The 144179-nt window shown below is 43.1% G+C and overlaps 2 protein-coding genes and 1 pseudogene across 2 annotated transcripts in view; 1 reads left to right on the plus strand and 2 right to left on the minus strand.

Moving 5' to 3' along the window:
* Positions 1-14635, minus strand: part of TMEM263 (transmembrane protein 263) — a 14743-nt gene extending 108 nt beyond the window's left edge. Inside the window, exons 1-3 of the mRNA XM_075276387.1 lie at positions 14485-14635; positions 9911-9979; positions 1-1174 (exon numbers count right to left, since the gene is read on the minus strand). The exon at positions 1-1174 is cut by the window's left edge and continues 108 nt beyond it. Coding sequence (XP_075132488.1) covers positions 894-1174; positions 9911-9974 — 345 coding nt within the window. The 5' untranslated portion in view covers positions 9975-9979; positions 14485-14635 and the 3' untranslated portion in view covers positions 1-893. The remainder of the gene's footprint in view (positions 1175-9910; positions 9980-14484) is intronic.
* Positions 14636-61665: 47030 nt separating this feature from the next.
* LOC142205038 (NAD-dependent protein deacetylase sirtuin-3-like) lies at positions 61666-67208 on the plus strand (annotated as a pseudogene).
* Positions 67209-74131: 6923 nt separating this feature from the next.
* Positions 74132-117236, minus strand: RIC8B (RIC8 guanine nucleotide exchange factor B). Its single transcript, XM_075274884.1, has 10 exons — positions 116988-117236; positions 103562-103609; positions 101043-101651; positions 95005-95099; positions 87924-88074; positions 87085-87180; positions 86537-86681; positions 85034-85178; positions 80607-80726; positions 74132-75698 (listed from the first exon to the last, which is right to left on the minus strand). The coding sequence occupies exons 1-10, from the start codon at positions 117069-117071 to the stop codon at positions 75587-75589; spliced, it is 1605 nt and encodes a 534-aa protein (XP_075130985.1). The 5' UTR covers positions 117072-117236; the 3' UTR covers positions 74132-75586.
* Positions 117237-144179: the final 26943 nt, after the last annotated feature.

The following is a 144179-nucleotide window of genomic DNA, read 5'->3' on the forward strand; positions in this document are numbered from 1 at the left end:
AATTATACTTTATATAGAAAATAAGCTTCTTGTAATGTATAAAAATATGTAAACTACCACTTTTTGGAGGGGGGGGGGGGGGGGATCATATAAAGAAAAAAGAATGCATCTTAAAGGGAGTGTCAACCATGTGCAAAGACCGAAGCAACGGTGGGTTTTAAAACCATAGACCGACATTTACGTCGTGTACCTGAGGGCACTCTATAAGGCACTAAAGTGGGAGGAAAAGATTAACCTGGAACCTAGAAGGTTCCTTAATAAATTAAAGGTGTTTGCCTACCCTCATGTTCATGGTAGGGGAAGGGGGTCACATACAACACTGTCACATATTTTATCTACTAAGCATATATGAATAATCCAAAATTATTGGGAAACAAAACGCACCTTCTTGGGAGGCGAAAAAGCAGAAAATGGCTGAAATTTTTGGACATATACAAAAACAACATTTTGAATATACTTGAACCTCTTTACGCCACCTTCTGGTGACGAATTGCATTGATATATTAAAAGGGGTGTGGATTTTCAGGTGCCATAGGATAAAACAACGTATACTCTAAGTACCAGGCGGCAAATCTATGTGCTGTGATTTTATATATATAAAAAAAAACCTAAAGAAAAACACGATGGAAACACAAGATTTGATGTAGTAAAATGTAACAATTGCGCGGCAGTTTCAATGAACCCTTCAAAGTCTGTGTTCACTACACGACTGCTGCGATCCCCTGCGATCTGCTTGTACGATGGACCGCACCAGCGCTACAGAAACAAGTGTCTTTTGTGATGTGCTTTTTTTTCTTTTTCTTTTTTTTTTTTTTGCTCAACCGTTCTGCAGCCACCAAATCACTGCTGCGTCAGTTCTCATAGAAACAAAAAATACATATATAAATATTGGTTCAGTCAGATTTGTCCTTCTTCTTGCCAGAGACTTTACTGGAGACAGCAGAACCAACTGCAGAAACGCTCCCGGTGACCGCCGACACTCCGCCTTTCACAATGCCAACCCCTATACTTGGCACTGACGTGACTGCCGTTTTTGTCACTTCCAAACTCTTGCCTCCGATCCAGGCGACTCCACCTATGGTGGCACCGACAGCGCCTTTGGTCATGCTGAAGATGCCCCCTGTTACACGAGAGATCATGCCGGGCTGGGCTTGAGGGTGGTCTTTAACTGTGGCTGGGGAAAAAAAAAAAAAAAAGTAATATAAAATGTGTAATATGGACAATTATATTAAACTATGCTGGGAGTTAATAGTTCCACTACAGGAGGAGAGCCAAAGGCTAGAGACCCCTCTACACAAAACATATAAAGAGCATGTCAGGCATTTATTTATTTTTAGATTTTTTCTTACTATAAAACAACATTTTTAAGCAAATTAAACAGTCTGGTTTCATTACCATAAAGGCCCTTGTGAAGAGGGACAACTATGTACAAACCAACCTTTATTCTTCCATAGCATTTCAGTGAATATCAACTCAGCAATAGCCAAATTCTCTAAAAATAATAAGCATCATCATCATCATCGGGGAAGGAGCAAAGTCCATAGCTAAGGCTCAATTCACATCTGCGCTGTAGACTCAGTCACGGATCGTGCCTAAAATCAGCAGAGAGAAAGGTCCTGCAAGGAGGACTTTTCTCTCTACCGGTTTCAGTATAAGAGTACTGAGCAGCCAGTCACGTATTGCACTGTACGTGACTAGCCGTTTTGGAAGTACTGAAGAGGTGTAGAAGGAGGGGTCGTCTGTATTAAAAAAAGAAAAAAAAAACGGCGGTCAGAAACGGAGGCAGCCGATGACGTAGCGGTGCTCAGGCCTGGTTCACATCGTCGGTAATCCGTTCAGGGAACTAGACTATAATGGGTCCGTGTGCTTTTCGCACGGTCTCTGCAGACAGAAAGGTAGTTCACGTTCTACTTTCCTGTCTGCATGACCGTGCAGAATGCACATGGACCCCATTATAGTCTATGGGGTCCATGTTCTTTCACTGCACACTGCTTGCCAATGCGTTCGGTAGTGTGTTCAGTAGTCTGTTTGGGGGGAGCGGGGTCCCCATGCGAACTCCCCCGACCGGATTACAGATGTAAATATGAACCAGGCCTCAGGGGAACAGGGATAAGGCTCTGGTGGTCCCTGAAAAGTAATTAGCATCAAAAAAACCGCTTTAATTAACAGACAGCTGCGAGTATTAACGAATGAAAGGTATGTCAAGAATAGACTTTCTAAAGGCTATGTAAAGATATGCTTTTTTCAAAAGTGATATGATTCCCTTTAATGGCCTAACCTTAAAATATGCTGTTTTGATAAGGCTCACCAGCCCCCAATACTGACATTTATCCCATGCCTACATACACCTTGTATCATTCACTTCTAAAAGGTGCTGCCGGCATCCCAGAAGTCTCATAGAAGTGAATGCAGACCCTTACTCTCCAAATCACTATGGAAACCAGTGACCGGACCCCCAGCAATGAGACACCTATCCCCTATCCTGTTGATATAGTTATATAATGCAAAAACCCCTTTAGGCTACGGCCACAAGGGACATAAAAAAAAAAAAAACACAACATCTCATTGGCAACGCATCGCAGTTCTTCCCGCAGCGCTTTCAACAGAAAGTTTGCAGAGTTTTCCTTCACGGACTTTCTGCTACAATTATATCTATGGGGAAACTGCCAGCATTTCTATAATTGACATGCCGCGATTTCCAAAAACATGCCGGCATCACGGCATAGCCGCACTGCGGTTTTTATCACAAAGTGGATATGGGATTCACTAGAATCCCATCCACTTTGCCTGTACTGTAAAACGACAAGTTTGTGTCCAGTGGGGCCCCGGCCTTAAAGTATTTTTAGCTGTATTTTTTGCTCCCTTCCTAAGGTTACATTGAACCGCCGAGAAGCTTTTGGGCTGAACGTCTCACAATAGGTGGCCGGAGTATAGCTGTGCAGGAGAGAAAGAGGGGAAACTAGCATTGCAGCCATTCCATCTCAGGACTGATGGGGACCCCGGAGGTTTTACCTCCACCAGTTGTCAAGTAGCGCTATGCCATCACTTTATAAGATGATCCCTTAAAATGATTAAACTGTCTGCTGCTGCCACAACTAGGGGGAGGTAGTGTAGAGTTATTACAGATTTCAAGGGGCACAAGTACAAAACCAATCAATGCAGAACTCCAAACCTAAAAACAAAATTATGTTCGCAGCTGGGGTACACAAGCCTCATAAAACCAGAACATTATTTCATGGCGACCTTCAATTTTCATAAACTACAAGAAAGTCAAGTAGAAGGATAAACACCCATCTGCGGCGCTTCCCTCCACAGCTACGTCCCCGCTGTGACAATATCACATTCTGCAGATTTCTAAACACTTCTCATTAGAAGTGGAAGATAAACTCCGGCTAACATCAAAGTAGATGGAGAGCGCCGGCTGCTCCTCTTACGGCGGCAATCTTCCTCGGCTCGTCGTTCGCCTCGAGCTCTTCCTACAAACTTTCATCTCCAGTTCAATCACCGGCGTCTCAGAACCTGCCTTGCTTAACATCTGTGGGCAGAGCGCACCATTCCTCAAAGTAGGTCTGCATCTGCCACATCAATAATACAGGCGCCGCACTCCGCTGATCTGTGATATGGGACGGGTCTGACAGAAGATGGCAGGTGCATCAGCGCCCCCATTATAACGTCTGTCAGGATGGGTTTAATGATTGCACGCCTGGACGGCTATACTGCGTAGCACAGTCACTGCAAAAAGGGTGGGGGGACTTGGAGAACTTTCCAGTAAAATAAAAATCTGGCTTAAAGGGGGGAAGTCTACTAAAAGAAGTTATGTGGGGAGCAAAAATTTTCACAGTACTTGCACTGCACAAGATATACATGAGGGTCCCTTGGCATCCTCAAGGAGAGCGGCAGAGGTCAGTAGGGGCTGATATCTCTGCGGCAGCTGTTCTCTGTGTGATATCACCAACTCTGCTCTACTCCAAAAGCTTTTACATCGAGGACAGCGGAGTCAGTCATGTGACCAAAAATTAGAGCATCAGTAGGGGGGACAGGAGTAAGACTGAAATATGGAGGTTACCCTTCTATAGAGCAAGGATGTCTATCCAGTTTAGGGAACGCGCAGTGAAAAGTCTTCACTCCCTACCTTTAAACCTATTACCTATCCATAGGATGGGAGATACATATGTAATCGCTTGGGGTGGGGGTGGGGTCGCACTGTTTATGTAAGGATGGGCCCCAAATGCCTCCATCTGAATGGGGCATTGATCTCACTCAGTACTCAAAAGATAGCTGAGCTCTGGATGAATGTCACTGCGCACAAGCAAAACCTTTACTCCCAATGAAGGGTCTCAAAACCCCCATTCTTATCAGAGAATTGTCCCCCTTCCTAAAGATAGAGGATAAGTGTTGGTTACGGTACAACCTCCAAGTCTACACAAGACAGTGGGTAGCTGAAGATCACTGGGGTCATGACACATGGAGCCCCTGCTGACCAGTTGTCTGAGGGGTAGTGTTGCTCTGAGTGCTGCTTCCTCTGCACAGGCCCTGTGACGTCACGTTCATTGGTCACATGGCTGGTCGGATTCAAGTGATTGGGATAGAGCAGCCGAACCATGCATAGTTACTATACAATATACAGTGTGGTGCTTGGTTTTCTGTGAGGTGGCAGCAGCATTCATCCCATCTCTGCAGTCTGTTAAACCAACCAAATCAGTAGGAGATTCATATGTGGGACCCCCGCCGATCTTTAATGACCTATTCGTAGAATAGGTCATCAATTGATAAACCCAAAATGACCAGAAATGACCCCTTAACCCATTTATGCCGCAGGTTATATATTTTTGAGCTCCAATAAAGGAACTGTAGGCATAAATGGGTACGCTGAGCTTTAAACAGCGACATCTCCATAAACGTGCACTTCAGACCGCAACAGCCATGATTTATTTATAGGCCAAGGGAACGTGGTAGCTGCAACTCCAGAGCCTTTATCTAGGAGAGAGCGATGCACAACCGTAAACCAGATTAGCATACTGAACTTAAGGGTTTGGAGTTTTTTTTCAGCAAAAATAATAATTTTGCTGAATTTTAAAGATTTTCTCAAACCATCTTAGTGGTGATATCTCTTGTCTTAATCAGATGCCAGTGGATACGACCATGAATGTAGGAACTTTCTATGGTCAGAAACCCAGCCATGATTTCCTTATTGTGGCCAGGTAATCTTGTCATACATGTAGTGTCCCTGCCTGACCACAATAAGGAAGCTATGGCTGAATTCATGACATGTCCCAGACCATAGAAAGTCCCTGCACTCATGGTCGTATCCATTGGCCATCGATCAAGACAAGAGATGTCACCACTAAGATGGTGAGAGAAAATCTGTTTTTAAATAATTTATATTTGCAAAAATGAATAAATTAGTTTAAATATGGTTATATTGGTGAGAAAACCCCTTTAAGGATATGTTCACAAATGTCATATATGCTGAAAACCCACAGTGTATCTGTCCAAAAGAAAGCCATGTAAATACAACTGCACTGTCTATGAGATACGCACTAGGACAAATCTCTTCAGTTATGTAGTTAACCAAGCATTTATCTGCACAGTGTCAGGGATGGGGGGGGGGGTTCTTTAGGGGAGACCAGGTGGCAGACACTCCCTTCCTGTCCCTGAACCTGAAAGCTGGAGAAGTCTTATAGAAATGGAGCTGACATGCTTCATACCCCTAGTGTGGATTCACACATAGATTTTTCCTGAAATTGTCGTTCCTTTTTTTTGGTCAGAGACCTTACATCCAAATTTTATTTTAAAGTGTGTTATTACTAGGCACAGCGCCTCACATTCTGTAGTGGCTGTGCCTAGTACTACATGAATCTCCAGCCTATTTTCCAGAATCGGAGAGAAGTATAATAAGTTGTAATACCAGGCAGAGACACTACTAAATGTGTGGCGCTGTGTCTGACAAACAAATAAACAATAAATACGTCACAGTGTTATGACCACTTCAACCTGTAGATCGGTGGAGGTTCTACATAGCAGACCCCCACTGATCTAATATTAATGACTTATCCTATGGAGAGGTGTCCATTACTACAATCCTGGATTCCCATTTAAAGGGGTTTTTCAGGACTTGGATACTGATGACTTATCCATAGCCTAGGTCATCAATACATGGTCAGTGGCGTAAGATATCGGGGACCTCTGCCGATCAGCTGTTTGAAGAGAGCTGCAAACTCTTCCCTGTGCCAATGACACCATGTTCAACCGGTTACACAGTACAGAAGCAGCTCAGTCGCCATCAAGTGAATGCCAAGCACAGCCACTAAACAATGCACTGTGCTTGGCATTATGTCCAGAGCCACCAGCAATGTCGAACTAGCAGATCGGTTGGAAACCCATATAGTTGTACCCCTTGCGACTATATAATGATAACCTATCCTAAAAATTCCAGGAAACCCCCTTACATCAAATACACTGTGATACAGAATTTTTTTAGGATCAACGTTGTAGGAGTATACCCAGTAATGTAGCCCACTACATTGCAGAATTTTATACAGTAATCTAGGTGCCCAAAATAGCCCTGTCACCCATCACACCTGATATTGTATCTGTACGTGCCACAGTGGCCGGCAATGGAACAATTTCCCGTCTATGTAAACACAGATTATTTTCATATTCCAGACGTGTAATGTTAGGTCATGAGACCGGCATGTGGTGTCTGCTGTCAGAGTCTTCACCAGGTGAGGTTTTACAATGCACAATGGATAAGACATTGCCGTACTGAATAAACCCCTCAAAAGAAAGATGGGGGGCAGGACAGAAGGCTGAAACAGCAGTGAAGAGGAATGTAGGCCATGTTGGTTTGCAAGCCTACACATATATATATAGCCTGCTAGAAAGGCACAAGACAAACATTGTTCCCTATGTGTCTATACTGACAGAGGCACGAAAGCAAATGCAGGCTCTTCACATTACAAATGATCTGATGCTTGCTCAAGTTAACCCTTGTTGAGAGGGTTCCACCTGCTTTAGTCATTTTAAGGCCATGGCCCCATGTAGTCTAAACGCAACAGCAAGAAATGCAGCATTTTATAGTCCTTCCAAAGTGGATGGGATTTTGGCAGATCCCAATCACACATTGCAAAAGAAAATAAAAATCTGCAGCAAAAATGCAGCGATTTACATAAAACTGTTGCATCTTTGTAAATCGCAGCATGTCTATAATACTTACAGAAATGCCAGTGTCTTCCCTACAAGCATAACTGAAGCTGAAACTTTCAGTGAAAAGTGCTGCAGAAAAAAACCGCTATTCATTTCTACAGTGGTTGTTCCCACAGCGTGGGTCCTTAGCCTAAAGGGGCGTTCACATTTGTGTCCGGTGTGTGCATTCTGCCGGGTTTCCGTCTTCAGCCCTGGCGAAACTGGAAAGGGAACGGAAACCCGGTGGTCAGCTTTATAAACCCATTCATGTGAATCGGTTTATAAAGGTGACCGCCGGTATCCGCCTGTGGGGAAACAGTTTTTTTTTTTTTTTTTTTTCAGTCGGACATGCAGGACTTTGCATCCGACTAAAAAACGGTTTCCCCGCAGACAAGCCGCAGGGGGTCACCTTTACAAACCTATTCAAGTGAATGGGTTTTAAAACTGACCGCGGGTTTCCGTCTCCTGCCAAGTTTCGCCGGGGCTGAGGATGGAAATCGGGTGGAATGCACACACCGGACACCAGGCGCAAGTGTGACTGAAACAAAGTGGTTTTCCCACTGGCAAGACTTATTCTGTCTACAGATTAGGGAATGTGTGTCAGATCAGGATATCAGACCGCTGAGACCCCAAGTCTTCTTGAAATTAGGACCCCCTGGTCCCCTGAATGGTTGGATTACTGACAGACATGTGTGACTACTGCTCCATTCACTTCTATGGAACTGTCAGAAACAGCCAACTCTAGTGCTTGTCCTTACATAAGTGAATGGTGGTCACATGTGCACTACCAATCCATACACAAACAGACCCCAGGGGTCAGACACCCAGATCCCCATGGCAGAGCTCTCTTATCACCGCTTCTCCTTTACAGGCCATGTGATGTCACATTCAGTCACATAACCTATTAGCAATTCCGTCCAATTCAAGCTGTGTTAAGCTTTGTTGCTCAGCAAAGCCACCATACAATGTACGGTGCTGTGATTGGTCAGTTCTGAAGTGGCTTCAGCGCTCACCTTAATTCTGCAGCCTTTGCAAACAGCTGAGTGTCTGAAGGACATCTCTGACCAAAGTTCATCTCCCTTGAGAATGAAGGATCCAGCATGCTGAAATCCAACTTGTGCCATCCTTTCTACTCTTAAAGGGATTCCATCATTAGAAACCCTTTTTAAACTAATTACACGTAGGAATAGCCTTAAGAAAGGTTATTCTTCTGTTACCTTTATTATTCTGATTCGTGCCGCCATCCCTTAGAAATATCTTCCTTCTTCTTTATGCAAATGAGTTTTCTCGCAGCACTGGGGACGACAGCGAGTCTTCTTCACCGCCTTCTTCTCTCGATCTCCTGCTCTGGGTCCAAAAGCGCCGACTGCGCATGTCCGTCGGCCATTTTCCTGTGGGCCGATACAGAAAGGCCACAAGAAAATGGCCGAAGGACCGACCCCAGTGCTGCGAGAAAACTCATTTGCATGAAGAAGAAAGATCTTTCTAAAGAACGACGGCGCAGATCAGCATAATAAAGGTAAAAGAATAACATTTCATGTATTTAGCTTAAAAAGGGTTTCTAATAATAGAATCCCTTTAAAATATTTCAGCCAAGAATTCCATATTATCTGTATTAGATGGTCAGCAAGTCAAGTGTAATTTGTGTCCTAACCCTCACCCAACACATGCAGGTTTAGATAAGCTGCTGCCAGGGATGTCTGGCAGAGCATTGTTATATGGGAGGGGATGGGGGCACTGCTGGTCAAATGAGTGTTCTGCTGACAGCCATCTAGGGTGTACAGCACGCTTCAGAATCCTGAAGAATGTACACAACATATGCTTAAAGGGGTACTCTGGTTACAACAAGATACACTATGTTCACATCTGTATTAGAGTTTCCCCTCTTCCGGTCCACCGCAGGAACAGAACAGGAAAGCTGTCTGTCTAATAACAAAGAGCAAGGAACCCCTTGTACTATAAGGGGGTCCGTCGTGTGTCTATTATTTTTATTAATATTATTGCAAGATGGTAGAGTCGTGCTTGCAGGAATTTTTGGTCTAGTGGACACTGGCCTTGAACAATGTGAAAGTAGCCTTACCCCATATGCACAGGGCCTTGTACTTCAGCCATCTATGACCCCACTGAAATAAATGGCGCAGGAGCACAGCTTTCCGACCAGCGCTTCACTCATACTAGGGTGCAAAACGTCCCATTCTCGAACCCCCAGCAGTCAAACCCTCTCCAATCTATACCACTCCCTACAAAAGTCTGGGGTGCAGAGACTGTTAAGGTCTTTTTGGGGTCCAAGGCATACTATATAGAACGGGAACTTTGTGAAACCCTGCGCTCCAGATCTCTGGCATCGAAAATCACAACTTTAGATTTATTCGGCGAAAAAGGTTACTACATTTTGCATTTTTATTCTCAGTCCACTTTATAATGGGTGGGAAAATGGCATTCTTTGCCTGGTGGGGAGATTGACATCAGATTTACTATATGGAACTTTTTAGAAGCCTCAAATATTGTCACAACCTCACCCCAAGTAGGGTATATGACATAGAAAGTGGAGAAAAGTGTTAAAGATTTATCAAACATTGCAAACTTTTGTTAAATTTGGCCCAGAATACGGTAACGTAAACGCCAAAAACAGACTTCAAGAATTTCCCTGTATTTATCAAGTCAGTTCCATCGTGAGATGCCTTGATAACAATACGACAATCACGTAGAGTAAAAATGTCCTTACCCTCGGGCGCCTCGTCCCGCAAATAGGCAGGAACGTCTTCTTCTGACTTCTCCGTGTGGTTCATTGTGCCTGAGGAACATAACAAGTCATAATTATTCACTATAGAGCCACATTATGCAAACACTTGCAAGACTGAGATGTGACTAAATTGCTGCTTGCAGATCGCTGCCCCCCAGAGACGCTGGCGGTACACAAACTGCGCAGACACTTACAGGCTGACAACACGCTTACATGTTACATGCCAACTACATACTGCTCCTGTGTGATGTACAGCAGGGATGTAGGGTGGTTGACACCAAGCTTTCCCAGGAGCAGATATACATAATTACCACCCCTCGCCGGCTCACGTCACAACCTGTCTGGTGTCTATTCGAACCATCTCCAGCCCTGGGGAGATGATGGGAAATGTAGTTCAATAGCAGAAATAACTATGCAGATTATTCCTTCAGGGGTTTAGGAAACTTAAGTAAACAGCCCTGCGGTGGTGATAATTGTTACAACCCAGCTTTCCTGGGGTCCTAATCAGCAGACCTGCATCTCTTGCACTAACAGGACAATAAATCTATGCGTATTTTTCATTCAGGGGTCTGAGAAAGCTAAGTAACCACCATTTTAGTGGTCATATTTGCTGTCACCCAGATTTCCCAGAATCCTGAATGGCAGACCTGTACACTTATAAAGGATGCAGTGAAAGTGACGTAAATAAGCAGGTTTGCCATTCAGGAGTCTGAGAAAGAGAGATCAACAGCCTTAAGCCCCTATTGGTTGTCACCCTGCTTTCCTAATCTCATGAATGGCAGTTACACACAGTAATGTGCCTAAAGAGGATACAGCAATGGATTCTCAGATCCCACACGGAACTAGGTCGCTATACCAAGTAGGAGTATAGGAATAAGCATCATCCCTGCAGAAGTTATATTGGTTGTACCCAGCTTTCTTGCAATCCTGAATTCAACATCTTTATAGTAAGGAAACTATAGAGGTACAGCACTGCATCCCCAGATCCCATAGCAACATAGGAGAATGGGAAAGTAAGGTGAACCCCCTTATTGCAGCCATACTGGAAGTCACCCAGCTTTCCTACTGTCCTGTACAGATTGAGTGAGTGAGTGAACCTATGTGCATATGGAGGAGCCAAGGATGCAGCAATGCATACCCAGATGCCTAATACTAGGTGGGCTGGCTACTCAGAAGCATTTAAAAGACGCAATGGTTACATCTGTCGTCACCCAGCTTTCCTGCAGTCCTGAGTGAACAATATGTACAGTAGAGTGGCTATACAGGAGCAAAAGATGCAGCACTGTATTTCCAAATCACCATAACTAGGTAGATTTGTTACTGAGGATTACACATCAGCAACGGCTTTATCAGTCATTACCCAGCTTTCCTGCAGTCCTGAAAGTAAGATCTGTATATTCATACATCTACAGGGCTGCAGTTGTTCCCATGACAGTATAATTAAGAAGATATGTCATTCAAGAGTCTGGGAAAGTTGGTTTAGCTGGTAGAGTGGCCATACTGATTGCCACCCAGCTTTCCTACAGTCCTAAGTGGCAAATTTATATAGAAGTGCTGCTACAGATAAGCACAAGATAACTCATATTCTATATAACAACATAAATAGGTAGATTTGACACTCAGGAGTATGGGAAAAGGAGACCACTGACACAATGGCTATAATGGACATCACCCAGCTTTCCCACAGTCCTGAAGGGCAGTCTTGTACAATCATACATCTATATTGCTGAAAGTACTATAGGACGGTATAACTAAACAAATCCTGCATGCATGGACAATACCCTTGAGGCGGCTAAAATGGTTGTCACCCAGCTTTCTTACAGTCCTGAAAGGCTTGAACAATCATGCATCTGCAGGGAAGCAGTTGATCCCATGATAGAATAACTAGATACATTTGCCCTTTAGTATTCTGGGAAAGCTGGGTGGACATCCTCATAGCAGCCATATTAACAGTCACCCAGCTTTCCCAGCTATGTAGTACTTGCCAGTAGAGGGCGTCTTGAGGATTGCGTGGATCCCATAAAATGGGAATAACAGATCTGACTATCCTGGGTATTACTACACCCACATCCTGCTACTAACTAAAAATACTTCACCGCCTACATGGAAGGGATAGAGCAGGCCATGTATATTGCACAGGCAAACCAGCGGCACTGACTGTAGCCCCCGGGGCTGGCACCGCTCCGCTGTGGGCACTGTACTTTGATATGATCATGTTTTTAAAGCCACAGAACAAAAGCAGAGGAGGCGGAGGGAGGAGGCTGCAGGACAGCAAGGCTTTTCTCCACTCCCGTGACGTGGCAGAGACTTAAACCTGATCCCTGGGAGCCCCGCCACGCTCTACAGCAGCAACACTTCCATGTCATCCCGGGGGATGGAGAACAATTCACCTCTATCCACAGACACCGTGCCTGCGCCGCCAGCCAGAGGCTCCACCCTGCTCCAGAAAGATCCATTATCCCCCTTCCTTAAATACTCAGGTGCTGAGGAATTAACCCCTTTAGCTACTGCAGAAGTTTACAAGTCACTTAGGTGCATTTTAACAATTCACAACACCTGGAAGGAAGCCAGCCCAAATTATACGCCTGTGTGCAAAATATTTATCCAGTTATATAGGGCTGCAGCTGCTGAATGGAGAATATTACACTAGGGCCAGATGGCGAGTGCGCAGCCTCACATCTGGAAGCTCGCTACAATGGAAGAATGCACAGACACGGACATTGTCATCATGGCGGGGCATGGCTAGGGTTCCAGGGAATGTGTGGCAAAAATCAGGGGACTACCATAAGTCCTTGTCCTGTGACCCCATACGTAAATACTGACACCAAAACTTTGCAGCGGATCACGTGTAACGCCATTTTTTAGCAGAATCGTTGCTAAGGCTACACAGTGATTTTCATCACATAACCAAAAATCACCAAGACACCATGCGACTAATGTTAGAGAATGGAGTCACATTGCGACCCCTAGCTTGCGGCACATTAGGGGCTACAATATGGCTCCATTTACTAATGTCGATAAAAGAATCTCAGGGTGATCTGGCAATCTTTGGTTATGTGAGGAAAGTTGCCATGTAACCCCAGCCTTAGACTAGAGCGACAAAGTGATGTAGGGGCGCAATGGCCCACTGCAACATAACTTCAAGTGAATGCCTAGGTCATGTATCGCAACCTCCTGTAACACGATAGTCTAACCTGTTGGATATTTGCCCGCAGTAGGCAGGTCAGACATGACTATGCAATCATAGACTAAGACAATTCACATGCAAATGCAACTCACCAGAAATTTGGCTACAGCTCTAAAACATGAAGTTGCAAAGAAGTCGCACAACATATTTGGCACTCACTGTAGTGCAACACAAGCTGCCATCTAACCATGGGGCCTGAAAAGTTGCATGCGACCTGACTGCAGTGCGACAACCCCTAAGGCAAATGATGCAAGAGTGTTGTCAACCAGTCAACACCCACAGGTACAACGTGGACTAAGGGAGGGGGCAGTCACAGGTCAGTTTTGAAGGAAGACACAGAAGGGGTTAAGCATATACATCATAAGTGTCATCATATAATGTAGACCTGTGTATACAGCACCACAAACACACAAGTGGACACGTGTGTGTATGTATCACATGTCAGGGCTGCACAAGCCCATGTAATATTAGATCCTCTCTATTCATATTGGGACTGATCGTCAGTATTCATCCAAAAAAAGTCCCAATAAAGTCCAAAAAGGAAATTTTCATAGCTACCTTATAGAATCCATATAATAATGTGCACATTGTCCAGACTGCCTGGGGTTGTACTGAATAGGATGGAGTCCTGCTCTGTAGAACCTTAGACATTTGGGTATTGCCACCCGGTCTGGATCTAGCCAAAGTCTGACCGGCATGCCACCATTTCTCTCCAATAGAAATTGTCCATTGGTAAAAACACACATATGGCGCCATATTCACAAGGTCTACACCATTGGCGCTCATCTAGGTCTCATGACCCATATCCAGAACCTTCAAGAATATTCTTATCAACTCACCTGGTTATAATCACAGATGGCACGAAAATATGGATGAAAGCGTCGTAATCAATCCTTACAGCTAAAAATTGCCATCAATGGAAACAGGCAACGTAACCTATTTTGCAACAATTTTTTTTTGTGCGTATTATTTTTCCGTATACCCACCACAATACTATGGATGTAATAGATACCGCCATCTACGCCTGGTATATGTCCATCCCTACATGAATACTATGATATACAACATTATGGCGGTCATATTGGATGGTAATAGCTTGCAACAGTGGAAAATTATTTTGAATGGTGCAAAAAGTTACTATAAAAACCGCAACGTAGCGATGCAACCAACCGATACCTACCAGTCAGGTGCAACAACTATAATGCAAAGAAACCTAGAAATGCACCAGTTTAACCCTTCACAGCCCACAGTCCAAATGACTAATGAGACCCCATAAAGTCCCCGTTGAGATTTACACCTGAGACACGTCACTGTTATTGCACTGGTGCTCCACACCCCCTGCACACAATACACACGGCGCGGCCCTCACCTATCGCTCTCAGGTATCCGCAGGCTCCTCAGCAGCAGCAGCTCCCGCCGTATCACGCACCTTCCCCTCGCGGTCCGTGTCTCCCTCCGCCGCTGCTCGTTACCTCTCACACTTCACTCTGTGGCCGCTGCAGACGTGGCGCCTGACGCATCCCTCCGCTTAGCCAATGGGATCGCTCCGTAGCCTCAGCCAATCAGCTGCGAGCTCCTGCAAGTCAGTGACGTGGAACTGCCCAGATGTTCCTCAGAACAGTTAGATGGCTGGTGGCTGAGGGGGCGGCAGCTGAGGAGAGGGCCCACCTGCAGTGTCTGCCCCGAGGGCAGGGTGTGTGTGTCAGTGGGCACGGAGCAGGGCAGACATGTCCAGACTGGAGGAGTTTCCCCGCACGGCAGCCTCCTAGTCCCTAATGCCCATGTACAGTCCTGGTTAATAAACTTATTCTTATGACAACATCACAGAACTCATCAATAGAGTAGAATCTATCCAAACTAGGGCACAAACAACAGAGTCGTTACCAACAGCAACCAACATTTCAGATGAATGTCTTTGTATCACAGAACAGATTACAGGCCACCGCCATAGGGCAAATGGTGCATCCCCGCCAGGCCCTATGGTAGCCAGGGGCCCCCTCAGCCAGTCTGCATCCGGTGTTATCCAGCAGGTAGCCATTTCAATTTAGGAGGTTGAATCCAATAGTGGAGCATGAAGCTATTCAGCATTAGGCTGATGATGTATGCGGGGCCCTAATAAAATGGTCCTGGCTGCTGCTTGAGGTACAGCGGGCACAAGCCTTGTACCATGGGTATCAACGGCAACCTGTATTTTACTGATCTATTATGCTAGGTTCATAGCGTTCAGGTCTCTGTCATTTGGCTCCGCATGGGGACTTTATAGCCTTTAAAAAGGCTATTCAGGCACCGCTAAAGTTATATTAAACTAGACACCCCCCAGGGCCGCCGATAGGCCAGTACTACTGCTACTGGCGTCAGGGGCCCGGCCAAATTTAAAAATTGGGGGGGCCAGGGCCTCCTGGCGCCGGCAGCAGTCATTGTATGTCCTGTTTGTTTCAACTCAGATCTGCGTCCAGAGGACGCAGATCTGAGTTAAACACGCGGCTGAAGCAAGGAGCTGACACAGGTCAGCTCCTCGCTTCGCCGCTGCCGCCTCTCTAGCTGACATCGCATCTACACTGCCGGGTAGCCGGCGGCGAAGCGAGGAGCTGACACAGGTCAGCTCCTCGCTTCAGCCGCATATGTGTCAGCAAGAGAGGCGGCAGCGGGAAGCGAGGAGCTGACACAGGTCAGCTCCTCGCTTCAGCCGCATACAGTCCTATGAAAAAGTTTGGGCACCCCTATTAATCTTAATCATTTTTAGTTCTAAATATTTTGGTGTTTGCAGCAGCCATTTCAGTTTGATATATCTAATAACTGATGGACACAGTAATATTTCAGGATTGAAATGAGGTTTATTGTACTAACAGAAAATGCGCAATATGCATTAAACCAAAATTTGACCGGTGCAAAAATATGGGCACCTCAACAGAAAAGTGACATTAATATTTAGTACATCCTCCTTTTGCAAAGATAACAGCCTCTAGTTGCTTCCTGTAGCTTTTAATCAGTTCCTGGATCCTGGATGAAGGTATTTTGGACCATTTCTTTCTACAAAACAATTCAAGTTCAGTTAAGTTTGATGGTCGCCGAACATGGACAGCCCGCTCTCAAATGATCTGAAAACAAAGATTGTTCAACATAGTTGTTCAGGGGAAGGATACAAAACGTTGTCTCAGAGATTTAACCTGTCAGTTTCCACTGTGAGGAACATAGAAAGAAAATGGAAGACCACAGGGACAGTTCTTGTTAAGCCCAGAAGTGGCAGGCCAAGAAAAATATCAGAAAGGCAGAGAAGAAGAATGGTGAGAACAGTCAAGGACAATCCACAGACCACCTCCAAAGAGCTGCAGCATCATCTTGCTGCAGATGGTGTCACTGTGCATCGGTAACAATACAGCGCACTTTGCACAAGGAGAAGCTGTATGGGAGAGTGATGAGAAAGAAGCCGTTTTTGCACGTACGCCACAAATAGAGTTGCCTGAGGTATGCAAAAGCACATTTGGAGAAGCCAACTTCATTTTGGAAACAAAGATTGAGTTGTTTGGTTATAAAAAAAGGCGTTATGCATGGCGTCCAAAAAGAAACAGCATTCCAAGAAAAACACTTGCTACCCACTGTAAAATTTGGTGGAGGTTCCATCATGCTTTGGGGCTGTGTGGCCAATGCCGGCACCGGGAATCTTGTTAAAGTTGAGGGTCGCATGGATTCCACTCAGTATCAGCAGATTCTTGAGAATAATGTTCAAGAATCAGTGACGAAGTTGAAGTTACGCCGGGGATGGATATTTCAGCAAGACAATGATCCAAAACACCGCTCCAAATCCTCAGGCATTCATGCAGAGGAACAATTACAATGTTCTGGAATGGCCATCCCAGTCCCCAGACCTGAATATCATTGAACATCTGTGGGATGATTTGAAGCGGGCTGTCCATGCTCGGCGACCATCTAACTTAACTGAACTTGAATTGTTTGTCCAAAATACCTTTATCCAGGATCCAGGAACTGATTAAAAGCTACAGGAAGCGACTAGAGGCTGTTATCTTTGCAAAAGGAGGATCTACTAAATATTAATGTCACTTTTCTGTTGAGGTGCCCATACTTTTGCACCGGTCAAATTTTGGTTTAATGCATATTGCACATTTTCTGTTAGTACAATAAACCTCATTTCAATCCTGAAATATTACTGTGTCCATCAGTTATTAGATATATCAAACTGAAATGGCTGTTGCAAATACCAAAATATTTAGAACTAAAAATGATTAAGATTAATAGGGGTGCCCAAACTTTTTCATAGGACTGTATGTGTCAGCTCCTCGCTTCGCAGCTGCGGCCTCTCTCGCTGACACATATGTGGCTGAAGCGAGGAGCTGACCTGTGTCTGCTCCTCGTTTCACCGCTGCCGCCGGCTAACCGGCAGTGTAGAGGCGATGTGATGACGTCACATCGCGTCTTCAACTGTGCGCCAGTAAGAGAGAGAGGCGCGCAGAGAGCAGCGGGGGAACGAAGGAGAAGGTAAGTGTAATGTGGAACGTTAAACTGGGGGCAGATGAAGGAGAGGACGGCATGACACTGGGGGCAGAGATGGAGGGACATGAATCTGGGGGCAGAGATGGAAAGGACGGCATGACACTTGGGGCAGAGATGGAGGGACATGAATCTGGGGGCAGAGATGGAGGGGACCTAAATTTGGGGGCAGAGATGGAGGGGACCTAAATTTGGGGGCAGAGATGGAGGGGACATAAATCTGGGGGCAGAGATGGAGGGGACATGAATCTGGGGCCAGAGATGGAGAGGACGGCATGACACTTGGGGCAGAGATGGAGGGACATGAATCTGGGGGCAGAGATGGAGGGGACCTCAATTTGGGGGCAGAGATGGAGGGGACCTCAATTTGGGGGCAGAGATGGAGGGGACATAAATCTGGGGGCAGAGATGGAGGGGACATGAATCTGGGGGCAGAGATGGAGGGACATGAATCTGGGGGCAGAGATGGAGGGGACATGAATCTGGGGGCAGAGATGGAGGGGACATGAATCTGAGGGCAGAGATGGAGGGGACATGAATCTGGGGGCAGAGATGGAGGGGACATGAATCTGGGGGCAGAGATGGAGGGGACATGAATCTGGGGGCAGAGATGGGGGACATGAATCTGGGGGCAGAGATGGAGGGGACATGAATCTGGGGGCAGAGATGGAGGGGACATGAATCTGGGGGCAGAGATGGGGGGACATGAATCTGGGGGCAGAGATGGGGGGACATGAATCTGGGGGCAGAGATGGAGGGGACATGAATCTGGGGGCAGAGATGGAGGGGACATTAATCTGGGGGCAGAGATGGGGGGACATGAATCTGGGGGCAGAGATGGAGGGGACATGAATCTGGGGGCAGAGATGGGGGGACATGAATCTGGGGGCAGAGATGGAGGGGACATTAATCTGGGGGCAGAGATGGGGGGACATGAATCTGGGGGCAGAGATGTGGGGACATGAATCTGTGGGCAGAAATGGAGGGGACATGAATCTGTGGGCAGAAATGGAGGGGACATGAATCTGGGGGCAGATGAAGGGTGTATATGAAGCTGGGGGAGAGACGGAGGGTGGACATATAATTTACGGGTGACTGTAGGAGGATTAGGATTATACAGTGTGCGGGCACATGAAAAATTAATGAGTGGGCGGAGTCAACATAACAGTGGGTGGGGCTAAATTTCCCACGGGGGGGGGATTGTTGGGACATCGGGTGTGCGGCACTGCGGAGAGGGAACTGGGGCAATAATATATAATATATAAGTTTTTATGAAAAAAACTTTTATGTTTTTTTGAAACGAAATCTACTGTCAAAATCCGCCTCTTTGCCCCCGTGTGAACTAGCCCTAACACTGACCTGCAGTAAGACGCCCCCAAGTCACAGCGGCAGATCTCACCTCTGTAAGTTCACCTGTCACCATTATTACTAGATGGCGGCACAGACCCAACAAAGGATCTGCTCATGTACGACCCGTGTCCTCGGTGAGCTAACCTGGATGTTACACTCTACACGCAGGCACCCAGGCCATTTTTTTTATATCAGTGTCTGCTCGCGAGCAGCGGAGGAGGACGGGACCCAAGGACATCGGAGGAAGAAGAGGCGTGGATGAAGAAGGGGGGGGGGGTAGTTTAATATAACTTTTACGGTGCCTGAATAGCCTTTTTAAAGGCTATTCACGCATATGTGGGGCTCTATCAGCATGATTTTGCTGATAGAGCCCCTTTAAGGCTATTCTGACATGGTAGGAAGAAAAAATACAATTTTAATGATAGAATTCCTTTAACCCCTTCGGCGCATGTCGGGTGTGTAACTATGGCGGCCGCCCGGGAGCCAGGCGGCCGCCATAGCCGCCAGGTGTCTACTGCTTTAAGCAGTAGACAACTGGGGACCGATCAGAGGCATTAACCCCTCCGGCGCCACGGTCAAAGGCGCCGGAGGCGCCATTTTCCCGGCGGCGCATGGGCGCCACCATTTTGCCTGTGATCGCCGGATCCTGGAGCATGCTCCAGGGCCGACGTCACATTGGCATGACAGCTGGGACCCTTTACAAGGCTCCCCGGCCGGTCTGCAGCCTCTTTCTTTTGCAGGCTGGTCTATGCAAGCCTGCAAAAGAAAGGATGATTTTTTGCAATGCATTAGCATCGTAATGCATTGCATTAGTGATCAGACCCCCTGGGGTTCAACACCCCTAGGGGGTCTAATAAATGCAAAAAAAAAAATATTAAAAAAAGTTAAAAAAAATATAAAAAGTATTAAAAATTCAAATCACCCCCCTTTCCCTAGAACACATATAAAAGTAGTTAAAAACTGTGAAACACATACATGTTAGGTATCCCCGTGTCTGAAATCGCCCGCTCTACAAATCTATAAAAATATTTTTCCTGTTCGGTAAACACCGTAGCGGGAAAAATAGTCAAAAGTGCCAAACCGCCGTTTTTTTCACTGTTTTGATTCTGATAAAAATTTGAATAAAAAGTGATCAAAGCAATAGCATTTCCCGAAAATGGTAGAACTAAAAAGCACACCCGGCCCCGCAAAAAAGACGCCCTATGCATCCCCGTACATGAATGTATAAAAAAGTTATGGCTGTCGGAATATGACGACTTTTAGAAAAAAGAATTTTTAACACAGTTTTGGATTTTTTTTTAGGGGTCAAAATGTAAATAAAACCATATAAATTTGGTATCCCTGGAACCGTACCGAAACACAGAATACAGGGGACATGTCATTTTGGCTGCACAGTGAACGCCGTAAAACCGAAGTCCGTAAGAAAGTCACAGAAATGCATTTTTTCTTCAAATCCACCCCATTCTGATTTTTTTTCCTGCTTCTCAGTACATTATACAGAATAATTAATGGTGGCATCATGAAGAAAAATTTGTCCCGCAAAAATGAAGACCTCATATGGCTCTGGGAGCGGAGAAATAAAAAAAGTTATGGGGTTTAGAAGGAGGGGAGTCAAAAACGAAAATCAAAAAATGCCATCGGCGGGAAGGGGTTAAAGCTCCCTACATGGCACTATTATTGGTTTCAGAGGTATTTTAGACCTGACAAACTCCCTTTAAACAGAAAGCAAAGAGATCTGTTCACACTTAGTTACATGCCTGTTGCTTGTGCCTCAGTGAAGCGGGCAGGAAGGTTGCATCGGTGACACAGAGCACCATCTATGCATGGCATTGCTTGAGAACATTTTGTCTGCTAAGTCAGGTGAATCACAGGTCATAAAAGACATTTTCTGAAGTCTCTTTATGAAACAAAGGAGCTGGATAGCAAATAACAGAAGTAAATAATAAGGGAGCGTTCACACTACCGTTGGTGTCCGACAGCTAGTGTCCGATGCTAATGTCCGTTCAAAATCTTATGCTGACATTAGCATCGGACACTAGCTGTGTCCGTGACATTTTGCATTGATTTAAATGGACATCGGGTGCGTTCTTATATTGCCTGTGGGTGTCCTTAAGTGTCCGTTCCCAAAGATGTCTGACTTTTTAAGCGGATAACAAAACCCGACATGTAGGTTGATAAAGTCCGACTTTATCATCAGACAGTTTCAGTTGAAAAGAATAGACACCTGTGTCTATCTGTAATAGACAAAAGAAAAATACGGTTTGAGGCTTATTCCGCATTCCAGTGATAAGGTAGCGTGAAGAACATAAAGCATAAAAAGGTTAAAATATCAATTATACTATGCTGACCATTGTCTATTTATACACAGCTCCCTTCCTTCTTCTGCATATGTTGTCTATCTGTCGTCTATTTCTACTCACAAGCATAATATGAAGCAAAGCTGATGGGTCTGATAAGGGTATTCTGCATATAAGCACAATATATTTCATCTATGCTTCAGTCATATGGTATGGCAATACCGATTGGAAGCAACACTTAAAAGCATCATTTTCAGTGAATGGAACTTAGTTGAATTGTAAGGCTGCATTCACACTACGTAACGCCAGCGTGTATCACAGCCGTACACGCCGGCGCTACAGCAGGGCTGCCGAACACTTCCCATTCATTTCTATGGGAGCCGGCATGCGAGCGCTCCCCATAGAAATGAATGGGCTGCTTCTTTCACTGCGAGCAGTCCCATTGAAGTGAATGGGAAGTGCCGGCGTATACGGCAAGCTCTGCTCATGCCGAGCCGTACACGCCGGCACATCCCATTCACTTCAATGGGACTGCTCGCAGTGAAAGAAGCAGCCCATTCATTTCTATGGGGAGCGCTCGCATGCCGGCTCCCATAGAAATGAATGGGAAGTGTTCGGCAGCCCTGCTGTAGCGCCGGCGTGTACGGCTGTGATACACGCTGGCGTTACGTAGTGTGAATGCACCCTTAGGGTTGATTCTATGAAGAAAAAAAAAACACAATTGTAGTGAAGCCCCTGGTAGGAATTATTACTTGTCTGGGGGCCACTGGGGACATTATCACTTGTCTGGAGGCTACTAGGAGGACATTGTTACTTATCCGGGAGACATATTTCTTGCCTGGGGGCCACTGGAGAACATTACTACTTGCTTGTGAGCCAATGGGGAGCATTATTAAGTATCTGGGGGCCACTGAGAAGAAAAATTAGTTGTGTGGGGGCCACTGGGAAGCATTATTAGGTTCTAGGAGCCACTTGGGGACATTATTACTTATCTCGGGACCACTGGAGGACATAATTACTTGCCTAGTGACCACTTGCCTAAGGGTCACAGGGGACATGACAACTTGCATGGGTGACCACTAGGGAGCATTATTAGGTGTCCAGGGATTAGTGGGGAGCATTATTAGGTGTCTGGGGGTTACTGGTAATCATTATTATGTGTCTGGAGGCCACTGGGGAGCATTATTAGGTGGCTGGGGCCAGTAGGGAGCATTATTAGGTTTTGGGGGCCACTGGAGAGCTTTATTTGAGGTCTGGGGGAACACTGCAAAGTATTATAATGTGTCTGAGGGCCACTAGGGAGCACGATACTATGTGGGGTAACTAAGAATGCTTGGTGATGATAAAATGTGAATTTTTGTATGTGCTAGGTGGAAAGTATAGGATGATGTAGCTTTACGGGTACGTTCGCTTGGTGCAACAGAAAAATGCATGCCGCTTTGATGTGGTTCCAGCTGTACTTTCAAAAACTGCGCTAAAAAAATCCTATCAAAACTGTAGTTTTTTTTTTTGTCTTTTGGTAAAAATTATTTGGTAGGGATGCCCCGAGGAAATTTTTTTTCAGGCGTACCCCGAGTCTGAAAAGGTTGGGTTGCTATAAAGACATACCTCTGGGACCTAAATGTAGGTGTACAATGCATCCATAGGGCAAGTAGTATCATCCAACTATTCTAGTTAAAATGGCCTTGGAAAAAATGGACTAAGTCTAGCATATGTACAATGCAGAAGACTTCGAGATAGATAATAGGTAGACAAACAGCAAGATGTTAGACAGATAGATAGATAGATAGATAGATAGATAGATAGATAGACAGACAGACAGACAGACAGACAGACAGACAGACAGACAGATAGATAGATAGATAGATAGATAGATAGATAGATAGAATATACATAGATAGATAGATAGATAGATAGATAGATAGATAGATAGGAGATAGATAGATAGATAGATAGATAGATAGATAGATAGATAGATAATACATAGATAATAGATAGATAGATTTATAGATAATAGATAGATAGATACTGTGTTTCTCCAAAAATAAAACCTACCCCGAATATAAGCCCTAGATAGCTTTAGCAGGTTTTTTGGAGTAGACTTGAAATGTAAGCCCTCCTACAAGAAATAAGCCTTAGCTACAGTTGGTTTAACCCCTTCCCGACATCTGCGATTACGGCAGATGCTCGGGCCTAAAGATGGCGGTCTCTCTGCTGCAGAGCAGCTACCATAGCTACTGTACATGGTCTCCGCTGTAATGTACAGCAGAGACCTGGAGCTAACGCCTGCAATCAGGGGCCATGGTTATCACAGGCATTGCTGTGTGTGACAAAGTATCACAACTGTTCCCGCCATAGCTACTGTACTGGGTCTCCTCTGTAATGTACAGCAGAGACCTGGAGCTACTGTAATGCCTGTGATCAGAGTCTACTCTGATTGCAGGCATTGTTAAGAGTGACCCTTCCCCTCCCCCCCCCCCCCCCCCGCAAAAAAAAAGAGACCCAGAGCTAATGCCTGCATTCAGATCAGAGTCCACTGTGATCACTTTCATTGTTGAGTGTGACATATCTTCCCCCCACCCCCCAAAGTACCATACCACTGGCCCTGTACCTTTCTCATTGCAGGCTGCCTCCCATATGGCAAGATAGCGGGAGCCGACTTGGTCCTTTGACAGCTGGGAGTCTAAGGGTCCATTCACACAGAGGAAAATGGTGCTGAATTTGGTGCTGAATTTCAGTGCTGGAAAAAAGCCTCCTATTGAATTCAATGGATTCCTTTTTCTGCTAGCAGAATTTCAGTTGTGCTAGCAGAAAAAGAGAGGCTTTTTTATCAGCGCTGAAATTCAGCACCAAATCAGCGCCATTTTCCTCCGTGTGAATGCACCATTATGAAGATTCCAAGGCCTGCTATTGGAACATTACTATTGAGGCTGTAATAATGTAGTGAATCTCCCATAGGCTGCAATACAGGGGGAGATTGGGGTAATAAAATAATAAAATAAAAAGAGTTTTAAAAAATGTAAAAAAAAAAAAAAAAAAAAAAAAAAAGGTCAAATCACCCTCTTTCTCTAGAATACATATAAAACTAATAAATACTGTGAAACACATACACATTAGGTATCGCTGTGTCCAAAATTGTCTGGTCTACAAATTTATAAAAATATTTTTCCCATACGGTGAATACCATAGTGAGAAACAAAGTCATAAATGCTGAACCTCTATTGGTTTCACTGTTTCGCCTCTGATAAATATTCGAATAAAAAGTGATCAAATGTGGGATTATTGTTCATGGCAAAAATTAAGACTTAGCCCGAAAATAAGCCATATAAGCCACAAATAATATAAGACCCTGTCTAATATTCGGAGAAACACGGTAGGTAGATAGATCGATCGATAGATGATAGCTAGAAAGATATGAGATAGACAGACAGATATGAGACAGATAGATAGATAGATAGATAGATAGATAGATAGATAGATAGATAGATAGATAGGAGATAGATAAATAGATAGATAGAGTGGCGCAATAAGGAATGGCGAACTTTTGACAAGCCCCCCCCCCCCGACCGACACCTACACCGAAGACCTCCACCGACCCCCCCCCGCATTTCTGTGTGCTCTATTATGCCCCATAGTGGCCCCTGCACACAGTATTATGCCCAATAGTGGCCCCTGCACACATTATTATGCCCCATAGTGGCTCCTTCACGTTCTATTATGCCCCATAGTGGCCCGGGCACATACTATTATGCCCACTGTTGACACTCATGAACAATTATTATACTCTGGGGTCTTTTCATACCCCAGAGTATAATAATTACAGACCGAGAGGGGATACCAACATAAAAAACACTGTCACTTACCTATCACCGGCTCCGTGGCAGTCCTCGGTGGTGTCAGCCATCTTCAATGACTTAGATGAAAGAAGCGAAAATCCAGCATACACCAGGCGATGGTTAAATAAAAACTTCAGTCTTTATTTTTCAATCCATTAAAAGGCAAATTATCATATCCTTAGGGAGTAACAGCGCAAACAAGGCATATCAAAGACAGCTATGCGCTTCGGAACATAGTTCCTTCCTCATGGCATGCTAACAGATTGTGAATTCTTTACTTAAAGAGGACCTTTCATCAGATCGGGCACATGCAGTTTTATATACTGCTGGAAAGCTGACAGTGCGCTGAATTCAGCGCACTGTCGGCTTTCCCGATCTGTGCCCGGTGTAAAGCGCTATCGGTCCCGAGACCGTAGCGCTTTAGTGTCAGAAGGGCGTTTCTGACAGTTAGCCAGGAACGTCCTTCTGCTTCGCGGCGCCTATCGCGCTGTACTGTGGAGCAGGGAGGAACGCCCCCTCCCTCTGCTCACACAGCTTGTCCAAAGCACAGCGCGATAGGCGCCGCAAGGCAGAAGGACGTTCCTGGCTAAGTGTCAGAAACGCCCTTCTGACTGTAAAGCCCTACGGTACTGGGACCGATAGCGCTTTACACCGGGCACAGATCGGGAAAGCCGACAGTGCGCTGAATTCAGCGCACTGTCAGCTTTCCAGCAGTATATAAAACTGCATGTGCCCGATCTGATGAAAGGTCCTCTTTAAAAAACACCCTAATTGGTGTCTCCACCCCTAGTTAATTAACCCTTAAAAATATGTGTATACACCTTATTTGTTAACTCCAATACTAGTATATAAAAAATAAAAAATACATTGATTTTCGTTACTGAATCTGTATTATGTATACCTTCTTGTGTTAATAAATCTATATTATTTCTCACCTGTAATTCTTAAGACTATTGTGATCAAAATATGGTTAGATATAAATAACGAATCCACATAATAAAAAAATCTTCAATGACGTCTGGACATGACATGACCCAGGACACAGGCCCTGGTCATGTGACGTCAGGCACGTCACACAACTAGGCCCGAAGCCTATCTGGAGAGCGTAGAGGTAAGTAACAGTATTTTTTATGTTTTCTTACCTCTCCCGGGCCTTCAATCATTATACTTGGGGGTCTGAAAAGACCCCTAAGTGTAGTAATAGTGTTTATGGGGCACGCGGTGTCACTTACCAGGATCGGTAAGTTAATAGGGCTCGTTAACAGCCTATTAAGAAAAAAAAACGTAGCAGTAGCGGGGTAGCGGCTGTCGCCAGGCCCCTAATATCCCGGGCCCTGTGGCAGCTGCTACCCCTGCTACCCCGGTAGTTACACCACTGGATAGATAGATAGATAGATAGATAGATAGATAGATAGATAGATAGATAGATAGATATGAGAGAGATAGATAGATAGATAGATAGATAGATAGATAGATAGATAGATAGATAGATAGTCAGACCACTGTGGTGTCACATCCGGAAAGGTCTGAGTTAATCCTTCTGTAATTAGATGACTGTGACCTAATGTGGAAATAGACTGAAATGATTTATATTGCACAGTAAGCAATGAAATTTATCAAACCCGAGTTGCTATTTCCCAACTTCAGATGTAGCCTTGCAGTGAACTGTGTAACTTTACAGCATCATGTAACAAAGGTCATCATTTTGTCATACAGAGTTGAGTAAGTCCTTTCATCACGGGGCATAATCCATCTGAGGAAGATGCACGGTAATAAGTGTTCTTATATAAGGATGGCTATATGGTAACTGTAGTAGAAGAGCGAGTGAGAGTTATATTTGACTAAAGACTCAGGGGCAGTAGATGGGAGGGATCAATGGCAGTCACTGCAGATTTACAGAGAACCCTAGCATCTTCAAGGAGGTCTAAAAATAAAAGATTAAAAATTAAAATCACCCCCCTTTCCCGGGAGCACATATATAAAAAACCTAAATAAAGTAAAAGACACACACATTAGGTATCCCTGTGTATAAAGGTGCTCAGTCTATAACCTAATAAAAATATTTATAGCATGAAAAAAAAAATCAAAAGTGCTGAACCACTGTTTGACCTTTCATAAAAATATGGATAAAAAGTGATCAAAACAATAGACATTTCCCAAAATGATATAATTAAGAAGAAATCTAGCCCTGTATAAAAAAAGATGCCTTATGCATCCCTGTAAACAGAAATCTAAAAAAGTTTTGGATGCCAGAATATGGTGACCCCATATAACCATGGTGGTGAACCTATGGCACACGTGCCAGAGGGGGCACTCAGAGCCATCACCTTAGCGAGGCTCCTCAATCGCTCGCTAATGGGGAAATCGGGATAGCAGTCCCAGATCCCCCAGCATGAAAGCGCTTCTTTCAGGTGTACAGTGGGGCAAAAAAGTATTTAGTCAGTCACCAATAGTGCAAGTTCCACCACTTAAAAAGATGAGAGGCGTCTGTAATTTACATCATAGGTAGACCTCAACTATGAGAGACAAAATGAGAAAAAAAAATCCAGAAAATCACATTGTCTGATTTTGTAAGAATTTATTTGCAAATTATGGTGGAAAATAAGTATTTGGTCAGTAACAAAATTTCATCTCAATACTTTGTTATATATCCTTTGTTGGCAATGACAGAGGTCAAACGTTTTCTGTAAGTCTTCACAAGGTTGGCACACACTGTTGTTGGTATGTTGGCCCATTCCTCCATGCAGATCTCCTCTAGAGCAGTGATGTTTTGGGGCTATCGCTTGGCAACACGGACTTTCAACTCCCTCCAAAGGTTTTCTATAGGGTTGTGATCTGGAGACTGGCTAGGCCACTCCAGGACCTTGAAATTCTTCTTACAAAGCCACTCCTTTGTTGCCCTGGCGGTGTGCTTTGGATCATTGTCATGTTGAAAGACCTAGCCACGTTTCATCTTCAATGCCCTTGCTGATGGAAGGAGGTTTGCACTCAAAATCTCACGATACATGGCCCCATTCATTCTTTCATGTACCCGGATCAGTCGTCCTGGCCCCTTTGGAGAGAAACAGCCCCAAAGCATGATGTTTCCGCCCTCATGCTTTACAGTAGGTATGGTGTTTGATGGATGCAACTCAGTATTCTTTTTCCTCCAAACACGAAAAGTTGTGTTTCTACCAAACAGTTCCAGTTTGGTTTCATCAGACCATAGGACATTCTCCCAAGACTCTTCTGGATCATCCAAATGCTCTCTAGCAAACTTCAGACGGGCCCGGACATGTACTGGCTTAAGCAGTGGGACACGTCTGGCACTGCAGGATCTGAGTCCCTGGCGGCGTAGTGTGTTACTGATGGTAGGCTTTGTTACATTGGTCCCAGCTCTCTGCAGTTCATTCACTAGGTCCCCCCGCGTTGTTCTGGGATTTTTGCTCACCGTTCTTGTGATCATTTTGACCCCACGGGGTGAGATTTTGCGTGGAGCCCCAGATCGAGGGAGATTATCAGTGGTCTTGAATGTCTTTCATTTTCTAATTATTGCTCCCACAGTTGATTTCTTCAATCCAAGCTGGTTGCCTATTGCAGATTCAGTCTTCCCAGCCTGGTGCAGGGCTACAATTTTGTTTCTGGTGTCCTTTGACAGCTCTTTGGTCTTCACCATAGTGGAGTTTGGAGTCTGACTGTTTGAGGGTGTGCACAGGTGTCTTTTTATACTGATAACAAGTTTAAATAGGTGCCATTACTACAGGTAATGAGTGGAGGAAAGAGGAGACTCTTAAAGAAGAACTTACAGGTCTGTGAGAGCCAGAAATCTTGATTGTTTGTAGGTGACCAAATACTTATTTTCCACCATAATTTGCAAATAAATTCTTACAAAATCAGACAATGTGATTTTCTGGATTGTTTTCTCATTTTGTCTCTCATAGTTGAGGTCTACCTATGATGTAAATTACAGACGCCTCTCATCTTTTTAAGTGGTGGAACTTGCACTATTGGTGACTGACTAAATACTTTTTTGCCCCACTGTATGTGCAAATGTAGTATATTATACTTTGCAGTATAATATACTGTGCAGTATATTATACTTTGTAGGGGCCACTGCAGAGTATATTACACTGTGGGGGGGGGGCACTGTGGAGCATATTATACTGTGTGGCAGGCACTTTTAAGTATGCTATACTGTGTGGCAGGCACTGTGGAGCAGATTGTACTGTGTGGTGGTCACTGTGGAGCAGATTGTATTGCGTGGGGGTCACTGTGGAGCAGATTGTACTGTGTGGGGGCCACTGTGGAGCAGATTGTACTGTGTGGGGGCCACTGTGGAGCAGATTGTACTGCGTGGGGGCCCCTTCACTATTTATATCACACAGTATCTGTTTTATAGCACACATGATATTAGTACAGGCTGTAACAACATTACACGGTCACTATAAAACAGATCCTGTGTGATGTAAATAGTGAACATTAATTGTTCAAAAGTACCAAATGCAGTTCAAAGTAGTTTGTGTCTCTGCGCCATTTGTATTTACACCATTTAGGAATCACTATAAATATCGTGTGGTTCGTAATAGCTGAGGCAATACCAAATTTGTTACTTACTATGTTTTGTGATAGTTATTTAATAAAGTGTATCAAAATGGGTTTATTGTAATTTATTTTCCTACTTTAAATGTGTTAATTTCCAAAATATAAGATATATATATATATATATATATATATATATATATATATATATATATATATATACTAGCTGGTACCCGCGACTTCGTCTGCGGTGATTGTAGAAGTGGGTATATACAGGCGTGGGTAAGGTTTTCGTAGTGTGTATACGGTATGGGATATGAAATGTAACTTTGTATCTTGTTGTTGCTGTAATTCAGAGAATACGTGAGACTTTTGTGTTGAAGTTAATTTGTATTTGAGCTGCTATACGGTGTTGTGAGAAACTTTACATAGTGACTTTGGGACAGAAGTATTTGAAGTTAACCCTTTCCCGCCGATGGCATTTTTTGATTTTCGTTTTTGACTCCCCTCCTTCTAAACCCCATAACTTTTTTATTGCTCCACTCCCAGAGCCATATGAGGTCTTAATTTTTCCTGGGACAAATTTTTCTTCATTATGCCACCATTATTTATTCTATATAATGTACTGGGAAGCAGGGAAAAAATTCAGAATGGGGTGGATTTGAAGAAAAAATGCATTTCTGTGACTTTCTTACGGGCTTTGGTTTTACGGCGTTCATTTGCAAAATGACATGTCCCCTGTATTCTGTGTTTCGTTACGATTCCGGGGATACCAAATTAATATGGTTTTATTTACATTTTGACCCCTTAAAAAAAATCCAAAACTGTGTTAAAAAATTATTTTTTGAAAAGTCGCCATATTCCGACAGCCGTAACTTTTTTATACATGCGTGTACAGGGATGTATAGGGCGTCTTTTTTTGCGGGAACGGGTGTACTTTGTAGTTCTACCATTTTCGGGAAATGTTATTGCTTTGATCACTTTTTATTCAAATTTTTAGCAGAATCAAAACAGTGAAAAAATGGCGGTTTGGCACTTTTGACCATTTTTCCCGCTACGGCGTTTACTGAACAGGAAAAATATTTGTATAACTTTGTAGAGCGGGCGATTTAGGACGCGCGGATACCTAACATGTATGTGTTTCACAGTTTTTAACTACTTTTATATGTGTTCTAGGGAAAGGGGGGTGATTTGAATTTTTAATCCTTTTTATTTATTTTTTTATATTTTTTTTTACTTTTTTTGCATTTATTAGACCTCCTAGGGGTATTGACATGGGTGGGCGGTGTCGCGGATTGTCAGAGTGGTGGGGGTCGGCAAACATGGCTGCTCCGGAGCGTTAAAGAGCGCCTCCTGGAGAATCGTTAAGGTGAGGGGCAAAGTGTTAAAGTATATGTGATTGTGTGGGGTTAGGGGCGAGGCTGTAGAGGGCAATATGAATTTTGTGGCTTGCTATGGTCCAAAGTGTGTGAGATTGCAGAGATGGTGGTGTGAGTTTGGGTTTTGTGGGGGTCCTGGCACAAACGTATGTGCGCTATTGTGACAAAAAGTAGCCTATTGTTTAATCGAGTGTAATGACTATGTTTGTGGAAAATTTCAGCCAAATCGGTGGTACGGTTTTTCCGTGATTGAGGAACAAACATCCGAACATGCAAACATCCAAACACACAAACCCACAAACTCACAAACTTTCACATTTATAATATTAATAGGATATATACACTTCCGCTCAATACACTTGCGCCTTTTTTAAGGCTTGAGTGCTCATTGACCAAAAAAACCCCTCTTTTCACGTCCTAGTTCACATCAGAGGATAATCCATTTTTACCGATCCCTAATAGACCTAAGTCTATTGAGGGATCCATGAATTTGGTCTGAGAAATAACATTTTCTATTTTGTCTCAGATAAGTCACAAGGACTATAATATCAACAGTTACGTGAATTGATCCATTAAAGTGTATGGGGCGTATGATAGCCATTAATACAACGTCTAGCACATACTTCTGTGAATGAGCACTTACCGTAATTATTTTCAAGGTTTAATTTCTCTCACCAAAAGCTTCAGTAGTATCTTTCTGTACATGCATAATATATTGGTGCATATATCTATATACAATGACATTACGCATGCAAAGAAAAATACTATTGAGGCTTTTGGTCAGATAAATTCACCCACATAGCTTAGACTGTGGCTTAACTGTTAGGGTGCCTGCCTCTCACATACAAAGTCCTGGGCTTGAGACCTGGGACAGATCTAATGGAAGTTTCAACAGACTAAAATTTAAAGTAACACATCCTTCATGCCTCCCTCTACCCCAAAAAAGAATCGCTTGTAATGCTAAATGCACATTGTCCATTTGGCTTTTATATGCAATCTTGGCATAAAATACCTTTTTCCCACCATGGCAATGCTCCCTTTAGCTGCTTCTCAAATTGATGGAGGCAGTGGCGTAACTAGGAACGGCAGGGCCCCGTGGCAAACTTTTGACATGCCCCCCCCTCCCGACGCCCGTCGAAGACCCCGACCGACCCCACACACACACACACACACACACATTCCTGCACTTTAATATTCCCCTTAGTGGCTCCTGTACACACTATTATGCCCCATAGTGGCCCCTGCACACAGTATAATGCCCCATAGTGGCCCCTGCACACAGTATTATCCCCATAGTGGCCCCTGCACACAGTATTATTCCCCATAGTGGCCCCTACACACAGTAGTATGCCCCACCGTGGACACCCATGAACAATTATTATACTCTGGGGTCTTTTCAGTCCGAGAGGGGATACAAATATAAAAAACAATGTTACTTATCTCCGGCTCCGCTGCAGTCCTCGGTAGTGTTGGCCTTCTTCAATGATGTCCGGGACGTCACATGACCCGAGACATCACACGACCGGGACCTGCGTCCCGGGACATGTGATGTCACGGAGTGTCCAGAAATAGGCCCGAACCTGCCCGGAGCGTGGAAAGGTAAGTAACATGTTTTTTTTTGTTATGTTCTCTTACCTCCCCTGGACCTCCAATCTGAAAAGACCCCCGAGTGTAATAATGATGTTTGTGGGGCCCGTGGCATCACTTACTAATCCCGCCCACTGCCAGAATCGGTAAGTAAATGGGGCCCGTTACCAGCTGAAGTAACTCCAGCTGGTAATGGACTATTAAGAAAAGAAAAATAAAATGCAGGGGTAGCGGCTGTCGCCAGGCACCTAATGTCTTGGGCCCTGTGGCAGCCGCTACCCCTGCTACCCTGGTAGTTATGCCACTGGATGGAGGGGCAGTCATAGTAGTAGCAACATCTGACAACAGCTGTACTCCTACACAAACTGCAATGCTCCCTTTAGCTGCTTCCTATGCCCCACTTGCACCCTGGTGCAATTTCATATTCTGCACCCACACATGGTCTCATTATGATTTTTGCTATGAGAGCCACAATGTACAATATACAATACAATATTTATTATGGAGTTGCATTGCAAGCAGTTGTCCTTGTGTGAACTATATTAACATTCTGTTTGATGTCAATGCTATTGAACCTTCCTCGTATGTGAACACCCTATCCTAAAAACACGACTAATCCGCTTGAGACGGTACACAGAGCAAGTAAACATCAATGGCTCATTCTGCTACATACAGGATACAGAACTGGAGGAACCTGCTGGAGGACAATCACTAGTCACAGTCTTTGGGTGGATTATATCCAGCCATCCATAATTCCCAGTACTATTCTAGGAAAACAAATTTGGTGACTGTAAAGAAAGTCTATGTTATGAGAGTGTATAGTGTCAAGGAGCTCAAGAAAGTAGATGTTAATAGAGTGCACAATGTCAAGGAGCTGTTGCAGCAGCTATCATACTTTTATGATGATACTTTTTTCGTGTGGAAGGGTGTTAAGGTCATATTTTGTATTGTACTATCTTCTTTAGGCTTGGGTTACATGACATTTTTGGTTGCTTGCCATGAAATTTGCAATTCCCTTGCTGTGACTGCAACTCAGATAGATTTTTAATTTCAGGTTGCATATGCAATTCTCCAGGGAGGAATGTTATAGTCATTTTCCCTTGGAAACAAAATGTGGGTTTTCAGGCTGGTTCCGACTCCAGGTCACAAGATCACAACCAGTACCTGACTGTGAAGTTGTTCTGCCTACTGTACTGTTTTCACTCAGTGACATCAACCTGGGAGAGCCCTTCACAGTTGCAGCAAAAGTGGGAGTGGCCTTCATAAAAGGCCATAGTTACATATATCCAGTTAAAGGGGTTGTCCCATCACAATGATCCTATCTATACTGCTTGTTAATGTGGATGTAAGACTTTTCCTAAATACATTGCTTCTGCAAAACTGCTTTGTTTGTCCACTATGTTACTTTATTCACTTCATTGTTGACACTGCGTTTCTATGGCCACTGGGCTTATCTGCTCATTTCCCAAGTGCATATCATATTGAAATCAATAGGTAAAAAAGCCTCCCATTCATTTCAATGGGTAGCGCGCAAATGCCGGCTCCCATAGAAATGAATGGGAGCTGCTTTTTTGCGCTCATTCTGAACGAGTTTTACGTTCAGAATGAGCAGAGCTGAAATTTATACTTGGGAAATATATGAACGTTGAGGGACTTGTCTCACCATCTTATTAAAGAACTGTATGTCCGATGCCTAGCTGCATCGGGAGCGCGCATGCAAGGCCAGTGGCATAGAAGCGACGTCATCTCGCTGCTGGATTTGCATATGAAACCCCGCCCACCAATTGACACCAAAAATCAGGAAGAAAGAAGTCTTTACAGCAGCGAAGACTGGTCAGCAAGGGACATGGGAATACCTATTTAAATATGGTGGAGATTCGCAGAAGTTTTAGGGTTATTGTGCTACCTCTGGCACAAGGTGCCATAAAGGGGTTTTCCCATCTCAGTGTTTCAGCAGTCTGCCTGCAGTCTCTTCTTCTCACTTCCTATATTTCTCCTCCCCCCCAGCTTGCTGAACGGGCCTGAGAAGGAGCACAATACTTATATAGATCAGATAATATGCACAAGCTTGTAGCGAACAGACTCAGTGTTATCTGTGTGTTTACATAGAGAGATAATAGACAGGGCTTTATCAGCAAACTGCACTTAGCTAAACTGATTGTCCTGCCGGCAGAGCAGTGAGTGACGTCACTTGTCCTATATGTCCGTGGTTATAGCAACGCGGTGTAAACAATGGGAGGAATAAGTTCACATACCAGGCAAACAAAGCAGCATTTCTAAAACAATATATTTAGGAAAAGTCTTCAATTTACATAAGCTACCAGTATAAATAGGATCCTTGAGATGGGTCAAGGCATTAAATTATGGCATGAAATCTGAGTTCTTGTGGAGAACTCAGTTCCTCAAGAAAATGGTGCTCGGGCATGCTTACTGCACATGCCGGAGATTTCAATTCCCTACCGCTGAGAATACGGACGCTGGAGGCAATTACTCGCAGGGAGGAAGAGGAGGACTTATAGAGCACAAGCAACAGAGGTGGGTTTGAGGAAGGTATGACGCTGGGGGCTGCACGGAACACCCAGGGTGCATGGAGGGACTCATTAGCATATCCATTTTACCGGTAAATCATAAAAATGGGGGGTCTTTTCTAAAGGCTATTCAGGCGTATGATTATCTAAAATTGCCAAAATCTAATGATAGAGCCCCTTTAAAATTGCTGTTGGGAGAAGACAAAGCACCCTTCAAATATGAGAGACCTGGAGCAGTTTGCAAAAGAGGGTCCAAAATTCCAAATGAGAGGTGTAAAGAAGCTTGTTGAAGGTCATAGGAATTGATTTCAGTAATTTTTTTCCCAAAAGGGGTGCAAAAAATATTACCGGTAAGTTGAGGGTGCAAGCAATTTTGTCTGGTCCATTTTTGAAGTTTTGAGTGAAATTATATAATTTTTGGCTTTTTTCTTAGTTTTTTTAGCTGTTCCAATACACACAAAGGAAATAAACGTGCATAATATAACACGTGTAATTGCAAAAAAATTCTGGGAGAAATACTTAATTTTCTGGAAAAATTTCAGGGGTGCTAACACTTACGGCCATGACTCTATGTATACATTTATTTATAATAATAATAATAATAATAATAATAATAACAATAAATTACCAAAGCCTTGTTTTAATAATTTTTCATTAGCAATTTTTTTTTCTAATACCAAAATTTTCCTTTCCCTGCCTCTGTATGATAGATAGATAATTCTCTCTATATACCAGTACATTGTATGCTTAGAAAATAGATTGTTAAGTATGCAATGCACAGGCATGTAGAGCTCTGTTAAATATCTTGTATTTGCCGGTGAGACTTGTGTCCACTGTTAAATATCCGGACCTGGCCTTGTCCACGATAGGAAGAAGTCAGCTTGTTATAAATCAGTGTAGAGGTTTATTAATATCTTGAAGGAAAACACAGGAACAGGGAAAATGTCCAAATAACACAAATATCAGTCAATTGTCAATAGCTTACATCTTCAGAGAAGTTAAATCATCTGGATATCTTGTAGTTACAGCTTGGTTCATGCTTGTCATCTGGTTGGTGGACTTGGGATATTCACGACATCTTGTCCAGGATGACAGAGAGGGATGGCAGACAGACCTGCCATAGATTCCCCATGGATCCCCCTCATGGATGACGACGACGACGTGTGTGTCTGTCACTCATTTATATTCATGAGAGTGGGTGTTACCTTCCATGTTACAGCTATGTAGGGAGATTTCTAAAATGGTGTACTCTAACCGCACCCATGTACCCAAAATACAACAGATATGATGTCAGTAGAGTGTTAACCCCATGTCTGCTAGAGAATATTGTAAATATATAATATTTAACATTTCCCCCTTTTGAGAGTGAAATATCTGTTTGAACTCTCAAGATATACCATACGACAATATTCATACAATTAGATTATATCTTCTTTCTTCTTTGCTGAATACTGGAACTTAATTTTCATTAATTTTCCATATAACAATAATTTCATCAATTTACAATAAATTTTGTCATTAATAAATGTTATGGTATGTTATGGTAAACTGTGATCAAAGATGGAAACAATTTGATCCACTATCTAACCTACACCTAATGAAGGCTCTTCTTTCATCGTCTGGTCTTCTGGTCATCTCTTCTTCCGTCATAATAGAAGGCTTATTACCACAAATGTAGTTCTTGACTTAAAGTCCTTTAGATTTCCTCCGTGTTGTGCAGATATTATAACATTGTCCATTAAAGTTCATATTGTGAAGATATTGATATAACAGCAAAGTCCATATGTTATGTTTCACTTTACCAAGACATAGACTGTAGAGGAGTTTCCTTTGGTATTTACCTTTACCACCTGTCACTGTAGAACAACAATGTGACACTTCTGGAGCAATACTGCAAAAGCAAGGCAAGTGTGAATTCTGACATCATCCCTGCTGCTTGTCAGTAAGGTTCAGTCCTGGAATCTCAGTCTCTTGGATACACAATATCTGTATTCGGGTTTTATCATTCACAACCCTTTTGCTCACCAAACAACTTGAAGTCTTGAAATAGAGAAGATTCCACCAAACATTGATGAGGACGTCTTTATATTTGTCCAATCATCAGCTGATCAAAGGTTCCAACCTCCAGTAATAATTTTTAAACACAGTCCTTGGCATAAGCTTAAGCATATAGCATCATACCTTCAGGTTATCTTTTCCTGCACATCTTCTTCTTGTAACTGTTAAAGTCTTTTTATTAACATTTGATATCAAACTTTCTCATAATCTTGGACTTGATTGAAGAAAAGTTTTCTTTCCCTAATAGCTAAGCCAAACTAGGCAATTAACTAAACTATAATATCACAGTGTACCATACCACTCATTTATATATCATACTTCTCTTTACATTGTATCAATATTTATATTTGACTTATTAAAATATTGATATTCAATACATTTATCAAACTATCAGATAATAGTACTTTGGATACAATAATCTATATAAACATCATATATCAACATATATATCTTTATATCTATATGTATGAATATATATGTGTAATTTACTTGTGATGACAAATTGCAACATAACTCTGAAATATAATGTGATTATTAATTACCATTCTATAGACAATCACAATATTTATTCTTTAGTTAGAACTTTTCACCAATTATACTAAACATATGTTCCTATATGAATGTGTTATATTATACTTAATCATACATTTTCTAAAGTTTAATCACTTTATTTCCTTTTTAATAAGATATTATTTTATTTTAAACATTCATTTATTAAATATCATTGTGTTCTTTATCTGAGACACAATATTAACCTTTATTCATAAAAACGTATGTGCCTAAAGTTTCCTCTTAACACCTCGTCTCTTCACAGATTCCTGTGACCTTCTTAACCTTTCAGATACCTCCAATACCAAGAATAGAGACAATACTTGTGCCAACACACTCTTGTCTCTGTCTTAAACTTAACTGTATATATTCTTGTGTACTGGCTGTATATGAATACCATATATATGAAATAAGTATATAAATCATAAACATTTCAAAATATGTCACATCCTATAATCAGAAGTGTAAAGAATAAACCAGAGACTATCACTCTTGATATCCCATATACCTCTCCCTTCATGAAGATGATTAGCGTATCTCATTTGCATATAAGACATTTATGTTTTCCCGATGTTTGTAGATGTTGATGTGTGTAAGTGTATGCAAGTGTGTGTGTACATGTAAGAATACATAATGAATAATAATACAATAAATCAATACTGCAATACTGGCTATAGCTAACTAGATTTTCCACCATAACTAATATATTTATTATCCCATGATCCAATTACCACAATAAACCTTTATTATTTGTCAGGTTTGAACAAATATATTGAAGATTATCTGTATCTTCTCAAAAGCTACTTTTTCCTACAGAATGTTCACCTAAAATAACCTTCACCCTACTGCATCTGTCACCTTTCCTCAGCTCATGTGACTTAAACACTTGGTTTTCCTGTAGGTATAAACATATGAGGTTCCTTTCAATGGATTTCAAATATATTTGCTAATTTCCCAGTTTAATATAGAGTATCACATAAGATAAAAAATAGAAAGAAATAGAAATAGAAAATAGAAAGAAATAGAAAATAGAAAGAAAATAGACGTCTCTTTGTTGGATATATTTTCCTTTTTTCCTTGTTGGATGCATCCTGATTTTCTTAGGCCTATTTGTGATGTCACAGATCTGTTGTATACACCAGTGGACACATAACACACATAACACTTATACTGACCAGCCCATCAGGGTCACAGGTCACAATGTGTTGCTGTCAATCAACTGACCACATGAACGAACACTTATTCTCACAGTAAGTAAGAGCTCCATGCCTAGTTGCATGCCTTCATACATAATGGATTATAACTTGAAAATCCTAAAAACATGGACTTTACATGAAACTATTGAAAAACATGCTTGAGGTAAGTTAGAACTTCTATCACTTTATCATGCATTGTTATTAGTCACACCATGTGAAATTAGTTTACTCATTAATAGTTAGACACTCCATGTATTCTTTTGGCTATAAGGAAAGAATGATGAATGAATGGACATCACTGATTGAACTGATCCATTTTTCCATATATCTATATCTGATGAGAAAAAATAGATAAACTTTAGCAAAAACCAAATTAATACAATAATGATTTTAACCAATGGAAAATTTAATAACTTTATGGATCCCTAGTACTATTTGATCATATTCATATAATGTACATAACATGTTCCTCCTCTCTCTGCATCCAGAGAGTGGACTATGACAAAAATCTGTCACCACACATCAGGCTCTCCTCCTATATGTGTGTGTATATATATAATAATATGATCCATAGTATTATTCACAATAGCATAATTAGGATTATTTTACAAACATTATCACATAATCATGTGGGTTATACCTGATCATTGGACTTCTCCTCATGTAAAAGGGATTTCTCTTTACATAGCCAGATAGTACATAAGTAAATACTCAATAGACAGTCATTCCTTCAGAGATACTTTTAAACTCGACCCCTGACCTTCCTGTCAATCACATCCCACAATAACTCCACCAGGTCATTAGAGAATGCCAAGCTTGCCCTTTTCCTAAAAATATTAGGTAGCTCAAATTCCTCTTGGTTACTGGGAAGATCTGACATTTTGGAGACAACTGGTACATTCCCAGATACATTCTTTTGCAGATACTCAATAGATTTGGCTGGCTGCAATTCTTTAATTTCAGTTAATAATGGAATTTCAATTTGTGGATTTTCTTGCATGGCATATGGTTTATATGCAACATGTAATTTCCTACGTTTCTCATAGATTTTGTCACTTTCCCTCCTATAAATAGGGGACACTTTAACATGATTTGACAGATGTCTCTTAATAGGCTTTGCTTTTTGCTTTGGACATACTCGATTTACATTTGACATATGTTTCTGATGTCTTCTGGCCATGTCCAATAAACTAGCAGCTTCAAATAAAGTCTTCTTATCTGACGCACTGGCAAGGGTGACTGCATCCAAGAATTTGAACTTTTTAACAAAACTTTTCACCATAGATGAAGAGTTCACCTTTTGAATGACAGTTTTGTATGTTCTCTCAAATTTAGACATGAATGCATATGTACATTCTTTTCTGCCAATCTTTATCTCATTCAGTATATCAGGTGTTGGCATGCTGTCACCTCTAGTGCACCAGATTAATTTCTTTAATCTATCCACATCACTGTCTTTTAACCATACATTTGACTCATTATCATAAGACATTTTTGCAGATAAACGTTCTGTAAAATCAATAGGAAGCCATAATTTAAACAGTTTATTTCTCTGTTCAATATTTAGATCAAATTTCTCTGCATGGCTTTCAAAAATTTCTGAGTTTCTACACACATGGATCTTTACATCATATGTGAGAATGGCTTTACTCAGATTGATCAAATATTCCTGAGATTTTAATTTCAATTTAGTTTCTTGTATCATTTGTTCCTCACCATCTATGGCCATTACTGCCACATGGTGCTCTTTATCAACATATTGAGATTTCTCATCTGTCTGAACAGATTTATGCATACTATTACTTAATTTCTTTTCTGTTACCATGTCATTAAAAATCTTTACCAAAGAAGCTATATTCCTAAATACCTGCTTCTCTTTTGTAGAACAAATTCTATTTTCAATCTTAGAATTTGCCTGCTCACATTGTGTATACAAATCTTGCCATATACTCGCTAAATTGTCACTAGCCACAATTTTAAACTCAACGTTACATTTTTTAGACAATGACTCAAATTTTTCCATACTTTAAAAGTAAAATCTTTACTCACCACTGTAGAAAGCTTCACCTTTAGCTTGTCCTTGGAACAGTTGGTCCCTGTCATCAGAACGTCTCAGTACGTCTGGCACTTGTGGTCCTTCTGTATTTCCTCACAGGCTTTCCTCACACAGGCTTCCGTATCATATAACACGTACAACAGTCATCTGTATCTCACCAATATAAGTTCTTTTTCGAAGTCTTCCTGAATCTTGCAATTCATACAACTTGCAAAATACACCTCTCTTCCCCCTTAATTGCAAGTGAACGGAACAAGAAAAACAGGAAAAAAACGACCGTGCTGGGCTCGCCACTGTTAAATATCTTGTATTTGCCGGTGAGACTTGTGTCCACTGTTAAATATCCGGACCTGGCCTTGTCCACGATAGGAAGAAGTCAGCTTGTTATAAATCAGTGTAGAGGTTTATTAATATCTTGAAGGAAAACACAGGAACAGGGAAAATGTCCAAATAACACAAATATCAGTCAATTGTCAATAGCTTACATCTTCAGAGAAGTTAAATCATCTGGATATCTTGTAGTTACAGCTTGGTTCATGCTTGTCATCTGGTTGGTGGACTTGGGATATTCACGACATCTTGTCCAGGATGACAGAGAGGGATGGCAGACAGACCTGCCATAGATTCCCCATGGATCCCCCTCATGGATGACGACGACGACGTGTGTGTCTGTCACTCATTTATATTCATGAGAGTGGGTGTTACCTTCCATGTTACAGCTATGTAGGGAGATTTCTAAAATGGTGTACTCTAACCGCACCCATGTACCCAAAATACAACAGATATGATGTCAGTAGAGTGTTAACCCCATGTCTGCTAGAGAATATTGTAAATATATAATATTTAACAAGCTCTAATATACAATACATTATGTAGACACAGTACAATACTACTGCAACTTGGTATAAGAAATATAATCCTCTATTGATAGTAATAGAGCTTGTCAGTCAGTAAGGTACAGCCTTGCACGTGCTCTCTCTTGGGTTCAAATTCCTGCAGATACCAAATGAATAAAGGCAAACTTTAAATGGATAGAGAATGCCCCGCCAATAGTCACTGCGCTGAGCTTGCGTCACTATGCAGTGAATACTAATAAGATGGCTGAAAGAGAACCTGAAAACAGTAGACTCCCAGGTGAGCTGACACATCTGGTTCACTGCTTGTTACCTGTACAATGGGGACTAACATTACTATTATAATCATCAAAGTAAAGAGCAAAGTAAAGTATGCTCTCTGAGCCACATATATGTTATATGTAGGATCCCTTAGGGCTATGGAGATGACATTGAATTCATTTTAAAGATGAGAATCTCAAGATAACAAGATCACCATGATAGCCCATACAGATTCACAGTGATCTATTGTTAAAAACACTATCAGGAACTGAGATCTGCGTTGGGTTTTCAATGCCAAACAGCGTTTTCACTAGCGAATCACTCCGATCCTGAGAAATCGGCATAAATACGTGGACAGCAGGGAAAGGGATAAAGGAATTTTTTTTTTTACTACCTCCACCAAATCAGGTTCTTAGCATCTGTTAATAGGCACCACTCCATTGATTCCAGCATAGTTGGAGTTTTCTCTCTAACCTTCACTGTCCCGAGCAATCAATGCTGTTAGTTTTGGTGTCTGATGTGCTATTTAAGCTCTGTAATGTCAGAAGGGTGGTGTCAGGCAGGGTGTGTGATTAAGAGCTCCAATCGGAGGCAGCCAGTGTCAGAGCTCAGAATAACACCCTTTGTGTGCTCCTGCCTGACACCGCTCTCCTGACAGTAAAGAGACTAAATAGCATATCAGGCACCAAAGCTAACTGCATTGATTGCTGAGGAACAGTGGGGGCTAGAGAAAAAATTCCAGCTGTGTTGGAATCAGTGGAGCAGCAGCTATTAAAATATGTAAAGAGCTGGATTTGGTGGATGTGGTGAAAGGTCCTCTTTAAGTCACTTGTGAATATGACGTGCTTGTGAAATTGCAATTCTAAGGGCATGTTCACATCTGCCCTGTTATCTCCATTTTTCTTGTCCATTGTGAACCAGAATAATAATTACAAAAAATTTTATGACAGACAACAACAGATCCACAGGAACAGCATTTTCTATATTGGGGTCTATCACGTGTCCCTTTTTTGGGCTTGTAAGACTTTTTCGTGTAGGATTTCTGAGGGTTATGTGTGATGTGAATCTAGCCTAGGACAGTCACAGGACAGCAAGTCACAGAATATCATGCAGGTCTAGCTCGTGCAGCTTGTCTGAGACTTGAGGTTGCAAAACTGAAGTTACCATGTAGCTGTAATCTCCATATTTTTGAAGTCCACACCTTTGCGGGGTGTGTGTATATATGGTGCACTGTCCCTTGTTGTAGGTACAGGAGAATTTCTGTCACAATAGATCAGGCCAGAATATTTTTCTGTCAAATTTCTGTAGAAAAAAAAAATTGGTAATTCTCCATAAATGCAAAATGATCATTTCTGCCGAGAATGTACCAGCGTCTTCTCACTTTGTGACAGACAGATCTTATTTTGTTCAGAATTGCCCATGCTTGAACTATGAGCAACAAAATAAAAAACATAGGAAGAGTGCCACCTGCTGGATGATAAAAGATGTAATGTAACTGAAGCAGCATTTACAGTTACCTACATGATTTGCAAGTAACTATATGATGTTATAGAGATTCTGCACTCCATTGCAATAGATCCTGCATTGACTTATGTACATCTATTCTGTATGCCACCTATGGCACACTCTTCTATTCAATCTGGAAGGAGGGTACATCCTCAGTGTTTTCTGTCTCTCTCTTTCTGTCATCATAGGCCCCAGGTCATTGCTGAAGACCAGGGGTGGATCCAGGGCCGGGCGAGCCGGGCAACTGCCCGGGGCCCCGCACTCAGCAGGGCCCCACGGCGCGGCCCGGACCTAACAAAATGGTCCCGGTCGGCATGTCCCGATTTCAACTCATCGGCGTCCGTAGGAGCTCCGGCATTTGTAGCCGCGATGTGATGACGTCACATCGCGCCTACAATATGTGTATGAGGGAGAGAGCTGCGGAGGAGCGAGGGAAGGTGAGTGTGTTTTTTTTTGTGTGTTAAACATTTAGGTGGAAAATAATGTAGGGGCCCATGAAACTGGGGGCAGATGAGGGAGGGGGGTGGGAGAACGGCATGACACTGGGGCAGATGAAGGGGGAGAGAACAATATAACGTTGGGGCAGATGAACGGAGGGAGAACGGCATGACACTGGGGCAGATGGAGGGGGGAGAACAGCATGACACTGGGGCAGATGGAGGGGGAGAACGGCATGACACTGGGGCAGATGAACGGAGGGAGAATGGCATGACACTGGCGCAGATGAAGGGGGAGAGAACAGCATGACACTGGGGCAGATATAGGGGGGAGAACGGCATGACACTGCAGCAGATGAAGGGGAAGAATGGCATGACACTGGGGCAGATGGAGGGGGGAGAACAGCATGACACTGGGGCAGATGAAGGGGGGGAACGGCATGACACTGAGGCAGATGAAGGAGGGAGAATGGCATGACACTGGGGCAGATTGAAGGGGGAAGAAAGGCATGATACTGGGGCAGATGAAGGGGGGGAGAATGGCATGACACTGGGGCAGATGAAGGAGGGAAGAATGGCATGACATTGGGGCAGATGAAGGGGGGGAGAACGGCATGAAACTGTGGGCAGGTAAAGGAGGAGAATGGCATGAAACTGGGGACAGAGATAGAGGGGGGGGGACATGAAACTAGGGGTAGATGAAGGGTGTATATGAAAATGGGGGAGAGATGGAGGGGGACATATAATTTACGGGTGACTGTAGGAGGATTATACTGTGTGGAATCACATGAAAAATGAATGAGAATGGGCGGGGTCAACATAAAAGTGGGTGGGGCCTAACTTGCCGCGGCGCGCTGCGCGTCGCACCTTTTATTCCCTCTTTCTAGTCTTCAACAGTTGGGAGGTACAGGTTAGAAGTGCGAGACCCCCCGGTAAGTAGGGCCCCACCAAAGTCAATTGCCCAGGGCCCCACAAACCCTGAATTCGCCACTGCTGAAGACTGTGATTGGTCCTCAACAGGCATAGATTTTGCAAAACAAATCTTACAAGATTTGCCCATCACTAGACGTCACCCTTCAACATTCCAGCTGTGTGAAACTACAAGGACATTTGGGGCATTTTTTGTGGTTAATGGACAATAGTGCTAATGCAAGATACCGATCCATTAGCTGAGCATGAGATCTCACTACCTACCAAAGGAACTGCCACATGTTATCATGGTAGCTGCCTATGTCCCCCACCTCTGCAAAAACGTTTCTGCCTGTTATATCTACATGCTGTGACCCCTCCTCATGTCCTCCAACCACGGTCGGGCTGTATTATCAACATCACTTCACACAGAGAACTAAATGATCCTGCAGTGTGTCTGTGTTTCTTTCTTTTTTAGTTGCTATGATTCCTAGGATTTCTCTATCTGCCATGAGCTTGTATGTGTTTTCTCTCTTGTTATATACTACTGTACCATCCATGAAACTGTATCACTGAAATTTCCCCATTGTGAGACTATTAAAGATTTATCTTATCTTATCTTATCCATCCCGGATTCAGTGGGACAGTTCAGAAAGGGTTGTGAATGATAAAACCCGAACACAGATATTGTGTATCCATGAGACTGAGATTCCAGGACTGAACCTTACTGACAAGCAGCAGGGATGATGTCAGAATTCACACTTGCCTTGCTTTTGCAGTATTGCTCCAGAAGTGTCACATGATTGTACAGTGACAGGTGGTCAAGGGAATTACAGAAGGAAACTCCTCTACAGTCTATGTCTTGGTAAAGTGAAACATATCATATGGACTTTGTTGTTATATCAATATCTTCATAATATGAACTTTAATGGACAATGTTATAATATCTGCACAACATGGAGGAAATCTAAAGGACTTTATGTCAAGAACTACATTTGTGGTAAGCCTTCTATTATGATGGAAGAAGATGACCAGAAGACCAGACGATGAAAGAAGAGCCTTCATCAGGTGTAGGTTAGATAGTGGATCAAATTGTTTTCCTCTTTGATCACAGTTTACCATAACATAACATTTAATAATGATAAAATTTATTGCAAATGGATGAAATTATTGTTATATGGACAATTAATGAAAATTAAGTTCCAGTATTCAGCAAAGAAGAAAGAAGATATAATCTAATTGTATGAATATTGTTGTATGGTATATCTTGAGAGTTCAAACAGATATTTCACTCTCAAAAGGGGGAAATGTTAAATATTATATATTTACAATATTCTCTAGCAGACATGGGGTTAACACTCTACTGACATCATAGTCTTATATTCTTGGAACATGGGTGCGGTTAGTGTACACTATTTTAGAAATCTCCTTACATAGCTACAAGATGGAAGGTAACACCCACTCTCATGAATATAAATGAGTAAGAAATACACATGTCTGGGTCTGTCTTTGGAAAGACCAGGGGAAGACCAGGAGGTCTGTCTTTGGGAACACCAAGGTGGGTGGTCCAGGCAGATGGACATCCATGGACGTCGTAACCAGCCCAAGTCCACCAACCAGATGACAAGCATGAACAAAGCTGTAACTACAAGATATCCAGATGATTTAACTTCTCTGAAGATGTAAGCTATTGACAATTGACTGATATTTGTATTATTTGGACATTTTCCCTGTTCCTGTGTTTTCCTTCAAGAGATTAATAAACCTCTACACTGATTTATAACAAGCTGACTTCTTCCTATCGTGGACAAGGCCAGGTCCGGATATTTAACAGTGGACACAAGTCTCACCGGCAAATACAAGATATTTAACAATGTCCCAAATTCATCTCATGAAGAAAACAGTAGGGAATGTGACAAGACACTATTATCATTTTCTTTGTTTAACCACATGAGGACCGCCGTACGTAAATTTACGGCCTCATGTGCTGGTACCTAAAGACCGGACTATTGCCGAAATACGTCCGGCCTTTAGGTACCTTTCTGGCGGGGGGAGGGGTGCGGGGGGGACAGGGGTTAGGTGTTACTAACACCTAACCCCTTCCTCCATAACGTCCAGTCGGAACTCAGTCCGACTGGACGTGTTAACCCTTTCGATCGCGCCGTGAAACATCACGGCGCGATCGAAAGGGATCCGCCGATAATTTAAAGTGATTGGCACCCCCCGCGGCGAGATCGAGGGGTGCCGATGTCAGTAACAGGTAGTCTGGGGTCTGGCCAGTGACCCCAGACTACCGGAGCCCCCACATACCTGGTGATCCTGCCAGGCGGTGGAGGAAGTGAGCGATGTGTCTCACTTCCTCTGCAGCTTACAGGACACGAGCAGGTTCATGTCCTGCTCGTGTCCTGTCTGCTACTGTGTAGAATCAGTTGATGCTTTCATCAAAGCATCAACTGATTCAAGTGTCCTAAAGGGACACATGAAAAAGTAAAAAAAAAGTTAAAAAAAAAATAATAAAGTGTATGAAAAAAGTAATAAAGTTCTAAAGTCCAAAAATCCCTTTTTTTCTATACAAAATGAATTATATAAAAAAAAGCACTAAAAATTAAAAAAAGCAATGCATATTTGGTATCGCCGCGTCCGTAACAACCTGTACAATAAAACTGAAATAATATTTAATGTACACGGTGAACGTCGGAAAAAAAAAACGGAAAAAACTCGCCGGAAATAATGATTTTTTGCCATCTCATCCTACAAAATATGCTATAAAAAGTGATCAAAAAGTCATATTCACCCCACAACAGTGCCAATAAAAAGCGCACATTTTCCCGCAAAAAATAAGCCCTCAACCAACACTGTCAACCGAAAAATAAAAATGTTACGTCTCAGAAGATGGCGATGCAAAAAACATTGATTTATGTCCCCATATGTGTTTTTGTTCTGCAGACTTAGTATCGCATAAAAAAATAACATAAATGAGGTATCGCCGTAACCGTACCGACCCGCAGAATAAAGGACACATGTTACTTATGCTGTACGCTGCATGGCGAAAAATTTAAAATGTAAAACTCAATGCAGGATTGATTTTTTTTTTTTTTAATCCAGCAAGAAAGAGTTAATAAAATGTAATCAGTAAGTTGTAGGCACCCAAAGATGGTGTCATTACAAAATGCATCTCATCCTGCAAACAACAAGCCCTTATATGGCCACGTCACCAGAAAAATAAAGAAAATATAGCATCTAGCAATGTCAAGGCAAAACCCCCCAAAAATCGCCAAATTATTAGAACACAACTGGCTGCGGCAGATAGGGAATATATAAGCTGTGCGAGCGAATATCAGGGGACACCCCAGATTTACAGCTTATGAGCGAAAAAACACCAGAAGTGACCCCCAAAGTGACCCCCAGAGTGACTCCCCCAATCATAGGAGCTACTGGGACATAGTAGGGAATTTGGTGTCTGCAATGTTCTCCGCACAGCTTATACATTCCCTCTTCGCCATCCGCTGTGCAGTCACGTCTGGGATACTAATACTCACTACACCCCCTGATAAATTCTTTGAGGGGTGCAGTTTTCAAAATGGGGTCACTCCTTTGGGGAATCCACTTTTCTGGTACCTTACAGGCTCTACAAACATGACATGGCGTCCAGATACCAAACATCAAAATCTGTACTCCAAAAGCCGCATCGCGCTCCATCGCTTCTGCGCCCTGCTGTGCGCCCAAACTGCAGTTTATGACACATGTATGACACTGGTGTACCCAGGATAACGGACGTAATGTCATATGTGGGTATAAACTGATATTAGGGCACAGCTGGACGCAAAAGGGAAGAAGGGTTATTGGGTTTTTGGAGCACAGACGGTTTGGTTTTTGGATGCCATGACACTTTTGTAGATCTGAAACGCCAGTAAAGTGGAATCCCCTGATATGTGACCTTATTTTGGAAACTACACCCCTGAAGGATTTCTCCAGGGGTACAGAGAGCATTTTTAACCCCCAAGTGTTGCTATAACTTATTATCCATAAATGAATACGAAGCTGATTGTGAGAGGTGAAAATGACAATTTTTCCAGGAATACGTCATTTCAGTGCGTAATATGTTGTGCCCGCCTTGTATCAGAGATGAACGCTCTAAAAGCTGTTGTGCCCGGGATACCCGCTTACCAGTTTTTGGAGTGTCTCTGCTGACATAAGTTGGGCACAACATATCGGGCACTAAAATGGCGAATCTCTGGAAATTTTTCATTTTTAACTTCTCATTATCAGCTGTGATTTCATTTCTGGAAACTAAATAAATGCAACACTCAAGGGTTAAAAACGCTCGTTACAACACTTCATAAATCCCATCAGTGGGCTAGTGTCCAAAATGGGGTGACATGTCTGCGGATTCCACTTTATTGGCAATTCAGGGGCTTTGCAAAAGTGGCATGGTGTCCTAAAACCAAACTGTGCTCCAAAAACCAAAATAGCGCTCCTTCCCTTCTGTGCCCGGCTGTGCCCAAACAGCCATTTATACCCACATATGGCATTAAGTCCGTTATCCGGGGTACACCAGTGTCATACATGTGGGCATACACCGCTATTTGGGTACCCAGCAGGGCGCAGATGTGAAGGAGCGATATGTGCTTTTGGAGTGCAGATTTAGATTCTTTGTTTTTGGACACCACGTCACATTTGCAGAGGCCCTAAAATTGTCCCTACAAAATGGGGTCACTTCTTGGTGAATTCCAGTTTACTGTCACCTGTGTAGTTTCTAAAATGGGGTCACAATGGGGGGTTTCCATTGTATTGATACTTTAGGGGCTCAGCTAATGCGACATGACACCTGAGAACTATTCCAGCCACTTCTGCTTTCTAAAAGCCAAATAGCGCTCTTTCCATTCTGAGCCCCACCGTATACCCATACAGCAGATTATGGCCACATATGGGGTATTGCCGTGTTAAGAAGAAATTGTGTAACAAACTCTGGGGGGCTTTTAATTCTTCAGCTACTTGCAAAATTAAAAATATGGCGCTAAATGGACGATTAATTGGAAAAAAAAAGTAATTTTTCATTTTTACGTCCCATTGTTAATAAAATCTGTGAATCAGCTGTGAGGCCAAAATGCTCACCAAACCCCTAGATAAATTCTATGAGGGGTGTAGTTTCCAAAATGGGGTCACTTTTAGGGGGTTTCCACTTTATTGGTACACTAGGGGCTCTGCAAATTCGACATGGCACCTGAAAAATATTCCAGCAAAATCTGCCCTTCAAAAGCCAAATAGCGCTCTTTCCATTCTGAGCCCCACCATGTTCCCATACAGTAGATTATGACCACATATGGGGCATTTCTGTGTTCAGGAGAAATTGTGTAACGAACTTTAGGGAGCTTTTTTTCCTTTATCCTCTTGTGAAAATGAAAAATTTGGGGCTAAATTGACAGTTTGTTGGAAAAAAAGTAAATTTTCATTTTCATGTCCCAATGTTAATAAAATCTGTGAAACAGCTGTAGGGTCAAAATGCTCACTCTACCCTTTGATATGTTTTGTGGGGGGTGTAGTTTCCAAAATGGGGTCACTTTTAGGGGGTTTCCACTGTATTGGTTCTCTAGGGGCTCTGCAAATCAGACATGGCACCTAAAATTATTCCAGCAAAATCTGCCATCCAAAAGCCAAATAGCGCTCCTTCCATTCTGAGCCCCGCCATGTTCCCATACAGCAGAATATGGCCACATATGGGGTATTGCCGTGTTCAGGATAAATTGTTTAACAAACTTTGGGGGGCTTTTACTCCTTTAACCCCTTGTGAAAATGAAAACTTTGGGGATAAAGTGACATTTTAGTAATTTTTCTTTTACACATTCCAATGTTAGTAAAATCTGTGGAACAACTGTAGGGTCAAAATGCTGACTATACCCCTTGATGAATTCTGTGAGGGGTGTAGATTCTAAAATGGGGTCACTTTTGGGGGGTTTCCATTGTTTTGGTACGCTAAGGGCTCTGCAAATGTGACATGGTGCCTGAAAATTATTCCAGCAAAATATGCTGTTCAAACACCCAGTGTCACTCCTTCCCTTTCGTGCACTGCCGTGTGCCCAAAAATCAGTTTACACCCACATGTGGGGTATTTCTGTGCACGGGAGAAATTGTATAACAAAATGTGAGATGCATTTTCTCCTTTAACCCTTTGTGAATGTGTTAATTTTAGGTCTAAATGAATGTATTAGTGAAAAAAAATGAAATGTCTAAATTTGACCTCCATATTATTTTTATTCTTATGAAATGCTTAAAGGGTTAACAAACATCCCAAATGCTGTTTTGAATAATTTGAGGGGTGTAGTTTTGAAAATGGGGTGATTTATGGGGGTTTCTATTATATAGGCCTTTATAATTCCTTTCAGAACTGAAGTGTTCCCTAAAAAATTAGTTTGAGGAATTTTCTTGTAAATCTGGAAAATCGCTGTTACACTTGTAAGCCTTGTAACGTCCAAAATGAATTAAAAGACGATCAAAAGATGATGCCGATATAAAGCAGAGATATGGGAGATAATATTTATTCATGTATTTGGATGGTATGACTATCTGCCTGAAAAGCAGAGAATTTCACATTTTGAAAATTGCAATTTTTTCCAAATTTCCATCAAATTTGCTAGTTTTTTTATAAATAAATACAAAAATATTGATTAGTGTTTACCACTAACGTGAAGTATAATGTGTTACGAAAAAACAATTTCAAAATCACTTGTGTAAGTTAAAGCGTCTCAAAGTTATTGCCATTTAAAGTGACACATGTCAGTTTTGAAAAAAGAGGCCCGGTCCTTAATGTACTTCTGGGCCTGGTCCTTAACCGGTTAATCCATTATACTGTGGGGAACCTGGAGGGGACTATATGGACTGGGTGGAGCTAAAGTGGAAGTGGGTGGGTCTTAGTATGCATAAATTCACCCCAATTTCAGTCATTTAAAGAAACATATATATATGTCGTTCTCAAAACTCCCATAGAAATGAATGGAGCGTATAGCGAGTAGTTTCACAACGACCACAGTACCAAAGGCTATTGACCCCTGGAATAGATTATACCTGCACACGGAGTACTAGTAATGTCACCAGTGATGTTACAGCTATGAGGCTCGATTTAACACTTAAGTGTCAGATATTGCAGAATTCTCCTAAACATTTCTTTCCCTATAATAAGCTGTACAGACATTGCCTCCAATGTTGAAAACCTAGTAAAGCCTGTAGGGTAATATTCACATGATGGAGCATGAAATAGATGAGAATTTGACGCCTGATCTACCAGAAATAAAGGTTATTATGTGATGTTATAGTAAATACTGGCATATTATGGGGCCGGGAGCTAGATTAGTCTTGGAAACCCAGAAAACAAGTCAGTGACCGTGCCTGCGCATCCACAATATTAAGGAGTCCATTGAGGCAGAACAACCTGTGGTGCTGGGAGACCGCTGGAGGGAAGAAGCTGTCACTCAGTTTTTCACTCAGGAGTGTGATTGCGGGAGAGACTGACAGCTCAGTATAGTGACATGTCATGACGGTGGAGATGCCAATCCTGCAAACATAATAAACCAATATTAAAAGGATAATTTATGTCACATCCCCCTTCAGGAATACAAACTGTCTGGAGAACAAGAATCCTCTAACCATTGCTCCACCAGGCAAGGTGGCCAGCAGTAAATGGTGGAGTCTGTCCTCTACTTTGTGATAAGATACTGTATATTTGGTAGGTTCAGCGTGCCTATGTGACCACTGTGGCACAATCACAGGCATCAGCGATGACTCCGGGTGCATGACGTCACCAGGAGAGCGCCGCATACTGTAAGGATGCTCAAAAGAGGTGAAGGAAGGAGAGTATAATGATTTTTTATTTTTTTTTTTTCATCTCCCCTGGGCCTCCTCCTATTATATTCTGGGGTCTGAAGTGGTTGGCCCATCTCTAGCCAGTAGGATGAGACTACCAGGGACGTAACGATTGTGGTCACAGGGGGTGCTACTGGGCTCAGAGATGTATGAGGCCCATGGCCAGCTGGAGTTGGCCAGGGCCCGGGACCACGATGATAATGGTTGGGGAAAGCATGGTTCCCCGATCGCTACACATATTGTTAAAAAGGGGTCTGGTGACTTTCTAATAGATGCCTGACCAGGGGAGATCACTAAAAATAAGAAATACTTATACTCACCTCTCCTGGGCTTCTGACAGTCCTCAGCATCCTCTTCAGGGCTTCTGCCTGAGTCACAGGCAGAAGAGGACTGAGGCAGATGCTGAAGAGAGCCAGACGGAGCGAGAATGCCTAGGAGAGGTGAGGTCGGTTGTTATTCTTAATCACTTCCCTGGACCTCTACTTATTATACAGTGCTCTGGAGTCTGAGTCACATACATTTACATTGCTTCTAACGGGAAAATACAGGTGTATAAAGGCAAATAGCAGTAAACACATGTGGCTGGGATATGTCCCCCCTCCCTTATCCCTGTTTCCTAACTTTATGTTATGCATGTCTGTTTTTTATTTAATTGAAATGTAATAAAACTTTTAATGCAAAAATAAATATCGCTATGTAGCTGTGGCCTGGGTCTAGCATGAGGACGAGATTTGGATAAACCTATCCATGTATATTGCAGTGTCCCCAAATCTGCGGCATCTAACTTGCTGCGATTACTCCTCACATGTCACCAGCCTAATAATAAGGCAGGAAGGAGAAAAAAACATGAATTACATAGAAAATCCATGCAAATAAGTAATTAGGATAAGACCTGAAGATGGCGGATTGTATACTAGGGTGAACTACAATAATGGCGGTACAGTCATGTAGGCATTAGGATCCATGGCTATTCATGGCCGGTCCATCCTATCAGTGGTAATAAGAATCCCCTGGGAATGTGTGCACATCACATCTGCACTGCAGAGCTTGCCAAGGGAATTGTTACTTACTGTTTACCGAGCAAATAAAACGTGGATGCGATGAAAGCGATAAAGACTTTACAGTTTCATGAGCAGATTGTGTTTGTTTCCAGATATGGCTGTTCTGGACAGCTGGACACAGATATGTAATAGCTGCTGCCAGCCGAACACATTCAGCTCAGCTGCGCAAACACAGCAGATCCTATCAGTATATTATACAATGTATTAGCTATCATACATAACTACTGTACCTACATGTATACTGTCAGGTGGGCGACCCCCTGCAGCCCAGTATCATCATTTTCTTATACTAACTTCCTAATGATCTTTGTAGGCCAGTGACATTGACAAGAGGAAAGAGCCACCAGCAGCATAGACAGAGATTCTTTACTGTAAGAGCAGTGACACTATGGATGATGTCATGGCGGATTCATTGTCCCAGCTCAAGAAGGATCTGGATGACTTTCTTGAACGGAAGAATATTACGTGTTATGGATTTGTGAAAGCAAGAAATTGCACCAAGAATGCATCAGCACTACTGCACATGCCATTTTTTCCAATGCAGTTTTAACACTGTGTGAATGCTCCCTAAGGGCTTGTTCAGACGGAGGGTGGTGGGGCAGATTTTGGCACCGAAAGTAACACGGGGAGCCACATCACTCTCGGATCAAAACCCCCCTCCGGACTCAGCTCAAATGAATGGGCCGACTCCGGAGGTTGCTGCTGCCTGAATCTGCCTGAAGAAAGTGCAGCTCGCTTCTTTTTTCCGCTAGCAGCACGCTAGTGGTCTCCATAGACCACCATTGTATGGAGGCAGATTTTGAGGTGAAATTCTCTGTCAAAATCCGCCTCCTTGCCTTCGTGTGAACTAGCCCTTAAGCTCCATACACATAAGGCAATCCAGACCAGAAAATCCTGGCCATACATCTGTCCCAAACCCTGTCAGGAGACTGGGATTCCTCGCATTGCTGTGATATATATATATATATAATATGGATCCTAGTATCCTAGATCTCCTGACTAGTTCAGGTTGGGTAATCCAGATAGTGTACAGACCAGATTTTCCAATCTGAATTGCTATATCTATATGGTGACCTATAGCAGATAGATGAAGGATACTTGTGCAGGTTTTCTGCAGCTGATCAGACTTGTAATGATAATTAGCAGGCTGGTAATTACTAATAGAGGGGGCTGGGGGTGCAGGTTGTTTAGTTTCCACCAGGGGGCGCCTATCCTTCCACACTGCAGGGTCTGGTTCCTGGGGATCGTCTGGTAAATGCAAACAGCTCTATGTGTATTGGACAGGGGTGTATGTTGTAGCAGTCACTAGTGGGACATTTAGGTGCCCCCCCCCCCATGAACCTCTGCTATATAAAATATACCACTATTCTATATGGTTCAAGGTAGGTAGGTGCCCCAAAGCAAAATTTGAAGCTTCAAGTTACACCTGTGCTAAATAGTGTGCATTGTAGTAAGTTGTACTAGGTGGGCTATGCAGACTTGTGTTCTTTCTGTAGGGGGCGCACCATTGATAGTATTTTTGTGCTTCTGTAAAGCTCCATATAATCATGAATGGTGTATAAATGTCTTCCCTTTTGCAGTCCATCTTATGAACGTTGTACATGGCTCTACATTCACATCTCTGCCTGGGTGTCCATTGTTGTGACCGGTTTGAGGACCAGTCTGTGAAAACAATGGACACATACTGTACCCAATTCACTATAATGGAATTTGTCAGGAGTCTTGTTTTAGACTCCAATTATTGGTTGAAAACTCTGCACTTTCAGGACTTCTTTGTTTAGTGCATAGGTGAACCCGGCCTGACCTTGCCAGCAGTTAGAGAATGAGGGGGTGACTGACTTGTACTCTATTAACCCTTTCCTGATATTTGCCATAATGGTAGGGCAGATGTTGAGTATTTCAATATGGCGGCTGCTCATTTGCTGAGCGACTAACATGATCTGTGCTTGCACAAAAAGTATAAACCGTGAATGAGTTAATAGGAAAACTCAATGTCTATGGGACTAAAGATAATCATGATCCCTGCCAGCCCTATATACTCTGGGGTCTACAGTATGCGTGTCCGTCAGGGAAAAATATAGGGAAAACTGTATTGCCTCATACCTTCATAGTTCCCTAAGCTACATTCACTTTGGCAAAATATGGGCACATTATTGTGTAGATGGCAGGTTAACCTGCGGCTGAAGACTAAAGCGATGTCCTCATGTAGCAAAAAAAAAACTGTTTTTTTTTTGTTTTGTTTTTTTTTACAGTTCCTGCGAAATGAATGGGATTCTAGTGAATCCCGTCCACACACTGTGGAAAAAATACGTGCAGTGGACATGCTGTGATTTTGCACAATGTCACTATTTTGGAAATCGCAGCAGGTCAATTATACCTACAGAAATATCAATGGTTTCCCTATAGGTATGGAAGCAGAAAGCCAAAAGCACCCTCAGGTGAATAAGGGCCAGGGAAAATAACGTAGTGCAGTTAATGGCTTTTTTTAAATTAAATTTGTAAGGTTTTAGCTCGTTGGTGTGTTTGTTTTTTTTTTTTTTGTTTTACCACAAGTGAAAGCAATGGTAGAAATGGTAGAATCTGTAATATTTCAGCCATCCAGCAGATGGCAGTGTGGTACTTTCTATGAAAGTCTTGTTACAACATGACGGTATATACAGTATAATATATTGTGGTTCATTAAAGGTGTTGTCTAGGAAAAGGGGAAAAAAAACAACCATGGATTGCTCATAAAAACTGCCATACTTAAATGTAAGTGAGCTGCAATACCAGAAACAACCTAAGTGCAAAGGAGGTGCTGTTCCTGTAGCGAAACTTTTGCAAAAAAATTGTTGCAGAGGCTTTTTTTTTTTTTTTCCCCCCCCTCTTTTGGGTCCTGTACCGAAAGTCCTTTGTATAATTAGATTAGGTTAATTCCTGTAAGTAGCTTACGTCTAGCGGGCAATGGGTATCACTTGGCCTATTCAGGAATTGGTTTTGTTATGTCTGGACCAGTTTAGACTAAAGGCAGATAACTACATATTAAATCCACTTAATCTCCCGCATCTGGTTAAGGATGAGTATTCAGCCTTCAATTAATCGGAGGATTACAAAATACCGCCATGTAGCAGATGTAACGCACCAAATTCTCCTGAGTCTTGTGTATTCCATGTTTTATGTGTAAGTTTTTGGCTTTTGAATTATTACTTTTTATTTTTTTCATTTATTTTTGTCGTTTTGTTCCACATGCTTTTTGACACCGTCTATTTATTGAGACAGAAGTTTGAGCCGAGCCGGTTGCCAGGGTACCGCCGTCACTCCAGGCTACTGTTTGCGGTGACCAGTCTGAAGCAATTTGAGTCAATTTGTCTAAATTGTTGTCCCTTTTTTGTACATTCTGAATCGGATACAGCGCTGACTGCTCACTCTGCCATGTCCCCCAGGATCGTTCCTCCTCATAGTTTTCTCATATCCTAGTGACCATGTTGGTCTTTTTCACTTTCTGGGTGACGGATCGGTCTGCATGCTGTTTACCATTGGCAGGTCATATAAGTGGATCATACGTTCTAGAGTCATGTCAGGGTGCAGGCACTTCTAGAAAGACCAAATCTGATATTAATCAAAATATGACTCGATTAGTGACCTGTTTTTTTTACGAATTTAAATTTTAAAAAATGTTTTTGTATTTCAAAAGAATAGAAAAATCAATTGCCACTCACCATATACACCTGGGAAGACTTCGGGGTGTGCGATCCGTGCTCCGGGACTCAACGGAGCTGGGTAACATGTAATGAAGAAAGAAGTACGTATCCACAACCCGGCTTCTAAAATTTAACTTTTAATCCATGGTTTTTTTTAAAAAATATAAGGTGAAAAAAGTAGGAAAAAACATACAAAGTGAAAAAGTATAGAAAGCTAGGTAAAATACGCAACTAACGCGTTTCGGGATGAATAATCCCTTAGTCTTAGCATGAATCCATCCTGTGCTCTCACACACAGGATGGATTCATGCTAAGACTAAGGGATTATTCATCCCGAAACGCGTTAGTTGCGTATTTTACCTAGCTTTCTATACTTTTTCACTTTGTATGTTTTTTCCTACTTTTTTCACCTTATATTTTTTAAAAAAAACCATGGATTAAAAGTTAAATTTTAGAAGCCGGGTTGTGGATACGTACTTCTTTCTTCATTAAATGTTTTTGTATGCCTGTTAATATAGTGATATATATGTGGAAGTCTGTGCACCAAACACGTATATCATTGGAAAAAGTCATTTTTAACTAAACACATCCTTGCATAGGCTTTAGAAAGTCTATTCCACACCTACCTTTAGTATGTAGATTGTCTCAGTGGTGTCTGAATAAGTCAGTTATTATTCATATGCTAATTAGACTGGTGTACGATGCATTGTGCACCCTCTTTCCTATTGATTCCTATGAGTGTATAGAGCACAGGCTGATGATGATGACTCAGCTTCCTGTTTGCACATACATAGGAGATAATAGCAGAGACGAGTGCTGCTGGGAACTTCCTGTGCTGGCTAGAAGCTAATTAGCATATGGATAAAAACGGACTTATTCAGAAACCACTGAGGCAATCTACATACTAAAGGTACGTGTGGAATAGCCTTTCTAAAGCCTATGCAAGGATGTGATTAGTTAAAAACTTTGACCTCTGACACATCCATAGCTGATAAAACTAGCCAGGACACCTTGGGAGGGGGCTGTGAACATGTCCTGCTGTTTTATTTGTTTGGTGCTGTTGACTCTTGTAATGGTTAGAGAGTAATGTCATGGGAGGCGAGGCTAGCTTTTCCCTACTGTAAATGGGTATATGGCAAGCTTAGTGTCCTGGTGTGGACGTAGCCATTTAAAACATCTGTCATACTACTACGTTACTTACATTTTTAGCCTTGTGAAGAAACAGATCTGGGTTGTATTCCCCCAACTATGCAGATTCTCATTCATGGCTATATGAAATCTGTTCATCAATGGGCCCATTGACTTCAATGTTGAGCCCGTGACCTTGGACCTTTGTCCGATCTGTGGGGGGGCAGGCATGTCGTGTGTGAATATGTTCTTACTGCATTGAATGCATCATTGCTCAGTGGTGTAGCAAATCTAGAAAATGCCCTGCACCCATGCCCTTTAAATGCGCTTCCAAACCATGCTAGATTCCTCCATGTACTTGAGTGTTCCCTTCAGCTGCTGAGTAGACTCTGACGCTATACAGTCACAATCATCGGTTATTCCTCTCTATACGCATGCTTGGTTAAACTGGGCAGGTGTGCATGTGTGCTAAATAAGGCCTAGGTTTACATGGTGCGCTCTCTCTGCATAAACTTCCCTGCAACCCCCCCCCCCCCACACACATCAAGACAAGCCCAGCATACAGGTGTATGGAGGGCAACAGGTGAGTTGAGACTACGGTGTGGCCAGCTATTGCAGGCGTTTTGGGAATAATGTTAGGCAAGGCTGTGTAACTTGAACTGTTGGGCCCTCTCACGGAGTGCTGGTGGAAGCTCCTGGGGCCCCAATGCAAAATGTGTACCAGACTCCTTGTCTAATGTATTTCTAGTACTGGTCTGCTCATATTGGGAAGAGACCCCTTATAGGTGCTGTAAGGCAACCCTACATTGACTCCACTATGGCTTAGGGCTCGTTCACATCTGCGCCCGAGACTCCGTTATGCAGGTTTCCGTTTCCTGCACAAAACAGGGTAGGAGACGGAAACCTGCCGGCATCTTTCAAACCCATTCATTTAAATGGGAGTGAAAAATGTGCGGCGGTGAGCGTTTAATGCTCTCCGCAGCAAAACTTTTTTTTTTTTTTTTTTTTTTAACCGGACACAGTCGGACATGCAGTACTCTGTGTCCGGTTTAAAAAAAACTGTTTTGCCACAGAGAGCATAAAACGCTCACCGGCGCTCACGGCCAGACTCTGCATAACAGGTTTCCATCTTCTGCATGCAGAAGATGGAAACCTGATAACGGAGACCCGAACGCTGGTGTGAACCCAGCACCACTGATGCTGTAAAACTTGGAACCTGTTCAAGCCGCTCTTCTAGGCCTCCTGCACACATCCATAATGTCTGCCTTTCAGGTCCTTATTGTGGCCCCAATTCCTATCCTGTACAGATTTCATTTTTTGCCTTGCATGAGGTAAATCTGCTGTATCTTTACAGTATGAATGGTGCCATCTTCACAGTCTCACAAAGTTTCCAGACTGATGTTCACATTTTAAGAAAATCTTGTGCCTTTTGCGGCCCAGCCGTTCTGGGGCATATTTGTAAAACCGCCATGTTTTTTGGCTCTACTGGTGAGACCCTTTCTGTGTTTCTACGTGAATCCCCCGCCGCCTACACCATTACGGGTTTTAGTTCTAATCAGTAGCTTTTTGCTCTTTCCAGCTGTATTTGCTGACACAGTTAAGACCCCTCTTACCCCCTTCCGTCTTCTAGCTTCAGTTTCTCCTCCCTCGCCTCCATCCCCCCTACCCCTCCAAGGTTATAAAGCATCTACAGCTGTGTCCTTTATTAACATAGCCATTCTCTCCACCACAAGGGGGAAGAGATGAGATATATTACAGTCATTACTTCTGTCAAAAGGTGACCATGTTAAAACCTTGCCGCTTTTCACTAGGAAAAGTCTCTTCTCACAAAAGAAGTTTTTAACTTCTTCCTTTGGCCTGAATCTTAAATCTAGGTCAGTGGGCCCTAACCAGTGGTGCAGATAGAGGAGCTTAAAGCCCAGAACAATCCTCAAGATATTGCAGCTGAAACCTCTGCGGTGATAAGTATATAGCGAGCTAAATCCTCACTAAGAATACAAAACACACTTATCACTTCTTCTTGCTAGTATATGTGGTGGGTATTGGAGCAGGAGTTGAAGAGAATTTAGAAAAAACTAAATAAAAATTTCTACTAACAGCACCACTTTTTGAACATGGTGGTTTTTGGTACTGCAGCTGACCTTATTCATTCCAGTTTCCTTAAAAGATGTCCAAGTATGGCAGAGTATTTCCATGCACATCTGCTATGGGGTCTGTAGGTTCCAGGGGAGGGAACCCTCACCTTCTTGAGATGGACTCTTTACTAGATCAAAGATCCACACACTGTCATATAAGTGATCTGTAATATGCAACCTAAAAAATTCAGGACTTGTAGGTTGGGACACAGGCCTTGTACGTGATGCAGAAATTTTTTTATTTACACTCTGCATTCCAAAAGCCATATCATTCTAATTCATTGTGTACACAGCCTTACAAGGACTTAATTTTTGTGTGATAGGTTGTATTTCAAAGTGGTACCACTTATTATTTTGTACATTGTACTGGTAAGCAGCAAAAAACGTTTATTCCTCAATTCCACCTCATTCTGCCATTTTCTTATGGGTTTTGTTTTTATGGCTTCCACTCTGTGGTAAAAATGCTATATTGGCTTTATTGTCCAGGTTGGTACAATCATTGATGCTAAATTCATAGTTTTGTTTTTTCATGTTTTAATAACTTTACAAAAAATTCGACATTTTGAAGAAAGAAAAAAATTCATTGAATCACCAAATTCTGACCCCTGTAACTTTTATATGAATGGTTCTATGTAAGTCCTGTATATCTTATTTTTTGGAGGGAGGAAGAGTGTCGTAGTACAGCATTTACTGTATAGGACAAATGTTCTTATTTTAATAGTTTAGGCTTTTTTTTTTGGACATGGGGATGCCTAAGGTGTGTGTTACGCACGTTTACATTTATGTGATCTAGCGAAAGGGAATTTAAACTTTAGGGTATTTTTTTTTTTTTTTTTTCTGTTTATGAACAAAGCTAACTACTATGAAGCGTGTTACCTACACTTTCTCCCCTACAAAAATGGGCACAGATTGTCTTGAAAAACGGAACCAGAAGCCTGAAAAGCAAACCTCTAGCAGTTCTTCAGATAAGAGTAGTTCCTTGAAGACCAGGGAACAAAAATGTGGTGGAACATCAAAAAGTACATCAAGTCAAGGCCCAGATAAACTCTTAGTAAAGAACATCAACAGACTCTCTGTGGCTGAGGAACAAGCAAGGTGAGGGTGAACAACTTCAATAAAAAAATTATGGTTTGATGTTTTGAGTACCCCTCGTCTCATGCTGGTTCTTTGAGGGGACACCAAATTCAGGAGGTCCTCCATTGTAGTAAATGTTGGAATCTGTCCAAAGGTTATACAATGTCCATACAAGTTAACCTTTTTTTTTTTTTTTTTTTTTTTTTTTTTAGAATAAAGCAGAAGACAAAGTCACCGATGGACAAGAAAATGCCCCGACTTCAAAGTCCACCATTACCGATGGAATGTTGTGCGTTGGCTGACATTGCTCACCTGATTTTGAAGAATGTTTGCAAGAAGATAATAGTCATGGCGGGGGCTGGAATAAGTACAGCAAGTGGTATACCTGACTTTAGGTGAGTAAATGCTGGATCCAGAGATAGTAGGATCAACCAACTACCAACTTTCAGGGGTTTTTTTGACTATTGGTAGGATGGTTACAGTAGTTGGTGACAGGGGCATAACTAAAGGTGTTTGGTTTGAGAAGGCATGTGGGAGACTGAGCTTCTACACCAAGGCCCAGTCCATCTGTAGTTTAGCAGCATTTGCATTTCCCTTTCTATTTGGGCCCAGGCCTCTGAAGATTTGATCAAAACATGGCGTTTTAGTAATGTAGTAAGTGTCTCCTTCTGTGCCATGGAATCCCTTCTTGACGACTGTCTATGCTGCTGATCAACTGATTGTCATGGCAGTCAACTTTTTTTCCTTTCTGACAGTGGAGGGCTGTGTCAACATATACTCAATCCAGTGCACCAGAGGTTAGGAATAACAAACCTAGGATGTACAAACTGCCAGTCGTCATAGGAAAACGGGAAGGAGATCAAAAGTTTATCCATCTCTAATGTGATGAGGGTGATGGGGTTTTTTTTGTTTGTTTTGTTTGTTTTTTGAGCTTAGTTGCAAACATGACCCCTATAGTTAAGCCAGTGATTGGTTATTTATAAGCCGTATTTTATTTATATTAGTGACATGGCTTGTCCAGAAACGTTTGCTTTCTTACATAAGTGGTGACATGCCTGTCCAACCCTATTAACTTTAGTGAAAATGAGCTGCAATACCAGACACAACTTATGGACTAGCGTGGCACCATTTCTGGGGAGAAAAGAAAGTAAAAAGGTTTGTAGCTGAGAAATACTGACTTTCATTTTGTCATAGGACCCCGGGCTCTGGCCTATACGACAACCTGCAGAAGTACAAGGTCCCATACCCAGAAGCCATCTTTGACATCGATTATTTTACCTACAATCCTAAACCTTTCTTTGCCCTTGCCAAGGAATTATACCCAGGAAAATACAAGCCAAATGTTGTTCATTATTTTCTGCGGCTTCTGCATGAGAAGGGCTTATTGCTGAGATGTTACACGCAGAACATCGATGGACTAGAGAGAAGTAAGAGCTTATAGACCAACCATAATTCAAAATTTGACTAGTGCAATAGCTCCAAATCTCTCACTTATCTAAACAGTTGAATATGAAATGCCTGCAGCCACCTCTAGAGGTAACTTAAAGGGTACTTGAGTTTTTATGAAAAGTTGAAATATATGCAGGGTTTTGAGTCTGTTGTATGATCGGACATCATATATTAAGACTTGTGTAGCCAGTCTTTCTATTCAAAGAAATAGCTGCAAAAAATATAATATAGGAGATCCAGGAACATGGGAATGCAAATATAGGCATGATGCAGCTTAAGATTACTGACAAAGAATATGACTATCTGTAGCAGCCAGAAGTCGATACAAGTACATAGTTTTATTAATAATAATAATTGTTTATATAGCACCATTAATTCCATGGTGCTTTACATTTGGGGGTTTACATACAGTACACAAAATATACAGGTAAATATAATACTATTATAATATAATAGTGATCGACTAATGTGCATAATGTTTAGTCTTTTGCATAAAGCAAGCAGTTTACAGACCTGTGTAGAGGTTATGAGGAAAATCAGTCCCTCCCCTCTGCATTCACTGTGTGTAGAGCGACCAGGCCCTCCTCCTTTCACTCACTCTTTTCACTTATCTTCATGCCTCAATGGACAGGACTTCCTTAGTAATAGGGAGTGAACTGCAAATTCAGAAGACCCCCTACCCCCTTAGTGGCATGAACTTTAGCAAGGTTTTAAAGAGCACACTTTTAATGTTCAGTATGTTTTGGGCCAGAATCACATACTCTATTAAATGAAACAAAGTTGTCTGAAAAGTTGGTGACCATTTAAAGGATTACTACAGACAAATATATTGAAGTTCAATGTGATATAAATCTGAATTTGATCAGATATTATCTAACTCTATGGAGTGGCTAAATTGAAACTCTAAACAAAAATTCTCCTCTTTTCAGTGGCTGGGATCCCTCCAGAAAAGCTTGTTGAAGCTCATGGGACTTTCTCCTCTGCATCATGTCACCTGTGTTATACACCTTTCCCTGCAAAAAAGACTCAGGTATGGACATGACTAGAGGAACTTTCCTCTTCCTAATTTTTCTAGTCCAGTATTTGAAAATCATGGCTGCCTTCTTCCAAAATTTGTGCCATACATATCCATAGATTGTGTGAACCTTCTCCTCCGCTCCACGTACTCCAATAGAATGAAGCTACAATACCACACATAACCCATTTAAAGCTGTGGCACGGTTTATGGCGTAAGAAAAGCAGCCATATTTTTGGAAACCTGGATACCTTCTATAGATCACTGCTCCCTTCTGAAGAATGTCTGCCTGACCCTAAGATTGAGGAAAGTTCGTTCTTGTACCGTGTTAGCCAGTGGGTTGGAAATATAAAAAAACAAAAAAACTTGATAGTCTTCAGTAGTTAACTTTTTAATGGCTAACTCATAATGATGACACATTACTGACGTTTCGGAACCTCATGGGTCCTTTATCGAAGTAAATTTAAAACATTTCTGAAGGATGCATATTTATATACAGAGAGGGCACATAGGGTTTGAATTCCAGGAGGGGGGGGGTTTGTTAGTAATTGGTAGAGACAATGTAAACACTTACAGGTCCTTATCAGTTCACACATTCCTGTAAAGAGACATGAAACTCTGTGACAAATTCAATCCACACTCCAGTGTCTGAAGCAGGGTCATGAATTTACAGTAATGAATGCGTCGTTTTCTTTGATCTGAAATTCCCTCTCAAAACCAAAATTTTCATGTGATCAGTGATATTATGATCCTCATTGCAGAAATGTTTTGATACGGGAAGGTCCATTCTTCGTTCTTTAATTGTATGGCGATGTGAGTTCATACGCATTCTAAGTTGCTGTCCGGTCTCTCCAACATACAGATTATCAGTGGAACATTTGGTGCATATTATTAAATACACTACATTGGGTGTACTGCAGGTGAACGTACCTGGGATTTTATATTCCTTGTTCAAGCTGTCATGTATTGAAGGACATGGAGGTGGTGAAAATTTTCATTTTAAAGGTTTTTCATGCCTTGTATCTTATGACACTAAAACTTTTTTTTTCCTTAAAAGGATCTCATTATGACTGGCATTACCCCTCGTTGTAATGTCTGCTATGGAGTGGTGAAGCCGGATATTGTTTTCTTCGGCGAAGACCTTCCAAAATGTTTTTATCGCTTTTCCAAAGATTTTCCCAGGGCCGATCTACTCATTGTAATGGGGACATCATTAAAGGTAATTCCCACAATATTTGCTCCTATTCATAAAACCTATGGATCTGTCCTATGTATTGAACTGGTATGTCAAGTTAAATAACGACAAGCATACTCTTAAAGAGGACCTTTCACCACCTCCTACAGGCCCAAATCTTTACATTCAGTAGGTGCTGATCTACAGATTGCATCACAGCTGGAAATTTTTCTCTAGCCCCACCATTCCTGAGTAATTTCTTGTATTGGTGAGATTATGCTCTTCTGTCAGGTGAGGGTCCTGAGCTGGAGCAGAAGGACAGGGACCACCCACCTGACAATAGAATGCGTAACTGTGCTGAAGCGGTTGCTTAGGAATGGTGAAGGCTAGAGAGAAAGCGCCAACTGTACCCAAATTGGTGGAGGCACCTATTGAAGGATGCAAAGAGATGGAGGTGGTGAAAGGTCCTTAAACGTCATGTAAATGGCTTTTACTAGATCAGGGTAACGGCATGTGGTGAGATCGGTGCTGAGATTAACGGCACCAATCTCTAGCTCTGAGGGCACATACGAGAAAGCTGACATTGTGCTGAATTCAGTGCTCTGTTGGTTTTCTAGCAGTATATAATACCACACATTGAGGACATGAAGGATTCTCTTGAAAGGGGACCGATCATAAACTTTAGGGACACTAAGCCACACCCCTAGTTTATGTACAGGGTAGCTTGGTTGCTTAAATAACTCTATTCTAATGCAGTCCCTGGTTTCAACAAGAAATGCCTCTATTCTTATCGAGCATGATCAGACTCTTCTTTGGTGCTCCCAACACTTGTGCTGCTCGCTTCATTGAGTGAGAGAAAGCTCAGCTCTGCATCCCTGTGCGTGCACCTGAGGTCAGGAGCAAGAATGGTGAAGCCAAGATGTACTAAGCTTCAGTAAAGAACTGCGCAGACTTATTGTGGCTATAGATAGTGATTGGTGGCTTGGTGTCCCAAATGGTTGTACGAACCTATAGGTAGTTTAGACTTTAGACAACTGTCATACAAATCCGCACCCCTAGGTGAGTAAGTTATGGTGACAAGTACTCTTTAAATTGAACCTGTCATGGACTTTTGGGGTCACTCTAGACTCCTTATAGTCCAACCTCACTTCACACTAGACTAGAAGCTCTTCTCGTTGCCGATAATGGTGTCCACAGATCAGTAGGTTGGTATCAGAAATGGATCTTTTTAAGATCCTAGTCTATACATCAGCCTGATTTCCTAGTCCAAAAAATGGTCGGTCAGATGGGACTTCTTGAATCCATGTTCTGAGATGCTGAGCTCCTGCCTCCTTGTAGCTGTACTCTGCACTATATTGAAGCCATGGGTATCTGGGACTCCTAGTGTCATAAATCTCTATTATTCAAGGAGTTTGAACCAAGAAACTTGGCCCATATTTTAATTTTTTTAACGTTAAATCATGCTGTGTTAATTCCTCAGATTGAACCCTTTGCCAGTATTTTAAATGATTTGCGCCCAAATGTTCCACGGCTTCTGATCAACCGGGATGCTGTGGGCCCATTTAAGGATTATCCATTAAAGAACACAGATGTGGTAGAGCTGGGTGAACTTTGTGCGGTCACCAGGAAGTTTGTGAGAGCCCTGAACTGGCAGGCGGACATGGACGAAATCATGAAATCTCACAAGATCTAGGCAGGTATTGTATCATGTATGTTAATCCTGCATGCTTCAGGAGAACTGTGGGGGAGGGACCTGGCGTTGCTGCTGAATATGGCACACAAATTAAGTTTTTTTTGTTTGTTTGTTTTTTGTTTTGTTTTTTAATAGAAAGGGATCATAGTTCATGTGAAAGCAGCCTTACAGAGATCTATGAAGCTATGGGTTCAGTACAGTTGAGGGCTCATTCACCTCTGCGCCGGCACTCCGTACTTCAGGTTTCCGTTTCCTGCATAAAACAGAGCAGGAGATGGAAACCTGCAGGAGTCTGTCACCCATTCATTTGAATGGGTGAGAAAGATGTCTGGCCGTGAGCGTTTTATGCTCTCCGCTGCAAAACCGGGTTTTATAATCCGGACACAGTCAGACATGCAGTACTCTGTGTCCGGATTAAAAAAAACTGATTCGCGGCGGAGAGCATAAAACGCTCACCGCCGCTCATGGCTGGACCCGGTCTGTGCTTTCCGTCTTCTCGCATGCAGAAGACGGAAACCACAGAACGGACAGCTGAACGCAGGTGTGAACCTAGCGTCAGTCAGGAAATGATGCCAACATGGGGACAGGTTTCCCGGCCCAAACATGGCAGTCTGAGAAGCCTTAGGGTATGTTCACACATCAGTATGCCATCCGTCTGGTTGAATTCAGTTTGACAATTCAAAACGGACTGATGCACATACTGATTGTATACTGACACCTTTTTATGCTGATGGCAAACGTTCTCCATCCCCTAGAGGACAGATAAGGGGATTAAAAGTAGCAATTGTCAGCAGAGTAGAGATAATGAGATATAATGTCCTTATGTCCTCCTTATCTCTACTCTGTTGACAATTGCTACTTTTAATCCCTTTATCTGTCCTCTAGGGGATGGAGAACGTTTGCTATCAGCATAAAAAGGTGTCAGTATGTAAGGGCTCGTTCTGCTCTCCGTACTGCAGGTTTCCGTTTCCTGCATAAAACAGAGCAGGAGACAGAAACCTGCAGGAGTCTCACCCATTTATTTGAATGGGTGAGAAAGCTGTTCGGCCATGAGCAGCAGTGAGCGTTTTATGCTCTCTGCCGCGAAACCGGGTTTTTTAATCCGGACACGTCTGACATGCAGTACTGTGTCCGGATGAAAAAATTATTTCGCGGCGGAGAGCATAAAACTCTCACGGCTGGACCCGGTCTGTGCTTTCCGTCTTCTGGCATGCAGAAGACTGAAAGCACAGAACGGAGAGTAGAATGCAGGTGTGAACCTAGCGTCATCAGTATGTGTATCAGTCCGTTTTGAAGTGTCAAACTGAATTCAAACGGACGGATGGCATACTGATGTGTGAACACAGCATTAGAGGGATTGTCCAAATCTGAGGTTTTCCTGACCTGAATAAGGTACAGTGCAATATCTCTCACAATCTGTCAACAGGGGTGGGGATTTTTTCTAGAACAAAGCAGCTGTGTTAATGTAATCCTGATCAACCCTTGTAAACAAAACATGAATGTTTTTTTTTAATTTTTTTTTTTATTTCCCCAGTGTGGAATAAATCTCCCAAAACTTCAGACTCCAATCAATCTCCCAACTGCTAGACAAGATGTCCATTAAACCAGATAAGATGGAGACCTGGAAGATGTAATAGAGCTCTGCAGGGGATGGGTTCCCTATTAGAGATGAGCGAACACTGTTCGGATCAGCCGATCCGAACAGGAAACACCCATAGAAATGAATGGAAGCACCTGTGATACCGGCCGCCGGCAAAGTCAGCATCACAGGTGCTTCCATTCATTTCTATGGGTGTGTGCTGTTCGGATCGGCTGATCCAAACAGTGTTCGCTCATCTCTATTCCCTAAAGAGCTAATGTATCATTTTATATACTGTGACACATGTGGAGATTCTTTTTAAATTTTAAACATATTTTTTTAAAAAACAAAATTAAAAGCTTAATATTTGTAAATGCAATTTAAAGTTATTGCCCATAATTAAAGGGTCTAAACGTTTTTTTTTTTTTCTTCAGAAACAGTCTCTTGTTCACAAGGTCTGTCAGATATTGCAATTCAGCCTACTTTAATGGGAGTAAAATGCAATACCAGACAAAATATATGGACACCAGTGGTGCAGTTTCTGGAGAAAATCAGACTCTAAAAATAAATAAATATTTTAGTCTTGGGCCTCATTCACGCATCTGCAGACATGTGAGGTGTGTGCTGTCCATGGCTTTTCAATCTGTGAAAAGCAGATAATTTTTTTTTTTTTTTTTATGTACCCATAGACTTTTTGTAATCAAGGAAAAAAAAAAAAACTTGGTTAATGTATTGAAAGAAAATGGGTCTATGGCATCTGTTGAGAATGCCGCCAACTCGTATACATGATATGCAGACATGTGAAAAAGGCCTTATGGAGGTGTTCAAACGTTGGAATCTGTCTCCAAATCTACCTGAAATGCTACCTAAATTACCCTTCCATTCACTTCTATGGAAGGCAGTAACTTTATTTATTTTTTTTTTTTTAAAAAAAACATTCTGCTCATACTTCAGATGGGTTCTACCTATTGACCTAAAATTGAATTTTCTGCTTGACAAATTCAGCATCAAAAATCCCTGTGAACCAGCCCTTAAAGGGGTTTGCCAAGCTTTATAATTGACCTCTCCTTATGGGTCCTTAGCCGATCAGCTAAGGACCCATTGTTTTGCGGAGTGGGTACTGCAGCCTTTTCAGTACTGATCAAGGACCGCGCCATAAAGTGGTTGTACTTTGTATCTCAGGTCATGTGACTGAACACTGCTGCTTCAAACAGCTGATCTGTGGGGTTCATGGGTTTCAGACCCTCAGTCTTCAATTCTTGACCTATCATGAGGATAGGTCGTCAAATAAGTCCTGGAAAACGCCCTTGACCCATTCTTTTCTATGGGCCCATACACACTGTGAATTTCATGGTCTATAGAACCAGTGCTATTCCTGTACTATTTTGCGGCCCTTGCTTCCGTGGCTCCTAGTCCTTTAATGAAAGGAACCGCGGAAACACCGCCTGTGCTTCTAATTCACTGCCACCCGCTTGCAGCGCAGCAGTCTGCAGCCGGCCTAATAGAGTAAGGCCCCAAGCAGTGATCCGATGTTCTTTTGATCTGCCCCCACTTGGCCTGCACACTAGGTCATCTGTATGAGGCATAAGGGTCTTAGGTTTTATCTCTGTACTTTATACCTCATGTGTCATACGTACTCATTGTTTTTGTGATTGTTCATTTATGTCAGTCTTTTACTTGTCTTATTTATAGATCTTGTTTTCTACTTACAAGACTGTAACCTTTTTAAACTTGTAGCCAAAGAATGTTGTAAAATTTTTCAATAAAACTATTTTCTTCATGAAATTTCCGTGTAGTGTCAGATATAAAGATCATTCATCCATCTTTAGGTACAAAATTCTGTGAATATTCCTCCTTAAACCAAGTTGAGCTTGTGGTGTTTCTTTTTGCTAATCTAGAAGCAGAGTTGAAGGGGGTCCAAAATGCCTCCCTAACCAATGTGTCATGTAGGGGCCTTTATTGGGAACAGACACATACCTTTGTGACTACAGACCTATGAAGCAATGTAGAAAGAATCCATCTTTTTATGGATATAAGGCCCCCACCGATTACTTTGTGGCCAGACTTACCAGATATATGCCTTCAGACACCCGAGATGAGACGGAGGCTGCAAAAATGTCATGGGAAAAGAAGACACCGGGCACAGATTCCATAGAGTTTGGAGCATTTGTAAATCTGCCAAATCTGGTTCCACCCCACAGTGCACTTGAAGGGTTGATCTGCATTGTTTCATCAGTTGTGGTTAAAGAGGTTTCTGCTTCTATTAAAGCCTATGTGGCTTGATTGGTTTGGGTGGCACTTTGGACCTGACTTGCTCCCTTGAAAGCATACCTTGGATGACACTTTAAAATAAGCTACCATGTGTCTGTGTATTATGTTACTGGCAATGTATGAAATCTGGCATTGTATAGAAAGCCGAAAACTAGCTGGCAATGTGTGAAACTATTCTATAGAATGCCAAATGAGGGGCAGTACAGTGGCTCAGTGGTTAGCACTGCAGCCTTCCAGTGCTGGAGTCCTGGGTTCAAATCCTACCAGGAACAACATCTGCAAGGAGTTTGTATGTTCTCCCCGTGTTTGCATGGATTTCCTCCCATACTCCAAAAGACAAGCAAGGCACATGACTTTGAACCTGCCACCCATGCGAGATACATGACGGTCGCTGCCTCAGGCTTAGAGAAAGGACTTAGACTTTGAACCTCAGGCTTAGAATTAGTTGGTTGCTTGTGAGTGTCCATGAAAACGGGGGAGGAGCAAGCTGTAGTGTTGTAGGACATGAAACTGTTTGAACTGTCCAAAATTTGAGGGAATGCTGCTAAAAACAGTATTTTCTTAAGCAAAACTACCGTATTTTCCGGCATATAAGACGATCCCCAACTTTTCCAGTTAAAATATAGAATTTCGGATATACTTGCCGTATAAGACTACCTCTTCTGTGGAGTACTTTTTTTTTTTTTTTTTTTAATTTATTTGCTTTCCAGTCCTGAACCATCTTTTCTGTAAAGGAGGGTTCACACTACCGCCGCTGTCCGCCCTGGGGGTTCCGTCCTAAACCCCGGAGAAACTGAACAGGCGGCGGCTTGCCAGCGGTCTGCTTTACAACCCATTCATTTTAATGGGTTGTAAAGCAAACTGCCGGTGTCCGTATGCGGCCTCTCTGCCTGGATAACTTTTTTTTTTTTTTTTTTTTTTTTGAGGCGAAACTGTGGAAAAAAAAAAATGGAGGTTTGGCACTTTTGATGTTCACTGTACAGGAAAAATATTTTATAAGTAGACTGGGCATTTTCGGACATAGGGGTAATATGTGTATGTATCACAGTAGTTTTCTACTTTTATATGTAGTCTAGGGAAAGGATGTGATTTAGAACTTTTTTTTTTTTAACTATTTTTATTAGTCCCCACCTAGGGGGCATCATAGACTAGCCACGATAGTAATATCACTATGACTACTGAAGGCTCCCAGTTGTCACCGGAACAGGTCGGCTCTTGCAAACTCTCCACGCAGGAGCCGGCCTGCAACTTTAAAGGTATGGGGCCACTTTGTGGACGGGAGTGGGTTTAAGTTTTAATGCCCGGAATCAAAGTACATTCTGATTGCAGGCATTAGCATCAGGCCTCCGCGTATAGCTCCACTCCTGCTGCTGCAGGAAGCCAGCGGCGGCAGGAAGGTTGCAATCCCACTCCTCCACCCCCGTATACCCGGGGTATAAGATGACCCCCCAACTTTTCAGAAAAGTTTTGGGGGTTAAAAACGTCTTATACACCGGAAAATACGGTACTTACCAGAAGTTAATCAATGATGTCCAAAAAGCCAGACTGACTACTATGACTATTGGTTTCTGCCGATCCGAACAGCCGATCCGAACAGCATGCTCGCATAGAAATGAATGGACATAGCTGGCACGCAGGGGGTTAAGCGGCCGGCCGCCGTCAAAACGGAAGTACCAGGTGCATCCATTCATTTCTATGGAGCGTGCTGTTCGGATCAGCTGATCCGAACAGTACTCTCATCTCTAGTCAGTACTATACAGTATTGCGTCACAGACTCTTATTTCATGAAGCTCATTTGGCTTTTGGACACTGAGGACATGATAGATTGTTGAAAGAACTTTCAATGAAATAAGTCACCGTTACACATCGTCATATTGAACTGTACATCCACCTTTGGGAACCTTCTTGCCAGCAAAAAAAAAACCAAAAAAAAAAAAACATAGCATTTGTCATACCTCAACCAACTGACCCCTAACGCCTTTCTGTGCACATTATATTACACCATATTGACCCCTGCACACAGTATTATGTTCCATTGTGGACACACATGAACAATTATTATACTCTGGGGTCTGAAAAGACCTCAGAGTATAATAATCGGAGACCCGATCTTACCTATCTCCCGACTCCCCTGCATTCTCCATCGCTGTTGGCCATCTTCCGGGATGCCATGTGACCGAAGCCCTGCATCGCAGGTCATATGATTTCATATGATAAGTAGGCCGAAGCCAGCCTGGAGAGGTAAGTAACGGGTTTTTTTGTTTTTTTTTTTAAACCTCTCCTGGGCCTCCGATTGTTCTACTTAGGGGGGGTCGTCCAAAAAGACCCCTGAGTATAATAGTGCTTGTGGGGCCCGCACCGTCACTCACTGGTCCCGGACCCTGCCAGGATCGGTAAGTAAATAGGGCCCGTTACGGAATATTAAAATAAGAAACGCAGGGGTAGCGGCTGTTGCCGGGCCCCCTAGTGTCCCAGGCCCTGTGGCAGCTTCTACCACGGTAGTTGCGCCACTGGCCAAACCAGTAGATCTATTCCAAGAGGAATAGAATCCCAGCTGTGGACAGCGCTGTTTCAATCTAGGTTCTGGGTAATCACTCTTTAAGGAGAGAGCACGACTGGGATTCTGTTCCTTTTGGAATAGATCTACTGGTATGGCTAAACCTCACATCATAGCAATAGGCTTGTTGAAAAAGTCATGCACGATGTTTAAAGGGGCTGTCCGAAAAGGGCAGCAAGTAGAGGCATTGTTTTCCAATTTACATCCTGGTAAAAATTTGCATATTTCCCATAATTCCCCAGTGGAGAGAAAATGGCTTGAAGTCTCCATATGCCTGTAAAGGTGCTCTCTACTTGAGTGATATTATCCCCAGAACCCTACCTTGAAGTCTGTGTCCTACAGTCACCACTAGAGGGAGCTTATTGCATGATATCAAGCAACATGTTATAGAAATCTCAACTGAATTATACTGCCCCCTACAGACAAGAACATACCATACATTTAACTTCATTCTATACAGGATCTGTATTATAAAAACTTGGGTGTGTGCCAAAAAACCCTCAAATAACGTGCACAAACTGGAAAAGTCATTTTATTTCAGCAGTACAGTCTCTATAACCAGTACATAAGTGTGTACATGTATAGATCCCAGGCTGTAGGATATGGATAGAGCTTGTGAGGCTTAGTGGTCTGGTACTTACATCCCAGTGTGAGCAGTGACACTAATCCATAATGGTAGAGATTACTGATATGATATAATACTGACTGACAATGGATCACATCAAAATACAGTTGTCTAATATAAGCAAGTAGTATCCTCCTTCTGGCTCAGATTAAGTCCTGCTGTAGTTTTATGTATCTGCAAGAGCATTTCCCATACCATACTTAAATGCCCTCTAAAAGGGGTACTCCAACTCTCAGCACACATTGCCAATTCACTAGAACAGCGCAAATAAGTTTCACTCCCATAAAGTCTGAATGGAACAGCCACATGAGTGCTCGACTGTCACTATTGAAACTCTTCCATTGTGGGGGTTGTGCATGCAATGTCAGACCATAGACTGGGGGTCTCAGCAGTTGGACCTCCATAGCTTAGTGGATAGTTTGAGTTTTTCAGACTTATAAATTCACCCATCCTAAGGATAGGTCACCAACTTAAGATCAACGTGGTGACCCCTTCCCATCAGTGTTTGGGTGGTCTCTTCACAGGAAACAAAGTACAGTAACTTATTTATACAGTGGTTGTGCTTGGAATTGCAGATCAACCCAATCAGGCCATGTAACCAATGAATTTGATGTCATATGACCTGTGAAACAGCGGGAGTGAGCGTCGCTGCTTTCTACTAGCCATAGGATAGTTCATGAATATTAGATGAAACAACTAGTACCCCCACAGATCAGCTATACCAGCACATCACATACCAGGTGCTCCCTTGCTGTAGTGGCAGGTTTTGGTACTGTAATACTGCCTGACTAAACAAAGTGAGAAGCATAACAGCCAAAGTGTAAACATTACTGGTAACCGTAATGTCCTGGTGCAGGGGTCCTGTGTGCTGGATCGCCACAGGTCTAATTTTGATGGTTTATCTTAAGGATAGGCCATTTAAGAACAGAAACCAGATAATCCAAGCTTCAACTCCTCTTACATGGCAATTTTGTCTAGTGCAAGGGACGGATCAATAGACATATTGGCTATTCATGTTTGTGGGCAAACTAGGACTACCGGTATGAAAGTTTCAGTTGTGGCCATACTAGCAGGCAACCAGCTTTTTCCAAAAAAAAAAAAGTCTTTCCAGGACTTGCATATTGATGTATAGCTTTTGGATAATGTCCAAACAAGCTCTTAGGTCCTTGGGGTTTTTTGGTGGGGGGACCTTCTAGGGACATTGGAAATGTAACAAAATTTTATAAATTCATATATATTATTTTTTAATTCAGACATATCAAGAGTATAAATAGCAATCTCACTGTAGGAAAAACAACAAAAACGAGAAGAAAATAATAAAAAAAAAAAGTACAGCAGGTGAAGATCTAGTCTGAATCTGAACTGTCTGGCGCGGCCATCTGTGTATAGCGTACGGCTTCTTCCAGCGGAGCCATCGTCCCGTCAGGTCTCACTCCCATCGGTTTAATGATATCTTCTCTGAAAGACAAAGTTAAAAAGATCTATTCAGTACCGGATAATAAGATGGACGCTGCTTCCTCCATAGACCAGGGCAGCATTAAAAAAAACCCTGCCAGACAATGTTTAACCACAATGACTGGGGAAAGAATGGGCGCCACTCGGGTGCAGTTGCTGCCGTCCAATTAAAGGCGATGCTTTATGAGTAGCGGACAAGGTGCAAGGCAAGGGGCTGTATATGTTTGGGTTTTTTTCTAACTAAAATGACTTGTCCCGGATCCCGCACTAATTCTGCGCCAATTAAATAGGTGGCTCGATACGTTTCCTATTTATTTGTAGGATGAGGGAGTTGGTGGAGGAACGTTCTGCAGGCACATCCTCTAGTGGTGCTTGAAGCCCAGTCGATTCACTAGGAATTAGCCGACCTTTTGTCTGCGCAGGTTTAATTACGGAGCTGACAATCAGTCTAATCCTTTTAAGGTTCCCGACAGCTCTCCAGTATTAATCCAATTATATCTGCCCCGCACGGCAGTGCCGCATTTACAAATCACTCAGTATAGAGGTACAGCTCATATAGGAATTCATTTCCATAAACCAAAAACTGCAGACGTACCAAGATGTGTACTAGACCCTATAAGACATGATCCTATGGTACTGCCACAAACAAGGTGGGTACAAAGTTCTCATAATCAGAACATCCCATCTCAATTCTACTTACGTAGATTTATTAGGGAGCAGCACAGTGGCCACCAATAGGACCAGGGTGTAGGATAGGGTAATAAAGCCTACTTCATGATTCCCCACTGCTCTCTTCCACCCCATTTCCTGATATTTCCAAACCCACACACATGAGGTGGCCATCCGGCCGATCACTGGCTGAAGCAGGTCATTGGCAATTGGATGAATGGGCACCCTGTGCCGAAACATCACAGCGATTGGAGTAGCAGGAGAACATGGCGAGTGAACTATTATATTAACAAGCCCATATTTTGCCATTACAGACACTTGGTGCATGATTGGCGCTCTATTCACTGCTATGGTCCTGCACAGACTACAATCTCCAGCAGCCCCATAGAAGACAATGGAGTGATGGCCACTCAAGTGCAGGGGCTATACATTCACAGGGAGGCTTCCAGGAGACTTTCTGACCTCCATTCTCTCCAGTGGTCGGATCTCCAGCGATCTGACACTTATTTCCTGTCCTGTGGATAGGGGATAAAGGTCTGTAATGGCAAAACCCCTTTAACTTTATTCTTCAGGCTTTAAAAACCTCTCCCGCCACTCAATAGGTATCCATATAGCAGAATTTAACACTAGGCAAAAGCAATCCTTCTTAGTGCAGGGTCCCCGGGGGTGGAGCATGACACCATTAAGACGGCTCCATTAAAAAGGTGAGACATAAGACTTAGGACCCCATTCTTATTATTTGTGGTACCACCACTTTAAAGTGAATCTCCACTATGGACAATTTCTGCTTTTCAAAGGGGCTCCCTGAGAATAAATTGATTAGAAGGAGCCCCCGCCTGTGACCCCCAGCAACCTCGCAGTAAGTATTCCGTTTCATTGTACCACCGCAGGAGAAATTAAAGGCGTTTTCTGGGACTAAAATATTGATGACCTATTCTTAGACTAGGTCATCAATATCAGATTGGTGGGGTCAGTCACCCAACAACCCCATGACCACTTGTTTGAAGAAGCGTTGTGGCTTCTTTTCTACGTTCTAAGCACAGCATTGTACATTGTATAGTGACTGTGCTTAGTATTACAGCTCAACCCAAATCACTTGGATGAGACTGAACTGCAAGCAGGCTGATGGACATGAGATCACATGGCCTCCTGTGAAGTCTGAGTAGCATTGCTTCAAACAGCTGTTTTACAGGGTCCCTAGGAATATGACAACCCCCAAATCTTCTACTGATGACTAGGGATAGATATCAAACATTCTAATCCTGGACACCCATTTAAAGACCCATTTGTTTTATCAAAGATACTTATCCACAGGCTAGGGAATAAGGGTCACATACTTGGGGTTCAACCACTGGGTCCCCCCGCATTCTCCCTATCAATAAAGCACCACTGCATTTGCATGACCAGCCCTCCATTCACTGCTATTGGGCCGCTGGACTCTAATCTTTGGTAGAAGAAGTCAATGGAGCGCCAGTCATGCAAACGAACTGGTGCATCATTCACATGGAGGAGATAAGGAGGACATTCAGTCTCCTGTTCTCTTCATCTCTGAGGGAAGCAGAGACCCCCAGCGATGTGACACTGAGAATAGGGTGCAAGTGTCTTTAATGGGACAACCCTTTAGGTAATACATAATAGTCATTCAAATCAATGGTGTTGCTTGTGTAATGCCCAACAGGAAGAGAGAATCTGTCTATCCTGCATTAACAACTCACTGAATAAACCAGGTGTAGTACTCGTTTTCCCCTGTGGCGGTGCTACAAAGAAACTGAATACTGCTGCCAGGATTCCCTATAGATTACAGCAGTAGACACTTTCTGACAAGCCGGGGAATGGACTCTCTATAGAATACAGATAGTAGACACAATGTATAAAGCGTTTTGCAAAACTTTACTGTAATTGCCAACATCCTATATCCAGCCACATTCCTTCACCGGCTTCCAGGTCTCCTTAGAGGACACGTCCATTCGCCTACAGCTTTAATTAGATACGTACCTGAGAAATCACTATATCTCCATCTATGACCTTTCATCCTGACAGCCACAAAGACACCAAAGCGCGCTTCTTCCCATCCACAATTAATGACTGTCTGCAGTGAAGCAAGCGCCATTCACCAGCCGGTGCTCTTATCCCACAATACTGAGCCCCCGGCCCTATTAATATTTGGTGTTAATTGAAGTCTAAATACCGGCAATACCTTCTATTCGCTTTCTATGACGCGATTTTGTTTTGTCGACGGCTACAAAGAGCGACAACAGCATTGCCTTAACAATTAGCCTGTAATTATGTCTCTTTAATGAGCGGGCCCGCACAGGCCGTCCGTTCTCTTATATCCTCGCTCGCTATACTGAATATATTACAGAACTTGGCGATAATTGGACCCGATTCTTCCACTGTAGGATTCCAAGTACCAACAAAAGGTTGGCTGGCAGCACGAAACCTTAACTAGAAGCCATTGTGATATATAGAAAGCGCGGCATTCACAACAGCTTGCTTATTAAAGCTATAGGTGGACAGACAAAGGAGGAGAGAAGCAAGGAAGGGGGTGGGGGGTGAAAACACGACCAGGGAGAATATGAAATATAATAGGCTGTATACGACTAATGTTAGTCATGTCTTAAAGTGACAGTAAATGTTTAGAAAAATATCAAAAGAATTCTGCAGTCAGGTCAGAGACGGTCACACCGGTTTGCACATTCTGTATAATATGTAATGTTAGTGAATGGGAAGGCTTACATTTTGTATAAGATTTAAAGGCATTGCCTGGATTGGAAAAATGTTGCATTTGTGTGAATAGGGCTGAATTGTAATACCAGACACAGCCCAATGACAAGTGTGGCACTATTTCCAGAACAAGGTGCAAACTGGGCCCAATGGTAGAGGGATCTCCCAAGGGACATCCATGCATTTAGGGTACTGTCTGGGGCTGCTCCGACTTCAAATCATCCACATCCATCAGGCGCAGATGACTACAATGGTGAAGCAGAGAGTCATTCGCTCCCTGCTTCAGCCCCTGAGGGGACAAGAAGAGGGGGCAACAGGAAGCAGACAAGAAACTGTGGGGGCAACTGGATGGAAACAGGGTAGTGTCTAAAGGGCCATGGGGGGGGGGGGTTAGGTTTATTGTTGCTGTCCCAAACATACAGTAAATACGGAATTACAAGCCATCCATTCAAATACACTATTTGCATTGACAATTTAGTCTGATGAATAAAGGGGGGGGGGGGGGGGAAGTTGCCTTTAAGTCAATAAGAACAGCTGCAGTATTCTGTCCAGAAGTGCCACTAGTAAAGGGGTTTTCTGCTCCAAACCGATTACCTCTCCACATGATATGTCATCAGTACGTGATCTGTCAAGTTCCAACACCTAGACCTCGCACAGATCAGCTGTCCTAGCAACCTGCAGGTGCAGGAAGCTGCTAGTGGATGGGGAGTTGGGGAGTGCATGTAGCAACACAATTCCCGTGAACCACCCATATGCAGTGGGCAGAGCTGTCGTGCTACTCATATATATATATATATATATATATATATATAAGCGGCGCTGCATGTGCTGCTGCCTGTCCACTAGCAGCTTCCGGAACCTGACAGATCGCATATGGATGCCTTATCAACATTAGTTTGGGGAGGGGGGGGGGAAGGAGGTCTCTTCACCACCTCCAACAAGTCCAGCTTTTTGCATACTTGAATAGGCGCCGCTCCACTGATTGAAGCGCAGTTGGAATTTTTTCTCTAGCCCCCTCCGTTCCCGAGGAATCTGTGCTGTCAGTTTTGGTGCCTGAAATACTAGTTAGACTCTGTACTGTCAGGAAGGCGGTGTCAGGCAGACGCAGACAAGTGAGCTCTGACAATGGCTGCCTCTGATTGGAGCTCTGAATCACGCCCCCCTCTCTGACACTGCCCTTCTAACATTACAGAGCTTAAATAGCACATCAGACACCAAAAGTAACTACATTGGTTGCTCAGGAATGGTGGGGGCTAGAGAGAAAATTACAACTGTGCTAGAATCAGTGGAGAAGCAGCAATTAACTTATGATAAGAACTTGAATTGGAGAAGGTGGTGAACATTCTGTTTTATGCAAAACTTTAGATAGGGACTGCAACACCAATGCTGTGGCCTCTTCATTCTCAGGTTTAGTTGGGGTCAGGCAAACCCCCACCAATCCATAAAGTGATCCTAGGTTCATGCCCCTATATTAACATTAGATTTTGTAGATTTTTCTGTATAACTTTATTTCTGTACCTGGAGAGTTTGTCAAACATGTTTACAAGTTTCATCGCCTCATATTCCTTCTGCTCCTCAGTCATTTCATCTATAGGATTTGGCAATGGTTCCTCCACGTGACCCGTGATTAGGTTAATGCTGGAAGACAAAAATGGTCATTAGGATTATATTTCACTATTCAATAGATTAAAGAGGTTTCTTACTGAGAATTACTTATTGATAACCTATACTAATGATAGATCATTAATATGTGATTGGTAAGGGACTCACATTACATGTGGTCATGGGTGAAGAGAAGCTGTGACCTCTTCTTTAACCCTTAAGTATTATCATGGTGTCTATCACGAAAACTTGGTGATCTTCAGTAGTTGATACCTTTTTAATGGCTAACTCATAATGATGACAAATGGCTAACGTTTCGAAGCGCAGAGGCTCCTTTGTCAAAGCAAATTTAAAAACATTTTTGAAGGATGCATATATATATATATACACAGAGTAGGCACAAAGGGTGTTAGATTTCAGGAGGGGAGGGGGGGTTTTTAGTAGTTGGTGAGACAATGTAAGCAATTGGTGGAGACATTTGCTAGAGACAATGTGGTAATTGGTGGAGACAATGTAAACACTTACAGGTCCTTATCAGTTCACACGTAACTATAAAAAGACATGAACCCCTGTGATGCATTAAGCCCACACTCTAGTGTCTGAAACAGTGACATAAATTTATATTCATGTATGCGCCTTTCTCTCTTAGATCTGAAATTCCCTCTCAAAATCAGAACTCACATCGCCATACTATTAAAGAACAAAGAACTGACCTTCCCGTGTCAAAACATTTTTGCAGTGGGGACCACAACATCACCAATGACATGAAAATTCTGATTTTGAGAGGGAATTTCAGATCTAAGAGAGAAAGGCGCATACATGAATATAAATTTATGTCACTGTTTCAGACACTAGAGTGTGGGCTTAATGCATCACAGGGGTTCATGTCTTTTTATAGTTACGTGTGAACTGATAAGGACCTGTAAGTGTTTACATTGTCTCCACCAATTACCACATTGTCTCTAGCAAATGTCTCCACCAATTGCTTACATTGTCTCACCAACTACTAACAACCCCCCCTCCCCTCCTGAAATCTAACACCCTTTGTGCCTGCTCTGTGTGTATATATATATATATATATATACATCCTTCAAAAATGTTTTTAAATTTGCTTTGACAAAGGAGCCTCTGCGCTTCGAAACGTTAGCCATTTGTCATCATTATGAGTTAGCCATTAAAAAGGTATCAACTACTGAAGATCACCAAGTTTTCGTGTTTTTTTTTTAATATTTCCAACCCACTGGCTAACACGGTACAACAACGAACATGGTGTCTATCATAATGATATGTGTATGGTAGTGATGTATGATAGGCATCATGGTAGTACTTTTTTATTTATTTATTTTTTTTATTATTTATTTATATAGCACCATTAATTCCATGGTGCTTTACATTTGGGGGTTACATACAATACACAGAATTTACAGGTAGATATAATACTAACAATAACCGATTGGCACAGTGGGGTAGATGGCCCTGCCCGCGAGGGCTTAGTGTCTATAAGGGAAGGGGGAAGAGACAGAAGGAGAGGGGGAGACTGTAAAGATGGCGGTGCGGTGATAGTGTTATTGGAGGTTGTAGGCCTTCCTGAATAGGTGAGTCTTCAGGGCCTTCTTGAAGCCTGTGATTGTGGGGGTCAGTCTTATGTGTCGTGGTAAGGAGTTCCAGAGTATAGGGGATGCACGGGAGAAATTTTGGAGACGGTTGTGTGAGGAGCGGATGAGAGCAGAGCGGAGTAAGAGGTCGTTGGAGGATCTGAGGTTACGTGTGGGCCGGTAGCGGGAGATTAGTTCGGAGATACTGTATATGGAGGGGACAGGTTGTGGATGGCTTTGTATGTTAGCGTTAGTAGCTTGAACTCAATTCACTGGGCTATAGGTAGCCAGTGGAGGGACTGGCAGAGGGTTAAATACCATGTACAACTCTTTACATATAGTCGGCGACTGCAGCTCAACCCCATTCACTCAAATGGAACTGAGTTGTTACTGTACCATATGACCAATGAACATGACGTCATTGGTACCAGGAAGAGGCTGCAGGACTCGTGAATGCAGTGGCCTCTTCCAACAGTTGATCTGTGAACACTTGGGGGTCCGACACCCACCCATCACATACTGATATCCTTAGGATAGGTTAAGTCATTAAAAGGGTTATACCATGTGGTGAGAATGTGAGGTCCTTTCCCCGCTGCTCATTTAGCCTGACCACAGCCAAGCTGGATGTAGTTGTGAATGGTGGTGGACAGCGCTCTCGTTTACTTCAATGACCCTGTTCTCAGGATCAGATCCGTACCAATCCGATATTTATTCTCTATTCTTTAACATTATATATAACCATCATGACTGATCTTACTATAATTAGTACACTGCAAAATAGCAGAAGGAGTGGCATTGTGTAGCTGGGCCGCAGATGTTACTCACCGCTCTCCAGAAAATCCCTCACCGATACCACAATCCAGTAGCTCTTTGCTGGCGGGGAGCTTGAAATCTATAGGATTCAGCCTGAATACCATTCTTGTCAAAGGAGAAACCTGTCCCAATTCCATTAATAAATATCCCCTAGTGTTTTTGCACTTTCTGTAAGGTGCATCTCACCAGAGGGCTATGCCCAGTACTACCCAGACAGTAGGATTCCCTTAGTGGGTTCTTTAGCTTTGGCAGTTTTGTACATCAGTGACCCAGAGCAGTGTTTCTCAACTTTTACGAGAGAAGTACCCCTTACTACGAAAATATAATAACCAAGTGCCCCCAAAGTAGTGATCACTAATAACTAGAGTTGAGCGAGTACTGTTCGGATCAGCGATCCAAACAGCACGCATGCATTGAAATGAATGGAAGCACCTGGTGCTTCCGGTTTGACGGCGGCTGGCCGCTTAACCCCCCTCGTGCCGGCTGCGTGCATTGATTTCAATGCGTGCGTGCTGTTCGGATCGGCTGATCCGAACAGTACTCGCTCATCTCTACAAACTATTAATAAAATGAGGCCTCATTTGGAGCCTACGTTAACAATTATGTAATAGTCTCCTCAGTGACCACATGTGTAGTGCAATAGCCCAGTCAGTGCCCCACTTGTAGTATAATGGGCCTGTTAGTGCCCCCATGTGTAGTGCAATAGCCCAGTCAGTGCCCCACGTGTAGTATAATGGGCCTGTCAGTGCCCCCATGTGTAGTGCAATAGCCCAGTCAGTGCCCCACGTGTAGTATAATGGGCTTGTCAGTGCCCCACGTGTAGTATAATGGGCCTGTTAGTGCCCCCATGTGTAGTGCAATAGCCCAGTCAGTGCCCCACGTGTAGTATAATGGGCTTGTCAGTGCCCCACGTGTAGTATAATGGGCCTGTTAGTGCCCCCATGTGTAGTGCAATAGCCCAGTCAGTGCCCCACGTGTAGTATAATGTGGCCTGTCAGTGCCCCTATGTGTAGTGCAATAGCCCAGTCAGTGCCCCACGTGTAGTATAATGGGCCTGTCAGTGCCCCCATGTGTAGTGCAATAGCCCAGTCAGTGCCCCACGTGTAGTATAATGGGCTTGTCAGTGCCCCACGTGTAGTATAATGGGCCTGTTAGTGCCCCCATGTGTAGTGCAATAGCCCAGTCAGTGCCCCACGTGTAGTATAATGGGCCTGTCAGTGCCCTCATGTGTAGTGCAATAGCCCAGTCAGTGCCCCACGTGTAGTATAATGGGCTTGTCAGTGCCCCACGTGTAGTATAATGGGCCTGTTAGTGCCCCCATGTGTAGTGCAATAGCCCAGTCAGTGCCCCACATGTAGTATAATGGGCCTGTCAGTGCCCACACGCTCTATATAATGTCCCCATACTCAGTATAATGACCCTCACACTTCAGTACCTCCAACCCTCCCGGTATTGGTCCTAGGATGTATATTTGTGTAACAGATGACCTCTGTGACAAGGAATTACCCCTGTGGATCAATAAAGTATTCAATTCTAATAGTAGTTCATGGTGATGAACCCCAAAAAATACCACTGGTGGGGGCTCTCATCGCTGCGCATACTCCTGGACATGCCGAGGACCCGTGTCTTCAGAACCACTGACCTAGAGTAACCTGTATGATCTTCAAGTGCTGAAGGGCAGGCACATGTACGGCCACTTCCTTGTTTACATGACTACACAAAAGGGTTTAATCTAAATGGCAGCTAAAACTTGGCATTACGTAAAATTTATGGCAGGGTGGAGATTACCAAGAACTGTTGTACAATGCAAGCAATTCATTATTCCAAACTTTATGACCATGATACACCCAATGTCACTTTATATCCAGAAATAACAAATACAGGATTATACGGTACACTAGATAGATGCAAAAATAACTGGATAGATAGACTTACTTTGGTTTTGCTTTGATGTATTCTTCAGTATCCGTATCCTCATCATCAGAATACCAGCGATCACCTCTCCCACCGGCTAGGAGACCTCTAGCAGCAAGAAGCCCAGCAGCATTTCCATAGCCAGTATATTTCAGCAGGTTATCCACTACGAGAACAATAAAAAGTCAGCACAAATATATACTTAACACCCAAAATATATAGGTTTATATGATAGTGGAGAGAAGCTGAGCTCTGTGATATATATAGGATTATATGATAGCGGGAGAGAAACTGAGGTATGTGGTATATAGGGTTATATGATAGTGGAGAGAACCCGAGCTCCGTGATATATAGGGTTATACGATAGAGGAGAGAAGCTGATCTCTGTGATATATAGGGTTATATGATACAGGAGAGAAGCTGAGCTCTGTGATATATAGGTTTATATGATAGTGGAGAGAAGCTGAGCTCTGTGATATATAGGGTTATATGATGGAGGAGAGAAGCTGAGCTCTGTGAAATATAGGGTTATATGATACAGGAAAGAAGCTGAGCTCTGTGATATATAGGGTTATATGATAGAGGAGAGAAGCTGAGCTCTGTGATATATAGGGTTATATGATAGAGGAGAGAAGCTGAGCTCTGTGATATATAGGGTTATATGATAGTGGAGAGAACCCGAGCTCCGTGATATATAGGGTTATACGATAGAGGAGAGAAGCTGATCTCTGTGATATATAGGGTTATATGACAGAGGAGAGAAGCTGAGTGAGCTCTTTGATATATAGGATTATATTATATGATAGAGGAGAGAAGCTGAACTCTGTGATATATAGGAATATATAATGGAGGAGAGAAGCTGAGCTCTGTGATATATAGGAGCATGTTATGGAGGAGAGAAGCTGAGCTCTGTGATATATATAGGCTTATATTATTTAGATAAGTATTTCTGAGTATAAAACACAGTAAATCTGAACAGAATTCCTAGGAAAGACAATGAGAGTCCTGATCACCCCGCTCATACAGGATGACGCTAGGTTCACACCTGCGTTCAGGGTCTCCGTTCTATGGTCCAGGTCCGGCCGTGAGCGGCGGTGAGCGTTTTATGCTCTCCGCCGCGAAATCAGATTTTTTTATATCCGGACACAGAGTACTGGATGTCCGACTCTGTGTCCGGATTATAAAACCCGGTTTCGCGGCGGAGAGCATAAAACGCTCACTGCCGCTCACGGCCGGACAGCTTTCTCACCCATTCAAATGAATGGGTGAGAGAGATTCCTGCAGGTTTCCGTCTCCTGCCTCTGTTTTAGGCAGGAAACGGAAACCTCAAGTACGGAGTGCCGGTGCAGATGTGAACGAGCCCTGACTGACACTGATACAGGGGGTGCTGTTAAAGTGTGGGCGGGGTAATCAGGACTCTCACTTTCTATTCTAGGAGTCCTGCCAGGATTTACAGATCAAAGTGTTCTGTAAAAAGATGTGCTAATTAACCACCAAAAACTCAGGTCAGTACAAGTCAATTACCTCTCTCTTTGCAGAGAACAAACAAAAATTCGGCAGCAATCTGCTTGACTCCTAAATCCACGTGGGTCATCAATCGCACCAATTTGTTCCTCACAGTTGTCCCCACTTCTGGTCGATTGGAGACATCCCTTAGTGGTGGGAGAACCTACAGGAAAGTGAAACAAACAGGTCTGTGAAAAAAGAACCTGACAAACTGCGAAATTCAGCATACCTGGATGGTGCAGGAAAGGAACCAGAGAAGTACTGAATCAAAACATTCACTAAGGACCTCTACTGGCTGAAAAGGGCAATGCTGTGACTATGCTATATGCATATTATGCAGCAACGACAGCAACATAAAAGGGATAAAAAAGCGCAATTTTTATTTTTTTGCAAAAATTTGCAATTTTTTCATGACAGAAAACTGGTGTACAAGTTATGTTATATCTGCTCCAATGTGTAGTAAACAGAGGAATAGGACATCATTGGCCACACACTTTGATAGCGCCATTCCCAGAATAGACGTTTCCTGCACTTGTGAACATAAATTCGCCGTATACGGATGTTACCTCGGCTTTGATGTACTTCCGGATGTGTCTGTGCGCCCTGGAACATTCTGTTAGTAAGCTAAGGACAGGAGTGAGGCCTTCTCTGTAGCTGCATCCCTGAGATAAGATGGAAAGAAAGAGACAACTGCGTGATTCTAAGCAGACTGTATATACACAGGAAATACAACGTAAATTAACTTAAAACCAGCTGCGCCGCGATAAACTGCAGCCAGACACAGGAGGACGGGCTCCAACGAAAGACTAAATCATCAATTAAGACTATTGGAACAAACAGCGGGCTACACGCCACCATACATACTGGGATCATGGTTGGGTCAGGGGTCCCTTGAATGGAGCGGTCATTCCCATGTGGCTGGGCAGGCATGGATGAGGCCCCAAAGGTGAGACCTCCACTCACCATAAAGTGAAAGAATATCTCAGCGACATACCACTTTATACCATGGGAATACCCCTTTGGTCAGTTTTGAACCGCGTCCAGTTGCAGCTTTAAAGAGGTTATCCAGGATTATGTCCATTGTACAGCGGCTGTGCTTGGTATTGCAGCTCGTCCCGAGTCAAAATGAGAGACTGAGCTGCATCATGGCCAAAGGCGCTTTCTCTTGACCTCATACTTGTAGGATTTAACATTTACAGCTGTATCCTCTACCCTCTGACTACAGAACATATGTATTGTCTGTAGTCAGGAGCCTATTGGGCGACTACAGACTGCCATAGCAAGTAGCCCATACCCATAGTCAGAGGATGTATGGGCAGATGATGTCATACAGATCCAGCATATTTTAGACAATTGCTTTGTAAGTGATCCCCTAAGATTCAGGAGACGCTCGTGGAACAGATACCTTGTCAATTCTCTTCTCCATGAAATCCAGAATGAGCTGGATGGCCTCCATGTCTGGATCATTGTTATTCGCAGACATTTCTTTGCCAGCGGGGCTGATGAGAACATCCAGGCAAGAAACAGGAACGTTGCTCAACAGATTGATCGTATTGCTGGGGAGATAAGGAGAAACAAACATCATAACTAATAACTATAAACCGCAGCACAGGATAAGGACTGTAGGGGGCACATCTGCAAAACCCACAAAATATCAGAACTAAATAACTCTGGTCTTCTATTACATCGATCTCCCACCATCCATACATTGAAGAGGTTCATGTATTTTCCTATAGGCAGGACCTAAACCTGGAATATCTTTGATTATTGTGCATGAATAGAATGCTATACCAGTGAAAACTTCAACTTTAGAAATTAGAAGAAATGGGGAGCATGTATTGGCAATATAATATATGCCATATATGCTATTTCAGTCTGTGTAAAGCTGTCTGACAACCACTAGAGGTGCTGTAATACCAAAGATGTCAATTAGTATGTGGTCCCTATATACCAGAATATGTAAACTCAAATCCCATACGTAGTGAAAAGTTTTCATATGACTGGTTACAATTCAAGTAAGAGCAAGACTTCTCCGAGACAGCATGTAAGGCCAAACTACAATAGCGGTGAACACAGGAAATTCACGAGGGACCAGAATGGACGTGATAGACAAATATGTGCAAAAAAACCATTCACGCCCAAGGCTCTGTTCACATCTGCACTTGTATTTCCATTGTTCTCCACTGGGTTTCATTATGGACAAAACCAGCAGAGCTCCCAGCATTTCACCAGACAAAATAAAGGAACATGCGCCATTTTGTCAAGTGCTCTAATGCAAGATGTGAACACAGCCTAAGACACTATACAACACACCAGATGGCTCCCAGGGCTTATATTATGGGCTGCTAGAAATATATTTAATGCTTACTATACAGAGCTGGGCTGGAAAAAATCCCAGGAGCCAAATAACCAATGTACCTAAATGTTCTGCCTGTGCCAACATTGTTATGTTGTTTTCTATTGCTGTCCTTATTGGGGTGGCTATTGGGTTGCTCTAATTGGCTCCTAAAATATTCTCCTCCTCCCCCGACTACAAACATGATTATTAATACACAGTAAAACAATATCATGGTGTGCAAAGTTAGGCCGCAACAAGTTTCTGGTGTAACAAGACTGCCTGAATACTGACTGTACCTTTCACCATCAGATCTATACTCCTGATAGTAGATGAAGACCCCAGCCACATTGGAGAACCCCTTAAAAGGGGTGTTCCAGTTTTGGCAAACAAGGTTAATTTATTGTAAAATTAAAGGTTATATAATTTTCTGAATCAACGTATTGCGGTTTTTGCAGTCCTTGAACAGACATTGTCGTATAGTGTGTAGGGAAATCAAGAGGATTAAGGCAGACAAGGCCGGAGGACCTGATGAGATAAGCACAAGAGTTCTTAAAATGTGCAGTGACCAGCTGTGTGGTATTATTACAGACATGTACAATATGAGTCTAAAGCTGGGAGTGGTACCTCAACTGTGGAAAACATCTTGTGTGGTACCAGTCCCAAAGAAACCCAACCCGATGGACTACAATGACTACCAACCTGTAGCACTGACATCCCACCTGATGAAGGTCCTAAAGAGACTGGTCCTGACACACCTACGCCCTCTAGACCCCCTCCAGTTTGCCTATCGTCCGGGCATTGGGGTAGATGACGCCATCATCCACCTTCTTCACAGAGCTCTCTCTCACCTGGAGAAACCCGGGAACACTGTGAGAATAATGTTCCTTGATTTCTCCAGTGCGTTCAACACCATTCAGCCAGGGCTACTGAGGGACAAGCTGGACCTTGTTGGAGTGGACCATCACCTGTCCAACTGGATACTAGACTACCTGACAAACCGCCCTCAGTATGTGAGAGCCCGGGACTGTGTGTCTGACACTGTGATCTGTAGTACGGGGGCACCACAAGGTACAGTTCTTGCCCCATTTCTCTTCACACTGTACACTGCTGACTTTAGGCACAACTCATCCAGCTGTTACTTACAGAAGTACTCCGATGACTCTGCTATAGTCGGCCTTATCACTGATGGTGACGATAGGGAATACAGAGACTTAAACCGGGATTTTGTTGAATGGTGCCAGCAGAACCACCTCAGGATTAATGCTGGGAAGACCAAGGAGATGGTGGTAGACTTTAGTAAATGGAGAAGTGCTCCGACCACAGTGGAGATCCAGGGGACATGTATTGAGATAGTCAGGACCTATAAGTACCTGGGTGTGCTCCTCAATAATAAACTAGACTGGGCTGATCACCTGGAGGCGCTGCACAGAAAGGGCCACAGCAGACTCTTCGGAGTCCAGGGGCCACTTCTTAGGGCCTTTTTCAACTCTGTGGTTGCTTCAGCCATCTTTTTCAGTGTGGCCTGCTGGGGGAGCAGTATATCAACCAGAGACAGAAATAGGCTGATCAGAAGGGCCAGCTCTGTCCTGGGGAGCCCCCTGAACCCAGTTCAGGTGGTGGGTGACAAAAGGCTACTGTCTGTGGTGACCTCCATGCGGGAGAACAAATCCCACCCCATGTATGGGACCTTGATGGCACTTGGCAGCACTGTAAGTGACCGTCTGCTTCACCCCAAGTGTGAGAAGGAGCTATCGCAGGTCCTTCCTTCCAACCGCGATCAGGCTGTATAATCTACATCAGACCAAGCGAAGATCACTCCGCACAGAGAACTAATGATTATGATTATGAAGTCTTTCTTCTTCTGTTCCTTAGCTGCTATGGATTCCTAGTATATCTTCTCTTCTCAGCATATGTGTGTCTACTTCTGTAATATATTACTCTGTATTATCCTGTATCTGTATTAATATGCTGCTGTAACATGCTGAAATTTCCCCACTGTGGGACTATTAAAGGATTATCTTATCTTATCTCTTAAAGGATAGAAATCTGTCTTGGTCATGTGATCTCCCAGACGCACGGCTAGTAACAATTCCTTACTATAAATAAGCTTTATTTAATCAATTTTTTTTTCCGGTAAGTGTCTATAAAGGCAGTCAATTTGAGCCATTTGGCTCACCTCATAACTACAGAACAACAAATCACCGTGTGACTTCTTCACATCAGGGCAACCCTGCGATCTTTGGTCACATGACAGGATTCACAGCAAAAGTCGCCATGTAGACCTAGCCAACATAGATATGGATGTTCACTTTGGAATTTTTCTATATGGAAAAACCAGTGACACAAAGCAGCTCTCAAGCTTTCCATGTGCTACATGGTTGGCCACTGATCTGAATTGTCATTGTGTAATACTATATTTCCCCTCTAGTAGTGCTAGAGAGCTGATGAGGGTTTGAGACAATTAGCTCAGTGTTTTGGACCCACAATTAAAGGGATGATGTCATAGGATGATGTAGATGAGAATGGGATGATGAAAAAACCATTCCAAGAGCTGTTTGTGGCACTTTAATTTGGGGGTAATAGTGATGCAATACACTGATGGACCTTCGGAGACAGACTTGTACCCCCAGTGTGTCCCCCATACTGCCAGCCCTCTATCTTCTCCTAACAAGCTCAAAACGAAACCCTTCCTCCATCACTGACAAAATGACATTTTCTGCATGGCTGTGCCCGAACAATCGTCTTGTTGGTGAGGGCACGTCATGATCTTTGTCAGGGCCCTGACACTTTTATTTGTGCAATACAAGTGTATAAAATGTTCTGGGTACCGGTGACTTGGGCAGGGAGTACAATAGTCCTGGCATTCCTCAGCCGCTATGTATATAATAACATTACTTCTCCATTCTCTCCCCAGTGGTCATTAATCACTTCGACGTGCCCCCCTCCTACTCGCTCCCCTCCCCCTCCTGCTATGCAGGGGTTTCACTCAGGGACACCTCCGTGTGGGAATGAAGAGGAGTTTACCACAGGATGCTCCACATTTCTGAATATAAATAGGATGCGGGCAATGAATGGGTACATGACATTTACAGGAAGGTTTTGGATTCGTAGTTTTCATCAAAATGTAATTTACACATCGCCGCACGGTTAGAAATCACAGCACAAAGCTGGAAAAAAACATTTCTAAATTTATTTTAAACATTTTTTTTTCTATAAAGACAATTTAAAATCTATTATATATCATGAATTTATTTATCATCTATTTTTTTTTATTATTTGGCGTGGTCATTTTAGTATTTTTTTTTTAATTTATTTTTTTTAACACTCAGCTTTCCAAACGCCATATTTTTTTTATTTTTCAATTGACAGAGCCATATGAGGGCTTCATTTTTGTGGGATAAATTGTAGCTCATTTTGATTTTTATTCATACGTCTATTGGAGACAAAACCGCAGTTTAGTTCTTTAGATTTTCTTCCCGCTATGACATTCACCACATGGTAAAAATATTTCTATATAAAAGTTTTGAAAGTTTGTGTTCATATTCAGACATAGGAACACCTAAGGTGTTTATTTTTATATATAAACATTTATTTTTAGATCCCCAAGAGGTCTGATCACTAATACAATACACTGCAATGCTAATGCATTGCAACTTATTATAAAAGAGGTATACTTATATTACTGGCTGCTTAGTCTGTAACAGAACCAATGAAATAACAAGTCTAGGAACCTTCAATAGGCTCCCCTGTTGTCATGGTAACAGATCACGGACCCTGATTCCTGAGTGTACTGATCCCAGACAAAACGGTGGCACCCACACACGACCATCAGAATGGCATCTTGGTTCGGTAGGGTTAATGCCCACAATCAGTGCCCACATTGCCACTAGGTATCTACAGTGAAGACCCAGTGATTATGGCGGCTGTTCAGCTTCTGAGTGGCCGCCATGTTTTAAGACCTGACATGCGCCATAATAGTACCACGAATGTTGGAAAAAGGTTAAAATCTATTATTTTAAAATCCATTTCAAATTTATTTCTAGAAATAAAAAAATAAAAAAATTAGGGTTGGATTTCCTGATGTTCCAGTTTCGTCACCTACGGGGTTTTCCCTTTACGTCCATCTCCACCCACAGGAAGTGCGCACTCAGCCCATACTTAGGAAATGTCCAGTGACTAAGCATTTCCTGTGTGACCAGATGGGGCCGAGAAGTACGGTACATACAGAGATCCATGTCCATAACCGGATTTTTGTTGGTTTTTTTGGTCCATGTGCTGTATTTTTTATGGATAGGTCACAGACCCAATTATTTCTATGATAGTATTTTTGCAGGTTCGTGTGGGACTGTGAGCCTGGGGCCTAGTCTTGCCCATTTTGCGGTCCAAGAACAGAGACAGTGTGTGTGTCGTCCCTTCCATTTTTCATGGTTGTGGGTATGTAGTCTTAGAGTTGGGATGGCAGCAGCGAGGGATAGATGACAAGTACTCCTCTGCAATGTTATCCATTCTTATAACATTCACAACAATTAGGATGTATTGTATTATATGTGTAGACACGAATACAGGGGAATGAGGACATCGGGGAGACATTACAACTGGCTACGGTCAGACAGGAGGAATCTACTGACGCACTTAAATGGCCTTGTGGATGACGACAAAGTCAATAAAAGACGTAAAGGGCAATTGATGATAATAACAGGAAGGGAGCCGTGATAGTACGAAAACCGGACACAAGATAAACACTGAACGTTTTACCAGAGGTCATATAAAATAAGGCCATATGTCGCTTTCCAGCTGTTTGGGAAGACGATCAGAGTAGATTTTCCCTGTCATCTAATACTACAATCTACCTTTAAAAAGCACTGCCCAGGATTTCGTGCATACTCAGGGGCAGTCAGTGTGGATGTAAGTTAAAAAACAAAACAAAAAAAAAAACCCAAAAAACACCCTAGCCACCTCTGACATTGGCCCATATTATGAACAACCCCTTTAAAGATCTTTTCTGCCGTGTGACTTTTCTGCTCGGGTAGCTGCAACGGGATGGCGATGCAGTGCTTTGGCATCCCATGTTTGACTAGGCCCGGATGAATGGGCCTAATCAGGAGGGAATCTTGAGCCACAGACGCTGCGGCTGACGTTGCCACGGAATCTACGGGAGGATAGGGCATGTTGCTTCTTTTTCCCGCTAGTTGAAGAGAGACTCCATCTGAAGTGAATGGGAGCAAGTTTTGCAGGCAGATACAGTGTCAAAATCCGCCTGCAAAAAACTCTGTGTGAACACACCCATAGAAGGGCCTTACAGCCTGACGTCATCGCTGGGCTGTGATATATGCCCCCTCCCCTACAAAATATTCCCCTTCCTTCATAGTATTCTTCCATAAACTTGTACTGTCAGAGGGGAAGGCGTTCCTTACCGCCCAGCGATGACACTAAGTTGTAAGGCCTGCCTCTTTGACAGTGGGGAGATATCGATGCCGAAATTAAAATCTCCAGTACATCGATGAGGGAATGAAAGGTCCTCCTTAACCACTTCATCCTGTAGGCATGTATATGGAGACACTTGCTAAAAAAGGGAACCTGCTGACAGTTTCTCTCTACACATCCTGATGTTGAGGATTTTACCATTAGATTAATATGCATAGATTTTTCAAAGACAATTGTGTAAAAATAGTAAATTTCACAGCAAATCCAGTCATTATTTTGCCATCTTTGATGCCAAATATAACTGTGTATTATATTGTCAAACACACCATAGAGGCTTTTCAATTTTTTTATTTTTATTTTATTCCTTAAAGTCAGGATCTCCTCATGGTTCTGTGTCTTGAGTAATGCATAAAATAGGTTATCCAGAATTTAAAAATAAAACGTGGCTACTTCTTGCAAAAATAGTGCTACAACTCTTCATGGTTGTGCTGGGGTTTGTAGCTTTGCAAAGTGAATGGCGATGAGTTGCAATACCACACACAACCTGTGGATCACGTGTAAGCAGTCATGTTTCACTTATCCAGTATAGCCCCTCCATATACGACCTGTCAGGTCAAGATGGTTGAGCAATCTTGATCAAAGCACAATAACAGTGCCCCTTATATGCAGGATAATAATAAAAGCAAATTTTGAGTACCATTACATATAGGTTATTCATACTGACCTGTGCAGCTCTTCTGTTTTATCTTCAGATGGACCTCGGGAAAGTAAAATATGGCGTAAAATGGCAGCCAGGTGACGGAATTGATGGGCGTCACTCTGTACAGGATAAGGAGGAAGCAACATTCAGGGCAAGTAAACAGTATAGCATAAAGAATGTAAAAAAAAAGACACTTGAATACACAAATTAGCTGAACTTAAAGGGGTTGTCCATATATCTATATCCTTCGTTTTCTTCTGGTGAAAGTCACGTGACCACTGAGGCCGGTCAGCGGCCTCAGCAGAAGAGTCACAACTAGCGAGGTCTTCCGGCAAAAAAAGACAGCAGAGCAGAAGGACCGGACACTAGACACCAGAGTACTGGAGACAGACGAGTAGGTTTGCCATATTAAGTCATTTCTCATACTATGAGGGGTTCTGGAAGCTGAGACTTTGGGTGCTATATACAGGAGCAATTCATTAGTGGGTAGCACTGACATGGTGAGAACAATGTGACCATCAAAGATTAAGAGAGAGCAAGATAAGGAGGGAGAGAAGCTGTGATATATAGATTTATATGATACAGGAGAGAAGCTGAGCTCTGTGATATATAGGGTTATATGATAGAGGAGAAAAGCTGAGCTCTGTGATATATAGGGTTATATGATAGAGGAGAGAAGCTGAGCTCTGTGATATATAGGGTTATATGGTAGAGGAGAGAGGCTGAGCTCTGTGATATATAGGGTTATATGGTAGAGGAGAGAGGCTGAGCTCTGTGACATATAGGATTAGATGATAGAGGAGAGGAGCTGAGCTCTGTGATATATAGGGTTATATAATAGAGGAGAGAGGCTGAGCTCTGTGATATATAGGGTTATATGATAGGGGAGAGAAGCTGAGCTCTGTGATATATAGGGTTATATGATAGAGGAGAGAAGCTGAGCTCTGTGATATATAGGGTTATATGGTAGAGGAGAGAGGCTGAGCTCTTTGATATATAGGGTTATATGGTAGAGGAGAGAGGCTGAGCTGTGTGATATATAGGATTATATGATAGAGGAGAGAAGCTGAGCTCTGTGATATACAGTCCTATGAAAAAGTTTGGGCACCCCTATTAATCAATCATTTTTAGTTCTAAATATTTTGGTGTTTGTAGCAGCCATTTCAGTTTGATATATCTAATAACTGATGGACACAGTAATATTTCTGGATTGAAATGAGGTTTATTGTACTAACAGAAAATGTGCAATATGCATTAAACCAAAATTTGACTGGTGCAAAAGTATGGGCACCTCAACAGAAAAGTGACATTAATATTTAGTACATCCTCCTTTTGCCTCTAGTCGCTTCCTGTAGCTTTTAATCAGTTCCTGGATCCTGGATGAAGGGATTTTGGATCATTCCTCTTTACAAAACAATTCAAGTTCAGTTAAGTTTGATGGTCGCCGAGCATGGACAGCCCGCTTCTAATCATCCCACAGATGTTCAATGATATTCAGGTCTGGGGACTGGGATGGCCATTCCAGAACATTGTAATTGTTCCTCTGCATGAATGCCTGAGTCGATTTGGAGCAGTGTTTGGACATTGTATTGCTGAAATATCCATCCCCGGCGTAACTTCAACTTCGTCACTGATTCTTGAACATTATTCTCAGGAATCTGCTGATACTGAGTGGAATCCATGCGACCCTCAACTTTAACAAGATTCCCGGTGCCGGCATTGGCCACACAGCCCCAAAGCATGATGGAACCTCCACCAAATTTTACAGTGGATAGCAAGTGTTTTTCTTGGAATGCTGTTTTTTTTGGACGCCATGCATAACGCCTTTTTGTATGACCAAACAACTCAATCTTTGTTTCATCAGTCCACAGGACCTTCTTCCAAAATGAAGCTGACTTGTCCAAATGCGCTTTTACATACCTCAGGCGACTCTGTTTGTGGCGTGTTTGCAGAAACGGCTTCTTTCTCATCATCTCCCATACAGCTTCTCCTTGTGCAAAGTGCGCTGTATTGTTGACCGATGCCCAGTGACACCATCTGCAGCAAGATGATGCTGCAGCTCTTTGGAGGTGGTCTGTGGATTGTCCTTGACTGTTCTCACCATTCTTCTTCTCTGCCCTTCTGATATTTTTCTTGGCCTGCCACTTCTGGGCTTAACAAGAACTGTCCCTGTGGTCTTCCATTTCCTTACTATGTTCCTCACAGTGGAAACTGACAGGTTAAATCTCTGAGACAACTTTTTGTATCCTTCCCCTGAACAACTATGTTGAACAATCTTTGTTTTCAGATCATTTGAGAGCGGGCTGTCCATGCTCGGCGACCATCAGACTTAACTGAACTTGAATTATTTTGTAAAGAGGAATGGTCCAAAATACCTTCATCCAGGATCCAGGAACTGATTAAAAGCTACAGGAAGCGACTAGAGGCTGTTATCTTTGCAAAAGGAGGATGTACTAAATATTAATGTCACTTTTCTGTTGAGGTGCCCATACTTTTGCACTGGTCAAATTTTGGTTTAATGCATATTGCACATTTTCTGTTAGTACAATAAACCTCATTTCAATCCTGAAATATTACTGTGTCCATCAGTTATTAGATATATCAGACTGAAATGGCTGCTGCAAACACCAAAATATTTAGAACTAAAAATGATTAAGATTAATAGGGGTGCCCAAACTTTTTCATAGGACTGTATATAGGGTTATATGGTAGAGGAGAGAGGCTGAGCTCTGTGATATATAGGATTAGATGATAGAGGAGAGGAGCTGAGCTCTGTGATATATAGGGTTATATGGTAGAGGAGAGAGGCTGAGCTCTGTGATATATAGGGTTATATGGTAGAGGAGAGAGGCTGAGCTCTGTGATATATAGGATTAGATGATAGAGGAGAGGAGCTGAGCTCTGTGATATATAGGGTTATATGATAGAGGAGAGAAGCTGAGCTCTGTGATATATAGGGTTATATGGTAGAGGAGAGAAGCTGAGCTCTGTGATATATAGGGTTAGATGATAGAGGAGAGGAGCTGAGCTCTGTGATATATAGGGTTATATAATAGAGGAGAGAGGCTGAGCTCTGTGATATATAGGGTTATATGATAGAGGAGAGAAGTTGAGCTCTGTGATATATAGGGTTATATGGTAGAGGAGAGAGGCTGAGCTCTTTGATATATAGGGTTATATGGTAGAGGAGAGAGGCTGAGCTGTGTGATATATAGGATTATATGATAGAGGAAAGAAGCTGAGCTCTGTGATACATAGGGTTATATGATAGAGAGAAGCTGAGCTCTGTGATATATAGCGTATATGATTTGGAGCTGGATTTCTGAGTAAAAGAGTAATCAGGACAGGACTCCTAGGAGAGAGTAAGAGTACTGACTACTCCGCACACACACAATTGCCAGCTCTTGCTCTTATCACTGTGTACACAGAAAGCTGTCAATTTTTATAAAGAGAATATCATATTAGTTAGCTAACATGGCTACTAGTACTAAATACACAGGGCTGAATAGTCAGTGCACTAAGAAACATCCTACCAGCCCAGAATTTTCGGGTTGTTGCCTACTGATGTCTATACATGCTTTGATCTGTCTAATCTAGATTGTTCAGCCATGCTACAAAACAAGATATACAATGATGTTATCCCTCAGACATCATAAATATAAGCATAAGTCCGCAGGGGAAGCCATTAGTTATGTATCACCATCAACAGGAAACTGTGGAAGTCACTTTGTTCCTATTGTGCATTGTTACGTAATGCTAGTCTAATGCACGTCCTATGATCTCAGAAAATATTACTGTAGATAGGGGGTGCACTGCGGCCTGTAGATGAATGCTATAAGGATATTATTTCATAATGTCAGGACTACAATAATTTGGGACAGTCTGGAGAATCGTTATATATTTTTCTTATTGCATAAATAACTCTGAGATGAGAAATAAAGCAGATCTGCAACAGGTTTTATTTAAAACTTTATTGTTTTGTTTCTACAGCTCCTATGCAGATAATATGTCTCCGTAGTAACAGACTACAACACAACCCTGTGTAGTCTAATCCTGAAGTCATGTTTACTTCCACTTGTCCCTTCCTAGCGAATGTACATTTGACAGCTTACCAAGAAGTATGGGAAATACGGAAAGGAGTGAAACTGCAGGATCAGACTACACAGGACTTGTTTGTTGTCTGTTACCATGGAGACACATTGGTTTGTATAGAAGCTGTAAACACAATTTTTTTTTTAATTACCAACCAGATCTCTATATGTCGGTGTACCATGAAAGAGAAGCCGATTGCTGGCTATTTCAACAGCAGAACTTCTTATAATCACCTTATGTTGGGACCCTTCTAACAAAAAGGGACGATCCAAAGTGGAAAGACCCTTTACTGCCCCTTTAATCATGAAACACAGAAAGTAACAGAGGTAATGTACTTTTTTTTTAAAAAGTCGGCCAATTCTCGATTTTCATATTATAACAAATATTTCACTGCAGAGCTCTCTTATTCTTGAAGGGTAAGGGGGTAAACCTCTATCAAGGACAGTAATTTATGGGCTCGTTCACATGGGGCAAGAGGGGGCAGATTTTGGCGCTGAATCCATGTCATAATCTGCCCCCTCACAATAGATGTCTATGTAGACCGCTAGCTTACTTTTTTCCGTGAGCGGCATGTTGCGAGCTGCTCTTTCTTCAGGCAGATTCTGTGTCTGTGATTCTGATTCAGCCGCGGCGTCCGTCTCACGGCAGCACGTTCCAGACTAGGCCCATTCGTTTGGGCCTGCTCCAGAGCGGGAAGCCGTGACTGTTGGAAGCCGTGACAGTCTCGGCAGGCGTATTTTGGTCCTATTCTGACATGGCTTCTTGTGTCAAAAATCAAGACGAAAATACACCCCCCTTGCCCCGTGTGAACTAGGCCTAAAGGGATTGTTCGGCTTTAAAGGGGTCCTCCAGGAAGTCCGTTTTACTTATTTCATTCAGGGATTTTCAGATTCTGTGCCTAGGGGTTCCCCACACAGAGCGAATATGGATGACTAAAGATGAGCGAGTAGTATTCAATCGAGTAGGTATTCGATCGAATACTACGGTATTCAAAATATTCGTACTCGATTGAATACTACTAGTTATTCGCCGTAAATATTCGATCCAGAACCAGCGTTGATTGGCCGAATGCTATAGCATTCGGCAAATCAACGCTGGTTCTGCAGCAGGCTCGTCCTTGCTAGTCGGGAGAGCTGACAGCTTGCTGTTACGAGGGAGCTGACTTTTTCTCATAGGAATGCTTTGACCAGCGTTGATTGGCCAGTGTACAGCATTCGGCCAATTAACGCTGGTTCTGCCGGAGGCTCATCTGTGAGGAGGTGGTATCTAAGATTGGACCACAGCAGTCTCCATTGTGGTCCGATATTAGACTCCGCCTCCTCACAGATGAGCCTCCGGCAGAACCAGCGTTGATTGGCCGAATGCTGTACACTGGCCAATCAACGCTGGTCAATGCATTCCTATGACAAAAAAGTAAGCTCCCTCGTAACCACAAGCTGCCAGCTCTCCTGACTAGCAAGGACGAGCCTGCTGCAGAACCAGCGTTGATTTGCCGCAGGCTCGTCTTTGCTAGTTGGAAGAGCTGGCAGCTTGCAGTTACGAGGGAGCTGACTTTTTATCAGCGCAACTGCAAGCGCTGTGCAGTTAAAGCGCACGGACCCCATAGACTATAATGGTGTCCGTGCGCTTTAACTACACAGCGCTCCGCTCCTAAACACTCTCCTCCTGCTACTCGTGGACTTGGTGACTCCCCTTTAGTTGAATAGTGGTTTCCTCTGAAGCGAGTATTTTTTCCCATAGACTATAATGCGATTCAATATTCGATCGAGTAGTCGAATATTGAGGCTCTACTCGAAATGAATATCGAATCTCAAATATTTCACGGTTCGCTCATCTCTATTGATGACTTATCCTAAGAAGTAATCCTTAAATCTTACAGTGATCTAAATTTGGAAGGGGGTTATGGTTTGCAGCCGTATTATAACCATCCAACACCTAGACACATGACTGGAAAAAAGTTAAGGCCGTACCTCACTATGGACGTTCCAGCTGTCCAGTGTGACGTTGAAGAGCGCTTTTAAAGCCTCGATGGTGCAGTCCGTCTCTTGCACAGATAGCGCGGGGGCATTTACCTCAGTAACGGTCTGATATTTCCCTGCCCACTGAATATTCAGAATACCTTCCAGGGTCTTTGTTAGCAGGGGCAATCCTTGAAGTTCCTGTTTCAGCTGCGCCCTTATGTCTGTATGCAAAAGCGTCAGCAGAAAGAGCAATCGCAGATCGAAGCAACGAATGTCACCGACCGAACGGCCGTCCATGCATTTTTCCAATAGGCTGCAAAGCCCAGCAGCAAAGTTCAGGTCCAGGCTTAGCTTCTGCGCAGCCGGACTATTAAAGACGATATTACACAAACACTTTAATGCCTCCACAATGACAGGGAAGTCGGCAACTTCCCCCAGAGTCTTCACTTCAGGATCCAGCTTTGCCAGTTTCATCAGGATTTCCATATTTTCCTTTGTGGTCACCGGAGCCAAGACCTTCTTATCCCTGGAGAGGATGCGGAGGGCCTCCAAGCATATAATCTGACAGGAGGTGCTCGCTCCTTTATCCAAGACCTCAAAAAGGGCCTCGCAGAGTTTCTGGACAAAAACAAAACAACACAGAACATCCATCATAAAATAAAAATCTGAACCTATATATAACTGTATTGTGCCATTCCTCTGTTACTCCTCCTGAAAATGCCTAAGTGTATTGATTACTGGGTATTACCATTCTTTAGGGCAACAGTCAGTGTCCAATCAGTGCTGACATCGCCAGACTGTGTGGGGTAGTAGTGGTCAATTTATTCTTTCACATCCAGGAGGAATAACAGAGGGACAGCACAAAGCTGAATTCTCAGACAGGAGGATCAAAGTTGTATGTAAAAAACGTCTTGAAAATATATAAAATCATATGTATAGTCATGGTAAAAAATGTATTTAACATAAAGGTTTGTTTAGGAAATAGGTAATTTTTTTTATACTGTAATTTTTATTACATTTTATATTTTACAAACGTCTAAGAATACAAAATGCAGTATAAAATAGCATAAACTGTATAATCAAAGAAGCCCAAACTAAACAAAGACAAACAGAACACAAGACAAAATATGCACATGGCTGGGGGACAACAAAGGGAAAGGGGGGGCGATAAGAGACCATGAAGAGTGCAATACGTATCCCATGGGGACCAGACCGGCTGAAAGGCAGCTGTAGTGTTGTTAAAGGGATTCTATCATCAAAATTATGCCCTATGAGCCCCACATATGCCTTAATAGCCTTTAAAAAGGCTATTGAGGCACCGCTAAAGGTATTTTAAAAGCCCCCCCCCCTCCTTTTTAAAATAATACCCTAAAAACCAATATGCAAATCATACTTACAGTGCACAGTGGGCGGTTCGTGCACTGGTAGACATCATCTTCGGTCCCACCTTCCTCTGGTGTCTTCTTCCAGCGATGTCCTCCTGGGCTCTTGCTTCACCGCCTCCATCTTCGTTTCTTCCGGCTGGTTTCATTCCAAATCATGCACGTGCACAGTAGCACTCCCTCTAGAGCGCTACTGCGCATGCTCTGACACACGTGCAGTATGCTCGCGTAGTTCTAAGGGAAACTGAGCATACTCAGGTCCCCTTAGAACTATGACAAAAATGGCGCCGGAGGGAGCGCTACTGCGCACACGCGGGATTTAAAAACAACCCGCCGGAAGAAAAGAAGATGAAGGCGTGGAAGAAAGAGCCCAGGAGGATGTCGCTGGAAGAAGACACCAGAGGAAGGCGGGACCAAAGATTACGTCCAGCAGTGCACAAACCACCCACCGTGCATGGGTAAGTAGGATTTGAATATTAGTTTTTAAGATATTAGTTTAGGATATTAGGCACCACCAGTGGTGCCTGAATAGCCTTTTTAAAGGCTATTCAGGCATATGTGGGGCTCATAGGGCATAATTTTGATGATAGAGCCCTTTAAGCTTAGCAGTAAGGTATTCCAGACTGTGAACATCCTTGACTTGAGCCACAAGGGCAGGGGCAGTGGGAGGGTGTACACATTTCCAGTAGACAGCCACAAACTTTTTAACAGCAGTCCCGAGAAACAGGAAAAGTTTAGAGGTCTTTCCACCAAGGTGTCGAGGAGGTAAATTAAGTTAAAAAAAAGGGACCAATGGAACACCCTGGAGGAAGAGCACATCAGTTACCACCCCGACCTCTGTCCAGAAAGGACAAATCAAGGGGCAGGTCCAGAAGATGTGGTGCAATGTACCCTCCTGCTCAGAGAGACATATCCAGCAGTCCGTGGAAATATTGGGATTTAGAGTGTGAAGGAGGACCAGGGTGTGATACCAAAACATAAATGTACTGAGTGGCACGGAACGATTTGGCAGCATGGGACCATATGCCATTATGCCGGGAAGATCTGCTTACTCAGAGCCTCTGAAAAAAAATAGGTAATTTCCTAGTGACACATTCCCTTTAATTGTGGTGAAGCCGATAATGTGGGACTAGAATTGATACTTGCCTTCCTTTTTTCTTCATCGGCTGGATCAAACTGAAACATAGTGCGATTCTGTGGAGAGAAAATAGACTAAATTAAGGCAAGAAGAGGCATTTACAATGTACACAACATATATTATACAGTATGTACAGATAAGATTGGGATATGTTCACACCTAATACAAATTCAACAGGATTTTCCTACAAGATGTGGCAGGAATCCGAGGTGACTCCTGCCATGGATGTGCAGAGTGCTATGGATTTGCATAAGGATAAACCATATTCAAATGACAAATCTGCCAGGTTTTTTTTAAATGTAGAATTCACACAGCAATTAATGTCGATGGTTTTATTTTCTGTTACATGTGACACGAATTTCGGCACAGACATCAATGTCCTCAATGGGTTCAATCAATCTTAATAACAACAAGTGCAAAAAAAATGGCAGGAGGAACCCAGTGTGGCTGATAGAGGTTGATAGTACCATTGGTCCAACGTCTTAAAGGGACTGCCCAGCATAAGTATTGAGCTGCAATACCACTAACAACCTGTGGACCTCCTCTTTGATAAACACCATCTATAATTCAAGTTCTGGCTGTTACTGATGTTGCTGGTCTGGGAATTTTTGATTTAGTAATTAAAGGGGATCTTTCACCACCTGCACCAACTCCAACTCTTGGAATCATTCAATAGATGCCACTTCACTGACCCCAGCGCAGCTGGAATTTTCTCTCTAGCCCCTACTGTTCCTGATCAATCACTGCTGCTAGTTTCAGGACAATTAGGCTCTCTACTATAAGGTGGGCGGTCCTTGAGCATACAGTCTAGCACCGCCCATCTGACAGCAGAAAGCTTTATTGCACTGAAACGAACAGCACTAATTGTTCAGGAACGTTATGGGCTACTGAAAAAATTCCAACTGAGGCAGAATCAGTGGAGTAGTGTCTATTAAAAGATGAGTCGGAGTAGACAGAGGTGATGAAAGTTCTCCTTAAAGGGGTTGCCCAAATATACTCTTCCATCTGACTTGATATCAGGCATGGAGACAACTGCATGTGGGGCAGCCGGGTAGGACCCATACACCTGCCTCAGCAACGCCAATGGGCAGCATACGGATGCAAGAAATGCACGGCCCTTTACCTGTGTGAACAGGACTCAATCAAGGCGATGTTTAAGCCTCTGGAGCAACAAGAATTTTACCCGTTCACTGACAGCAAGTAGAGAAATTGGGAGGGAGTGAATTAACATGAACATTAGAAGGATGCAGAAGTAAAAGGCAACCCGTGTAATGGATCCGCTGAATGTGCTCCACCTCCATTATACTGGATCAGACTCAGCACACACAGATTTATGAGCCATGGCTACAGCAGGAGCCGGACTGTCTGAGCACAGTCATATATTCTCACAGTAGTGCTATAACAGGGTCACAGATTTCCAGTCAAGACTCTAAGGGGGTTGAAGTGATCCACAGAAAGCTGAAGCCCCACAGAATTCAGCACTGTTCACACTCAGACCCACAACACCTTTAGCTGAATTCACCCTTCTGCAGTTTAGTCAGGAAATAAAGTCGCCAAAGATCACTTTATGTCCGTCATTTTGCAAGGAGGCCAAGTAAATCAGCTTTACAGTGCGAGGATCCTCAAAAAAAGCTCAGCTTCCTTGGCTACTCTCAGCATGGCATAGACCAAGTGGAACATGAAGGAGGTTGTCCACATTTTAGGTTTTTATGGCCTATCCTTATGAAAGGCCACAACTATATAATAGGTGAGGAAGACGGCACCCTCCGCACCCCCCGGCTGTATGTGGCCGCTTATGTACTCTTACTATATATAACTTCGGGCCGTAAGCAATTGGCTCTGTGTCCTGAATAGTGGTCAAGCGCAGTACTGCAGCTTTGCTCTTACTAACTTCAATGTGTGCTGAGCTGCAGTACCTACAGTACATACGCAACCCCTTTAAGCAGGAGTCAAACCTGAACTTTTACCTGGAATCTTGACTTAAAGGGAGTCTATCATTGGCTAGGTCGTTTTTTTTAAATGAGCATATCTTTACATAGTCTTTAGAAAGACTATTCTAGTTATACCTTTCATTCATTGATCCTCAGAGCTGTTTTTTTTTAAATTAACTCGGTTTTCTTGATATGCAAATTATTCTGCACGAAGCCTTATCACTGTTCTCCGAGCACCACTGTGTCATCAGCCGCCTACATTTCTTACCCTCCTTCCTTCTTTACAGACGATTCCTCCTTCTACACCTCTTCACTGCTTCCTTCAGAGCAACTAGTCATGTACAGTGCAATAAAAATTTCACACATGCGCTGTAAGTGACTAGGTGCTCTGGAAGCCATGAAGAGGTGTAGAAGGAGGGATTGTCTGTAAAGAAGGGGGCGGTGAAATCAGAGGCGGGTGATAACGCTTGCGGTGCTCAGGGAACAGCGATAAGGCTTCCGATGCTCCCTGAAGAGTAATTTACATATCAAGAAAACCAAGTTAAATTAAATAAAAAAACGGCTGCGAGGATCAGTGAATAAATGGTATAAATAGAATAGTCTTTCTAAAGGCTATGTAAAGATATGCTTATTTAGAAAACGATGTAGCCAACGATAGACTCCCTTTAAAGCATATTTGCTAACATTTGGTCATTCTTGTCAGCGAGAAAATTTCCCCCAACCTTCTTGTGACATGGGCACTAAATATGATGGTCATGGCCCCTTTTTAGATATGATTTGCACATAATGTGCCCAAGCCACACAAAATGGCTGCAGAAGATTTGCCAGCTCTTCCAGGAGAGTGGGCAAGTATGTCTTAAAAAGGGCCTGTCAGCTCTCTTGACTTGTCAATTTCCGTAAATTATTGGAATTTTCATGCTATAACAATTCTGGAGAATGCTTTCCTAGAAGCCTAAGTTGTGGTGTTCCTCTGTTATTCCTCCTGGAAATTTAAAAATAAATAGATCGCTGGGTGTTACCAGCTGGGGGGTGTCCCTGTACATTCGCACACTGTCTAATCAGTGCTGCCAATATCAGACATGCAGGACTTTATGCCCGGTTTAAAAAAAAAAAAAAAAAAAATGGTTTAGCTGCGGAGAGCACAAAACGCTCACGGCGTTCACGGCCGGACACGGTCAGACAGGTTTCTTCTGTCTGCAGAAGACGGAAACCTGAGAACGGAGACCGAGGCACAGGTGTGAACCCAGCGTCAAATGGTTAGAGAAAATCTTTAAAAAACCTTCAGCAAAATTTTTATTTATTTTTTGCAAAAAAGTTTAACTTTTTATTGTCTACACATTTATATATGGCTATGTTCATGGGAAATCCCTTTGAAGCGATCTTTGTCTAACTGACTATTTGCTTTCTAGCAAAACCATCTCTATAGCACCAGGGATTAGCTCCAATGGGAGCGAGACAAGGTACAACACATAGTTACAGCTTATTGTCGTCAGAACAGGTTTGGTCCCAAGTTACGGCATGGAAATAACTGCACTGAATGTGTTTACCTTCCAACAAACCTCGACAAACTACAGCGTCTGTCAGCCTATGGTCCGAATAAAGGGGAACCCACCTGAATTACTATATTAGGGAATTATCTAGCAAAACCATAAGGACATTATTAGACAACACTCTCCTTAAGTGTCTCATAAAAGATGCATTCCTCTGTTATTCCTCCTGGAAACGCATTAATAACATGACAAATGGGGTTCCTATCACGTTATACGCATTTGATACTACTCCACTCATATAACAGCAAAATAACCTATAGCCAAAGGTAATGGTAATGCCTAGTGGTTGATTTATTCATATATTACCTTGAAGTTAATATAGGACATTTGTAAGGCTATGTTCACTCGGCGGAATTTGCATTCCGCCTGTGAACACTTCCGCGTGGTTAGCCTCGTCGGAATGCTGGTACAGTGAATTGGCATCCAGTCGCGGCATTCCACTCCCATTCTTCGGGCCTAATCGGGAGGGAGCTTTGCGACGCGTGTGCCGCAGCTGAGTCAGGGCAGCTAGCTAGCAGAAAAAAGAAGCGATGTTTTTATGACTCCAACTCCACACAAAATTGACCTGGACTCCAACTCCACAGTCCTAGGCACAACTGCCCCCAACCTAAATGTGTTACTGTATTAACTGGAGGCCAGCACCAGCACTGACCTAATGAATACTGGACTAATGGTTAGAAGATGGCCCCATCTAAAGGGGTCTTTCTTGATGAAAAGCGTGTTTAAAATGGGTGAAATTGTTTATGGCTTACTTACCTAGAGATGGAGTCTTATCTAACTCATCTTTGATGGTGTTGGTAGCTATGCAGCTCTTCACTGAAGATGAGGAAATAAACTTCTGCTTCCCTGCGCATATACCCAAGATTCAGCGCAAGCGCACTGAAGCCGCAGTATACTACCTTGGTTTTAGTGACAAGATTTTCAAATACCGGGTATGTATAAGGGTTTTTTTTTTTTTTTTTATTCTGACCATGGACAGAATTTGAGACACTGACAGTCCCCAATGACAGCCAGAAGTCCCAAAAAGAGCAGGGAGTTGCGCCGGTGCCTAGAAGAATACTGAGTAATATTGATTTTGATGTTTGTCACCTCCTCTGGGCCTCCAATCATTATACTCTGGTTCTGAAGAGACCCCAGAGAAGACTCAGCTTGGACATCTTTGGTACAAACAAAGATGCAGGTAGAACTTCGCAAATAGTGTAATAAATGAACAAAAATAACCAACACGAACAAAATATCACGCTGGTTATCCGGGTTGATGATGTTCTTTTTCAGTTATTTTAGGATATATCTCCCAGCCCTAGTGTACACCCAAGTGTAACCAGTTTTCACATGAAAACAGCATGGTAAATGGCATTTTTTAAATTATTATTATTCTACAAACTGATCACAGTTGTGTGGATAAATCCTATATTTAGAATGGGACTGTATGCTGGTGGTTTATAAAATGGTTAGACACAGCCGTCAAACCTTGCACACTCTTCCTATCTCTATAGAAGCTAGAAGTGCAACAGTACTGTTGCGCGTTTACTGTATTTGTGTAACAGTTTTTGGAACGGCGAACAAAAATCTGTCATCTTTTCGATCTCCCCAAAGATTTAATATAATGTGAAATTCCGAAGAAATTATAATCATATCATAGCATAACCCAAGAAAAATAAGAATACAATAAAGAGTTAAACACCAAAGTACATGGCAGCGCCAAGTTCTCGCTCATTAAGTGTGAAAGTCGACTCCAAGTCCTATTTATTTATTTATACAGAGGAATCCTCCCTGCCGAGTGCATTGTATACGCCAGCAACACAATACAGCTACGCGTTTCGGTTCCTCCTGAAATATTTACCAGCTTTTAATTCAGATTTAATGTAGAATTTTCTACTTTAATAAGGTAATTGCAGCTAAATGTGCACTAAAAGTCATCAATAAGTAAAGATATTTAATGGCCGTGGCCGCCCTGCCTCACGCAGCTTCTCACAGTATAGGCTAGGTTTGCAAAGATCACAAAGTACGTCACTTGGCACCGATCAAACACTTCCCTTATGCAAAGCAGCACTGACGTGGGGCTTCCAATGCGATCCATGAGGGAAGATAAATCAACAAACCAGACTTGTATAGGGAGCACAGAACAACATGCAGACAAAATATGATGACCGACAAATACTGTAACTATACATAATGTAGGGGTCTAATCAGTGGAATGCTTGAAAGGGAACCTTTCACCACAGTCACCCCTTTACATTCTTTAATAGACTCCGCTCTACTGATTCCGATGCAGTTGGAATTTTTTCCCTAGCCCCTACTATTCCTGAGTAATCCATGTTCTTAGTTTCAGAACCTGATACGCTAAATGGGCACTGTACTATCAAGAGGGTGGTGGGAATAGTCCAAGACCACCCACCTGATAGTACAGAGCCCAATTAGAAAACTGGGTACTGAAAAGAAAAACACAGATTCCTCATGAATGGTGGGGGCCAAAATTAGTGAAGCGGAGGCTTTTCAAATGATGAAAAAGTTGGAGTTGGTAGAGGTGGGGAAAGGTCCTCTTTAAAAGGGTTCTCCAGGATCTGAAGGTAATTGATACCTCAGAATAGCTCATCAGTATCATATTGATCAGGTTTCTGTTTCAGTTTCCGGAAGACATATACTATCAGCCCTTCTACAATTACGTGAAAGGGAGCAGGGCTATAGCTCCAGGCGCCACCGCTATACTGTATAGTCCAAAATCGGTATACAGTGTACTGATCTGATAGGGAGCGTTCACACTACCGTCGGTGTCCGACATGTAGTGTCCGCTCAAAATCTGTCACGGACACTAGGAGCGGACACTAGATGTGTCCGTGACACCTGTCATTCACTTTAATGGGCATCGGGTGCGTTCTTTTGCACTCCGTGCCCGTCCTTCACTGTCCGCTTGTAAAGATGTCCGACTTCTCAAGCGGACAGAAGAACCCTGCATGCAAAAGAACGCACCCGATGCCCATTAAAGTGAATGACAGGTGTCACGGACACATCTAGTGTCCGCTCCTAGTGTCCGTGACAGATTTTGAGCGGACACTACATGTCGGACACCGACGGTAGTGTGAACGCCCCCATACTACTGACCTATCCTGTGGATAAGTATTAATCACCTTCAGATCCTGGACCAACCCTTTAAAGAGGATTGCCCGCAAGTGTGCCTTATCTCCGAAGCAGGATAGGAGGTAAGCTGAAGTACAGTGGGGGTCTGACTACTGGGACCAATCAGAAAAACTGGGGTGCCATGGACTGTACTTTGGCTATCTTCATTAGAAATGAAACAATGTCTGTCTTGCACTCCAGTGTGACCCTCACTGATCTGCAACTTATTCCATATACTATGAATAAAGGAAAGCCTCTACTCAGGGGTAAACTCATGAAATCTATGGGGCAGATCTGCAGTACCCACAATCGCCACTAGTGAGCAGCACAGCTTATGGAATGTAAACAATAACGCGAGCCACACTGTCTTGGTACTGGTGATCTGCGGGGTCCTGGCTGTTGGACTTCTGTAGATCTAATATTGATGACCTATCCTAAGGATAGTGGCTAGTGAGAAGCTAATCCATCATTTTCTAGGTGTCCAAGGGAAATTATAGAATGGCAGCAGCAGGAACGGTCAAGTGAATATCAATCCTTAAGTTCTTTTATGCTACTCCTACCCTATTTTTGAGAAATTGTTACCGCACAGACAACTTCTCTAGTGGAGATGTCTACTCAGGATAGCCACTGTCCTAAAAGACTATATGACATTGCCACTGAAGACCCTTCTCACCTTTCATTAGCTAGAGAACCACTACAATAAGCATGTGTGGATTTAAGGGGCTGCCTCAAGAAGGCAAGCCTATCTGATGCCCCATTATGGCCTCCTAGAGGGGTCCTCATTCATGATGCCATCATACCACTCTACAAGACAAACCCGTCTGGTAACCTGTAGTAAGTAGATTTTTCCAAAATAATGAGTGATTTTATTATGAAGCTTGGTAACGATTTTTCTGCCTCTGAAAATCGGCCCAGACTCTGACGCCGCAGCCTTGCTTCTAGGTTAACTTGCAGACAGTTTTTGAAGGAACTCGGCAGGGAGGTTGTTCCCGCCATCTTGAACCAAGCAGCGATCTTCTGTGGATGTAGACTTGCTCCAGTTCTTCTGTATCTTCATGTAATCCCAGACTGGCTAGATAATGTTGAGGTGCAGACTCTGTGGGGGCCATATCATCACTTCCAGGACTTCTCCAAAGGGCAAAGGTCACACCACATATTGATGGAATTTATAGTTCTCTTTTCTTCATTCACTTTATTTTATTGACAAAAAAAATAAACCAACACTTCTATTTTTGAAAGCATTCTTGCTTTGTAGTATTTGCCTCCCCCATCTAAAACTTGTGCTGATGCTTTTGAGTGCGAGAGAGAGTTAGGGAGCAGATTCTCCTTTACTTTCTGTGAGCAGTGTATGGGAAACACTGCAGTCGCTACCCACCAGCTTGGCGAGAACTAAAAATCAGGAAGAGATTCTGCAAAAGGTAAATTTACTAAAGACACCTCAGCAGAACCTGACTAAACGTATTATAAGTCAATGGAGTTCTTCTGCTGTCCATCATGCGACAGATCTGGCATCTGCATAGTCGTTTTCATTCATGAAGTTTAAGAGTCTTGTTTACGATATCAGAAGGAAATGCCCTTGTAAAAAAGAAAGTTCCAGATTATTTGCCAACAAAATGGTGGTAGAGCTAAACTGGTCAGGCAGGTAGAGCCAGTATAGAGTATTGCATGACCGCTTATGATCAGCTTCCAGGAATGTGCTATTGTATACAAGTGTAGAAAGTGACGTCAATTCATTTGCAAAGCTTAAAGTCTCAAGGAAATGATCCCTCCGTAGGGAAAACCACCACAGAGGAGAATGATTGATATAATGGACTCTTCCTATACCACATTAGCTGAGCATTACTATTAATGACTAACTCTACAAATACATTCACGTTATAACCCATTGTATACTCCAGAGCTGCATTCACAATACAGTCAACAAGCATGGAAACAAATACACCCTTAGCTGAGCTCCCATAATGCAAGGTAACCATCACTTTTTCCCTATATCACATTATTGAACAATGCTTCTATTCTTCCTATTAAGAAATCACCATAGCAAGTCGGGTGGAAATATCCAAGCAGCAAAGAATTCTTTGGCGATTTCAGCTCTGGAGCCTACAAAATAATGAAGGAGTAAAGTATTGGCGGAAACTCAAAATCAATCCTATCCTACTAATATTATAAATGTGAAAGTTTGGATGTGTGTTTGGATGTTTGTTAGTCAATCACGCAAAAACGGCTGAACAATTTGAATGAAATTTGGCACATAAATAGATTGTATCCTTGATTAAAACATAGGCTACTTTTTATCCCGGTAAATGACACGGCTTCATGACCGTTATGAATTTATGTTCACATACTATATTATACTACTCCTGCAGCAGCCTTATCTCAGGTCCCAGAGCTGTTATCTCTATGTGTAAACACACGCTAACCCTCAGTGTGTATAAATATTTGCATATTATTTGATCTGCTCTAGGCAGTGCTGACACACTGACATGGACAATCACCTTTAATCCAAATTGACAGTTTGTCAATTTTAAACATGTCACGAAAAAGAAAATCTAATTTGTGGCAAACAACGAGAGCCATGAAGGAAGCCAGAAGTCAACAGAGTTCTCTTCAAGCAGAGCTGAGGGGGATTACCGATGCCAACAACACATGCATTATATGGCATCGCAGCGAGTTGCTGAGATGCCAGAACAATTACAGACACAGTGCGAAGAACAACTTCAGTGCCAGGTCAACTTCAGAGCTGACGAAACGCCGGAGCAGGTGGATCATTAACACCAACAACACTCTCATTATATGGCGTCCCAGTGAGCTGCTGAGATGCCAGAACAATGACAGGCACAGTGCGAGGAACAAGTTCAGCAGCAGGACAGCTTAAGAGCTGTCAAAACGCCGGAGCAGGCAAACCATCGATGGCAAAAATTTGCTCGATGTAGGCGGATCATCCACTCCAACAACCTGCAAACGAAGTCACGGGCAGAGGCTAGTATAAGATACGTAACGTAAAGTACATACACAGTGACTCCACCAGCAGAATAGTGAGTGCAGCTCTGGAGTATAATACAGGATATAACTCAGTACAGGAAAAGTAATGCAATGCATGTACAAAATGATAATAGGTTGACACTATTGCTGGCTCGCTGTCGTTCTGGTCCCTCAGATCAGAGAGGTGGATCACTAAAATAGCAGTTACATGCGGAGCCATTGACTATAACAGGGTCTATCTTTAAAAAATTAAACCGACAGAGAAAAATGGCCTCCATGCATGACTTTTACTTCCACCAATTTTCAGCAAACACTGTGAAAGAGCCACAACGGACACATGTGAATGTAACCTGACTCCACCAGTAGAATAGTGAGTACAGCTCTGGAGTATGATACAAGATATAATTCAGGATCAGTACAGGATGAGTAATGTATGTACACATTGACACAACCAGCAGAATAGTGAATGCAGCTCTGGAGTATGATACAAGATATAATTCAGGATCAGTACAGGATAAGTAATGTATGTACACATTGACACAACCAGCAGAATAGTGAGTGCAGCTCTGGAGTATGATACAAGATATAATTCAGGATCAGTACAGAATAAGTAATGTATGTACACATTGACAAAGCCAGCAGAATAGTGAATGCAGCTCTGGAGTTAGCACAGTTAAATATTTTAAATTCCAGACAAAAGAGGACAAAACACCATACAATGTATGAACCCAAACATAAAATGTATTATTATTATTATAGCCTCCTGTGCAAAGTATGTCAGAACTGTCATCCAATTTTACTCGTGCCCATATGCCATGGAGGTTTTTCAAGAAGACTTACACTTTCAACGGTAAATCTACCATATTAACACACAAGACATGGGCACGGCCCAGAATCACAGGTGTTGGCCACCAGGTGAGAGACCATCATCAAAGACAAGACCTGTTTATATGTTCTTTTAGGGCATATAAGACTTCAAAAGTCCTCTGCTTGCCACCTCCTCTACAGCCCAGTCATGTTCTATGTGGTCATTTACTTGTAGGCATCTGCATCTCACACCCAGTTTTAGAAGCCATACTTGCATCAAGACAGGTAGTTCAGGTCACAGAAAATTTTCAACCACATAGAGGTATCCACGGCATCAGATTTCTTAGAACGCAATTGAAGTCACATAGGTGTATAGCAATGCTTTAGGGTAAGTTGGTCTTGTCACAGATATAGGATACTCCATCTTATTATAAATACATGAAAGTAAGAAGATATGGTATACCTATCAGGAAAGGACAACTGATCATAGAGTCAGCTGAGAGATATAGAAGAAAAACTATATACCTACTGGAGTTTTCCACTAGAATACCCAAGGGCAAACTGCTAGGACATCTGGTAGTGAAAAGGGCCTTAAGGGGTGTTCCAGCCAGATAAAATGGATAGAGTATACTTGGTTCAGGTGGCTGGTAGAAAAGCATCGGACCCCATACTAAATTTCATTCCATGAACAGCCACTTAAAAGACCAGATTAGTTTATTGGTGGGTTGTACTGATATTACTCTAATGTGTATGGGCGCATCTGAGAGCAGTTCCCTGAGCTGTACTGACTGGAAAGGTGACCATTCATGCACAGCTCCCACCATTCACTTCTATGAAATTTCTAAGAACAGATGAGCCTTTCTGCTTGGTTATTCTTGGAACTTGCATAGAAGTCAATGGCGAGAACCGCGCATCCACAGCACCTCTTAGCTCACTGCAGCCATTAGCTGGGCGGCCCCCATATTGTCGAGACCTATGTGGGTCCAGAGGTGGGATCCAAACCTATCATAAATTTATAGCATATTTTCTGAAATTTCTAGGCCATATGAATGGAAAGCAGACTAGAACAGTTTTTCACTCTCGGGGTAGAATTTATCAAGTCATCATTCCGGCATAGATGGGAGTAAATGTGGTGCATCTTTGGTATACGGTCCTTTCTGTGTCAAAGATGTGTTTGTTCTGAACCCCACTAACAACTTGTTATAAAACTAGGTGGAGTGCGGCAAAGACCAAGGTGGGCTGGGCACACCTCAACCTGACAAATTTACTATAAGGGTAACTTCATACGGGGTTTTTTGGATCCTGAATCTGAGGCGCAGGCCGCCTAAGGTTCCGGACCAAAAACCGGGTAGCCACGACTGAAAGCCGCTGCACTGCATTCTGCTACGGATTAGGCTCGATGAATGGGCCTAGTTCGGAGGAAGGAGTGTCTTCAGGCCGAATCGCGAGGCGAAACGGCCAGAAGAATGAGCATCTCGCTTCCAGAAAAAAGACCTGAGCTGCTCCTATTGATTTTGAGGCCGTATCCGCCTTAAAATCCTGACAAAAAACTCCATCTGATCTTACCCACTCACACCAGAAGCCTAAAAATGATGCCAGTTCATCACTGGCACAGAGTCCGGAGCCTTCTAATAATTATGGGGTACCTTGCACCAGTCGAGGACTTGACCAAAACTGGCATACAGAACGCCATTCTTAATAAATTCCCCCATACTTACAAAGTGGCAGCCACATACAGCCGAAACCCTACCCCAAGAAAGCCACCGCTTGCCTGATTATAATGTATGATCGCAGGATCATTGATGGCCACATTAGACTACCGCTTTGCGAATATGCATCCTCACTCTCTGGAAGGAAATACAGCAAAGTCATTATGCAAAACCCTAGGTGAACATAATATAAATATCTTATGTCAGAGGTTTCTCCGATCCTAACTTCGTTGAGTTCTGATAGGGTCTAGTCTTCTATTTCAGAAAGTCTTCCCTTATTCCCTCCCCGGAACGCCGCATACTAAGCACAGGAACAAGTTTATATATTTGTAGCAGGTATCAAAACTAGTGCTGCTGACAACCAGATAGTTGCTACGGACAACTGCTCCGCGTTTACTGTCCACTAGATTTGATACATATTGTCCGGTTATCATCTACATATGGAAACATGACGTGTTTATCAGTAGTGAATGGAGACGCCATCCAACGCACCGTCTTTGACCCCCCTCCTGACACTGAGCAGCAGGCGTCCTACCCCACAGGGTTGCCCCTAGACACATGCCTCGTGTCTAGTGAAAAACCATACATGTGACTTACATAAGACTATGGTAGCCCTTTTTGTGTAATTTTCGTTAACTTTTTGTCATGTGATCATCATATGAATCTATAATGGCAAAAAAAAAAAAAATATGCATACCGCATAATGGGAAAGAATGGCAGCGTCATACATTGCACCAGCCACATTCGGCACTCCAGCTGTTAGAACACTACAATGCCCAGAATGCTTCTCTCACATCTCTAGGAGTTCCTAGATGAGTACGCATGCTGGGAGTTGTAGTTTTGCAACAGATGGCGTGCCAAAGGTTGCTGATCCCTAGTGTTCTGGGTTCAAATCCAACCTGAGAGAATCTGCAAGAAAATTTGTATTTACCCCCAATATTTATATTAATATTTAAACCCAATATTTATGAATATTTTCTCCAAAAATCTATGTTTTCTAGGAAATATTCCTAGAGTGCATGATACAGGAACTAGATTAGGAGACGCATAGGGCACAGGCACTGATGTCGGTTCATGACAACCTGCATACAGCGCCACAGACTATGTCGGTGCCATGTAAACAGGAAATATATAATCAATGTCCATTTGCTGGCTGTACAGCACTGAGGAATATGTAGTTACTATAGAAATAAAGCATATTATACTACCAGAGGGGTAATAATCCAACAAATATAGTACATATGCAGCCAGACAGCAGAGCCTGATGCTCAGTGACCACCCTGTACAATGTATACAATGTAATGACAGCACAGTATACAATACAGACCAATGCATTACCTTGTCATTGTATTCTTTCAGAGCTGATTCCGTCTCCACATGGTTCCCCGGCCTGACTCTCCCCAGCACCGTGTCTAGGTCCATGTCTGAGCAGAAAGTGCAGGAAACTTAAATATAAACTGGAAGCTAAACCCTATTCTTTACATACTCACTGAGCCAGGTCTATCTACGCATGCGCCGTCGCACACTGACCAGCCCTATCGTATACTGCTGCTCACGGCTCTACTCAGGATGATTCTGTATAGGCTTAGTGCGCAGACGCAGAAAGGAATGATCATTCATATGGAGCTGAACCTAACCTGCTACATGTAATCAGTCTCGCGTTAGTACGTGTAGTGAACGCGCATGCGTCTGAAAAAAATAAATAAAAAAATCCTAGTCTGTTGTGTCGGGATTTAAAGAGGCGGCCATGTTTTTGGAGGTTTAATGGTTTTATGCAAAATGGAGTTATTCATGGTGGATAAAAGGTATAGTTGTAACATAATGTGGTTTAAAGGATTTGTCAAAGATGTTTTTGAACATATTTCTTGTCTTGAAGTTTAATCCGCCACCTTGTGTATCCGGAATAGGCGTCCCTCTCCTCCTGTCACTACATATTTACATGGAGAAAAGGAAAAGGGTTGGCTCCGTGGAATACCCTCCATTTTCAGGCACCTAGTCATTGTATAAGTGATGAGGACACTTTATGTGCCACTCACATCACAAAAAAGGGGCGAGGCCTGAAATTTTGTGACCACCAATGTATATTATACCCCCAAAAAGAGGGGTCTCACATCCACAAAGGGGCAGGAATTTTTGTGCCGATTGTCCAAGAAATCGATGTATAAAGTATGGGAATAATCCCCGGCTCGCTGGGCTGCACCCCTATACTTTACACAGGACTTCTATACACATTTCCAATATTTTATTTATGGGCAGGGGTGAGCGAACCAATTTGGATAGAACTGGATTCAAACAAAGTTTTCTAAAATTTCTTGGGCTTTAACCGAACCTAAAACTTTTGGGATTTGCCACCCCCAATACACTATTATACTCTGGGTTCTCCTCAGACCCCAAAATATAATAAGTGGAGGCCCAGGGAAGGTGAGTGAAAGTAGCAAAGTGTTACCTCGCCCATGTATCTGGCAGTCTCCCTGCATCTTCTTCTGCCCTTTGGCTGACGTCACATGTGTCATGACATTGCGTGCCCCATGTTCTGCTGAGGCCCAATTACAGGTTTCAGTGGCAGGTGGGCATGCAATGTCATGGCGCATGTGACATCAGCCAGAGGGCGGAAAGATGCTGGGAGATTGCCAGATACCAAGGCCAGGTGAGTAAAATATTTTGATATTTTTATTGGGCTTCACCTTAGTATACTGTGGGGTCTGAGGAGTCCCTATAGTATATTGATAGTACCTACAAACAAGTTTGTCCCAAAATTAAATGGAAGGCCGAACCTCACAAATAATTATTGAAATGAGCCTCTATTTGTGGGCCCCTGTTATATGTCTTGATAACTTTTAGAAAGTGGGAGACTGCTGTGGATAAATACGCCGTCTTCTCACAGTCCATACGTGTTTATAGCCCATGTCTCCTTTGCAGTGATACAGAGCCTCCCCCTGAATGTACATATGGAGGAACCGGCTGAGTCTGATGAACACAAGAAACATGCATGGAGTTTTTTTTCGAGACACTTGGGAGATTGGACAACACTTTCAAGAATCCAGGAGGTCTCCCCTTTTATCACGAGACTCCTGGATGTTCTGTTATATCCTTCATCACATCTAGTACAATTATAGGCAATAGGATCTTAGTAAGTCATGCAAAACCATTTGCTCTGACTTAGACCTCATACACACTGCCATGTGCAATACACCTATATCTTAGTAGGGCACTGCATGGTACATCCATGTGTGTACAAGATTGTCCAAAAACACTGCATGCTCCATTACATGCCATACTATACAGGAACATAATATCTTGGGGAAGGAGGGGGTACAGTAGAGCAGTGTGTCATGGTGACTGCCAGGTCAGACTGGACCACCAGAGTGGCAGAGAGTCCACAACTAGACTTAGGCGCTTACTAAATAATAGGCCTTAAAAGTCCAAAACAAGAAAACTCCGTTTGCCTGTGACTTTTTAAGTCAGTCGCTTACCAGGAGGGTCTCTATTTTATGGGTTAATTCAAAAATAATCTTTTAGGACTCAGGCTCTTGGGTCTCAATGCAAAATCTGTAAGGGCTAGTTCACGCAGAGTTTTTTTGGTAGCGGATTTTGACGCGGAATCTGCATCAAAATCCGCTGCCAAAAACGGCTCCCATTGACTTCAATGGGAGCCGCTTGCTTCTTTTTTCCACTAGCTAGTAGAGGAAAAAGGAAGCGACATGCCCCTTCTTCCCATGGATTCCACAAACAGACTCCCTCTCAATTAGGCCCATTCATTTGGGCCTAGTCCAGAGCGGAGTACTGTGATAGGATGCCAGTGGACTGTATCGGCATTCTGTTGCGGCTGCCCATACGGTATGTTCACACGCGGAATCCATTTTCTGCCATCTGAACATACCCTTATACGGCCCTCACCAACCAATTTGTAATACTGAAGTCTTTATATGTGGCAAAAGGACCTTTGGTCCTTTTTTGGGTCACTTGGCCTTGGTGCTTTTGCTATTGCTGCTCTACAGTCACAAATCTGGATTTATCAATAAAAACTGAGCAATTATATTTTACTTTTAGTATTATTTAAAGGGATCTATCCATTTTATCTTCTTGATAGCGTAATAACACTGAACGACAAGACACTAAGGAGCTCACTAAAAAAAAAAAAAAAAAAAACGCCAAGCAAATTGGGAAGGTAGGTATCACCTTTATGGCATATGACTTTATTTGTCCCCTTGTGTTTGGCTGTTTCCCTTTATTGTGTTAGATTCAGTGGGTGATGGTGAAATGGGTTGCCTTGGTTGCTGTTAAGAGGAGGGATGTGGTGTCAGCCTAGGCCCAGCCAGTGCCTAATATTGATGTAGGGGGCAGCATTGGGTACCATGAAACTGACATTTGGGTGAATGTGACTGTGACCATGTGGGCAGACACAGGGACAGGCTATGAAGGCTGTGATCGCAATAAAACCAATCCGCATGAGACTATCCAGATGGAGACAGTGACAGCGGGGTTAGAATGAGTGGACAGAGTTCTCCATCTATAAATTGTTGGTATGGCGCTCATGTTATATTGCAAATTAAGTGAATGTCTGTGTGATCCTTATTGAGATTATCTCAATAGTTTGGACTGTAACTGGGACAGTCCTATTGGGCTTGTGATCATTCTCTTGGCTGCCACTCAGGGATCATCCAACAGGCACGTTACATGTTCACGGTTATTGAAGATCAGAGCTTTGTGAAAGGTAGTGCTGCAGCCACAAGGACCAATGGAGGCACAAAGTGACTACTGCATACCAGTGAGTGGCAGTTGGTGGCAGAATTACCTATACTGTGGCATAGGAGAGCAGGCTGCATGGCCTACACTTACTTAGGTGAATCCTGACCTGGTGTAAACTGTAATGAAGGCAAGTTTACAACCCAGTTACGAGCCAAGTTGTAAAGTTGTGTCATATATTTCCAAATGTAAGGCACCATGGAATTAATGGTGCTATATAAATAAACAATAATAATCCTATTAATATTATAAATGTGAAAGTTTGTGGGTTTGTGAGTTTGGATGTTTGTTCCTCAATCACGCAAAACCCGCTCGACCGATTTGGCTGAAAGTTTCCACAAACATAGTTAATACACCCGATTGCGCAATAGGCTACTTTTCGTCACAATAGCGCACATACGTTTGTGCCAAGACCCCCACAAACCCCAAACTCACACCACCATCTCTGCAATCTCACACACTTTGGACCATAGCAAGCCCCAACATTCATATTGCCCTCTACAGCCTCGCCCCTAACCCTACACAATCACATATACTTTACCACTTTGCCCCTCACCTTAACGATACTCCAGGAGGCGATCTATAACGCTCTGGAGCAGCCATGTTTGCCGACCCCCACTGCTCTGACAAGCCGTGACACCGCCCACCCATGTCAATACCCCTAGGCGGTCTAATAAATGCAAAAAAAAAAAGTTTTAAAAAAAGTAAAAAAAATATATAAAAACAAATAAAAAGGATTAATAATTCAAATCACCCCCCTTTCCCTAGAACACATAAAAGTAGTTAAAAACTGTGAAACACATACATGTTAGGTATTCCCACGTCCGAAATTGCCCGCTCTACAAAGCTATACAAATATTTTTCCTGTTCGGTAAACGCCGTAGCAGGAAAAATAGTCAAAAGTGCCAAACCGCCGTTTTTTCACTGTTTTGATTCTGATAAAAATTTGAATAAAAAGTGATCAAAGCAATAACATTTCCCAAAAATGGTAGAACTACAAAGTACACCCGGTCCCGCAAAAAAAAGACGCCCTATGCATCCCCGTACACGCACGTATAAAAAAGTTACGGCTGTCGGAATATGGCGACTTTTCCAAAAAAAATTTTTTTAACATAGTTTTGGATTTTTTTAAGGGGTCAAAATGTAAATAAAACCCTATAAATTTGGTATCCCCGGAATCGTAACGTAACACAGAATACAGGGGACAGGTCATTGTGGCTGCACAGTGAACGCCGTAAAACCAAAGCCCGTAAGAAAGTCGCAGAAATGCATTTTTTTCTTCAAATCCACCCCATTCTGAATTTTTTCCCTGCTTCCCAGTACATTATATAGAATAAATAATAGTGGCATCATGAAGAAAAAATTTTCCCAGAAAAATTAAGACCTCATATGGCTCTGGGAGCGGAGAAATAAAAACGTTGTGGGGTTTAGAAGGAGGGGAGTCAAAAACTAAAAACCAAAATCACAAAAATGCCATCGGCGGGAAAGGGTTAACTTCAAATCCCTCTGTCCCAAAGTCACTATGTAAAGTTTCTCACAACACCGTATATATAGCGGCTCAAATACAAATGAACTTCAACACAAAAGTCTCACGTATTCTCTGAATTACAGAAAAAACAAGATACAAAGTTACATTTCATATCCCATACCTTATACACACTACGAAAACCTTACCCACGCCTGTATATACCCACTGCTACAATCACCGCAGACGAAGTCGTGGGTACCAGCTAGTAGTAATAATATTTCCAATAAAACGTGTTTGCACCTTTGTGATCAGCACTTCTTTAGTTTAGCAGGCCCCCAATGTCGACTGTTTTCAGTCTTTTTGCAGGTAGTATGTTGTATATAGAATTGAGGACACACAATGTTATTACCCCCATCACAGAGAATGACCTTCATAACACTTGTTATGTAACCTGGGATTGGAGATGACATGGAGTTATATGTGATCTGCTCTGAGTATATGGCGCCCCCTATAGTCCCTAATCCTGCTGCAGCAGCTGCCATGTATATAGGAGATGATACACTTTGTTATATTCTGGATCAGCAGACAAGTTTATTTCTAGATCAAAGATCACTCTCATCGTGGTCAGAATGTACAGTAAGGAGAAATCAAGACAAAAGACAAACACCACTATTTTTTTTTTATTGAATAGCAATAAGCAACATTGTAATAAAATGATTATTGGCCCTTTAATAAACTATAAAATGGGTCACAGTGACTCTCAGGTCAGGCCGATGGAGACTACAGACCTCGCTGCATTCTGACCACCATGTCCTGAGATAAGAGCCACCCGACCCAAAGATCCAGAGGAAGGCGAAACAAACCCCCCCGGAGAGTTATACCTCAGGGGGGCAAAAAATTCCTTCCTGACCCCAGATGTGGCGATCGGATATCTCCCTGGATCACGTCTGTCCTGCTGCATATTGCTGTATATTTGTATATTGTTATATTATCCGGAGAGCTGAATCTGTAAGGGAAGAAAGAGAGATAGACATCCTGCTCCTAAGAGCTAACAATCTAATACAATATACATCCTGCTCCTAAGAGCTAACAATCTAATACAATACACATCCTGCTCCTAAGAGCTTACAATCTAAGGGTGCATTCAGACTACGTAACGCCGGGCGTGTATGAGAGCCGTACACGCCGGCATTACGGCAGACTGCCGAACACTTCCCATTCACTTCAATGGGAGCGCTCGTAACAGCGGCGTTTACGAGCGCTCCCATTGAAGTGAATGGGAAGTGTTCGGCAGTCTGCCGTAATGCCGGCGTGTACGGCTCTCATACACGCCCGGCGTTACGTAGTCTGAATACACCCTAAGGGTGCATTCACACTGAGTAAACGCTAGCTTATTTTGTAGAGTAAAATTACACTTGTAAATTTTGCTATCCCATTGACTTCAATGATATTTTACAGGCGTATTTTTACAGGCGTATTTTTTACTGGCGTATTTTTTACTGGCGTATTTTTACACTTGTAAAAAAATATCATTGAAGTCAATGGGATAGCAAAATTTACAAGTGTAATTTTACTCTGCAAAATAAGCTAGCGTTTACTCAGTGTGAATGCACCCTAAGGGTGAATTCACACTGAGTAAACGCTAGCTTATTCTGAACGTAAAACACGTTCAGAATAAGCGGCGTCTAAAGCAGCTCCATTCATTTCTATGGGAGCGGGGATACGAGCGCTCCCCATAGAAATGAATGGGCTGCTTCTTTCACTCCGTGCAGTCCCATTGAAGTGAATGGGGAGTGCCGGCGTATACGGCAAGCTCTGCTCATGCCGGAGCGTACACGCCGGCACTCCCCATTCACTTCAATGGGACTGCACGGAGTGAAAGAAGCAGCCCATTCATTTCTATGGGGAGCGCTCGTATCCCCGCTCCCATAGAAATGAATGGAGCTGCTTTAGACGCCGCTAATTCTGAACGTGTTTTACGTTCAGAATAAGCTAGCGTTTACTCAGTGTGAATGCACCCTAATACAATATATGTCCTGCTCCTAAGAGCTTACAATCTAATACAATACATATACAAGTATGCAATACATCACCTAAGTAGAAGAATACTTATTATAGTTTATGTTCACACAGAGACATTTTCACATATATTGTGGTGTATACGATGCACCAAAATCTGCGTGAAAACAGCTGTGGATTTAAAATTCACATTGTGGAAACAAGTAGCGGCTCTTACTTCGTGTCCTGGATTCTGCACAAAATCATGTGGAAACTGCGGCAAGTAGGCACATCTGGATTAGCCCCATTGAATTAGGCTAACCCTATATTCACACTAATGTCATAATAGGCCGTGTGAGGGCAGTTTTTTTAACAACTGTATTAACCCCTTAGCACTATTTCACGTACAGGTACGTCAGGGAATGTGATTAGTTCCCGTATTCCCACGTGCATGTACGTGATGGAGATCGGACGGGCTCAGAAGCAGAGCCCGTACGATCACCATGGGAGCCCAGCTGTATCTGACAGCCAGGCTCCTGCTGATAACACCGATCCCTGCTGTTTAACCCTTGAAGTGCACTGCATCTAAAGTGTTTCAAAATTAAACTAAAACTCCCCGCGGCATCGGGAGCCAGTGTTAGCTGTAACACACAGTTAACATCCTGCTCCTTAACCCCCGATCGAAGCTGCGTTTCGATCTGAGGTTTTAACCCTTTGGATGCTGCGGGAAAATATGTCCACCGCATCCAATGGGCTTCGCTGGGTTAAGGGGCCGCTGGGCACCCCCCGCAGTGAGATCGGGGGATGTCCATATGAAATATCTGCATCCCAGGGTCTGGACAGTGACCCCAGGCTGCCTGCAAGCTCTACATACCCGGGATGTAGGGTTTTTCTGTCCGCTTGAAAATTTGGACATCTTTACAAGCGGACAGTGAAGGAAGGGCACGGAGTGCAAAAGATTGCACCCGATCGCCATTTAAATAAATGACAAGTGTCACAGACACAGCTAGTGTCCGCTCCTAATGTCCGTGCGAGATTTTGAACAGACACTAGGAGTAGACACTACCTGTCGGACACAGACGGTAGTGTGAACGCCCGCTAATCCTGCCAGGAAGGGAGGATGTTAGTCTATGCGTCTGCATAGGCTAACTTCCTCTATAGACTGCAATAGAAGTGTATTGCAAGTCTATAATGCTGAATCAGCAATCCAGTAGATCACTGGTTCGGGTCCCCTAGTGGGACATCAATAAAATAAAATTTAAGTGTATGAAAATTAAATAAATTAATCAAGCAAAGAAATAATATTTTTTTGCCATTTTCACAGATCACTTCATTCACTGTATGAGAGATCTGTGAGAATTGGTCTCCCGCTGCTGCACATTTTTCACGGCCATTTTGCACAATGATCATGTGAATGCAGCCTTAGGCTGTATTCACACAGAGTAACGCCAGGCGTTTTTTGTGTGTTTTTTGCACATAGCGCCGCGTTTACGCCGCGTTAACGCTGCGTATACGCCGGGCAACGCCACCGCTAAATAGCGCGGCGTTAACGCGGCGTATACGCGGCGTTAACGCGGCGTAAACGCAGCGCTATGTGCAAAAAACGCCTGGCGTTACTCTGTGTGAATACAGCCTTATGTGTGTGCAGTGTACTCTACTGCAAATACTCACACAAAACACTGTGTGAACATGGCCTTAGATAGCTGTCAGCTGAACACTCATTCAGCCAAGAGCTATTCCTCTAGCTTCCCCGTATACCTGCTATACATATGCAGACTCCGCTGAGCCTGAATGAGCTTTCAGGAGGGAGCAGTAACTGAGCTGCTTACAGACTTGTCACCCACTAGACAATAGGATCAGGCATGTTGAAATGATAACATGTCCATCCTTCTTTTCCCTGACACCTTCTGTTGGGGAAAGTTGGGTATCAATACAAATGACACTGAAACGGATTTGTAAAAGTTTTCACACTGATTGCAGCAACAAGTGTAAAAACTTGGAATCAGCCAGAAACCGATCCTATTCCTGTCCTATTTTGCGGTCCTTGCTTCCGTCAGTCCTATTCATTTAATGAAAGTGGCCGCGGAAGCACAGCCAGTGCACTTGCAGCACGTGGGTGATATCCACATGTCGCTCATGTGCCGCCCGTGCCTTTAATTCACAACCGGCCAGAAGCACATGGTTGTCTGCAACCGGCCTTACATATTGCATGGTGAAAATATCCTAACATGAACATAGCCTTACAGCAACACCGCACCTCCTATGAGGTGACCTGAAGCGACCGCTTCAGGCGGCGCTATGCCAGGGCCCCAGGGAGGGCGGCATTTTTGCTTACCTAAGCCAGTCCAGGACAAGCTGTCCTAGACTGGCTTAGCACCGAGCGGTGGATTGGGGAGGCCGCTGGAGGCCCCTCACGCAGAGAGCATGTCCTCGCTCTGCCTGTGAACGCCGCTAAGCCCCACCCCTTCGCCACGCTCCCTTCACTCCGCCATGCCCCCTCCTCCTGGGGGGGGGGGCGGCTTTCTTTCTGTCCGCCGTGGGCGGCGAAAAGGGCAGGTTCACCCCTGCCCTACAGTCTCAGGAAAATTTTCCTGAAGCCTGTGCCATTTCAAGGAGCTATACCAAAGGACCAGCAGATTGAACTAATGGACCTTAAAAATAGCAGACAGCAATGGAGCCCGAGGGACCCCATTAACTATAATGATTGACTATAATGGGGTCTGTTGGATGTCCGGTGTTTTTAACTGGAATTGCTGGGTGAAAAAGTCGGGCTTGCAGGACTTTTTCATCCAGTGTTTTTAGATGGATCTGCACTGGACGGGCACCCGGCACAGATATGAACTAGGCATAACCCATTCTTTTGTAAGAGGGCCCTATAGGTCCTGCAGGGGCAGTAAGTCCCCCAGGGGTAGCAGCTGATCGGGGCTTCAGCTGTCAGACCCGTGACCATCAGCCAATTGCCAGCAAGTCATCATTTATAGTAGGGATAGTCCAAATGGATCACCCCTCTAAGGACGAGTTCACACATGGCTTTTTGAAAGTGTAAAAAAACGATACCCTTATGTGTAGACTTTACATAGATCAGGTTGAGGAACATTTCTTAGAAATTAATCTTCCTGACAGCTAGAAACAAGTAAAAGGTCCTTGCTGAGATTTGTTTGGTGTTAATGGCGCAGTTCAGAACTTCACCACACCGCCCCAGTTAATCCATGTGTGAACAAGGCCTCTGTACTGAGTGGAAAGCCACCTACCTGAGCATATCGTCCTCTTCAGGATCAGCGTTGTGTGAAGAGCTTCCTACCTGGAGACGCTGAACCTTCCTCTTCAAGCTGTCAAGATTAAGTGACACAAGATGGCTGAAGTTTACAGCTTTACAGATTCTAAACCACTTGTGATGTCATGTGGAATCTGTGATGTCATCGGAACTGTCCGTGTTCTTTTATGTGTCACATTCACAATGTTAAGGAAGAGTTGTATTAATTATAAAATGGGGAGGAGGGGGTTAACTACAGCCTGGGATTATTTTACTTATTCTGAAACATATCTAGATTTAGTTTTACAGCTCTAGATGAATAACGTGTATATAATTCTCAGTTATTTCTATGGATTCTCATCTGATCATGGCTGGTACAGTTTGTCTATATGTACTCATATATGGCTACTAGAGATGAGCGAACACTAAAATGTCCGAGGTTCGAAATCCGATTTGAACAGCCGCACACTGTTCGAACGGATTTCAAACCCCATTATAGTCTATTGGGGGAAATGCTCGTTTCATGGGTACGCAAAATTTGATAAAATTATACTTACCAAGTCCACGAGTGACGGTCGAGCTGGATTCTCCTTGAAGTCTTCTCCCGGCGCAGCGCCCCCCGCGGCGTCTTCCGGCTGGAATTCACTCTGCCTAGGCATCGGGGCCTAGGCAGAGCCGACTGCGCATGCGCGGTCGGCTCTGCCCGGCCCGACGCCTGAGCAGAGCCGACTGCACATGCGAGGGCATGCCCGCTCATGTGCAGTCGGCTATGCCTAGGCCAGATGCCTAGGCAGAGTGAATTCCAGCCGGAAGACGCCACGGGGACGCTGCACGGAGAAGACTTCTAAAGGTAAGAGAAGAACCAGCATTGATTGGCAGAATGTATAGTATTCGGCCAAGCAACGCTGGTTCTGCATCGAACCTTAAACTTCGAACAGCTAGTAGTGTTCGATCGAGAACGAGTATCTTGAATACCGTAGTATTCGATCGAACACCTACTCGATCGAACACTACTCGCTCATCTCTAATGGCTACATTATCTGTGTACACTGAACCCTAGAGGTGTAATAGTCATACTTGCCAACTTCTGTAAACTGGAGAAAGGGAGAATGGTTTATGTGGGAATTGATGAAGTGGCGTGTAGCACACTGAAAAATTTTCACACCGCACAACTGATCTTCCACCACGTGTGACCCTAGCCCAGGGGTGGGCAATTAATTTTGCCATGGGGCCGCATAAGAAATTGAAACTATGCTAGAGGGCCGTGCCACTGCAAATTTAGCTCCACCCACTTCTACGTTGACTCCGCCCATTCCCAATAATCTTTCCATGTGCCCCCACACAGTACAATCCTCCTACAGTCACCTGTACATTATATGCCCCCACACTATAATGTTCCCTTCCAACTGCCCCACAGTATTAAGCCCCTCTCCTGGTGCCCCAGTATAAACTGGTGGAAACTAGAGGGAACATGAAACTGGAGCAGCTGGAGGGGGACATTAAACAGTGGGGGTAGTTGGAGGGGGGCAATAAATTGACAGCTGGAGCGGGACATGAAACTGGGGGCAACTAGAGGGGGACATTAAAATCGGGAAGCAGACATTAAACTGTAGGGGTAGCTGGTGGGTGACATTAAACTGGGGGCAACTAGATGCAGACAGGTCCCCCTACAGCTTCCTCCACGGTTTAATGTCCCCCCAGTCTAAGTGCCCTCTTCATCTACCCCAGTTTCATGTCCCCCACCCCCTCAGTTTCATATCCCCCATTATTTTCCCCATTTCATGTCCCCCCCCCCTCCATCTCTCCCCCAGTTTCATGTCCCCCCCTCCATCTGCCATCTCTGCCCTAGTATAACATTCCCCTTCCATCTCTGCCCCTAGGTTACTGAGACACACACACACATATAGACAGACAGACAGACATAGACAGACACACATATAGACACACACACATATAGACAGGCACACATATAGACACACACATAGATATATAGACAGACACACATATAGACAGACACACATATAGACAGACACACATATAGACACCCAAACCACCCCCCCACCACCACCACTCACCCACCCGAGTCCAATCCCCCCCCCCCACACACACACACACACTTTACTAGCTTTGGCAATGCCAAATACCTATTCGGACGTGCCAATAAAGCTTTTTTTGATTTGATTTGATTTAGACAGACACACACATATAGACAGACACACACACATAGACAGACACACACACACACACATATAGACAGACACACACACACATATAGACAGACACACACATATAGACAGACACACACACACATATAGACAGACACACACACAGATAGACAGACACACACATATAGACAGACACACACACACATATAGACAGACACACACACACATATAGACAGACACACATATAGACAGACACACACACATATAGACAGACACACACATATAGACAGACACACACATATAGACAGACACACACACATATAGACACACACATAGACATATAGACAGACACATAGACAGACACACATATAGACACACACACTCTCTCTCTCCCCCCTGCATCTCACCTTACATCTCTTAGTACTTTATGACACGCTCCACATCTCTATCTTTGGCCGGCACTAAGACACCCCACCCCCACCCCCCCGACACGCCCCTAGTCACACCTCCCTCGTCAAAAAGCTGTGCGGGCCGGACTGAATCAGTCAGAGGGCCGGATATGGCCCGGGGGCCGGGCTTTGCCCAGGTCTGCCCTAGCCTAAGGTTACATATACATCTGTATCAGATCATATAAACCTATATATCACAGGGCTCAGCTTCTCTCCCTCTATCACAGGGGTGGGCAATTAATTTTCCCATGGGGCCACATGAGAAATTGTAACGGTTCTAGAGGGCCATGCGCACAGCAAATTTAGCTCCACCCACTTCTCCGCTGACTCCACCCATTCTCAATCATTTTTCCATGTGCCCCACAAAGTAAAATCCTCCTACAGTCACCCTAACATTATACACCCCCGACATTATAACATTTCCCTCCAAATGTCCCACAGTATTAAGTCCCTCTCCTGGTGCTCCAGTATAAACCAGCAGAAACTAGAGGGGACTCGAAACTGGGGCAGCTGGAATAGGGACATTAAAGTGGTGGCAACTAGAGGCAGACATGTCCTCCTCCAGCTGCCCCCCATGGTTTAATATCCTCCTCCAGCTGCCCCAGTTTAATGTCCCCTCCTCATGTGCATTCAGTTTAACTGCCCCCCCTACATCTTCCCCTAGTAGTAGTAGTAGTAGCCTCCATTGCCGGCAGCTTGCATCAAGCACACAGTCCTGTGTGGCTCCGCCCACTATCAAGTCATTGCCTATCCTGGTGATAGGCTGTGATGACATCATCATAGGTCCTTGAAAAAACTTCAACTAGCTATACGGGCCAGATAGAAGCAGTCAGAGGGCTGGATGTGGTCCCTGGGCCAGACATTGCCCAGGTCTGCCCTTAGACTAAGTTCACATGTGAATACCATGTGGCGTATTTTGTTCTGGAAAAAAAACGCTTTTTAATTAGGAAGCGGTTTTTGGACCTTGAGGCGTTTTTTGGAGCGTTTTCTTGAGCCAGGCGTTTTTTTGCTCCCGGACAGTGAATGGACCGTAAAAAACCATGTCGTGTTTTTTTTTGGTCGCGATTCCCCCTCCCATTCACTTCTATTGACTTCTGAGACAGAATACGCCTCAAGAAAGGTCATGTCGCTTCTCTTTTCCTCTAGCGGCAAAAAGTGGAAAAACGAACGCTACCAGTCTCCATAGACCACCATTGTGAGGGGCGGATTATGACGTGGATTCCGTGCCATAATTCGCCCCCCTCTGTGCCCGTGTGAACGGGCCCTTATAGTTACACTTGTATATGTACTTGATTATTTCATACCTAAATACAACATACGTGATATTAACCAATATTATTACCTGGGATTATTACATGTAAACTGCGTGCAGATGTGTATATCTAATCCTCTGGTGTGTGGTACTGTGGGCAGAGATTCTTATCTAATCCTCCTGCTTGTGGTATTGTGTGCAGGCGTGTGTATCTAATCCTACAACAAACATAACTGTGTGCAGATGTGCATATCTAATCCTCCGGCGGGCGATACTGTGTGCAGAGGTGCGTATCTAATCCTGCCCTGTGTGGTATTGTGTGAAGACGTGTATTTAATCCTCAGATGTGTAGAACTGTTAGCAGATGCGCATATCTAATACTCCAGCATGTGGTACTGTGTGCAGACGTGTGTATCTAATCCTCCGGCATCATGTGGTACTGTGTACAGACCCGAGTATCTAATCCTCCGGCGTGTGGTACTGTGTGCTGACCCAAGTATCCAATCCTCCAGCGTTTGGTACTGTGTGCTGACACGGGTATCTAATCCTGCGACGTGTGGTACTGTGCGCAGACGCACGTATCTAATCCTCCGGCGTATGGAACTATGCGCAGATGCGCGTATCTAATCCTCTGGCGTGTGGAACTGTGTGCAGACACTCGTATCTAACTCTCCAGCATTTGGTACTGTGTTCAGAGGTCCGTATCTAATCCTCCTGACCCGTGGAATACAGGTAACATGTAATTTTTAAGGGGTAAAAATCTAAAAAACATTTCCCGGACAGTCCCTTTTAACTAGCAAGTACTATCTCCAAAAACCACCAACCCGCTTTGTATTCTATTGCCTGGCGATGAGATGGAAGGGTTTGGTCATGTCTAAGGCTTAACAATTCCAACCTACCTGAAGTGTGTAGCAATGGCTTCAGACACCAGCAACTTAGTCCCATTTTCATATGAAGAGAGCTGCCTACCGTCACACATTCCTTGAAATCCTTCTTCGGTTCTCCTTTTCCCGCTCCTGGCTGTGTGCAGATCTGTCTTTGTAATCTTTTGTATTTTTCAGCTTTGTATGAATGTTCTCAGCTGGATCTGTATATTGTCATAGCTCTGGTACATGGGGGCTTTGCTGTGCTCTCTAAATAGTATACTGGTTTTGGATTGCAGTCATCTGGAGGTGGAATCCCCCTTTCGGGGTAGTTCACATGGAGTAAACTAGCGTGCATTTTGGCGTGTAATTTTACATGTGTAAAAAATACATGTCAAAATACACGTGTAAAATGTTATTGAAATCAATGGGAGTCTTATTTTACACGTGTAAAATTACACACCAAAATATACGCCAGTTTACTCCGTGTGAACTACCCTTAGTATGACTGATGGCGGCATTACCGGAGTCTGCAGCTTTTACTAGTCATTTATTTAGACTATGTTCGAGGAGACCTCAATGTGGAAATGTATGTTGGCTGATATAACGTCATACGTGATGGCCTGGGACAGATAGATATACCAGTCTTAATAAACACCTCAGCTGACGCTAACTGTGCCTGAATGAAGACGTTCCGGCTGTTAATAAATCAGGTGCCCGTCCCTGTGCCAGAACTGAAATCTCCACTAGTCAGGAAACTGCGCAGATTTCCTGTAAAACTCAACAGGGAAACAGGGAAAAATAACGCTAAACTACATCCCTATTCCTAAAGCTGTTGATCTAGAAGAAGGCGAAAACCTCTGGACACGTTCAGCCAATTTGTGTCACAGGGGGAAAATTCCTTCTTGACCCCGGGAAAAGGCGATCAGTCCTAGGACCCCGGATCAAAGCTGCTGAAGTTTATTATAATTTATTACTATACTTAGTTATCCTACATACTGATATAATATTTTTGTTGCTTTTTAGATTATTATTATTACAACATTCTATTAGTACTCTTAGTATTTTATCTTATGTATATATTTACTACTATTATATTATTATTACTATCATTACTAATATTTCTTTTATAATTCTACTATGATCTCTAAACTACATCCCTATCCCTAAAGCTGTTGATCCAGAAGAAGGCGAAAACCTCTGGACACGTTCAGCCAATTTGTGTCACAGGGGGAAAATTCCTTCTTGACCCCGGGAAAAGGCGATCAGTCCTAGGACCCCGGATCAAAGCTGCTGAAGTTTATTATAATTTATTACAATAATTAATTATCCTAAATACTGATATAATATTTTTGTTGCTTTTTTAGATTATTATAACATTCTACTATGTTTACTTTTATTACTATTCTATTAGTACTCTTAGTATTTTATCTTATGTATATATTTGCTACTATTATATTATTACTATTATCATTACTAATATTTTTTATAATTCTACTATGATCTCTAAACTACATCCCTATCCCTAAAGCTTTTGATCCAGAAGAAGGCGAAAACCTCTGGACACGTTCAGCCAATTTGTGTCACAGGGGGAAAATTCCTTCTTGACCCCGGGAAAAGGCGATCAGTCCTAGGACCCCGGATCAAACCTGCTTATTCCTATTAAACATATTATCTGTATTAAGCAAATTATTATTTTCTTATTAATAACTAGTACTATTTTATTATCATTATTACTAATAATTCTATTGATACATTACTATAACTAGAAATTATGGAAATAATATTAATATTTTATGTTAAATTCTAATTATTGCGATCAATACTCTATCTATAAATTCAGTCTACTACTACTACTACAGTTTTTGGGGGGTTTTGCTATTATTATTTGACTACTTTTATAATATTACTTTTATTATTGCTATTCTATTTTTTGGGGGATTTTTGTAAATTATTACTCCTAAAATTACTGTTTTTATTGCTCTAATAATACATTAAGTCCTATCCCTAAAGCTGTTGATCCAGAAGAAAGCGGAAACCCCTGGACATATTCAGCCAATTCATGTCACAGGGGGAAAATTCTTTCTTGACCCCGAGAAAAGGCGATCAGTCCTAGGACCCCGGATCAAAGCTATTATAGTTAATAGCTAATTAACCTTAATTATGAAATTATTACATATTATTTTATCTAAGATTATTATTATTATACTATTACTATTATGACTATTCTATAATTGGGCTCTAATTACTATGACTTATTAATGTGACTATAACTAATATTGGTTTAGGTGCTGCTGGTATTACACCTTGGAGGGCTTATACATTACCTGCTCCAGGGATAGAAGAGAAGGTTTCCTATTATATTCTTCTCTCCTCCGAGCCTCGTGTGGATATAGTGGAGGAGACTATGTCGGTGAGTCATTGCTCTTCTTTCCTGACTCTGGTCTTGGGGTTTCACGCTGGTCTCTCCCTCATTTCTTGTCTCTTCATCTTCCTTCTTCTTCTTCCTCTTCATCTCTTCTTCCTCATCACTGGACGTCTTAGGGGTCTCCTCCTCTTCCTTTTCTAAATGCTTCCTCTTCATCTGACACTTTTGTCCTTCTTTTTGCATCTTCTTTGTCTCTTCCTCCTTCTTCTTCATCTCTTCTTCCTCATCACTGGACGTCTTAGGAGTCTCCTCTTCTTTTTCTACATGCTTCCTCTTCAGCTGACACTTTTGTCCCTCTTCTTGCATCTTCCTTGTCTCTACCTTCTTCTCTTTGTCCAGCTCAGGTTCTTCCTCATCCAGGAACGGTAGGAATATTCTGTAATGAGCGAGGATTTGACCCTGTCTTGGAATCCTTTTTGGCTCTTCTTTCTTCTCTTTGCGCAGCTCAGGTTCTTCCTCATCCAGCGGAAAGGGCAGGTATTTCTTCTGAGCGTTGCGGTTGGTTGGCCTGAGGCGCTCCTGCTTGAAGAGAGGTGACGGGAGGAACCTCCTGGAATAGTCAAGGATTTGTTGATTTTTCTGCTCCATGTTGAAGGTAAAAGCTGAAGAGAGAACAAAACCAGATAATGGGATCAGTCATAAGATATACAGTAACTTTTATGCACAAAAAATTACAGCAAAATTTGTTTAATCCACCATCAATGCAGCCTGCTAGGTGCTGGATTATCAGATATGCTGGGTTATAGGATTGGCATTAAACACATATAAATAAACAATCAGTTTCATCAATGAAATTATGGAACTAAAAAGACTCACTTGAGAAGGGTCCCAGTCCATATACGCGCTCCTGGCGGCGGTAGATGTACTAAGGAGAAGAGAATACAGTAAGTGTCATTTATCAGGGATGGCGCAGAGGACAATAGGACAAGGGATCAGGTTATAATGAAGACACTAACCTCCATATATCTGCGATCCATATCTATCCAATCCGTAGCAAAATCTGTAAACTCAAAAACAGACTTAGTCACAGATCTGATAAAGACTCAAACACTGAAGCTTTCCTCGTGTCCTGATAGGGGGTGTATGTTCAGGTGTAATTCTCCTCAGTGTCTTACAAACACCTAGAAATACTCCTCAGTGGCCCTCACACACCTAGAAATACTCCTCAGTGGCCCACACACACCTAGAAATACTCCTCAGTGGCCCACACACACCTAGAAATACTCCTCAGTGGCCCACACACACCTAGAAATACTCCTCAGTGGCCCTCACACACCTAGAAATACTCCTCAGTGGCCCTCACACACCTAGAAATACTCCTCAGTGGCCCACACACACCTAGAAATACTCCTCAGTGGCCCTCACACACCTAGAAATGCTCCTCAGTGGCCCTCACACACCTAGCAATGGCCCCAGTACAGCTCCGCAGTGGCCCCCAGATCATATTAGGACACAGATAATGTTGAATTAAGACATGCGGCCATCTTCCCACCAGGTTGCTGCGGCACTGTTTGGAAATCTCTGATTTAACTCCATGTCACTGCAGAAACATAGTGTATAGTCTACTAGGATGGGAGCCAGGGCCGCACCTCTAATGAGGTGAGGCGACGGCTTCAAGCGGCACTTTGTAGGGGGCGGCAGCCAGGGCAATTTTATTTTATTTTTTCTAAACTAGCGCAGGAGAGGGCTGCCCCGAAAACAAACCGAGCGGCCAGGCGGCCCTCTCCGTGCTAGTTTAGCGGCTTTCCTGTCCAGTCTCTACAGTCACAGCCGTATCCACAGTCTTCTCCACCTCCTGAGGCTCACATGCTGAAGTGAGATCCGGACACTTGCTTCCTTGGATGGGACTGCGCTGCTGAGCCACTGCCTCTTGTAACCAGGGCACACACTTGGCAAAGAAGCCAGTCCCATATAAGGAAAGCAAGTGTCCGGATCAGGACTAGATCTGCAGCATAAATCACTTGCAGATGCAGGTGCTGCCGATTGCTGCTTGTAAAAGTTTCCCCGCACTGAGCAGCTTCCTTTTTGCAAAAAACCGCGCGGTTTTGTGTGCAAAAAACCGCGCGGTTTTTTACCGCGCGGTTTTCGCCTCCCATTCACTTCTATGCAATTCTTCAGGCGTTTTCCACCTGAAGAAAGGTCATGTCGCTTCTTCAGGCGGAAAACGCTAGGAGGAAAAAAAAAGCTAGTGGTCTACATAGACCACCATGTTAAAGGAGAGGTTTTTGAAGCGAATTCCGCTGTCAAAAACCTCCCCTTTGCCCACGTGTGAACTAGCCCTAACAGTTCCCTGCAAGGAGGTTGGGGAAGGGGAAAAATAAGAAAAAGTAAACCTGTACTCACCTGTCCCCGATGTCTCCAGCGGCGCGGACTTTTTCTGGCAGAAGTCCTTGCTGCACATGACTGGTGAGGCCGATCAGCAGCCAAAGGAAAGGACACGTCATAGGCAGGGCCGCACCTCTAATGAGGCAATATGACGCGCCCGCTTCGGGCGGCGGTCCCGAGGGGGCGCAGCCCGGGCGTTTTTGTTTTTTTTTCCCCCTCACAACCAGCGCAAGGAGAGCTGCCGCTCTCCTTGCACTGGTTCAGACATCTACGCTGATACACAGACGTCCCGTGAGAGAAGAGGATGCGGGAGCAGCAGCGCGCGGTCGGTCGGTAAGTATAATAACACTTTTTCGGTTTATAATAGGCCGCTGCCTGCTGGAGTACCTACCAGCAGGCAGCGGCCTATTTACCAACCCGGACCTGCTCACTGCAGGGCTATATGGTAATGTGTCAGACATCACGTGGTCTGGGATACTACCATATAGGCCCGAAGCCTGTGCTAGTAGTAATAGCCTGTTACTGCTAGCACAGGTTTTAGGCCTGCATGGTAACTGGCTGTTACTGCTACCACAGGCTTTGGGCCTATATGTTACTGCTACCACAGGCTTTGGGCCTATATGTTACTACTAGCACAGGCTTTGGGCCTATATGGTAATATCCCAGACCACGTGACGTCTGACACATTACCATATAGGCCTGAAGCCTGCTAGGAGTAACATCAGATCCCGGAGAGGTGAGTAACAGTGTTTATTATGTTCCCTCACCTCCCCTGGGGCTCCGATTATTATACTCAGGGTCTGAAAAGACCCCTGAGTATAATAATAGTTCATGGGTGTGCAACTGTGGCGCATAATACAGCTTGAAGGGTCCACTGTGCCCCCAGTAACCTCTATTATGCTCCACAGCGGCCCCCCTGCAACCTCTATTAAGCCCCACAGTCTATTGTGCCACTGTGGGGCATAATATAGGCTGCAGGGGCTGCTGTGAGATATATATAATATATATATATATATCCTATTAATATTATAAATGTGAAAGTTTGTGTGTTTGTTCCTCAATCACGCAAAACCCGCTCGACCGATTTGGCTGAAAGTTTCCACAAACATAATACACCCGATTGCGCAATAGGCTACTTTTCGTCACAATAGCACACATACGTTTGTGCCAGGACCCCCACAAAACCCAAACTCACACCACCATCTCTGCAATCTCACACACTTTGGACCATAGCAAGCCACAAAATTCATATTGGCCTCTACAGCCTAGCCCCTAACCCCACACAATCTCATATACATATACTTTACCACTTTGCCCCTCACCTTAATGATACTCCAGGAGGCTCTCTTTAACGCTCCGGATCAGCCATGTTTGCCGACCCCCACCGCTCTGACAATACGCGACACCGCCCACCCATGTCAATACCCCTAGGCGGTTTAATAAATGCAAAAACAAAAACGAAAAAAAAAATAAAATTAAAAAAAAAAAAAGTATTACAAAAATCAATTCCCCCCCCCTTTCCCTAGAACACATATAAAAGTAGTTAAATACTGTGAAACACATACATGTTAGGTATCCCTGTGTCCGAAATCGCCCGCTCTACAAAGCTATACAAATATTTTGCCTGGGCGCTTAATGCCGTAGCGGCAATCATACTGAAAAATCAAAACGCAGTTTTTTCTCTATTTTCATTATCATACAAATATCAATCAAAACTGATCAAACCAATAGCATTTCCCGAAAATGCAACAACTAAAAACTATATATATATATATATATATATATATATATATATATATATATATATATATATATATATATATACTGTGTGTAAGTGAGGAGTCAAAGATGTCTGTGTTTCAAACTTTATAGAGTCAAGTCACAGCTGGAAGAAGTGGTCATGTCGGTCCCAAGGGAAGAGACGGCCAATGTGGGAAGATGTCTCCTGTGAGTATTACTGCACAAAATATCACATTGCATTGTATTTATTGTAATGTTGTAATTCATTGTAATGGTACTGGGGGATGTAGTGAACAAGGGGGTGCACGCTGGTGGTGGTAGCCAAGGGCTGATGGGGATAGTAGTCACGGTTATGTCACAGGCCTAAGTGGTATACAACCCTGTTCCCCTGTCACATACATGGACCTTTTCTTTCACTTTAGCTGTTACTTTCCTACAGTGTACAGGCTGGAATGACTTCTGTGACAAAGAGTCCAGTAACAACAGTTTTGAAGAACTTTACTTGAAAGATCACTTGTGCATGCAATGTACAGATATCACAGTCTCTTTAGTAGCAAATAGCAGTATAGTTTTTACACTTATCACATGTAATTGCAGCACTTCAGTCACAGTCCCACATCCACTGCAATAGCAGGTATACAGATTTGGGTTAGGAAATAATTAATAGATATACAGTCCAGTGCAGTTTTAGCTCTACCTTAGGAGATGTGTCACAGCTTGGCTATACTGTGCAATGTGATGCAAGAGAGTACTTACAGAATAGGTGCTAGAGCAATGCCCTATAGCAGGGTGCTAAAGCCGTGGATCAACGACATGGAAGCCGCTTAGGTTAGATCCAGCTGGGGAACCCATGAGAAGCGTGGATCCAGGCAGAGGACTTCTTTATCCAACAGGTTATTCCTCTGACTTAGGCCAATAGAACAGGAATAGACTTTCAGATGATCTCCCAGGTGTGGACTGGCAGGAATTCAGTAGTTGGGATGGACTGGTAGCTGTATGTAGCCCATGTGAGGTTACGACCAGCCTGGAGCAATGCTGGCAGACATGTGAACTGGCTGGAAGCCAGGCTTAGACCCTCTTCTCCAGTCCTCTCTCTGAGAACGCAGGGGCTAGACTAGGGACAAGTCTCAGCTTGACCTAGAAGCAGCTTGTGCTCCTATAGGCTGAGAGCAAAACATGTGACTGAAGTTGCAAGATGCTCAAACATGTGGGGTTTGCAAAACATGTGGGTTTGCAAAGATAAAACAAGGTGCAAAGCTAGTTAACCTCTACACTGCTGCAGACAATGCTAACTGTATGCTAAGTAATGCAATGCAATACAATATACAACACACAAATAGAATGGCTGGCAATAGAGATTACCACCTGACAATATAAAAGATAATATGGTGACAAAATGACTTCTTAAACAGAACATTAATATCTGGTTCTGGGACACTGCACTAGCACCCCCCCAATCCCCCCGCTGTCTGAGGCGAACGATCAAGAGATGAACAAGCCCCCCCCCCCCCCCAGAACTCAATACGGGGGAAGGGGGGGGGTGTCTTTCGATCGTCCACCTCAGGCAGCAGAGAGGCTAGGTTCACCACTGGTCACAGGTGACATATGTGACATCTCAGTTCCTTTCTTTAGGCTGCTGTGGCCCCTGATTGGCCTCATTGTTTAGTTGTGGTGAGGGCAGTCGCTGGAGTAGACAGGGGAGCAAGGACCAGGGACAGGTGAGTGTGGGTTTTATTTTTCACTTTCCCCGGCCTCCTTGCTGAAGCCTGTAATTCCTGAACAACCTCCTTAAGGCTGGGGCTCCATGGGAAAAATCTTAGCATTTTACAGTCAGGGAAAAGTGGATGGAATCCCATGGCCACTTTGTGGTGCGGACACGTCGCGATTTCCAAAACTGGCGCGGTTTTGGAAATCACAGCATGTCAATTATTAATACGGAAATGCCGGCAGATTCCCCATAGGTATAATTGTAACAGAAAGTCCGCAGAGGAAACATCTGCAAAGTTTCCATCCAAAGCGCTGCAGGAAGAACCGCAATGCATTTCTGCCGCGGTTTTTGCCGCAATACTTTTTTTGCTGTGGGACGACCCGTAGAGTCTTAGACTAAAGATTAGGCCAAACACAGCAAAATGCTGCAAAAACAACACTGGAGAAAAAAAGCTGCGAAAACACAGGTTTTTTCCCGCAGTGTTTTTCATTGAGCTTTTGCTGAATTTTTCTCTGCCCCATACTTCCCCTATTAAAATATGTGGTAATGCCGCAACTCCGCAGCTAAAATTAACCTGCTGTGGATGAGATCAATGATTACATTTTGTTCACTTTGCTGGCACTTTCTGCAGCCGCCATAAACGCTGTGTGTCACATTATGGAAAATCAGATTTTTTTTGTTGCGGATTTTTCTGCACTTTTGTGTACAATGTGTGTATGGGATTAGCCAGAATCCCCTCCACTTTGCAGGTATTGTAAAATGCAGCGTTTTTTGCTGCAGTGTTTTCGCTGTGGCCAAAACGCTGCGTTTTCTTAATGTGGGGCCCTGGCCTTAAAGAGAACCTTTCACCACCTGGGGCACATGCGGTTTCACATACTGTTAGAAAGCCGACAGTGTGCTGAATTCAGCGCACTATTGGCTTTCACATTCTGTGCCCCAAGTGAAGAGCTATCAGTGCCGTTACTGTAGCTCTTCACTGTCAGAAGGGCATTTCTAACAGTCAGTCAGGACTGCCCTTCCTAACAGTAGCACCTATAGCGCTGTACTGTGAGAGCGGTGAGGAAGGACCCCTCCCCTCTTGATAGTACTTATCCATAGATGAGTACTGGGGGGGGGGGGGGGGGGCGTTCCTCACCGCTCAGCGTCATCGCTGGACGGTAAGCAACACCCCCTCTGACAGTACAGCGCTATAGACTCTACCGTGAGGAATGACGTTCCTGACAGACTGTCAGAAATGCCCTTCTGACAGTGAAGAGCTACAGTACTGGCACCGACAGCTCTTCACAGAGCACTGTTGGCTTTCTAGTGGTGTATTACACCGCATGTGCCCCAGGAGGTGAAAGGTCCTCTTTAAAGGGGTATTCCCACGTCGCATACTCGCCAGTCTTCGTTGCTGTGAAATCTTCTGTCTTCTGTCTTTGTTGCGTCATTGGTGGGCGGGGTCACATATGCAAAGCCAAGCGGCGAGATGCTGGACCTGCGTGCGCGCTCATAGACCAGTCTAGCCTTCACAATGCGAATAAAGACCCGACATCCGCCTCTCTCTATTACAGCGAATGCCGGGTCTGTGTTCGCATTGTGAAGGCTAGACTGGTCTATGAGCTTGCACGCAGGGCCAGCATCTTGCCGCTTGGCTTTGCATATTTGAATACAGACCCGGCATCCGCCTCTCTATTACAGCGGATGCCGGGTCTGTATTCACATATGCAAAGCCAAGCGGCGAGATGCTGGCCCTGCGTGCACGCTCAGGGGAGTGTAGACGCCTGCACAGATGCACAGACGCCAGCAACATCGCTATGCTTCTGCCCTGCATGAAGCCAGCAGCGGCAGAAGCGATTCTGTTATTCTGCTCCTCCGCAACCCCCCCGGAATAGCAGCATCGCTCCTGCCCCTGCTGGCTTCATGCAGGGCAGAAGCATAGCAATGTTGCTGGCATCTGTGCTGGCGTCTAACCCTCCCTGGCATCCGCCTCTCTATTACAGCGGATGCCGGGTCTGTATTGGCGGCCCCTTCCCCCCCAAAGGGTAAACTACCCCCCCCCTCCAGACTCGCTCCCGTGCACGTAGCCCCTCCTCCCTCCCCCCCTCAGAGCAGCAGATACATCACTTGACTTTTTTTTTTTTTTTTTTTTTTTAAATGTAGATTGTGAGCCCCACATAGAGCTCACAATGTACATTTTTCCCTATCAGTATGTCTTTTTTTGGAATATGGGATGGAAATCCATGCAAACAAGGGGAGGACATACAAACTCCTTGCAGATGGTTTTATGCCCTTGGCGGGATTTGAACACCAGGACACCAGTGCTGCAAGGCTGCAGTGCTAACCACTGAGCCACCGTGTGGCCCCCTGCATCACTTGACTTATGACCAGATAAGTCAAGGGATGTGTCCCAAAAAATGAATAAAGTAAGATAGCGGACAAACAAAGCAGTTTTGCTGAAGCAATGTATTTATTCACATTAACAAGCAGTATAGATAGGATCCTTGTGATGGGACAACCCCTTTACAGACCTTAGGAACACTCTAGTAAACAGCAGTGATAGGCAGAGCAGTACATCAACTTAACAATATGATTATGTAGTAGGTACAAAATTTAAACATTTGGGGCCCCACTTTTAATTTTGCCCAGTGCCCCACTTTGTCTAAAACCGTCCCTGCATATATGTCCCAAAGGAGGAGGAGCCACATGGCGGTCCAAAGGGAAGTGATGGGAAATGTGGGAAGACGTCCTCCTGTAAGTATTACTGCACAACATATTACTGCATTGTATTCACTGTAATGTTATCCCTAACAACCCCCCCACCCCACCCCCGCTGTCCGAGGCGGACAATCAAAAGATGAACCCTCCCTCCCCAGTATGCAGTCGAGGGGTGGGGGGGGGCGTCTTTCGATTGTCCGCCTCAGGCAGCAGGAAAGCTAGGTTCACCACTGATGGGAGCAATATCAGTACATATACAGGTAGCTCCCCCTAGTGGTGACGTATGTCATGTCCCATATTTTAAACCACTGAAGTCCTCATCAGGTTCCTGATAATGTGAATGAGGCCTCATGGGAGATAAATCAGGGCCCGTCCTATCAGATGATGGGGTGTCAGATCTTACCTGCGTCCGGCGTCTTCACTTGCGGTTGTCCTGTAATAGACTGAAGGCAACTGGCAGTTTTTTTTTTTTCCACTCTTGTCCAGCGATCCCATTGGCTGCTGACCAGTGATGTAACGTTAACCCTTTAATGGCCAGACACTTTTCTAGCATTTCTCTGCACATGGAGGTTTATTGGCCCTTTCTTATTGCTTAGGCTACCAGAATAATACTTGCATCACTTTTTACGTGACAAATACCTTATTAACATGATTATTTCTCTTTTGTTTTATTTGGGGATAACTGTAAAAAAGTTAGAAAGTATCTTCTTTGTCATTTTATTGAACTTTATTGTTTTATATTTGAAAATTGTCACTAAAGTAAAGTATTCAGTATAATTATATGGTGATTTTTATATACAGGTATGTATAGTTCTAGTTAAACAAAGGGCTATACATATCACATTTACATTGATTTCATGTAGTTGGTGCTTTATTCCCTTTATTTGTTTCTCATATATTTTATTACAGTATATAATATGTCCCCATGAGGTTATAAAGATCTATGGGGGACATTTATAATAACAATCTATGAGGCAGAGGGGGGTGACACAAGAGGTAGCAGGGGCGGCATTGCTTATACAGAGGTCAGACAATGGTGTAACAGAGGTTACTGCCATTACACAAACATAAAACTTTGAGCCGTCACTAGTCATTTCCTGTAACATGTGGATGGTGCTTGGACCTATAAAGTTAGCCTGAAATGGCATCATATCATGTGGGGTAATGTGGGAGCGGGGACAGAGGAGGGTTAAATTTTGGGGATTCTAATTATAGTATGGAAGGATTTACATTAGAAATTGTGATAGGCCTGTCTGAAAAGATGTCTTTAGTTTGCGTTTGAAACTGTAGAAATTGGGAGTTAATCTGATTGTCCGAGGTAGAGCATTCCAGAGAAGTGGTGCAACTCGGGAGAAGTCTTGTATACGAGCGTGGGAGGTTCTGATAATAGAGGATGTAAGTGTTAGGTCTTTGAGTGAACGGAGAGTACGGGTTGGGC

Source organism: Leptodactylus fuscus, chromosome 5 (genome assembly GCF_031893055.1).
Source record: "Leptodactylus fuscus isolate aLepFus1 chromosome 5, aLepFus1.hap2, whole genome shotgun sequence".
NCBI lineage: Eukaryota > Metazoa > Chordata > Amphibia > Anura > Leptodactylidae > Leptodactylus > Leptodactylus fuscus.

What these genes read in the sequence shown, in the direction of transcription:
- RIC8B (XM_075274884.1), bottom strand. Translation starts at nt 117,071, where the DNA reads ATGGACCTAGACACGGTGCTGGGGAGAGTCAGGCCGGGGAACCATGTG. An exon ending in TGAAAGAATACAATGACAAG is followed by an intron (nt 103,610 to 116,987) that starts GTAATGCATTGG and finishes TTCTCTCCACAG; the next exon opens with AATCGCACTATGTTTCAGTT. An exon ending in ATGTTTGACAAACTCTCCAG is followed by an intron (nt 75,699 to 80,606) that starts GTACAGAAATAA and finishes TTTGTCTTTCAG; the next exon opens with AGAAGATATCATTAAACCGA.